The following is a 140,075-nucleotide window of genomic DNA, read 5'->3' as shown; positions in this document are numbered from 1 at the left end:
GACAGATGTTGAGTGTTTGACACTAGTCATTCACAGTTAAGACAGATGTTGAGTGTTTGACACTAGTCATTCACAGTTAAGACAGATGTTGAGTGTTTGACACTAGTCATTCACAGTTAAGACAGATGTTGAGTGTTTGACACTAGTCATTCACAGTTAAGACAGATGTTGAGTGTTTGACACTAGTCATTCACAGTTAGACAGATGTTGAGTGTTTGACACTAGTCATTCACAGTTAAGACAGATGTTGTGTTTGACACTAGTCATTCACAGTTAAGACAGATGTTGAATGTTTGACACTAGTCATTCACAGTTAAGACAGATGTTGAGTGTTTGACACTAGTCATTCACAGTTAAGACAGATGTTGAGTGTTTGACACTAGTCATTCACAGTTAAGACAGATGTTGAGTGTTTGACACTAGTCATTCACAGTTAAGACAGATGTTGAGTGTTTGACACTAGTCATTCACAGTTAAGACAGATGTTGAATGTTTGACACTAGTCATTCACAGTTAAGACAGATGTTGAGTGTTTGACACTAGTCATTCACAGTTAAGACAGATGTTGAGTGTTTGACACTAGTCATTCACAGTTAAGACAGATGTTGTGTTTGACACTGTTTTCACAGTTAAGACAGATGTTGAAGTGTTTGACACTAGTCATTCACAGTTAAGACAGATGTTGAGTGTTTGACACTAGTCATTCACAGTTAAGACAGATGTTGAGTGTTTGACACTAGTCATTCACAGTTAAGACAGATGTTGAGTGTTTGACACTAGTCATTCACAGTTAAGACAGATGTTGAGTGTTTGACACTAGTCATTCACAGTTAAGACAGATGTTGAGTGTTTGACACTAGTCATTCACAGTTAAGACAGATGTTGAGTGTTTGACACTAGTCATTCACAGTTAAGACAGATGTTGAGTGTTTGACACTAGTCATTCACAGTTAAGACAGATGTTGAGTGTTTGACACTAGTCATTCACAGTTAAGACAGATGTTGAGTGTTTGACACTAGTCATTCACAGTTAAGACAGATGTTGAGTGTTTGACACTAGTCATTCACAGTTAAGACAGATGTTGAGTGTTTGACACTAGTCATTCACAGTTAAGACAGATGTTGAGTGTTTGACACTAGTCATTCACAGTTAAGACAGATGTTGAGTGTTTGACACTAGTGTTCACAGTTAAGACAGATGTTGAGTGTTTGACACTAGTCATTCACAGTTAAGACAGATGTTGAGTGTTTGACACTAGACAGATGTTGATGTTTCAGTCAGTTAAGACAGATGTTGAGTGTTTGACACTAGTCATTCACAGTTAAGACAGATGTTGAGTGTTTGACACTAGTCATTCACAGTTAAGACAGATGTTGAGTGTTTGACACTAGTCATTCACAGTTAAGACAGATGTTGAGTGTTTGACACTAGTCATTCACAGTTAAGACAGATGTTGAGTGTTTGACACTAGTCATTCACAGTTAAGACAGATGTTGAGTGTTTGTCACAGTTAAGACAGATCAGTGTTTGACACAGTCATTCACAGTTAAGACAGATGTTGAGTGTTTGACACTAGTCATTCACAGTTAAGACAGATGTTGAGTGTTTGACACTAGTCATTCACAGTTAAGACAGATGTTGAGTGTTTGACACTAGTCATTCACAGTTAAGACAGATGTTGAGTGTTTGACACTAGTCATTCACAGTTAAGACAGATGTTGAGTGTTTGACACTAGTCATTGAGTGTTTGACAGTTAAGACAGATGTTGAGTGTTTGACACTAGTCATTCACAGTTAAGACAGATGTTGAGTGTTTGACACTAGTCATTCACAGTTAAGACAGATGTTGAGTGTTTGACACTAGTCATTCACAGTTAAGACAGATGTTGAGTGTTTGACACTAGTCATTCACAGTTAAGACAGATGTTGAGTGTTTGACACTAGTCATTCACAGTTAAGACAGATGTTGAGTGTTTGACACTAGTCATTCACAGTTAAGACAGATGTTGAGTGTTTGACACTAGTCATTCACAGTTAAGACAGATGTTGAGTGTTTGACACTAGTCATTCACAGTTAAGACAGATGTTGAGTGTTTGACACTAGTCATTCACAGTTGAGTGTTTGACACTAGTCATTCACAGTTAAGACATGTTGAGTGTCTGACACTAGTCATTCACAGTTAAGACAGATGTTGAGTGTTTGACACTAGTCATTCACAGTTAAGACAGATGTTGAGTGTTTGACACTAGTCATTCACAGTTAAGACAGATGTTGAGTGTTTGACACTAGTCATTCACAGTTAAGACAGATGTTGAGTGTTTGACACTAGTCATTCACAGTTAAGACAGATGTTGAGTGTTTGACACTAGTCATTCACAGTTAAGACAGATGTTGAGTGTTTGACACTAGTCATTCACAGTTAAGACAGATGTTGAGTGTTTGACACTAGTCATTCACAGTTAAGACAGATGTTGAATGTTTGACACTAGTCATTCACAGTTAAGACAGATGTTGAGTGTTTGACACTAGTCATTCACAGTTAAGACAGATGTTGAGTGTTTGACACTAGTCATTCACAGTTAAGACAGATGTTGAGTGTTTGACACTAGTCATTCACAGTTAAGACAGATGTTGAATGTTTGACACTAGTCATTCACAGTCATTAAGACAGATGTTGAGTGTTTGACACTAGTCATTCACAGTTAAGACAGATGTTGAGTGTTTGACACTAGTCATTCACAGTTAAGACAGATGTTGAGTGTTTGACACTAGTCATTCACAGTTAAGACAGATGTTGAGTGTTTGACACTAGTCATTCACAGTTAAGACAGACAGATGTTGAGTGTTTGACACTAGTCATTCACAGTTAAGACAGATGTTGAGTGTTTGACACTAGTCATTCACAGTTAAGACAGATGTTGAGTGTTTGACACTAGTCATTCACAGTTAAGACAGATGTTGAGTGTTTGACACTAGTCATTCACAGTTAAGACAGATGTTGAGTGTTTGACACTAGTCATTCACAGTTAAGACAGATGTTGAGTGTTTGACACTAGTCATTCACAGTTAAGACAGATGTTGAATGTTTGACACTAGTCATTCACAGTTAAGACAGATGTTGAGTGTTTGACACTAGTCATTCACAGTTAAGACAGATGTTGAGTGTTTGACACTAGTCATTCACAGTTAAGACAGATGTTGAGTGTTTGACACTAGTCATTCACAGTTAAGACAGATGTTGAGTGTTTGACACTAGTCATTCACAGTTAAGACAGATGTTGAGTGTTTGACACTAGTCATTCACAGTTAAGACAGATGTTGAGTGTTTAAGACATGTTGAGACAGATGTTGAGTGTTTGACACTAGTCATTCACAGTTAAGACAGATGTTGAGTGTTTGACACTAGTCATTCACAGTTAAGACAGATGTTGAGTGTTTGACACTAGTCATTCACAGTTAGACAGATGTTGAGTGTTTGACACTAGTCATTCACAGTTAAGACAGATGTTGAGTGTTTGACACTAGTCATTCACAGTTAAGACAGATGTTGAGTGTTTTAGTCATTCACAGTTAAGACAGATGTTGAGTGTTTGACACTAGTCATTCACAGTTAAGACATGTTGATGTTGATGTTGTTTGACACTAGTCATTCACAGTTAAGACAGATGTTGAGTGTTTGACACTAGTCATTCACAGTTAAGACAGATGTTGAGTGTTTGACACTAGTCATTCACAGTTAAGACAGATGTTGAGTGTTTGACACTAGTCATTCACAAGACAGATGTTGAGTGTTTGACACTAGTCATTCACAGTTAAGACAGATGTTGAGTGTTTGACACTAGTCATTCACAGTTAAGACAGATGTTGAGTGTTTGACACTAGTCATTCACAGTTAAGACAGATGTTGAGTGTTTGACACTAGTCATTCACAGTTAAGACAGATGTTGAGTGTTTGACACTAGTCATTCACAGTTAAGACAGATGTTGAGTGTTTGACACTAGTCATTCACAGTTAAGACAGATGTTGAGTGTTTGACACTAGTCATTCACAGTTAAGACAGATGTTGAGTGTTTGACACTAGTCATTCACAGTTAAGACAGATGTTGAGTGTTTGACACTAGTCATTCACAGTTAAGACAGATGTTGAGTGTTTGACACTAGTCATTCACAGTTAAGACAGATGTTGAATGTTTGACACTAGTCATTCACAGTTCACAGTTAAGACAGATGTTGAGTGTTTGACACTAGTCATTCACAGTTAAGACAGATGTTGAGTGTTTGACACTAGTCATTCACAGTTAAGACAGATGTTGAGTGTTTGACACTAGTCATTCACAGTTAAGACAGATGTTGAGTGTTTGACACTAGTCATTCACAGTTAAGACAGATGTTGAGTGTTTGACACTAGTCATTCACAGTTAAGACAGATGTTGAGTGTTTGACACTAGTCATTCACAGTTAAGACAGATGTTGAGTGTTTGACACTAGTCATTCACAGTTAAGACAGATGTTGAGTGTTTGACACTAGTCATTCACAGTTAAGACAGATGTTGAATGTTTGACACTAGTCATTCACAGTTAAGACAGATGTTGAGTGTTTGACACTAGTCATTCACAGTTAAGACAGATGTTGAGTGTTTGACACTAGTCATTCACAGTTAAGACAGATGTTGAGTGTTTGACACAGTCATTCACAGTTAAGACAGATGTTGAGTGTTTGACACTAGTCATTCACAGTTAAGACAGATGTTGAGTGTTTGACACTAGTCATTCACAGTTAAGACAGATGTTGAGTGTTTGACACTAGTCATTCACAGTTAAGACAGATGTTGAGTGTTTGACACTAGTCATTCACAGTTAAGACAGATGTTGAGTGTTTGACACTAGTCATTCACAGTTAAGACAGATGTTGAGTGTTTGACACTAGTCATTCACAGTTAAGACAGATGTTGAGTGTTTGACACTAGTCATTCACAGTTAAGACAGATGTTGAGTGTTTGACACTAGTCATTCACAGTTAAGACAGATGTTGAGTGTTTGACACTAGTCATTCACAGTTAAGACAGAGAGTGTTTGACACTAGTCATTCATTAAGACAGATGTTGAGTGTTTGACACTAGTCATTCACAGTTAAGACAGATGTTGAGTGTTTGACACTAGTCATTCACAGTTAAGACAGATGTTGAGTGTTTGACACTAGTCATTCACAGTTAAGACATTCACAGTTAAGACAGATGTTGAGTGTTTGACACTAGTCATTCACAGTTAAGACAGATGTTGAGTGTTTGACACTAGTCATTCACAGTTAAGACAGATGTTGAGTGTTTGACACTAGTCATTCACAGTTAAGACAGATGTTGAGTGTTTGACACTAGTCATTCACAGTTAAGACAGATGTTGAGTGTTTGACACTAGTCATTCACAGTTAAGACAGATGTTGAGTGTTTGACACTAGTCATTCACAGTTAAGACAGATGTTGAGTGTTTGACACTAGTCATTCACAGTTAAGACAGATGTTGAGTGTTTGACACTAGTCATTCACAGTTAAGACAGATGTTGAATGTTTGACACTAGTCATTCACAGTTAAGACAGATGTTGAGTGTTTGACACTAGTCATTCACAGTTAAGACAGATGTTGAGTGTTTGACACTCACAGTCATTGACACTAGTCATTCACAGTTAAGACAGATGTTGAGTGTTTGACACTAGTCATTCACAGTTAAGACAGATGTTGAGTGTTTGACACTAGTCATTCACAGTTAAGACAGATGTTGAGTGTTTGACACTAGTCATTCACAGTTAAGACAGATGTTGAGTGTTTGACACTCAGTCATTCACAGTTAAGACAGATGTTGAGTGTTTGACACTAGTCATTCACAGTTAAGACAGATGTTGAGTGTTTGACACTAGTCATTCACAGTTAAGACAGATGTTGAGTGTTTGACACTAGTCATTCACAGTTAAGACAGATGTTGAGTGTTTGACACTAGTTCATTCACAGTTAAGACAGATGTTGAGTGTTTGACACTAGTCATTCACAGTTAAGACAGATGTTGAGATGTTGAGATGTTGTTTGACACTAGTCATTCACAGTTAAGACAGATGTTGAGTGTTTGACACTAGTCATTCACAGTTAAGACAGATGTTGAGTGTTTGACACTAGTCATTCACAGTTAAGACAGATGTTGAGTGTTTGACACTAGTCATTCACAGTTAAGACAGATGTTGAGTGTTTGACACTAGTCATTCACAGTTAAGACAGATGTTGAGTGTTTGACACTAGTCATTCACAGTTAAGACAGATGTTGAGTGTTTGACACTAGTCATTCACAGTTAAGACAGATGTTGAGTGTTTGACACTAGTCATTCACAGTTAAGACAGATGTTGAGTGTTTGACACTAGTCATTCACAGTTAAGACAGATGTTGAGTGTTTGACACTAGTCACACAGTTAAGACAGATGTTGAGTGTTTGACACTAGTCATTCACAGTTAAGACAGATGTTGAGTGTTTGACACTAGTCATTCACAGTTAAGACAGATGTTGAGTGTTTGACACTAGTCATTCACAGTTAAGACAGATGTTGAGTGTTTGACACTAGTCATTCACAGTTAAGACAGATGTTGAGTGTTTGACACTAGTCATTCACAGTTAAGACAGATGTTGATGTTAGTCATTGACACTAGTCATTCACAGTTAAGACAGATGTTGAGTGTTTGACACTAGTCATTCACAGTTAAGACATGTTGAGTGTCTGACACTAGTCATTCACAGTTAAGACAGATGTTGAGTGTTTGACACTAGTCATTCACAGTTAAGACAGATGTTGAATGTTTGACACTAGTCATTCACAGTTAAGACAGATGTTGAGTGTTTGACACTAGTCATTCACAGTTAAGACAGATGTTGAGTGTTTGACACTAGTCATTCACAGTTAAGACAGATGTTGAGTGTTTGACACTAGTCATTCACAGTTAAGACAGATGTTGAGTGTTTGACACTAGTCATTCACAGTTAAGACAGATGTTGAGTGTTTGACACTAGTCATTCACAGTTAAGACAGATGTTGAGTGTTTGACACTAGTCATTCACAGTTAAGACAGATGTTGAGTGTTTGACACTAGTCATTCACAGTTAAGACAGATGTTGAGTGTTTGACACTAGTCATTCACAGTTAAGACAGATGTTGAATGTTTGACACTAGTCATTCACAGTTAAGACAGATGTTGAGTGTTTGACACTAGTCATTCACAGTTAAGACAGATGTTGAGTGTTTGACACTAGTCATTCACAGTTAAGACAGATGTTGATGTTGAGATGTGTTTGACACTAGTCATTCACAGTTAAGACAGATGTTGAGTGTTTGACACTAGTCATTCACAGTTAAGACAGATGTTGAGTGTTTGACACTAGTCAGTGTTTGACACTAGTTAAGACAGATGTTGAGTGTTTGACACTAGTCATTCACAGTTAAGACAGATGTTGAGTGTTTGACACTAGTCATTCACAGTTAAGACAGATGTTGAGTGTTTGACACTAGTCATTCACAGTTAAGACAGATGTTGAGTGTTTGACACTAGTCATTCACAGTTAAGACAGATGTTGAGTGTTTTTCATTCACAGTTAAGACAGATGTTGAGTGTTTGACACTAGTCATTCACAGTTAAGACAGATGTTGAGTGTTTGACACTAGTCATTCACAGTTAAGACATGATGTTGAGTGTTTTAGTCATTCACAGTTAAGACAGATGTTGAGTGTTTGACACTAGTCATTCACAGTTAAGACAGATGTTGAGTGTTTGACACTAGTCATTCACAGTTAAGACAGATGTTGAGTGTTTGACACTAGTCATTCACAGTTAAGACAGATGTTGAGTGTTTGACACTAGTCATTCACAGTTAAGACAGATGTTGAGTGTTTGACACTAGTCATTCACAGTTAAGACAGATGTTGAGTGTTTGACACTAGTCATTCACAGTTAAGACAGATGTTGAGTGTTTGACACTAGTCATTCACAGTTAAGACAGATGTTGAGTGTTTGACAGAGTCATTCACAGTTAAGACAGATGTTGAGTGTTTGACACTAGTCATTCACAGTTAAGACAGATGTTGAGTGTTTGACACTAGTCATTCACAGTTAAGACAGATGTTGAGTGTTTGACACTAGTCATTCACAGTTAAGACAGATGTTGAGTGTTTGACACTAGTCATTCACAGTTAAGACAGATGTTGAGTGTTTGACACTAGTCATTCACAGTTAAGACAGATGTTGAGTGTTTGACACTAGTCATTCACAGTTAAGACAGATGTTGAGTGTTTGACACTAGTCATTCACAGTTAAGACAGATGTTGAGTGTTTGACACTAGTCATTCACAGTTAAGACAGATGTTGAGTGTTTGACACTAGTCATTCACAGTTAAGACAGATGTTGAGTGTTTGACACTAGTCATTCACAGTTAAGACAGATGTTGAGTGTTTGACACTAGTCATTCACAGTTAAGACAGATGTTGAGTGTTTGACACTAGTCATTCACAGTTAAGACAGATGTTGAGTGTTTGACACTAGTCATTCACAGTTAAGACAGATGTTGAGTGTTTGACACTAGTCATTCACAGTTAAGACAGATGTTGAATGTTTGACACTAGTCATTCACAGTTAAGACAGATGTTGAGTGTTTGACACTAGTCATTCACAGTTAAGACAGATGTTGAGTGTTTGACACTAGTCATTCACAGTTAAGACAGATGTTGAGTGTTTGACACTAGTCATTCACAGTTAAGACAGATGTTGAGTGTTTGACACTAGTCATTCACAGTTAAGACAGATGTTGAGTGTTTGACACTAGTCATTCACAGTTAAGACAGATGTTGAGTGTTTGACACTAGTCATTCACAGTTAAGACAGATGTTGAGTGTTTGACACTAGTCATTCACAGTTAAGACAGATGTTGAGTGTTTGACACTAGTCATTCACAGTTAAGACAGATGTTGAATGTTTGACACTAGTCATTCACAGTTAAGACAGATGTTGAGTGTTTGACACTAGTCATTCACAGTTAAGACAGATGTTGAGTGTTTGACACTAGTCATTCACAGTTAAGACAGATGTTGAGTGTTTGACACTAGTCATTCACAGTTAAGACAGATGTTGAGTGTTTGACACTAGTCATTCACAGTTAAGACAGATGTTGAGTGTTTGACACTAGTCATTCACAGTTTGTTTGACACTAGTCATTCACAGTTAAGACAGATGTTGAGTGTTTGACACTAGTCATTCACAGTTAAGACAGATGTTGAGTGTTTGACACTAGTCATTCACAGTTAAGACAGATGTTGAGTGTTTGACACTAGTCATTCACAGTTAAGACAGATGTTGAGTGTTTGACACTAGTCATTCACAGTTAAGACAGATGTTGAGTGTTTGACACTAGTCATTCACAGTTAAGACAGATGTTGAGTGTTTGACACTAGTCATTCACAGTTAAGACAGATGTTGAGTGTTTGACACTAGTCATTCACAGTTAAGACAGATGTTGAGTGTTTGACACTAGTCATTCACAGTTAAGACAGATGTTGAGTGTTTGACACTAGTCATTCACAGTTAAGACAGATGTTGAGTGTTTGACACTAGTCATTCACAGTTAAGACAGATGTTGAGTGTTTGACACTAGTCATTCACAGTTAAGACAGATGTTGAGTGTTTGACACTAGTCATTCACAGTTAAGACAGATGTTGAATGTTTGACACTAGTCATTCACAGTTAAGACAGATGTTGAGTGTTTGACACTAGTCATTCACAGTTAAGACAGATGTTGAGTGTTTGACACTAGTCATTCACAGTTAAGACAGATGTTGAGTGTTTGACACTAGTCATTCACAGTTAAGACAGATGTTGAGTGTTTGACACTAGTCATTCACAGTTAAGACAGATGTTGAGTGTTTGACACTAGTCATTCACAGTTAAGACAGATGTTGAGTGTTTGACACTAGTCATTCACAGTTAAGACAGATGTTGAGTGTTTGACACTAGTCATTCACAGTTAAGACAGATGTTGAATGTTTGACACTAGTCATTCACAGTTAAGACAGATGTTGAGTGTTTGACACTAGTCATTCACAGTTAAGACAGATGTTGAGTGTTTGACACTAGTCATTCACAGTTAAGACAGATGTTGAGTGTTTGACACTAGTCATTCACAGTTAAGACAGATGTTGAGTGTTTGACACTAGTCATTCACAGTTAAGACAGATGTTGAGTGTTTGACACTAGTCATTCACAGTTAAGACAGATGTTGAGTGTTTGACACTAGTCATTCACAGTTAAGACAGATGTTGAGTGTTTGACACTAGTCATTCACAGTTAAGACAGATGTTGAGTGTTTGACACTAGTCATTCACAGTTAAGACAGATGTTGAGTGTTTGACACTAGTCATTCACAGTTAACAGTTTGACACTAGTCATTCACAGTTAAGACAGATGTTGAGTGTTTGACACTAGTCATTCACAGTTAAGACAGATGTTGAGTGTTTGACACTAGTCATTCACAGTTAAGACAGATGTTGAGTGTTTGACACTAGTCATTCACAGTTAAGACAGATGTTGAGTGTTTGACACTAGTCATTCACAGTTAAGACAGATGTTGAGTGTTTGACACTAGTCATTCACAGTTAAGACAGATGTTGAGTGTTTGACACTAGTCATTCACAGTTAAGACAGATGTTGAGTGTTTGACACTAGTCATTCACAGTTAAGACAGATGTTGAGTGTTTGACACTAGTCATTCACAGTTAAGACAGATGTTGAGTGTTTGACACTAGTCATTCACAGTTAAGACAGATGTTGAATGTTTGACACTAGTCATTCACAGTTAAGACAGATGTTGAGTGTTTGACACTAGTCATTCACAGTTAAGACAGATGTTGAGTGTTTGACACTAGTCATTCACAGTTAAGACAGATGTTGAGTGTTTGACACTAGTTCACAAGACAGATGTTGAGTGTTTGACACTAGTCATTCACAGTTAAGACAGATGTTGAGTGTTTGACACTAGTCATTCACAGTTAAGACAGATGTTGAGTGTTTGACACTAGTCATTCACAGTTAAGACAGATGTTGAGTGTTTGACACTAGTCATTCACAGTTAAGACAGATGTTGAGTGTTTGACACTAGTCATTCACAGTTAAGACAGATGTTGAGTGTTTGACACTAGTCATTCACAGATGTTGAAGACAGATGTTGAGTGTTTGACACTAGTCATTCACAGTTAAGACAGATGTTGAGTGTTTGACACTAGTCATTCACAGTTAAGACAGATGTTGAGTGTTTGACACTAGTCATTCACAGTTAAGACAGATGTTGAGTGTTTGACACTAGTCATTCACAGTTAAGACAGATGTTGAGTGTTTGACACTAGTCATTCACAGTTAAGACAGATGTTGAGTGTTTGACACTAGTCATTCACAGTTAAGACAGATGTTGAGTGTTTGACACTAGTCATTCACAGTTAAGACAGATGTTGAATGTTTGACACTAGTCATTCACAGTTAAGACAGATGTTGAGTGTTTGACACTAGTCATTCACAGTTAAGACAGATGTTGAGTGTTTGACACTAGTCATTCACAGTTAAGACAGATGTTGAGTGTTTGACACTAGTCATTCACAGTTAAGACAGATGTTGAGTGTTTGACACTAGTCATTCACAGTTAAGACAGATGTTGAGTGTTTGACACTAGTCATTCACAGTTAAGACAGATGTTGAGTGTTTGACACTAGTCATTCACAGTTAAGACAGATGTTGAGTGTTTGACACTAGTCATTCACAGTTAAGACAGATGTTGAGTGTTTGACACTAGTCATTCACAGTTAAGACAGATGTTGAGTGTTTGACACATTCACAGTCAGTGTTTGACACTAGTCATTCACAGTTAAGACAGATGTTGAGTGTTTGACACTAGTCATTCACAGTTAAGACAGATGTTGAGTGTTTGACACTAGTCATTCACAGTTAAGACAGATGTTGAGTGTTTGACACTAGTCATTCACAGTTAAGACAGATGTTGAGTGTTTGACACTAGTCATTCACAGTTAAGACAGATGTTGAGTGTTTGACACTAGTCATTCACAGTTAAGACAGATGTTGAGTGTTTGACACTAGTCATTCACAGTTAAGACAGATGTTGAGTGTTTGACACTAGTCATTCACAGTTAAGACAGATGTTGAGTGTTTGACACTAGTCATTCACAGTTAAGACAGATGTTGAGTGTTTGACACTAGTCATTCACAGTTAAGACAGATGTTGAATGTTTGACACTAGTCATTCACAGTTAAGACAGATGTTGAATGTTTGACACTAGTCATTCACAGTTAAGACAGATGTTGAGTGTTTGACACTAGTCATTCACAGTTAAGACAGATGTTGAGTGTTTGACACTAGTCATTCACAGTTAAGACAGATGTTGAGTGTTTGACACTAGTCATTCACAGTTAAGACAGATGTTGAGTGTTTGACACTAGTCATTCACAGTTAAGACAGATGTTGAGTGTTTGACACTAGTCATTCACAGTTAAGACAGATGTTGAGTGTTTGACACTAGTCATTCACAGTTAAGACAGATGTTGAGTGTTTGACACTAGTCATTCACAGTTAAGACAGATGTTGAGTGTTTGACACTAGTCATTCACAGTTAAGACAGATGTTGAGTGTTTGACACTAGTCATTCACAGTTAAGACAGATGTTGAGTGTTTGACACACATTCACAGTCATTGACACTAGTCATTCACAGTTAAGACAGATGTTGAGTGTTTGACACTAGTCATTCACAGTTAAGACAGATGTTGAGTGTTTGACACTAGTCATTCACAGTTAAGACAGATGTTGAGTGTTTGACACTAGTCATTCACAGTTAAGACAGATGTTGAGTGTTTGACACTAGTCATTCACAGTTAAGACAGATGTTGAGTGTTTGACACTAGTCATTCACAGTTAAGACAGATGTTGAGTGTTTGACACTAGTCATTCACAGTTAAGACAGATGTTGAGTGTTTGACACTAGTCATTCACAGTTAAGACAGATGTTGAGTGTTTGACACTAGTCATTCACAGTTAAGACAGATGTTGAGTGTTTGACACTAGTCATTCACAGTTAAGACAGATGTTGAGTGTTTGACACTAGTCATTCACAGTTAAGACAGATGTTGAGTGTTTGACACTAGTCATTCACAGTTAAGACAGATGTTGAGTGTTTGACACTAGTCATTCACAGTTAAGACAGATGTTGAATGTTTGACACTAGTCATTCACAGTTAAGACAGATGTTGAGTGTTTGACACTAGTCATTCACAGTTAAGACAGATGTTGAGTGTTTGACACTAGTCATTCACAGTTAAGACAGATGTTGAGTGTTTGACACTAGTCATTCACAGTTAAGACAGATGTTGAGTGTTTGACACTAGTCATTCACAGTTAAGACAGATGTTGAATGTTTGACACTAGTCATTCACAGTTAAGACAGATGTTGAGTGTTTGACACTAGTCATTCACAGTTAAGACAGATGTTGAGTGTTTGACACTAGTCATTCACAGTTAAGACTGATGTTGAGTGTTTGCACAGTTAAGACAGATGTTGAGTGTTTGACATTAGTCATTCACAGTTAAGACAGATGTTGAGTGTTTGACACTAGTCATTCACAGTTAAGACAGATGTTGAGTGTTTGACACTAGTCATTCACAGTTAAGACAGATGTTGAGTGTTTGACACTAGTCATTCACAGTTAAGACAGATGTTGAGTGTTTGACACTAGTCATTCTCAGTTAAGACTGATGTTGAGTGTTTGCACAGTTAAGACAGATGTTGAGTGTTTGACATTAGTCATTCACAGTTAAGACTGATGTTGAGTGTTTGACACTAGTCATTCACAGTTAAGACATGTTGAGTGTCTGACACTAGTCATTCACAGTTTAGACAGATGTTGAGTGTTTGACACTAGTCATTCACAGTTAAGACAGATGTTGAATGTTTGACACTAGTCATTCACAGTTAAGACAGATGTTGAATGTTTGACACTAGTCATTCACAGTTAAGACAGATGTTGAGTGTTTGACACTAGTCATTCACAGTTAAGACAGATGTTGAGTGTTTGACACTAGTCATTCACAGTTAAGACAGATGTTGAATGTTTGACACTAGTCATTCACAGTTAAGACAGATGTTGAGTGTTTGACACTAGTCATTCACAGTTAAGACAGATGTTGAGTGTTTGACACTAGTCATTCACAGACAGATGTTGAGTGTTTGACACTAGTCATTCACAGTTAAGACAGATGTTGAGTGTTTGACACTAGTCATTCACAGTTAAGACAGATGTTGAGTGTTTGACACTAGTCATTCACAGTTAAGACAGATGTTGAGTGTTTGACACTAGTCATTCACAGTTAAGACAGATGTTGAGTGTTTGACACTAGTCATTCACAGTTAAGACAGATGTTGAGTGTTTGACACTAGTCATTCACAGTTAAGACAGATGTTGAGTGTTTGACACTAGTCATTCACAGTTAAGACAGATGTTGAGTGTTTGACACTAGTAGTTCATGTTGAGTGTTTGACACTAGTTAAGACAGATGTTGAGTGTTTGACACTAGTCATTCACAGTTAAGACAGATGTTGAGTGTTTGACACTAGTCATTCACAGTTAAGACAGATGTTGAGTGTTTGACACTAGTCATTCACAGTTAAGACAGATGTTGAGTGTTTGACACTAGTCATTCACAGTTAAGACAGATGTTGAGTGTTTGACACTAGTCATTCACAGTTAAGACAGATGTTGAGTGTTTGACACTAGTCATTCACAGTTAAGACAGATGTTGAGTGTTTGACACTAGTCATTCACAGTTAAGACAGATGTTGAGTGTTTGACACTAGTCATTCACAATTAAGACAGATGTTGAGTGTTTGACATTAGTCATTCACTGTTAAGACTGATGTTGTTTGACACTAGTCATTCACAGTTAAGACAGATGTTGAGTGTTTGACACTAGTCATTCACAGTTAAGACAGATGTTGAGTGTTTGACACTAGTCATTCACAGTTAAGACAGATGTTGAGTGTTTGACACTAGTCATTCACAGTTAAGACAGATGTTGAGTGTTTGACACTAGTCATTCACAGTTAAGACAGATGTTGAGTGTTTGACACTAGTCATTCACAGTTAAGACAGATGTTGAGTGTTTGACACTAGTCATTCACAGTTAAGACAGATGTTGAGTGTTTGACACTAGTCATTCACAGTTAAGACAGATGTTGAGTGTTTGACACTAGTCATTCACAGTTAAGACAGATGTTGAGTGTTTGACACTAGTCATTCACAGTTAAGACAGATGTTGAGTGTTTGACACTAGTCATTCACAGTTAAGACAGATGTTGAGTGTTTGACACTAGTCATTCACAGTTAAGACAGATGTTGAGTGTTTGACACTAGTCATTCACAGTTAAGACAGATGTTGAGTGTTTGACACTAGTCATTCACAGTTAAGACAGATGTTGAGTGTTTGACACTAGTCATTCACAGTTAAGACAGATGTTGAGTGTTTGACACTAGTCATTCACAGTTAAGACAGATGTTAAGTGTTTGACACTAGTCATTCACAGTTAAGACAGATGTTGAGTGTTTGACACTAGTCATTCACAGTTAAGACAGATGTTGAGTGTTTGACACTAGTCATTCACAGTTAAGACAGATGTTGAGTGTTTGACACTAGTCATTCACAGTTAAGACAGATGTTGAGTGTTTGACACTAGTCATTCACAGTTAAGACAGATGTTGAGTGTTTGACACTAGTCATTCACAGTTAAGACAGATGTTGAGTGTTTGACACTAGTCATTCACAGTTAAGACAGATGTTGAGTGTTTGACACTAGTCATTCACAGTTAAGACAGATGTTGACAGATGTTGTTTGACACTAGTCATTCACAGTTAAGACAGATGTTGAGTGTTTGACACTAGTCATTCACAGTTAAGACAGATGTTGAGTGTTTGACACTAGTCATTCACAGTTAAGACAGATGTTGAATGTTTGACACTAGTCATTCACAGTTAAGACAGATGTTGAGTGTTTGACACTAGTCATTCACAGTTAAGACAGATGTTGAGTGTTTGACACTAGTCATTCATAATTAAGACTGATGTTGAGTGTTTGCACAGTTAAGACAGATGTTGAGTGTTTGACATTAGTCATTCACAGTTTGATGTTGAGTGTTTGACACTAGTCATTCACAGTTAAGACAGATGTTGAGTGTTTGACACTAGTCATTCACAGTTAAGACAGATGTTGAGTGTTTGACACTAGTCATTCACAGTTAAGACAGATGTTGAGTGTTTGACACTAGTCATTCACAGTTAAGACTGATGTTGAGTGTTTTAGTCACAGTTAAGACAGATGTTGAGTGTTTGACACTAGTCATTCACAGTTAAGACAGATGTTGAGTGTTTGACACTAGTCATTCACAGTTAAGACATGTTGAGTGTCTGACACTAGTCATTCACAGTTAAGACAGATGTTGAGTGTTTGACACTAGTCATTCACAGTTAAGACAGATGTTGAATGTTTGACACTAGTCATTCACAGTTAAGACAGATGTTGAATGTTTGTCATTCACACTAGTCATTCACAGTTAAGAGATGTTGAGTGTTTGACACTAGTCATTCACAGTTAAGACAGATGTTGAGTGTTTGACACTAGTCATTCACAGTTAAGACAGATGTTGAGTGTTTGACACTAGTCATTCACAGTTAAGACAGATGTTGAGTGTTTGACACTAGTCATTCACAGTTAAGACAGATGTTGAGTGTTTGACACTAGTCATTCACAGTTAAGACAGATGTTGAGTGTTTGACACTAGTCATTCACAGTTAAGACAGATGTTGAGTGTTTGACACTAGTCATTCACAGTTAAGACAGATGTTGAGTGTTTGACACTAGTCATTCACAGTTAAGACAGATGTTGAATGTTTGACACTAGTCATTCACAGTTAAGACAGATGTTGAGTGTTTGACACTAGTCATTCACAGTTAAGACAGATGTTGAGTGTTTGACACTAGTCATTCACAGTTAAGACAGATGTTGAGTGTTTGACACTAGTCATTCACAGTTAAGACAGATGTTGAGTGTTTGACACTAGTCATTCACAGTTAAGACAGATGTTGAGTGTTTGACACTAGTCATTCACAGTTAAGACAGATGTTGAGTGTTTGACACTAGTCATTCACAGTTAAGACAGATGTTGAGTGTTTGACACTAGTCATTCACAGTTAAGACAGATGTTGAGTGTTTGACACTAGTCATTCACAGTTAAGACAGATGTTGAGTGTTTGACACTAGTCATTCACAGTTAAGACAGATGTTGAGTGTTTGACACTAGTCATTCACAGTTAAGACAGATGTTGAGTGTTTGACACTAGTCATTCACAGTTAAGACAGATGTTGAGTGTTTGACACTAGTCATTCACAGTTAAGACAGATGTTGAGTGTTTGACACTAGTCATTCACAGTTAAGACAGATGTTTGACACTAGTCATTCACAGTTAAGACAGATGTTGAGTGTTTGACACAGTCATTCACAGTTAAGACAGATGTTGAGTGTTTGACACTAGTCATTCACAGTTAAGACAGATGTTGAGTGTTTGACACTAGTCATTCACAGTTAAGACAGATGTTGAGTGTTTGACACTAGTCATTCACAGTTAAGACAGATGTTGAGTGTTTGACACTAGTCATTCACAGTTAAGACAGATGTTGAGTGTTTGACACTAGTCATTCACAGTTAAGACAGATGTTGAGTGTTTGACACTAGTCATTCACAGTTAAGACAGATGTTGAGTGTTTGACACTAGTCATTCACAGTTAAGACAGATGTTGAGTGTTTGACACTAGTCATTCACAGTTAAGACAGATGTTGAGTGTTTGACACTAGTCATTCACAGTTAAGACAGATGTTGAGTGTTTGACACTAGTCATTCACAGTTAAGACAGATGTTGAGTGTTTGACACTAGTCATTCACAGTTAAGACAGATGTTGAGTGTTTGACACTAGTCATTCACAGTTAAGACAGATGTTGAGTGTTTGACACTAGTCATTCACAGTTAAGACAGATGTTGAGTGTTTGACACTAGTCATTCACAGTTAAGACAGATGTTGAGTGTTTGACACTAGTCATTCACAGTTAAGACAGATGTTGAGTGTTTGACACTAGTCATTCACAGTTAAGACAGATGTTGAGTGTTTGACACTAGTCATTCACAGTTAAGACAGATGTTGAGTGTTTGACACTAGTCATTCACAGTTAAGAAGACAGATGTTGAGTGTTTGACACTAGTCATTCACAGTTAAGACAGATGTTGAATGTTTGACACTAGTCATTCACAGTTAAGACAGATGTTGAGTGTTTGACACTAGTCATTCACAGTTAAGACAGATGTTGAGTGTTTGACACTAGTCATTCACAGTTAAGACAGATGTTGAGTGTTTGACACTAGTCATTCACAGTTAAGACAGATGTTGATGTTGACACTAGTCATTCACAGTTAAGACAGATGTTGAGTGTTTGACACTAGTCATTCACAGTTAAGACAGATGTTGAGTGTTTGACACTAGTCATTCACAGTTAAGACAGATGTTGAGTGTTTGACACTAGTCATTCACAGTTAAGACAGATGTTGAGTGTTTGACACTAGTCATTCACAGTTAAGACAGATGTTGAGTGTTTGACACTAGTCATTCACAGTTAAGACAGATGTTGAGTGTTTGACACTAGTCATTCACAGTTAAGACAGATGTTGAGTGTTTGACACTAGTCATTCACAGTTAAGACAGATGTTGAGTGTTTGACACTAGTCATTCACAGTTAAGACAGATGTTGAGTGTTTGACACTAGTCATTCACAGTTAAGACAGATGTTGAGTGTTTGACACTAGTCATTCACAGTTAAGACAGATGTTGAGTGTTTGACACTAGTCATTCACAGTTAAGACAGATGTTGAGTGTTTGACACTAGTCATTCACAGTTAAGACAGATGTTGAGTGTTTGACACTAGTCATTCACAGTTAAGACAGATGTTGAGTGTTTGACACTAGTCATTCACAGTTAAGACAGATGTTGAGTGTTTGACACTAGTCATTCACAGTTAAGACAGATGTTGAATGTTTGACACTAGTCATTCACAGTTAAGACAGATGTTGAATGTTTGACACTAGTCATTCACAGTTAAGACAGATGTTGAGTGTTTGACACTAGTCATTCACAGTTAAGACAGATGTTGAGTGTTTGACACTAGTCATTCACAGTTAAGACAGATGTTGAGTGTTTGACACTAGTCATTCACAGTTAAGACAGATGTTGAGTGTTTGACACTAGTCATTCACAGTTAAGACAGATGTTGAGTGTTTGACACTAGTCATTCACAGTTAAGACAGATGTTGAGTGTTTGACACTAGTCATTCACAGTTAAGACAGATGTTGAGTGTTTGACACTAGTCATTCACAGTTAAGACAGATGTTGAGTGTTTGACACTAGAGTTAAGACAGATGTTGAGTGTTTGACACTAGTCATTCACAGTTAAGACAGATGTTGAGTGTTTGACACTAGTCATTCACAGTTAAGACAGATGTTGAGTGTTTGACACTAGTCATTCACAGTTAAGACAGAAGACAGATGTTGAGTGTTTGACACTAGTCATTCAGTTAAGACAGATGTTGAGTGTTGACACTAGTCATTCACAGTTAAGACAGATGTTGAGTGTTTGACACTAGTCATTCACAGTTAAGACAGATGTTGAGTGTTTGACACTAGTCATTCACAGTTAAGACAGAAGTGTTTGACACTAGTCATTCACAGTTAAGACAGATGTTGAATGTTTGACACTAGTCATTCACAGTTAAGACATGTTGATGTTTGACACTAGTCATTCACAGTTAAGACAGATGTTGAGTGTTTGACACTAGTCATTCACAGTTAAGACAGATGTTGAGTGAGTGTTTGACACTAGTCATTCACAAGACAGATGTTGAGTGTTTGACACTAGTCATTCACAGTTAAGACAGATGTTGAGTGTTTGACACTAGTCATTCACAGTTAAGACAGATGTTGAGTGTTTGACACTAGTCATTCACAGTTAAGACAGATGTTGAGTGTTTGACACTAGTCATTCACAGTTAAGACAGATGTTGATGTTTGACACTAGTCATTCACAGTTAAGACAGATGTTGAGTGTTTGACACTAGTCATTCACAGTTAAGACAGATGTTGAGTGTTTGACACTAGTCATTCACAGTTAAGACAGATGTTGAGTGTTTGACACTAGTCATTCACAGTTAAGACAGATGTTGAGTGTTTGACACTAGTCATTCACAGTTAAGACAGATGTTGAGTGTTTGACACTAGTCATTCACAGTTAAGACAGATGTTGAGTGTTTGACACTAGTCATTCACAGTTAAGACAGATGTTGAGTGTTTGACACTAGTCATTCACAGTTAAGACAGATGTTGAGTGTTTGACACTAGTCATTCACAGTTAAGACAGATGTTGAGTGTTTGACACTAGTCATTCACAGTTAAGACAGATGTTGAGTGTTTGACACTAGTCATTCACAGTTAAGACAGATGTTGAGTGTTTGACACTAGTCATTCACAGTTAAGACAGATGTTGAGTGTTTGACACTAGTCATTCACAGTTAAGACAGATGTTGAATGTTTGACACTAGTCATTCACAGTTAAGACAGATGTTGAGTGTTTGACACTAGTCATTCACAGTTAAGACAGATGTTGAGTGTTTGACACTAGTCATTCACAGTTAAGACAGATGTTGAGTGTTTGACACTAGTCATTCACAGTTAAGACAGATGTTGAGTGTTTGACACTAGTCATTCACAGTTAAGACAGATGTTGAGTGTTTGACACTAGTCATTCACAGTTAAGACAGATGTTGAGTGTTTGACACTAGTCATTCACAGTTAAGACAGATGTTGAGTGTTTGACACTAGTCATTCACAGTTAAGACAGATGTTGAGTGTTTGACACTAGTCATTCACAGTTAAGACAGATGTTGAGTGTTTGACACTAGTCATTCACAGTTAAGACAGATGTTGAGTGTTTGACACTAGTCATTCACAGTTAAGACAGATGTTGAGTGTTTGACACTAGTCATTCACAGTTAAGACAGATGTTGAGTGTTTGACACTAGTCATTCACAGTTAAGACAGATGTTGAATGTTTGACACTAGTCATTCACAGTTAAGATGTTGAGTGTTTGATGTTGAGTGTTTGACAGTGTTTGACAGTAGTCATTCACAGTTAAGACAGATGTTGAGTGTTTGACACTAGTCATTCACAGTTAAGACAGATGTTGAGTGTTTGACACTAGTCATTCACAGTTAAGACAGATGTTGAGTGTTTGACACTAGTCATTCACAGTTAAGACAGATGTTGAGTGTTTGACACTAGTCATTCACAGTTAAGACAGATGTTGAGTGTTTGACACTAGTCATTCACAGTTAAGACAGATGTTGAGTGTTTGACACTAGTCATTCACAGTTAAGACAGATGTTGAGTGTTTGACACTAGTCATTCACAGTTAAGACAGATGTTGAGTGTTTGACACTAGTCATTCACAGTTAAGACAGATGTTGAGTGTTTGACACTAGTCATTCACAGTTAAGACAGATGTTGAATGTTTGACACTAGTCATTCACAGTTAAGACAGATGTTGAGTGTTTGACACTAGTCATTCACAGTTAAGACAGATGTTGAGTGTTTGACACTAGTCATTCACAGTTAAGACAGATGTTGAGTGTTTGACACTAGTCATTCACAGTTAAGACAGATGTTGAGTGTTTGACACTAGTCATTCACAGTTAAGACAGATGTTGAGTGTTTGACACTAGTCATTCACAGTTAAGACAGATGTTGAGTGTTTGACAGATGTTGAGTGTTTGACACTAGTCATTCACAGTTAAGACAGATGTTGAGTGTTTGACACTAGTCATTCACAGTTAAGACAGATGTTGAGTGTTTGACACTAGTCATTCACAGTTAAGACAGATGTTGAGTGTTTGACACTAGTCATTCACAGTTAAGACAGATGTTGAGTGTTTGACACTAGTCATTCACAGTTAAGACAGATGTTGAGTGTTTGACACTAGTCATTCACAGTTAAGACAGATGTTGAGTGTTTGACACTAGTCATTCACAGTTAAGACAGATGTTGAGTGTTTGACACTAGTCATTCACAGTTAAGACAGATGTTGAGTGTTTGACACTAGTCATTCACAGTTAAGACAGATGTTGAGTGTTTGACACTAGTCATTCACAGTTAAGACAGATGTTGAGTGTTTGACACTAGTCATTCACAGTTAAGACAGATGTTGAGTGTTTGACACTAGTCATTCACAGTTAAGACAGATGTTGAGTGTTTGACACTAGTCATTCACAGTTAAGACAGATGTTGAGTGTTTGACACTAGTCATTCACAGTTAAGACAGATGTTGAGTGTTTGACACTAGTCATTCACAGTTAAGACAGATGTTGAGTGTTTGACACTAGTCATTCACAGTTAAGACAGATGTTGAGTTTGACACTAGTCATTCACAGTTAAGACAGATGTTGAGTGTTTGACACTAGTCATTCACAGTTAAGACAGATGTTGAGTGTTTGACACTAGTCATTCACAGTTAAGACAGATGTTGAATGTTTGACACTAGTCATTCACAGTTAAGACAGATGTTGAGTGTTTGACACTAGTCATTCACAGTTAAGACAGATGTAAGACAGATGTTGAGTGTTTGACACTAGTCATTCACAGTTAAGACAGATGTTGAGTGTTTGACACTAGTCATTCACAGTTAAGACAGATGTTGAGTGTTTGACACTAGTCATTCACAGTTAAGACAGATGTTGAGTGTTTGACACTAGTCATTCACAGTTAAGACAGATGTTGAGTGTTTGACACTAGTCATTCACAGTTAAGACAGATGTTGAGTGTTTGACACTAGTCATTCACAGTTAAGACAGATGTTGAGTGTTTGACACTAGTCATTCACAGTTAAGACAGATGTTGAGTGTTTGACACTAGTCATTCACAGTTAAGACAGATGTTGAGTGTTTGACACTAGTCATTCACAGTTAAGACAGATGTTGAGTGTTTGACACTAGTCATTCACAGTTAAGACAGATGTTGAGTGTTTGACACTAGTCATTCACAGTTAAGACAGATGTTGAGTGTTTGACACTAGTCATTCACAGTTAAGACAGATGTTGAGTGTTTGACACTAGTCATTCACAGTTAAGACAGATGTTGAGTGTTTGACACTAGTCATTCACAGTTAAGACAGATGTTGAGTGTTTGACACTAGTCATTCACAGTTAAGACAGATGTTGAGTGTTTGACACTAGTCATTCACAGTTAAGACAGATGTTGAGTGTTTGACACTAGTCATTCACAGTTAAGACAGATGTTGAATGTTTGACACTAGTCATTCACAGTTAAGACAGATGTTGAGTGTTTGACACTAGTCATTCACAGTTAAGACAGATGTTGAGTGTTTGACACTAGTCATTCACAGTTAAGACAGATGTTGAGTGTTTGACACTAGTCATTCACAGTTAAGACAGATGTTGAGTGTTTGACACTAGTCATTCACAGTTAAGACAGATGTTGAGTGTTTGACACTAGTCATTCACAGTTAAGACAGATGTTGAGTGTTTGACACTAGTCATTCACAGTTAAGACAGATGTTGAGTGTTTGACACTAGTCATTCACAGTTAAGACAGATGTTGAGTGTTTGACACTAGTCATTCACAGTTAAGACAGATGTTGAGTGTTTGACACTAGTCATTCACAGTTAAGACAGATGTTGAGTGTTTGACACTAGTCATTCACAGTTAAGACAGATGTTGAGTGTTTGACACTAGTCATTCACAGTTAAGACAGATGTTGAGTGTTTGACACTAGTCATTCACAGTTAAGACAGATGTTGAGTGTTTGACACTAGTCATTCACAGTTAAGACAGATGTTGAGTGTTTGACACTAGTCATTCACAGTTAAGACAGATGTTGAGTGTTTGACACTAGTCATTCACAGTTAAGACAGATGTTGAGTGTTTGACACTAGTCATTCACAGTTAAGACAGATGTTGAGTGTTTGACACTAGTCATTCACAGTTAAGACAGATGTTGAGTGTTTGACACTAGTCATTCACAGTTAAGACAGATGTTGAGTGTTTGACACTAGTCATTCACAGTTAAGACAGATGTTGAGTGTTTGACACTAGTCATTCACAGTTAAGACAGATGTTGAGTGTTTGACACTAGTCATTCAGTTAAGACAGATGTTGAGTGTTTGACACTAGTCATTCACAGTTAAGACAGATGTTGAATGTTTGACACTAGTCATTCACAGTTAAGACAGATGTTGAGTGTTTGACACTAGTCATTCACAGTTAAGACAGATGTTGAGTGTTTGACACTAGTCATTCACAGTTAAGACAGATGTTGAGTGTTTGACACTAGTCATTCACAGTTAAGACAGATGTTGAGTGTTTGACACTAGTCATTCACAGTTAAGACAGATGTTGAGTGTTTGACACTAGTCATTCACAGTTAAGACAGATGTTGAGTGTTTGACACTAGTCATTCACAGTTAAGACAGATGTTGAGTGTTTGACACTAGTCATTCACAGTTAAGACAGATGTTGAGTGTTTGACACTAGTCATTCACAGTTAAGACAGATGTTGAGTGTTTGACACTAGTCATTCACAGTTAAGACAGATGTTGAGTGTTTGACAGAGCTATTCACAGTTAAGACAGATGTTGAGTGTTTGACACTAGTCATTCACAGTTAAGACAGATGTTGAGTGTTTGACACTAGTCATTCACAGTTAAGACAGATGTTGAGTGTTTGACACTAGTCATTCACAGTTAAGACAGATGTTGAGTGTTTGACACTAGTCATTCACAGTTAAGACAGATGTTGAGTGTTTGACACTAGTCATTCACAGTTAAGACAGATGTTGAGTGTTTGACACTAGTCATTCACAGTTAAGACAGATGTTGAGTGTTTGACACTAGTCATTCACAGTTAAGACAGATGTTGAGTGTTTGACACTAGTCATTCACAGTTAAGACAGATGTTGAGTGTTTGTCATTCACAGTTAAGACAGATGTTGAGTGTTTGACACTAGTCATTAAGTTAAGACAGATGTTGAGTGTTTGACACTAGTCATTCACAGTTAAGACAGATGTTGAGTGTTTGACACTAGTCATTCACAGTTAAGACAGATGTTGAGTGTTTGACACTAGTCATTCACAGTTAAGACAGATGTTGAGTGTTTGACACTAGTCATTCACAGTTAAGACAGATGTTGAGTGTTTGACACTAGTCATTCACAGTTAAGACAGATGTTGAGTGTTTGACACTAGTCATTCACAGTTAAGACAGATGTTGAGTGTTTGACACTAGTCATTCACAGTTAAGACAGATGTTGAGTGTTTGACACTAGTCATTCACAGTTAAGACAGATGTTGAGTGTTTGACACTAGTCATTCACAGTTAAGACAGATGTTGAGTGTTTGACACTAGTCATTCACAGTTAAGACAGATGTTGAGTGTTTGACACTAGTCATTCACAGTTAAGACAGATGTTGAGTGTTTGACACTAGTCATTCACAGTTAAGACAGATGTTGAGTGTTTGACACTAGTCATTCACAGTTAAGACAGATGTTGAATGTTTGACACTAGTCATTCACAGTTAAGACAGATGTTGAGTGTTTGACACTAGTCATTCACAGTTAAGACAGATGTTGAGTGTTTGACACTAGTCATTCACAGTTAAGACAGATGTTGAGTGTTTGACACTAGTCATTCACAGTTAAGACAGATGTTGAGTGTTTGACACTAGTCATTCACAGTTAAGACAGATGTTGAGTGTTTGACACTAGTCATTCACAGTTAAGACAGATGTTGAGTGTTTGACACTAGTCATTCACAGTTAAGACAGATGTTGAGTGTTTGACACTAGTCATTCACAGTTAAGACAGATGTTGAGTGTTTGACACTAGTCATTCACAGTTAAGACAGATGTTGAGTGTTTGACACTAGTCATTCACAGTTAAGACAGATGTTGAGTGTTTGACACTAGTCATTCACAGTTAAGACAGATGTTGAATGTTTGACACTAGTCATTCACAGTTAAGACAGATGTTGAGTGTTTGACACTAGTCATTCACAGTTAAGACAGATGTTGAGTGTTTGACACTAGTCATTCACAGTTAAGACAGATGTTGAGTGTTTGACACTAGTCATTCACAGTTAAGACAGATGTTGAGTGTTTGACACTAGTCATTCACAGTTAAGACAGATGTTGAGTGTTTGACACTAGTCATTCACAGTTAAGACAGATGTTGAGTGTTTGACACTAGTCATTCACAGTTAAGACAGATGTTGAGTGTTTGACACTAGTCATTCACAGTTAAGACAGATGTTGAGTGTTTGACACTAGTCATTCACAGTTAAGACAGATGTTGAGTGTTTGACACTAGTCATTCACAGTTAAGACAGATGTTGAGTGTTTGACACTAGTCATTCACAGTTAAGACAGATGTTGAGTGTTTGACACTAGTCATTCACAGTTAAGACAGATGTTGAGTGTTTGACACTAGTCATTCACAGTTAAGACAGATGTTGAGTGTTTGACACTAGTCATTCACAGTTAAGACAGATGTTGAGTGTTTGACACTAGTCATTCACAGTTAAGACAGATGTTGAGTGTTTGACACTAGTCATTCACAGTTAAGACAGATGTTGAGTGTTTGACACTAGTCATTCACAGTTAAGACAGATGTTGAGTGTTTGACACTAGTCATTCACAGTTAAGACAGATGTTGAGTGTTTGACACTAGTCATTCACAGTTAAGACAGATGTTGAGTGTTTGACACTAGTCATTCACAGTTAAGACAGATGTTGATGTTGTGTTTGACACTAGTCATTCACAGTTAAGACAGATGTTGAATGTTTGACACTAGTCATTCACAGTTAAGACAGATGTTGAGTGTTTGACACTAGTCATTCACAGTTAAGACAGATGTTGAGTGTTTGACACTAGTCATTCACAGTTAAGACAGATGTTGAGTGTTTGACACTAGTCATTCACAGTTAAGACAGATGTTGAATGTTTGACACTAGTCATTCACAGTTAAGACAGATGTTGAGTGTTTGACACTAGTCATTCACAGTTAAGACAGATGTTGAGTGTTTGACACTAGTCATTCACAGTTAAGACAGATGTTGAGTGTTTGACACTAGTCATTCACAGTTAAGACAGATGTTGAATGTTTGACACTAGTCATTCACAGTTAAGACAGATGTTGAGTGTTTGACACTAGTCATTCACAGTTAAGACAGATGTTGAGTGTTTGACACTAGTCATTCACAGTTAAGACAGATGTTGAGTGTTTGACACTAGTCATTCACAGTTAAGACAGATGTTGAGTGTTTGACACTAGTCATTCACAGTTAAGACAGATGTTGAGTGTTTGACACTAGTCATTCACAGTTAAGACAGATGTTGAGTGTTTGACACTAGTCATTCACAGTTAAGACAGATGTTGAGTGTTTGACACTAGTCATTCACAGTTAAGACAGATGTTGAGTGTTTGACACTAGTCATTCACAGTTAAGACAGATGTTGAGTGTTTGACACTAGTCATTCACAGTTAAGACAGATGTTGAGTGTTTGACACTAGTCATTCACAGTTAAGACAGATGTTGAGTGTTTGACACTAGTCATTCACAGTTAAGACAGATGTTGAGTGTTTGACACTAGTCATTCACAGTTAAGACAGATGTTGAGTGTTTGACACTAGTCATTCACAGTTAAGACAGATGTTGAGTGTTTGACACTAGTCATTCACAGTTAAGACAGATGTTGAGTGTTTGACACTAGTCATTCACAGTTAAGACAGATGTTGAGTGTTTGACACTAGTCATTCACAGTTAAGACAGATGTTGAGTGTTTGACACTAGTCATTCACAGTTAAGACAGATGTTGAATGTTTGACACTAGTCATTCACAGTTAAGACAGATGTTGAGTGTTTGACACTAGTCATTCACAGTTAAGACAGATGTTGAGTGTTTGACACTAGTCATTCACAGTTAAGACAGATGTTGAGTGTTTGACACTAGTCATTCACAGTTAAGACAGATGTTGAGTGTTTGACACTAGTCATTCACAGTTAAGACAGATGTTGAGTGTTTGACACTAGTCATTCACAGTTAAGACAGATGTTGAGTGTTTGACACTAGTCATTCACAGTTAAGACAGATGTTGAGTGTTTGACACTAGTCATTCACAGTTAAGACAGATGTTGAGTGTTTGACACTAGTCATTCACAGTTAAGACAGATGTTGAGTGTTTGACACTAGTCATTCACAGTTAAGACAGATGTTGAGTGTTTGACACTAGTCATTCACAGTTAAGACAGATGTTGAGTGTTTGACACTAGTCATTCACAGTTAAGACAGATGTTGAGTGTTTGACACTAGTCATTCACAGTTAAGACAGATGTTGAGTGTTTGACACTAGTCATTCACAGTTAAGACAGATGTTGAGTGTTTGACACTAGTCATTCACAGTTAAGACAGATGTTGAGTGTTTGACACTAGTCATTCACAGTTAAGACAGATGTTGAGTGTTTGACACTAGTCATTCACAGTTAAGACAGATGTTGAGTGTTTGACACTAGTCATTCACAGTTAAGACAGATGTTGAGTGTTTGACACTAGTCATTCACAGTTAAGACAGATGTTGAGTGTTTGACACTAGTCATTCACAGTTAAGACAGATGTTGAGTGTTTGACACTAGTCATTCACAGTTAAGACAGATGTTGAGTGTTTGACACTAGTCATTCACAGTTAAGACAGATGTTGAGTGTTTGACACTAGTCATTCACAGTTAAGACAGATGTTGAGTGTTTGACACTAGTCATTCACAGTTAAGACAGATGTTGAGTGTTTGACACTAGTCATTCACAGTTAAGACAGATGTTGAGTGTTTGACACTAGTCATTCACAGTTAAGACAGATGTTGAATGTTTGACACTAGTCATTCACAGTTAAGACAGATGTTGAGTGTTTGACACTAGTCATTCACAGTTAAGACAGATGTTGAGTGTTTGACACTAGTCATTCACAGTTAAGACAGATGTTGAGTGTTTGACACTAGTCATTCACAGTTAAGACAGATGTTGAGTGTTTGACACTAGTCATTCACAGTTAAGACAGATGTTGAGTGTTTGACACTAGTCATTCACAGTTAAGACAGATGTTGAGTGTTTGACACTAGTCATTCACAGTTAAGACAGATGTTGAGTGTTTGACACTAGTCATTCACAGTTAAGACAGATGTTGAGTGTTTGACACTAGATGTTGAGTTGTTTGACACTAGTCATTCACAGTTAAGACAGATGTTGAGTGTTTGACACTAGTCATTCACAGTTAAGACATGTTGATGTTAGAGTTGTGTTGAGTGTTTGACACTAGTCATTCACAGTTAAGACAGATGTTGAGTGTTTGACACTAGTCATTCACAGTTAAGACAGATGTTGAGTGTTTGACACTAGTCATTCACAGTTGAGACAGATGTTGAATGTTTGACACTAGTCATTCACAGTTAAGACAGATGTTGAGTGTTTGACACTAGTCATTCACAGTTAAGACAGATGTTGAGTGTTTGACACTAGTCATTCACAGTTAAGACAGATGTTGAGTGTTTGACACTAGTCATTCACAGTTAAGACAGATGTTGAGTGTTTGACACTAGTCATTCACAGTTAAGACAGATGTTGAGTGTTTGACACTAGTCATTCACAGTTAAGACAGATGTTGAGTGTTTGACACTAGTCATTCACAGTTAAGACAGATGTTGAGTGTTTGACACTAGTCATTCACAGTTAAGACAGATGTTGAGTGTTTGACACTAGTCATTCACAGTTAAGACAGATGTTGAGTGTTTGACACTAGTCATTCACAGTTAAGACAGATGTTGAGTGTTTGACACTAGTCATTCACAGTTAAGACAGATGTTGAGTGTTTGACACTAGTCATTCACAGTTAAGACAGATGTTGAATGTTTGACACTAGTCATTCACAGTTAAGACAGATGTTGAGTGTTTGACACTAGTCATTCACAGTTAAGACTGATGTTGAGTGTTTTCACAGTTAAGACAGATGTTGAGTGTTTGACACTAGTCATTCACAGTTAAGACAGATGTTGAGTGTTTGACACTAGTCATTCACAGTTAAGACAGATGTTGAGTGTTTGACACTAGTCATTCACAGTTAAGACAGATGTTGAGTGTTTGACACTAGTCATTCACAGTTAAGACAGATGTTGAATGTTTGACACTAGTCATTCACAGTTAAGACAGATGTTGAGTGTTTGACACTAGTCATTCACAGTTAAGACAGATGTTGAGTGTTTGACACTAGTCATTCACAGTTAAGACAGATGTTGAGTGTTTGACACTAGTCATTCACAGTTAAGACAGATGTTGAGTGTTTGACACTAGTCATTCACAGTTAAGACAGATGTTGAGTGTTTGACACTAGTCATTCACAGTTAAGACAGATGTTGAGTGTTTGACACTAGTCATTCACAGTTAAGACAGATGTTGAGTGTTTGACACTAGTCATTCACAGTTAAGACAGATGTTGAGTGTTTGACACTAGTCATTCACAGTTAAGACAGATGTTGAGTGTTTGACACTAGTCATTCACAGTTAAGACAGATGTTGAGTGTTTGACACTAGTCATTCACAGTTAAGACAGATGTTGAGTGTTTGACACTAGATGTTGATGTTGAGTGTTTGACACTAGTCATTCACAGTTAAGACAGATGTTGAGTGTTTGACACTAGTCATTCACAGTTAAGACAGATGTTGAGTGTTTGACACTAGTCATTCACAGTTAAGACAGATGTTGAGTGTTTGACACTAGTCATTCACAGTTAAGACAGATGTTGAGTGTTTGACACTAGTCATTCACAGTTAAGACAGATGTTGAATGTTTGACACTAGTCATTCACAGTTAAGACAGATGTTGAGTGTTTGACACTAGTCATTCACAGTTAAGACAGATGTTGAGTGTTTGACACTAGTCATTCACAGTTAAGACAGATGTTGAGTGTTTGACACTAGTCATTCACAGTTAAGACAGATGTTGAGTGTTTGTCACAGTTAAGACAGATGTTGAGTGTTTGACATTCACAGTTAAGACAGATGTTGAGTGTTTGACACTAGTCATTCACAGTTAAGACAGATGTTGAGTGTTTGACACTAGTCATTCACAGTTAAGACAGATGTTGAGTGTTTGACACTAGTCATTCACAGTTAAGACAGATGTTGAGTGTTTGACACTAGTCATTCACAGTTAAGACAGATGTTGAGTGTTTGACACTAGTCATTCACAGTTAAGACAGATGTTGAGTGTTTGACACTAGTCATTCACAGTTAAGACAGATTGAGTGTTTGACACTAGTCAGATGTTGACAGATGTTTGACACTAGTCATTCACAGTTAAGACAGATGTTGAGTGTTTGACACTAGTCATTCACAGTTAAGACAGATGTTGAGTGTTTGACACTAGTCATTCACAGTTAAGACAGATGTTGAGTGTTTGACACTAGTCATTCACAGTTAAGACAGATGTTGAGTGTTTGACACTAGTCATTCACAGTTAAGACAGATGTTGAGTGTTTGACACTACATTAGTTAAGACAGATGTTGAGTGTTTGACACAGTTCATTCACAGTTAAGACAGATGTTGAGTGTTTGACACTAGTCATTCACAGTTAAGACAGATGTTGAGTGTTTGACACTAGTCATTCACAGTTAAGACAGATGTTGAGTGTTTGACACTAGTCATTCACAGTTAAGACAGATGTTGAGATGTTGAGTGTTTGACACTAGTCATTCACAGTTAAGACAGATGTTGAGTGTTTGACACTAGTCATTCACAGTTAAGACAGATGTTGAGTGTTTGACACTAGTCATTCACAGTTAAGACAGATGTTGAATGTTTGACACTAGTCATTCACAGTTAAGACAGATGTTGAGTGTTTGACACTAGTCATTCACAGTTAAGACAGATGTTGAGTGTTTGACACTAGTCATTCACAGTTAAGACAGATGTTGAATGTTTGACACTAGTCATTCACAGTTAAGACAGATGTTGAATGTTTGACACTAGTCATTCACAGTTAAGACAGATGTTGAGTGTTTGACACTAGTCATTCACAGTTAAGACAGATGTTGAGTGTTTGACACTAGTCATTCACAGTTAAGACAGATGTTGAGTGTTTGACACTAGTCATTCACAGTTAAGACAGATGTTGAGTGTTTGACACTAGTCATTCACAGTTAAGACAGATGTTCAGTGTTTGACAGTAGCTATTCACAGTTAAGACAGATGTTGAATGTTTGACACTAGTCATTCACAGTTAAGACAGATGTTGAGTGTTTGACACTAGTCATTCACAGTTAAGACAGATGTTGAGTGTTTGACACTAGTCATTCACAGTTAAGACAGATGTTGAGTGTTTGACACTAGTCATTCACAGTTAAGACAGATGTTGAGTGTTTGACACTAGTCATTCACAGTTAAGACAGATGTTGAATGTTTGACACTAGTCATTCACAGTTAAGACAGATGTTGAGTGTTTGACACTAGTCATTCACAGTTAAGACAGATGTTGAGTGTTTGACACTAGTCATTCACAGTTAAGATGTTGAGTGTTTGAGTGTTTGCACAGTTAAGACAGATGTTGAGTGTTTGACACTAGTCATTCACAGTTAAGACAGATGTTGAGTGTTTGACACTAGTCATTCACAGTTAAGACAGATGTTGAGTGTTTGACACTAGTCATTCACAGTTAAGACAGATGTTGAGTGTTTGACACTAGTCATTCACAGTTAAGACAGATGTTGAGTGTTTGACACTAGTCATTCACAGTTAAGACAGATGTTGAGTGTTTGACACTAGTCATTCACAGTTAAGACAGATGTTGAGTGTTTGACACTAGTCATTCACAGTTAAGACAGATGTTGAATGTTTGACACTAGTCATTCACAGTTAAGACAGATGTTGAATGTTTGACACTAGTCATTCACAGTTAAGACAGATGTTGAGTGTTTGACACTAGTCATTCACAGTTAAGACAGATGTTGAGTGTTTGACACTAGTCATTCACAGTTAAGACAGATGTTGAATGTTTGACACTAGTCATTCACAGTTAAGACATGTTGAGTGTCTGACACTAGTCATTCACAGTTAAGACAGATGTTGAGTGTTTGACACTAGTCATTCACAGTTAAGACAGATGTTGAGTGTTTGACACTAGTCATTCACAGTCACAGTTAAGACAGATGTTGAGTGTTTGACAGTCATGTTGAGTGTTTGACACTAGTCATTCACAGTTAAGACAGATGTTGAGTGTTTGACACTAGTCATTCACAGTTAAGACAGATGTTGAGTGTTTGACACTAGTCATTCACAGTTAAGACAGATGTTGAGTGTTTGACACTAGTCATTCACAGTTAAGACAGATGTTGAGTGTTTGACACTAGTCATTCACAGTTAAGACAGAGATGTTTTAGAGTTAAGACAGATGTTGAGTGTTTGACACTAGTCATTCACAGTTAAGACAGATGTTGAGTGTTTGACACTAGTCATTCACAGTTAAGACAGATGTTGAATGTTTGACACTAGTCATTCACAGTTAAGACAGATGTTGAATGTTTGACACTAGTCATTCACAGTTAAGACAGATGTTGAGTGTTTGACACTAGTCATTCACAGTTAAGACTGATGTTGAATGTTTGCACAGTTAAGACAGATGTTGAGTGTTTGACACTAGTCATTCACAGTTAAGACAGATGTTGAGTGTTTGACACTAGTCATTCACAGTTTAGACAGATGTTGAGTGTTTGACACTAGTCATTCACAGTTAAGACAGATGTTGAGTGTTTGACACTAGTCATTCACAGTTAAGACAGATGTTGAATGTTTGACACTAGTCATTCACAGTTAAGACAGATGTTGAGTGTTTGACACTAGTCATTCACAGTTAAGACAGATGTTCAGTGTTTGACAGTAGCTATTCACAGTTAAGACAGATGTTGAGTGTTTGACACTAGTCATTCAAGACAGATGTTGAGTGTTTGACACTAGTCATTCACAGTTAAGACAGATGTTGAGTGTTTGACACTAGTCATTCACAGTTAAGACTGATGTTGAGTGTTTTGTTAAGACTGATGTTGAGTGTTTGCACAGTTAAGACAGATGTTGAGTGTTTGACATTAGTCATTCACAGTTAAGACTGATGTTGAGTGTTTGACACTAGTCATTCACAGTTAAGACATGTTGAGTGTCTGACACTAGTCATACACAATTAAGACAGATGTTGAGTGTCTGACACTAGTCATTCACAGTTAAGACAGATGTTGAGTGTTTGACACTAGTCATTCATAATTAAGACTGATGTTGAGTGTTTGCACAGTTAAGACAGATGTTGAGTGTTTGACATTAGTCATTCACAGTTAAGACTGATGTTGAGTGTTTGACACTAGTCATTCACAGTTAAGACATGTTGAGTGTCTGACACTAGTCATTCACAGTTTAGACAGATGTTGATTGTTTGACACTAGTGATTCACAGTTAAGACAGATGTTGAATGTTTGACACTAGTCATTCACAGTTAAGACAGATGTTGAATGTTTGACACTAGTCATTCACAGTTTAGACATGTTGAGTGTCTGACATTAGTCATTTACAGTTTAGACAGATGTTGAGTGTTTGACACTAGTGATTCACAGTTGAGACAGATGTTGAATGTTTGACACTAGTCATTCACAGTTAAGACATGTTGAGTGTCTGACACTAGTCATTCACAGTTAAGACAGATGTTGAGTGTTTGACACTAGTCATTCACAGTTAAGACAGATGTTGAGTGTTTGACACTAGTCATTCACAGTTAAGACAGATGTTGAGTGTTTGACACTAGTCATTCACAGTTAAGACAGATGTTGAGTGTTTGACACTAGTCATTCACAGTTAAGACAGATGTTGAATGTTGGACATTAGTCATTCACAGTTAAGACAGATGTTGAATGTTTGACACTAGTCATTCACAGTTAAGACAGATGTTGAGTGTTTGACACTAGTCATTCACAGTTAAGACAGATGTTGAGTGTTTGACACTAGTCATTCACAGTTAAGACAGATGTTGAGTGTTTGACACTAGTCATTCACAGTTAAGACAGATGTTGAATGTTTGACACTAGTCATTCACTAGTCATTCATAGTTCAGACAGATGTTGAGTGTTTGACACTAGTCATTCACAGTTAAGACAGATGTTGAGTGTTTGACACTAGTCATTCACAGTTAAGACAGATGTTGAATGTTTGACACTAGTCATTCACAGTTAAGACAGATGTTGAGTGTTTGACACTAGTCATTCACAGTTAAGACAGATGTTGAGTGTTTGACACTAGTCATTCACAGTTAAGACAGATGTTGAGTGTTTGACACTAGTCATTCACAGTTAAGACAGATGTTGAATGTTTGACACTAGTCATTCACAATTAAGACAGATGTTGAGTGTTTGACACTAGTCATTCACAGTTAAGACAGATGTTGAGTGTTTGACACTAGTCATTCACAGTTAAGACAGATGTTGAGTGTTTGACACTAGTCATTCACAGTTAAGACAGATGTTGAGTGTTTGACACTAGTCATTCACAGTTAAGACAGATGTTGAGTGTTTGACACTAGTCATTCACAGTTAAGACAGATGTTGAATGTTTGACACTAGTCATTCACAGTTAAGACAGATGTTGAATGTTTGACACTAGTCATTCACAGTTAAGACAGATGTTGAGTGTTTGACACTAGTCATTCACAGTTAAGACAGATGTTGAGTGTTTGACACTAGTCATTCACAGTTAAGACAGATGTTGAGTGTTTGACACTAGTCATTCACAGTTAAGACAGATGTTTCACAGTTAAGACAGAAGTGTTTGACACTAGTCATTCACAGTTAAGACAGATGTTGAGTGTTTGACACTAGTCATTCACAGTTGAGACAGATGTTGAGTGTTTGACACTAGTCATTCACAGTTAAGACAGATGTTGAGTGTTTGACACTAGTCATTCACAGTTAAGACAGATGTTGAGTGTTTGACATTAGTCATTCACTAGTTAAGACATTCACAGTTAAGACAGATGTTGAGTGTTTGACACTAGTCATTCACAGTTAAGACAGATGTTGAATGTTTGACACTAGTCATTCACAGTTAAGACAGATGTTGAATGTTTGACACTAGTCATTCACAGTTAAGACAGATGTTGAGTGTTTGACACTAGTCATTCACAGTTAAGACAGATGTTGAGTGTTTGACACTAGTCATTCACAGTTAAGACAGATGTTGAATGTTTGACACTAGTCATTCACAGTTAAGACAGATGTTGAGTGTTTGACACTAGTCATTCACAGTTAAGACAGATGTTGAATGTTTGACACTAGTCATTCACAGTTAAGACAGATGTTGAGTGTTTGACACTAGTCATTCACAGTTAAGACAGATGTTGAATGTTTGACACTAGCCATTCACAGTTGAGACAGATGTTGAGTGTTTGACACTAGTCATTCACAGTTAAGACAGATGTTGAATGTTTGACACTAGTCATTCACAGTTAAGACAGATGTTGAATGTTTGACACTAGTCATTCACAGTTAAGACAGATGTTGAGTGTTTGACACTAGTCATTCACAGTTAAGACAGATGTTGAGTGTTTGACACTAGTCATTCACAGTTAAGACAGATGTTGAATGTTTGACACTAGTCATTCACAGTTAAGACAGATGTTGAATGTTTGACACTAGTCATTCACAGTTAAGACAGATGTTGAGTGTTTGACACTAGTGACGTTCATATGCACCTTCATGATCCTCTCTCATTTTTTTCAAAGAAACGTTTTACTTTGTCTGTATTAATATTTTACTGTTTGAATATTTTTATTATTTCAAATATACTATCAAAATTGTTATAGAGATGTGCTTGACTCTACCATCAATGGGTTTTAAGTACCTTACCTTCTGTAAAGTAAGTTTTCAAAATAACAGAAAACAACAAAAGCTAGAAGCAGTGCCTTTGTTGATAGGTTTAACTAATTAGACACACGATCAGAGAGAACCAGTGCCTTTGTTGATAGGTTTAAATAATTAGACATACGATCAGATAGAATCAGTGCCTTTGTTGATAGGTTTAAATAATTAGACATACGATCAGATAGAATCAGTGCCTTTGTTGATAGGTTTAAATAATTAGACACACGATCAGATAGAACCAGTGCCTTTGTTGATAGGTTTAAATAATTAGACACACGATAAGATAGAACCAGTGCCTTTATTGATAGGTTTAAATAATTAGACACACAATCAGATAGAACCAGTACCTTTGTTGATAGGTTTAAATAATTAGACACACGATCAGATAGAATCAGTGCCTTTGTTGATAGGTTTAAATAATTAGACACACGATCAGATAGAACCAGTACCTTTGTTGATAGGTTTATATAATTAGACAAGTGATTAGATAGAACCAGTGCCTTTGTTGATAGGTTTAAATAATTAGACACACGATCAGATATAACCAGTGCCTTTGTTGATAGGTTTAAATAATTAGACACACGATCAGATAGAATCAGTGCCTTTGTTGATAGGTTTAAATAATCAGACACACGTTCAGATAGAACCAGTGCCTTTGTTGATAGGTTTAAATAATTAGACACACGATCAGATAGAACCAGTGCCTTTGTTGATAGGTTTAAATAATTAGACACACAATCAGGTAGAATCAGTGCCTTTGTTGATAGGTTTAAATAATTAGACATACAATCTGATAGAATCAGTGCCTTTGCTGATACGTTTAAATAATTAGTCAAATGATTAGATAGAACCAGTGCCTTTGTTGATAGGTTTAAATAATTAGACACACGATCAGATAAGCATTGTATCTGTACTAACCAAATAAGGTTAACCATAGCAGATACGATTAAGAATTATCTGTTTCTACAAGCATATTGGCTGATCATAGGGTAAAATAATATGTTCTTACTGGCATGATGGCTGATCATAGGGAAAAATATTTTGTTCTCACTGACATAATGGCTGATCATGGGATAAAGTATTCTATTTTACTAGCATGATGGTTGATCATTAGTTAAAAGTAATCTGTTCTCCTCACTAATATGATGACTCATCAAAGGTTAAAATAATCTGTTCTCCCCACTAACATAATGAGTGATCATAGGTTAAAAATAATCTGTGTGTTCACCTCACTAGCATGGTGACTGATCATAGGGTAAAGTCATCTGTTCTTCTCACTAACATGACTGATCATAGGGTAATGTCATCTGTTCTTCTCACTAACATGACTGATCATAGGGTAATGTCATCTATTCTTCTCACTAACATGGTAACTTATCATAGGGTAAAATAATCTGGACTGATCACAGGGTAAAATAATCTGTTCTCTTAACAAACATGATGATTGATCACAGGGTAAAATAGTCTGTTCCTCACCAGTGTGATGATTGATCATAGGTTAAAGTTATCTATTCTCCTCACTAACATGATGACTGATCATAGGTTACAATAATCTGTGTTCTCCTCACTAACATGATGAGTGGTCATAGGTGAAAATAATCTGTTTTCCTCACTAACATGATGACTGCTGATAGGGTAAAATAATCTGTTTTCCTCAATTATATGATAGATACCCATAGGGTAAAATAATCTTTTTCTTACCAATGTGATCATTGGTCATAGGTTAAAATAATTATTCTCATCACTAACATGATGACTGATCAGAGGATAAAGTCATCTGTTCTTCTCATTAACATGATGACTGATCAGAGGATAAAGTCATCTGTTCTTCTCATTAACATGATGACTGATCATAGGTTAAAATAATCTGTTCTCCTCACTAACACGATGACTGGTCATAGGTTAAAATAATCTGTGTTTTTCTCACTAACATGATGGCTAATCATAGGTTGAAATAATCTGTTCTCTTCACAAACATGATGACTGATCATAGAGTAAAATAATCTGTTCTCCTTACCAATATGATGATTGATCATAGAAAAAATAATATATATTATCCTAACCTAAAATAATCTGACTAGTCTCAATTCGTTTTGACAGATTACACAAATAGCTTGTTAGTTCTACCGTGATGGATTTACGGAAACAAAGGAATATCAAATGGATTGTATCGTTTGATATAAATATTTATTAAGAACTTTTGTTCAGAAGTAAGCTGATTATATAGATATACAGTAGAATTTCGTAATGATAGTATGTTTTTAGTTATTTGTAACTTGTAAAGGGTTACCTATCTGAATAGTAATAACATTCGTGTACTCCTGTCATATTCATTGAAAGGTTAACAAAATACAACTTGTTTGAGCGGATATGGTGTGTAGGTAGGTTAAACCTTGTAGCCACTCAAGCTGTTGTTCTACGTAATCTAATGAAGGTTATATATAAGCTAACCAATGGCATTGAAAGGGTGTATGTGCTTGGTTAGACTTATAGATGTTACACAGAGAAATTGAAAGCATATAGAACAGCTCAATATAGAGGGGTCTAGGGGCATGCCCCCTCAAAAATTATTATAGTAATACAATTTACAGTTGCTCTACAAGTCAAATATGTAGAAGTTGTACACCCCCTGTTTCAACGCCTCTGAGCTCAACTTTAAAGTAGAATGCTAAATCAGAAGTGTTGAACACCAGTTACCATGCCATTTACTACAGTTACTCCCAACTCGTATATCCTGAAATAATACCAGTGTTTGTATTTCTAACATTTGACATCTGTATTATGTTGTTAGATCTTCAATTATCTCGTGGCGTGTTTAATACATTTCTGTGACGTCATAGTTAATGGAAGTAGATGTTATCTCTACTGTTGAGGACTTGAACAAGCGTCAAAGAAATTCTTTGCTTACCTGACGTTTGCAGATGACTTATAACCACGAAGAATAGAATGAACCGGACGAATCTCGAACTGGTGATGTTCAATAACGGGCAGCTATCGAAGAACCACGGCCCCATCACCACCCATGAAGCGGAGATGCGGCAGCCTCGTGCTGCGTGCCGAAGAATGGTTTCCTCACGACTCTGTCTGCTACCGCTGTAGACATAAAGAAAACGACAGTATTTGAAATATAGTCCTTATGGGATGACATTCTGTACTCTGAATACCAACTGCCATGCACGTGTTTCTTTAGCACCAGCTGAACATCGTTGTTTTTACTTTATCACACTCGTAAACCTAAGTGTACTCGCTATTGGAAACTCCATTTCACTCTAGTTCCATAACTTGTCGTCACTACTCAGAACAACACAAACGCTTCGCGGCGTTCTAGTAGAATCATGCGCAGCTGCTGAAGGCTTCAGTTCTGCGCGTGCGCTGGAATTTTTATTCCACGCCTACAATGAACATGCAAGTATTTTGTGATTGGACTGGAAGACCGGTTTCCATAGGGAGGACGTGATTGTGACCTCTAGTGCTGGAAGGCGGAGGCTGTTCCGTAGTTCAGGGTTAGTAAAAGGGAGAACCCGAGAGAACTGTGTATTGTCAGCAAAAACATACCTACGGGCAAATTAGTTTACACCTTCCGTAAAAAATAAAGACGAGAGCTGTGAACGTAAGAGTTAATCTAAAACAAGAGATAAACACTTCCAACTTAAACCTCAACTGATTATCAGATATGACCAGCTTATCTTTTTGATTGAAGAGAACTTGATGGACACATGTGATTTCTCTTCCACAAACTGTTTTAGTATCACAACCAGAGTTGAAGCCAGAAAGTTTTCCAGAGGATTGTTTGTTTTCAAGTTCGTGCAAAGCTACACGAAGGCTATCTGCCCCCTAATTTGGCAGTGTAAAACTACAGGGAACGCAGCTAGTTATCACCCCCCCCCCCCACCGCCAACTCTTGGGCTACTCTTTTACCAACGAATAATGGGATTGACTGTAACATTATAACGCTCCCACTGCTTAAAGGGCGAGCATGTTTGGTGTGACGGGGATTCGAAACCCTCAGATTACGAGTCGAGTGCCTTAACCACCTGGCCATGCCAGGTCCCTTTTCCATAGAGGAGGGAAATTTGAAATTGTCCAAATAATAGGTTAATGAAATACACATAATTGAACAGTCATATTTTTACTAGCAATACGTTTCCAGCCAATAGAAGGTGTTTATCTTTCTCTTACCCCAGTTCCACTGCTCTCCTATTGATTATAAGTTAGGTAGTTAGCCTTTTAAGATCCGATATAAATACGTCATGCTACCACAGTATTTCTATTTTAAAAATACATTTATAAATAGTGGTGTTTAGCATGTCCGTGTAAAAGGACAAATATATATATTTTTAGAAACTGTGACTTCACAGCTCTGAAAACAAGTAAATCGCTCCGAGTAGGAGAAATTCTCTTTCTTCAACCCCAGTTTGCTGTTAGAAAACATATATCAACCTTCATCCGTAACAGTTATCTTTCTAGAGACGGTTCAACCACTACTAGAGAAGGGGAGAACATATGGATTTGGATGTAGCTTAGAGCTTTCTGAGCGACAAGCCCGACAAGCTAACTATTAGGTCACACCCAACCCAATGTCATTGTAAAATAGTGATAAGCTGACTTCTCAGTACTTCACTTTTAAACGTTTCTCGTGATCTATTTAATAACACACGATTATCCAAGGTTCACTTATCAAGGAACCAATTCGTAGATCATATCGGACAACAAGTCTTAGTAAACACGTCTTTCATAAAAACGTTAAAGAACGAAACAGTAAAAACCTGACATACGCAGGTACGCACGCGTGTATTGAACGTTTATGATAACGCACTCGCACGTCTGCAGTGGTGCATTCGATGGGCATGGTCATTTCCATGACAACAGTCATTCATTTCTATCGTTCTTACTAATGTTACTTAGTGAAAGTGTTGTAGATTGTACGCAATGCCTCTAGTTCATTCTTACTGGTTCACACTGCTACTTGCAAACTGTATAGCGATACACGCAACCGTTCCGACGATCAGTGCTTTTGGTGATATGCGTCATGACCTACGACAGTTAGCACGAGCTAGTTTGGTCCGTAATATTTTCACAGACCACTTACCTTTGGTTCAGCTGCTGTATGTATCCTTTATATAGAGAACCTTGGGTCACGGGTCATGACAGAGAACAATATCTTTTGTTGTAAATTTCCACTCATATACAACGTTATTAATATTCACACACAAAATAATCTGGTATTCGTGGTAAAGTACCAAGATTACCAGTTGTCGTCCTTGAATTACTCACCAGAGGGACGGCAGTCAGTTAACAATAACCTGTTAACCACTGACCACGCTTAGGGATTTGTTGCCACTCTTATAACGCATTCGCAGCATAAAGTACTTGGAATATTTTACAGTATCGCATGGCATAGAACCCGGCATGACAGTATCAAGACACAGGGCCAAACAACACCGTAAATAGAACCCAGCAAGACAGTTCCAAGACTCTACCACAGGACCAATCAACACCGTAAATAGAACTCAACATGAAAGTTTCAGGACACTACTACAGGACCAATCAACACCGTAAATAGAACTCAACATGAAAGTTTCAGGACTCTACCACAGGACCAATCAACACCGGAAATAGAACTCAACATGACAGTTTCAGGACTCTACCACAGGACCAATCAACACCGGAAATAGAACTCAACATGACAGTTTCAGGACTCTACCACAGGACCAATCAACACCGTATATAGAACTCAACATGAAAGTTTCAGGACTCTACTACAGGACTAATCAACACCGGAAATAGAACTCAACATGACAGTTTCAGGACTCTACCACAGGACTAATCAACACCGTATATAGAACACAGCAAGACAGTTCCAAGACTCTATCACAGGACCAATCAACACCGGAAATAGAACTCAACATGACAGTTTCAGGACTCTACCACAGGACCAATCAACACCGGAAATAGAACTCAACATGACAGTTTCAGGACTCTACCACAGGACCAATCAACACCGGAAATAGAACCCAGCAAGACAGTTCCAAGACTCTACCACAGGACCAATCAACACCGTATATAGAACTCAACATGAAAGTTTCAGGACTCTATCACAGGACCAATCAACACCGGAAATAGAACCCAGCAAGACAGTTTCAGGACTCTACTACAGGACCAATCAACACCGTAAATAGAACTCAACATGAAAGTTTCAGGACTCTACTACAGGACCAATCAACACCGTAAATATAACTCAACATGACAGTTTCAGGACTCTACCACAGGACCAATCAAATTACCGAAGCTTCTAATTCCAACATCATTGTGAAGAACGCACCACTGGTTATACAATTGTTTTCATTTCTCATGTGGAGAGAAACCAAGAAATGGTGAATGTTGGAGTCTTTGTTTTTATTTCGCACGAAATATTTAGCATGTTATTCCTTCTGTACGCGAAAGTCATTATAGAGAGATCCATCGACAAGAGTTATCAGGAACTTTGCTGAATTAAAGTCGGTGTTCTCCGAGATGACGTTCTTCTGGTCGTGATCTCCACTGGAGAGAATGACCACAACGAACGAAGCTTGTTGAAGAGAGTTGAAAACACGGTCAGCTGCTGTTATCGCTAAGTCGACGGGGGTTTACCAGGGTATGTGGGCGTAGGTTCATGCTATAGAAACGCACGAAGCTGTTGTAGTAAGCAGTATAAACTAATGAAAGATCGCACCTTGGCTCGCCCTTCTATTAACGTCGCAGCCTTGAACCGCACTAAGGGAGGGCGTCGTGTTTCGCGCCTCTGTAAGACGTCACGTGCGTACGTTCCAACGACAAGAGTTGAGACGGTTAGTGTTGGATTTGTAGTACAGTTAGACTGAGTTTCTGGTTGTTCGTTTTTGTACTTTTTTTTCTGAATGGAGTTTAATGTGCTTGACGTTCAGCTAAATTGAGAAGTGAACTCGACATACACTATTGGCATAATACAGAAACAGATCAGGGTTGGGAAGTAACAAGTATTATTTGTATAATAAAATCCAGAAGTAGGGGGTTATAGTGAATAGTCTAAAACAGAAATATCAACTGTACTTCAGTGTAAGTTGGACCACAGTCATCGATTTTTACCACAATGTAAAACTGTAGTTATATAACTCAGTCACGTGGGTTCGTTGTTTGAAACATACCTAGAAACTCTCGTCTTCTCTCCAAGAAGACAGAGGAACAGTGAAGTTGTGTAACGAAAGAGGTTTAGCACCATTTGTCTCAAATTGATAAACGGACAGACAGGCTTAAAAGTACTTGTTACTATCAATTACGTAGGAATTCGTTATATAAAAATGCACAGTCTGAATTAGAGTCACAGCTAGGTGGTACGGTGGCCTGCTAAGGAGGACGTAAGTATTGTCTGGATTGATTTATCACACACATAAAAAACAGGAGAAAAATATAGAAATGGATTACACCTCATAAACAACCATCTGGTATGGTGAGTGTCTGGTGAATTTTAAGTAGGTTATTGTATAGCTACACTCGTCATTCGAGGGAACCCTCAACTCACGGGGATAACAAACACACTCCCACAAAAAGGACACGTGAACTGCCAATGTATGGACACTAGTGCCGCTGCAGTAATGTCTCAGGTTTTAAGTCCATGTGTCCGAAGCAATCAAGCAGGCTATTCAAGATTCGCTCCCAGCGACCATTAATCTTCTACCGCCAGTCCTTCGGAGGTCGATACTGTGACGTACGGGGTGAGCTAACATCGGTACATTTACGACCGTTTTATTCAACTTTCCCTCACCACCGTGGTTAGAAAGATTAATACACTTTGTTTAGATAATAGACCTGCCCAAGTGGATGAGATAAAGTTCCTATAATATACACGTTTTTTTTAAAAAAACATAAGCCGTGTTTAAACGTGGATAAGAGTGTATGTGTCTGTTTTTTTTATAGCAAAACCATATCGGGCTATCTACTGAGCCCACCGAGGGGAATCGAACCACTGATTTTAGCGTTGTAAATCCGTAGACTTACCGCTGTACTAGCGGGAGGCGTTTAATTGGCTGTGTTTGTGTTTTTTCGTATAGCAAAGCCACATCGGGCTATCTGCTGAGCCCACCGAGGGGAATCGAACCACTGATTTTAGCGTTGTAAATCCGTAGACTTACCGCTGTACTAGCGGGAGGCGTTTAATTGGCTGTGTTTGTGTTTTTTTCGTATAGCAAAGCCACATCGGGCTATCTGCTGAGCCCACCGAGGGGAATCGAACCACTGATTTTAGCGTTGTAAATACTCTAAACATATCGCTGTACTAGCGGGGGGGGCACGTGGATAAGAACTGTATGAACATTCTTGTTGTTCTTCATACATTTTGTTTATTAATTGTTATTTACAGTGGTCTGGAGATGTATGATATAACACGGAGTATACACTAGTTATCAAATTTTATAATGACTATCCAGTTCTAAAACACACGCACGAGAAAGAGGGTTATTCAAATTACTGTTAGAATATTAAAATCATGTCATAGTAATATTAGAAATAACTTTCTCTTGAAAAGCTCCGAGGGAAATAAAAAACATGCAGTACTCGAGTGAAGTTCGTATCAAGACAAAAGAGTTCTCACCGACACTGTGTTCTCTGTGAGAAACAGAAATAGAAGAGGCGAATTCCGTAATGGTGTTTTTCATTGGCTGAGTGAGGCGTCTGGATAATACTATATAGAATAAAATATGGAACGTCTGAGAACTTGCTCCTTCTTGTAAGCATAGCTTTTTGTTGCGCCCTTTTTGACCTCAGCCACCCGCGTGAGGGGAGGAGAATTAGCCATCACCTCTTGTCAGGAGGGTGCCACCGCTCCCTCAAGCATTTCGAACAAATAAGCAACAATAGTTCAAAAAAAAGATATGACATTGAGCGACATCTAACGGCGTTCGTAGTAACTAATTATATAATTGAACTTTATCATCGTGATTTGTCTGAGACAGCGCCACAACTTCACGTTGATACTATCGAAATAAATAAAATATATAAATATATTTATATTAAAGTACCAGTGAAAAATTCAAATTTTTCAAGGTATATAACGAATTGTACTCATGGTTTTAAGGAACAAATATAGTATAAAACACAGAATTACCCCCAACGTTCTCGAAATAGAACACGAGAGTCCTGAATTAATCACACATGTAGAGCCTATCAGAAGTTACACATTAGCACGTGCCTCCAACTAAATGATAGATTATGCTTTGCGGCATCGGGGCCAGGAAATGGTGTGCTGTATACTTTTTCGAGTTGTGGGTGAGAGGGAAAAGAGGGAAGGGGGTAGTCGATAAGCACGTGCAGACTAATGTCTTAACAGGCTGATACAACGCAGCTGCGATAACTGAGTAATTCTCAGTCTCAGTTGAAATCTCAACCAATATCGTATATTTGATTAGAATAACAGGCACATTAATGCTTTGTTATGATTGGGTTACGCCTAATAAAGTCAACGAAAGAGAGAAGTCGTAGTCTATCAGAAACGGGGTATTCAAGATTTAGATATGTCTGAATAAACAAATAACCTTTTCAAAATTTAAGATGGATTTTATGCTTGCGTTATATATTAAAATCCACTTATAATTGGCTCAGTTATTACATTAAATCAACTCTGTGGTACGTGTGTTTGAATAACCAAAATAACACCTGTATTTCTAATCTGAGTATAACAAACGTTGTTAACACGGGCGGAAAGTAAGAGTTGAATGACCGAGCAATGTGAACTGCGTTTGTTTTTTGAATTTCGCGCAAAGCTACACGAGGACTATCTGTGATAGCCGTCCCTAATTTAGTAGTGTAAGACTAGAGGGAAGGCAGCTAGTCACCATCACCCACCGCCAACTCTTGGGATACTTTTTTGCTACTTTTTTTACCAACGAATAGTTGATTGACTATCACATTATAACACCCCCACGGCTGAAAGGGCGAGCATGTTTGGTGTGATATGGATTCGAACCCGCGACCCTCAGATGAAGAGTCGAGAGCCTTAACTACCTGGCCATGCCGGTCTACGAACTGCGTACAAAGCATTATGATATTTATTTATATTACCCAAATAATATCACAATTATTTTCCTACAAACGCCAAATCAGATTCAGTCTTACAGAGACATATAGAACTTGTTTAGTTAATATTGCTTTGTTCACTGTTGACTTTATAGAACTTGTTTAATTAATATTGCTTTGTTCACTGTTGACTTTATCGAACTTGTTTAGCTAATATTGCTTTGTTCACTGTTGACTTTATAGAACTTGTTTAGCTAATATTGCTTTGTTCACTGTTGACTTTATAGAACTTGTTTAGCTAATATTGCTTTGTTCACTGTTGACTAGAAGTTCTTTCAGATTAACAGCTTGCCAAAGTCAATACAATTGAGTTAACATACATCCTGTAAAAATATTATCGCCGGATACTGTTTGTCATCCATATGGTTTTACAGAGATTAGTTGAGTTTACATAAATCTAGTTAAAATATTATCACCGGAAACTGACAATTTTTACATATTTAATGAAGAGTAAAGTTACAGATCACTTCACTTTAATGAAGAGTAAAGCTACAGATCACTTCACTTTAATGAAGAGTAAATTACAGATCACTTCACTTTAATGAAGAGTAAAGTTACAGATCACTTCACTTTAATGAAGAGTAAAGTTACAGATCACTTCACTTTAATGAAGAGTAAAGTTACAGATCACTTCACTTTAATGAAGAGTAAAGTTACAGATCACTTCACTTTAATGAAGAGTAAAGTTACAGATCACTTCACTTTAATGAAGAGTAAAGCTACAGATCACTTCACTTTAATGAAGAGTAAAGCTACAGATCACTTCACTTTAATGAAGAGTAAAATTACAGATCACTTCACTTTAATGAAGAGTAAAGCTACGGATCACTTCACTTTAATGAAGAGTAAAGTTACAGATCACTTAACTTTAATGAAGAGTAAAGCTACAGATCACTTCACTTTAATGAAGAGTAAAGTTACAGATCACTTCACTTTAATGAAGAGTAAAGCTACAGATCACTTCACTTTAATGAAGAGTAAAGTTACAGATCACTTCACTTTAATGAAGAGTAAAGTTACAGATCACTTCACTTTAATGAAGAGTAAAGTTACAGATCACTTCACTTTAATGAAGAGTAAAGTTACAGATCACTTCACTTTAATGAAGAGTAAAGTTACAGATCACTTCACTTTAATGAAGAGTAAAGTTACAGATCACTTCACTTTAATGAAGAGTAAAGTTACAGATCACTTCACTTTAATGAAGAGTAAAGCTACAGATCACTTCACTTTAATGAAGAGTAAAGTTACAGATCACTTCACTTTAATGAAGAGTAAAGTAACAGATCACTTCACTTTAATGAAGAGTAAAGCTACAGATCACTTCACTTTAATGAAGAGTAAAGTTACAGATCACTTCACCTTAATGAAGAGTAAGGCTACAGATCACTTCACTTTAATGAAGAGTAAAGTAACAGATCACTTCACTTTAATGAAGAGTAAAGCTACAGATCACTTCACTTTAATGAAGAGTAAAGTTACAGATCACTCCACTTTAATGAAGAGTAAAGCTACAGATCACTTCACTTTAATGAAGAGTAAAGTTACAGATCACTTCACTTTAATGAAGAGTAAAGCTACAGATCACTTCACTTTAATGAAGAGTAAAGCTACTGTAACAGATTACTTCACAAATGTTTATGTTTTGTTTGCTATATTGACTACAGTAGTTTAAACAATTCAGAGTAGAATATCACATACCACTGACCTGTTTCTCGATAACGGACGTCAGTACTGATGTATTTGGTTGTGGTGGATGAATCTTCCCTCCTTGGAAGAAATCTATCGTCATGGCAACTGGAGTCTAATCTGATCAGAGGTGCGTTTGTTTAAAGAATTCGATTAGACGCCGATCAATAAGGGTATTGAGTACGTTATATATCTAACGTGTGTAGACGACAGAAACAGACAGAACCATTTCAACAAGACGATGATTTTCAAATATTAAGTAGACCGTTGACGGGATATTTCAATGTCCAATAAATTTCGAACAAGGGAAGTAGATAGGGTTGACTGAGGTCCATCTGTAATGATATATGATTGTAAATCAACAGTGACAGAAGATTCGGCGGGAAGTTAAAGTTATTCGTTCATCTCCACGTTCGACGCGAGAGCGAATGAGCAGGTGGTGAGCACAGTATGCTAAGTGTGGAATAGAGGGAAGCGGGAGAGAGAAAGGGGGAGGTATGGTAAGAAGTATCCCGCGATTAACACGCCCCCTACTCAGTGACAAGCATCTAGTTCGTAGTAATAGCACGTGGCCTCGGGTGTTTGTTCGTCGGTCGATGCAGTACTCCAAGTTTGAACGATGTAACACTGTGTGAGAGTTGGTATTGAAGTAATAAAAATAGCATGTTCTGGTCTGGTAATGAAGTTGGAGGTATAATGTTTACTCAACGACGCCTCAAATACAACATCCATAAAAGAGAAACTGTAGATCGTGATGAAAGAAAACCTGAATCAAATAAACAAATTGTTTATTGTTAGAAATATAAAACTTCTATATTACCTTGGCCAATCAGAACTTTCAGTTGCTATAGTGACAAAGCATTCACTACACGGATATGAGAAATAACAATAAGAGTCTAATTTAAAGTTTGTGGATCACTTGAACGGACAGTGAAATCAATTTTATGACAAACGTACAAAGCTTCGACGAGTTTTTCATCACCAGCATTCTGATTTTAGTGCGTACTTTTGCGTATTTCATTTTTATGGGTAGATTTGATTGGTAAAAGCTAAACCTAGTTTGTTCTTTATTACTGGTCCCACAGTAAATTGGTTTTCTATTAACTTGCATGTAATTTTATATTGCCCAACCTCATTATACTATCATTTGTTAGATTCAACCAGAGCGATACATGGGCTGAACAGCTAGGCTGGGGAGCCCCGAGTTTTCAGGCACAATATCTGCTCATTTAGAATTGTTGTCCAGGCAGTAGGACCTACCGCCTACACGACTGTCCTTTATTTAATAGTCGGGTTCACTCTTACGGTTAAAAATTATCACAGTTAAAAATACGAAGCGTATTAAGCAGTATATCGCATCATGGATCGAACCACGAATTTTTTGGTATGCAACCTCACATGCTAACCACTAGGTTATAATAATTCCTTTTTCACAGTGCAAAGCTAGCGTACACGATCCTGTAGCCACAGACAGACAAACGTTAATAATAACACAACAAAAATGTCCGTAATTATAAATGATGTTCTGCTTTTGCATTACAAGTTTTTATTGATCGGTTTGTAATGATAACTCATGAGTTTTTAAACTCTTTCTTATCTTTGATGCAGTACAAAAATGATTAGAAGCCATAACATATTCTTTTATTGACGTAGGTAATTCATCAAAAAATATATTATTTACATATATATATATATACATGTAGTCATCTATTACTAACTCTATTTTTTAGCACAAACTGTGTTTCTGGCAAAATTTATGCTGTGATGTATTAAGTTCAAAAGTGAGAGAGTATGTGTATGTCTACCGTGTTTACTCGGAGAGTCATTGTTTGAGATATATTGTTGTAAATTGGCAGTGTATCGTGTTCACGAAGAAAATCATTGTTTGAGATATATTGTCGTACAGTAGCAGCATAGGACTACCGTGTTTACTAAGAAAGCCATTGTTTGAGATATATTGTTGTAAAGTAGCAGTGTATGTCTACCGTGTTTACTAAGAAAGTCATTGTTTGAGATATATTGTTGTAAAGTAGCAGTGTATGGCTACCGTGTTTACTAAGAAAGTCATTGTTTGAGATATATTGTTGTAAAGTAGCAGTGTATGGCTACCGTGTTTACTAAGAAAGTCATTGTTTGAGATATATTGTTGTAAAGTAGCAGTGTATGACTACCGTGTTTACTAAGAAAGTCATTGTTTGAGATATATTGTAGTAAAGTAACAGTGTATGGCTACCGTATTTACTAAGAAAGTCATTGTTTGAGCTATATTGTCGTACAGTAACAGTGTATGAGTACCGTGTTTACTAAGAAAATCATTGTTTGAGCTATATTGTCGTACAGTAGCAGTGTATCACTACCGTGTTTACTAAGAAAGTCATTGTTTGAGCTATATTGTCGTAAAGTAGCAGTGTATGACTACCGTGTTTACTAAGAAAGTCATTGTTTGAGATATATTGTCGTACAGTAACAGTGTATGACTACAGTGTTTACTAAGAAAGTCATTGTTTGAGATATATTGTCGTACAGTAGCAGTGTATGACTACAGTGTTTACTAAGAAAGTCATTGTTTGAGCTATATTGTCGTAAAGTAGCAGTGTATGGCTAACGTGTTTACTAAGAAAGTCATTGTTTGAGCTATATTGTCGTACAGTAGCAGCATAGGACTACCGTGTTTACTAAGAAAGTCATTGTTTGAGCTATATTGTCGTACAGTAGCAGTGTATGGCTACCGTGTTTACTAAGAAAGTCATTGTTTGAGACATATTGTTGTAAAGTAGCAGTGTATGGCTACCGTGTTTACTAAGAAAGTCATTGTTTGAGATATATTGTTGTAAAGTAGCAGTGTATGTCTACCGTGTTTACTAAGAAAGTCATTGTTTGAGATATATTGTTGTAAAGTAGCAGTGTATGGCTACCGTGTTTACTAAGAAAGTCATTGTTTGAGATATATTGTTGTAAAGTAGCAGTGTATGGCTACCGTGTTTACTAAGAAAGTCATTGTTTGAGATATATTGTCGTAAAGTAGCAGTGTATGACTACCGTGTTTACTAAGAAAGTCATTGTTTGAGCTATATTGTTGTAAAGTAGCAGTGTATGACTGCTGTGTTTACCAAGAAAGTCATTGTTTGAGCTATATTGTCGTAAAGTAGCAGGGTATGGCTACTGTGTTTACTAAGAAAATCATTGTTTGAGCTATATTGTTGTAAAGTAGCAGTGTATGGCTACCGTGTTTACTAAGAAAGTCATTGTTTGAGCTATATTGTTGTAAAGTAGCAGTGCATGGCTACCGTGTTTACTAAGAAAGTCATTGTTTGAGCTATATTGTTGTAAAGTAGCAGTGTATGGCTACCGTGTTTACTAAGAAAGTCATTGTTTGAGCTATATTGTTGTAAAGTAGCAGCATATGACTAGGTATTTACAAAGAAAGTCATTGTTTGAGCTATATTGTTGTAAAGTAGCAGTGTATGGCTACCGTGTCTTTAAGAAAGTCATTGTTTGAGATATATTGTTGTAAAGTAGCAGTGTATGGCTACCGTGTTTACTAATAAAGTCATTGTTTGAGCTATATTGTCGTACAGTAGCAGTGTATGGCTACCGTGTTTACTAAGAAAGTCATTGTTTGAGACATATTGTTATAAAGTAGCAGTGTATGGCTACCGTGTTGACTAAGAAAGTCATTGTTTGAGCTATATTGTTGTAAAGTAGCAGTGTATGGCTACCGTGTTTACTATTAAAGTCATTGTTTGAGCTATATTGTCGTACAGTAGCAGTGTATGGCTACCGTGTTTACTAAGAAAGTCATTGTTTGAGACATATTGTTGTACAGTAGCAGTGTATGGCTACCGTGTTTACTAAGAAAGTCATTGTTTGAGATATATTGTTGTAAAGTAGCAGTGTATGGCTACCGTGTTTACTAAGAAAGTCATTGCTTGAGATATATTGTTGTAAAGTAGCAGTGTATGCCTACCGTGTTTACTTAGAAAGTCATTGTTTGTGATATATTGTTGTAAAGTAGCAGTGTATGGCTACCGTGTTTGCTATTAAAGTCATTGTTTGAGCTATATTGTCGTACAGTAGCAGTGTATGGCTACCGTGTTTACTAAGAAAGTCATTGTTTGAGACATATTGTTGTAAAGTAGCAGTGTATGGCTACCGTGTTTACTAAGAAATTCATTGTTTGAGATATATTGTTGTAAAGTAGCAGTGTATGGCTACCGTGTTTACTAAGAAAGTCATTGCTTGAGATATATTGTTGTAAAGTAGCAGTGTATGCCTACCGTGTTTACTTAGAAAGTCATTGTTTGTGATATATTGTTGTAAAGTAGCAGTGTATGGCTACCGTGTTTACTAAGAAAGCCATTGTTTGAGCTATATTGTTGTAAAGTAGCGGTGTATGGCTACCGTGTTTCCTAAGAAAGTCATTGTTTGAGCTATATTGTTGTAAAGTAGCAGTGTATGGCTACCGTGTTTACTAAGAAAGTCATTGTTTGAGCTATATTGTTGTAAAGTAGCAGTGTATGGCTACCGTGTTTACTAAGAAAGTCATTGTTTGAGCTATATTGTTGTAAAGTAGCAGTGTATGGCTACCGTGTTTACTAAGAAAGTCATTGTTTGAGATATATTGTTGTAAAGTAGCAGTGTATGTCTACCGTGTTTACTAAGAAAGTCATTGTTTGAGATATATTGTTGTAAAGTAGCAGTGTATGTCTACCGTGTTTACTAAGAAAGTCATTGTTTGAGATATATTGTTGTAAAGTAGCAGTGTATGTCTACCGTGTTTACTAAGAAAGTCATTGTTTGAGCTATATTATCGTAAAGTAGCAGTGTATGGCTACCGTGTTTACTAAGAAAATTGTTTGAGATCATTGTTTAGCAGTATGGCTATATTAAGAAAGTCATTGTTTAAAGTAGCAGTGTATGGCTACCGTGTTTACTAAGAAACTGATATCTTGTTGTAAAGTAGCAGTGTATGGCTACCGTATTTACTAAGAAAGCCATTGTTTGAGATATATTGTTGTAAAGTAGCAGTGTATGGCTACCGTGTTTACTAATATAGTCATTGTTTGAGCTATATTGTCGTACAGTAGCAGTGTATGGCTACCGTGTTTACTAAGAAAGTCATTGTTTGAGATATATTGTTGTAAAGTAGCAGTGTATAGCTACCGTGTTTACTAAGAAAGTCATTGTTTGAGCTATATTGTTGTAAAGTAGCAGTGTATGGCTACCGTGTTTACTAATAAAGTCATTGTTTGAGCTATATTGTCGTACAGTAGCAGTGTATGGCTACCGTGTTTACTAAGAAAGTCATTGTTTGAGATATATTGTTGTAAAGTAGCAGTGTATGGCTACCGTGTTTACTAAGAAAGTCATTGTTTGAGACATATATATATGGCTACCGTGTAAGAAAGTCATTGTTTGAGATATATTGTTGTGTATGTATGGCTATCGTGTTTACTAAGAAAGTCATTGTTTGAGCTATATTGTTGTAAAGTAGTAGTGTATGGCTACCGTGTTTACTAAGAAAGTCATTGTTTGAGATATATTGTTGTAAAGTAGCAGTGTATGGGTACCGTGTTTACTAAGAAAGTCATTGTTTGAGACATATTGTTGTAAAGTAGCAGTGTATGGCTACCGTGTTTACTAAGAAAGTCATTGTTTGAGATATATTGTCGTACAGTAGCAGTGTATGCCTACCGTTTTTACTTAGAAAGTCATTGTTTGAGACATATTGTTGTAAAGTAGCAGTGTATGGCTACCGTGTTTACTAATAAAGTCATTGTTTGAGCTATATTGTTGTAATGTAGCAGGGTATGGCTACCGTGTTTACTAAGAAAGTCACTGTTTGAGATATATTGTTGTAAAGTAGCACTGTATGGCTACCGTGTTTACTAAGAAAATCATTGTTTGAGCTATATTGTTGTAAAGTAGCAGTGTATGGGCTACCGTGTTTACTATGAAAATCATTGTTTGAGAGATATTGTTGTAAAGTAGCAGTGTATGGCTACCGTGTTTACTAAGAAAATCATTGTTTGAGCTATATTATCGTAAAGTAGCAGTGTATGACTACCGTGTTTACTAAGAAAGTCATTGTTTGAGATATATTGTTGTAATGTAGCAGTGTATGGCTACCGTGATTACTAAGAAAGTCATTGTTTGAGCTATATTGTTGTAAAGTAGCAGGGTATGGCTACTGTGTTTACTAAGAAAATCATTGTTTGAGCTATATAGTTGTAAAGTAGCAGTGTATGTCTACCGTGTTTACTAAGAAAATCATTGTTTGAGCTATATTGTTGTAAAGTAGCAGTGTATGGCTACCGTGTTTACTAAGAAAGTCATTGTTTCAGATATATTGTCGTACAGTAGCAGTGTATGCCAACCGTTTTTACTTAGAAAGTCATTGTTTGAGACATATTGTTGTAAAGTAGCAGTGTATGGCTACCGTGTTTACTAATAAAGTCATTGTTTGAGCTATATTGTTGTAATGTAGCAGGGTATGGCTACCGTGTTTACTAAGAAAGTCACTGTTTGAGATATATTGTTGTAAAGTAGCACTGTATGGCTACCGTGTTTACTAAGAAAATCATTGTTTGAGCTATATTGTTGTAAAGTAGCAGTGTATGGGCTACCGTGTTTACTATGAAAATCATTGTTTGAGCGATATTGTTGTAAAGTAGCAGTGTATGGCTACCGTGTTTACTAAGAAAATCATTGTTTGAGCTATATTATCGTAAAGTAGCAGTGTATGGCTACCGTGATTACTAAGAAAGTCATTGTTTGAGCTATATTGTTGTAAAGTAGCAGGGTATGGCTACTGTGTTTACTAAGAAAATCATTGTTTGAGCTATATTGTTGTAAAGTACCAGTGTATGTCTACCGTGTTTACTAAGAAAATCATTGTTTGAGCTATATTGTTGTAAAGTAGCAGTGTATGGCTACCGTGTTTACTAAGAAAGTCATTGTTTGAGATATATTGTTGTAAAGTAGCAGTGTATGGCTACCGTGTTTACTAAGAAAGTCATTGTTTGAGATATATTGTTGTAAAGTAGCAGTGTATGGCTACCGTGTTTACTAAGAAAATCATTGTTTGAGCTATATTGTTGTAAAGTAGCAGTGTATGGCTACCGTGTTTACTAAGAAAATCATTGTTTGATCTATATTGTTGTAAAGTAGCAGTGTATGGCTACCGTGTTTACTAAGAAAGTCATTGTTTGAGCTATATTGTTGTAAAGTAGTAGTGTATGGCTTTCGTGTTTACTAAGAAAATCATTGTTTGAGCTATATTGTTGTAAAGTAGCACTCTATGGGATATAAGAAGTGTTTGAGATATGCTCTCCCCAGATATGAAGTGAGACCTCAGTAAGAAGTGTTTGAGATATGCTCTCCCTAGATATGAAGTGAGACATCAGTAAGAAGTGTTTGAGATATGCTCTCTTTTGATATGAAGTGAGACATCAGAAAGAAGTGTTTGAGATATGCTCTCCCTAGATATGAAGTGAGACAACAGTAAGAAGTGTTTGAAATTTGCTCTCCCTAGATATGAAGTGAGACATCAGTAAGAAGAGTTTGAGATATGGTCTCCCTAAATATGAAGTGAGACATCAGTAAGAAGTGTTTGAGATATGCTCTCTTTTGATATGACATGAGACATCAGTAAAAAATGTTTGAGATATGCTCTCTCTATATATGAAGTGAGACATCAGAAAGAAATGTTTGAGATATGCTGTCCCTAGATATGAAGTGAGACATCAGTAAGAAGTGTTTGAGATATGCTCTCCCTAGATATGAAGTGAGACATCAGTAAGAAGTGTTTGAGATATGCTCTCCCTAGATATGAAGTGAGACATCAGTAAAATGTTTTTGAGATATGCTCTCCCTAGGTATGAAGTTAGACATCAGTAAGAAATGTTTGAAATATGCTCTCCCTAGATATGAAGTGAGACATCAGTAAGAAGTGTTTGAGATATGCTCTCCCTTGATATGAAGTGAGACATCAGTAAGGAGTGTTTGAGATATGCTGTCCCTAGATATGAAGTGAGACATCAGTAAGAAGTGTTTGAGATATGCTCTCCCTAGATATGAAGTGAGACATCAGTAAGAAGTGTTTGAGATATGCTCTCCCTAGATATGAAGTGAGACATCAGTAAGAAGTGTATGAGATATGCTCTCCCTAGATATGAAGTGAGACATCAGTAAGAAGTGTTTGAGATATGCTCTATCTAGATATGAAGTGACACATCAGTAAGAAGTGTTTGAGATATGCTCTCCCTAGATATGAAGTGAGACATCAGTAAGAAATGTTTGAGATATGCTCTCCATAGGTATGAAGTTAGACATCAGTAAGAAGTTTTTGAGATATGCTTTTTCTAGATATGAAGTGAGACATCAGTAAGAAGTGTTTGAGATATGCTCTCTCTAGATATGAAGTGAGACATCAGTAAGAAGTGTTTGAGATATGCTCTCCCTAGATATGAAGTGAGACATCAGTAAGAAGTGTTTGAGATATGCTCTCTCTAGATATGAAGTGAGACATCACTAAGAAGTGTTTGAAATTTGCTCTCCCTAGATATGAAGTGAGACATCACTAAGAAGTGTTTGAGATATGCTCTCCCTAGATATGAAGTGAGACATCAGTAAGACGTGTTTGAGATATGCTCTCTCTAGATATAAAGTGAGACATCAGTAAGAAGTGTTTGAGATATGCTCTCCCTAGATATAAAATGAGACATCAGTAAGACGTATTTCAGATATGCTCTCAGACATAAGAAGTGTTTGAGATATGCTCTCCCTAGATATGAAGTGAGACATCAGTAAGAAGTGTTTGAGATATGCTCTCCCTAGATATGAAGTGAGACATCAGTAAGAAGTGTTTGAGATATGCTCTCCCTAGATATGAAGTGAGACATCAGTAAGAAGTGTTTGAGATATGCTCTCCTAGATATGAAGTGAGACATCAGTAAGAAGAGTTTGAGATATGATATGAAGTGAGACATCAGTAAGAAGTGTTTGAGATATGCTCTCCTAGATATGAAGTGAGACATCAGTAAGAAGTGTTTGAGATATGCTCTCCCTAGATATGAAGTGAGACATCAGTAAGAAGTGTTTGAGATATGCTCTCCCTAGATATGAAGTGAGACATCAGTAAGAAGTGTTTGAGATATGCTCTCCTAGATATGAAGTGAGACATCAGTAAGAAGTGTTTGAGATATGCTCTCCTAGATATGAAGTGAGACATCAGTAAGAATGCTCTCCCTAGATATTTTGAGATATGCTCTCCCTAGATATGAAGTGAGACATCAGTAAGAAGTGTTTGAGATATGCTCTCCCTAGATATGAAGTGAGACATCAGTAAGAAGTGTTTGAGATATGCTCTCCCTAGATATGAAGTGAGACATCAGTAAGAAGTGTTTGAGATATGCTCTCCCTAGATATGAAGTGAGACATCAGTAAGAAGTGTTTGAGATATGCTCTCCTAGATATGAAGTGAGACATCAGTAAGAAGTGTTTGAGATATGCTCTCCCTAGATATGAAGTGAGACATCAGTAAGAAGTGTTTGAGATATGCTCTCCTAGATATGAAGTGAGACATCAGTAAGAAGTGTTTGAGATATGCTCTCCTAGATATGAAGTGAGACATCAGTAAGAAGTGTTTGAGATATGCTCTCTCCTAGATATGAAGTGAGACATCAGTAAGAAGTGTTTGAGATATGCTCTCTCTAGATATGAAGTGAGACATCAGTAAGAAGTGTTTGAGATATGCTCTCCCTAGATATGAAGTGAGACATCAGTAAGAAGTGTTTGAGATATGCTCTCCCTAGATATGAAGTGAGACATCAGTAAGAAGTGTTTGAGATATGCTCTCTCTAGATATGAAGTGAGACATCAGTAAGAAGTGTTTGAGATATGCTCTCCCTAGATATGAAGTGAGACATCAGTAAGAAGTGTTTGAGATATGCTCTTCCTAGATATGAAGTGAGACATCAGTAAGAAGTGTTTGAGATATGCTCTCCCTAGATATGAAGTGAGACATCAGTAAGAAGTTTTGAGATATGCTGTCCCTAGATATGAGTGAGACATCAGTAAGAAGTGTTTGAGATATGCTCTCCCTAGATATGAAGTGAGACATCAGTAAGAAGTGTTTGAGATATGCTCTCCCTAGATATGAAGTGAGACATCAGTAAGAAGTTTTTGAGATATGCTCTCCCTAGATATGAAGTGAGACATCAGTAAGAAGTGTTTGAGATATGCTCTCCCTAGATATGAAGTGAGACATCAGTAAGAAGTGTTTGAGATATGCTCTCCTAGATATGAAGTGAGACATCAGTAAGAAGTGTTTGAGATATGCTAGATTCCTAGATATGAAGTGAGACATCAGTAAGAAATGTTTGAGATATGCTCTCCTAGATATGAAGTGAGACATCAGTAAGAAGTTTTTGAGATATGCTGTCCCTAGATATGAAGTGAGACATCAGTAAGAAGTGTTTGAGACATGCTGTTTCTAGATATGAAGTGAGACATCAGTAAGAAGTGTTTGAGATATGCTCTCCCTAGATATGAAGTGAGACATCAGTAAGAAGTGTTTGAGATATGCTCTCCCTAGATATGAAGTGAGACATCAGTAAGAAGTGTTTGAGATATGCTCTCCCTAGATATGAAGTGAGACATCAGTAAGAAATGTTTGAGATATGCTTCTCCCTAGATATGAAGTGAGACATCAGTAAGAAGTGTTTGAGATATGCTGTTGCTCCTAGATATGAAGTGAGACATCAGTAAGAAGTGTTTGAGATATGCTGTTCCTAGATATGAAGTGAGACATCAGTAAGAAATGTTTGAGATATGCTCTCCCTAGATATGAAGTGAGACATCAGTAAGAAGTTTTTGAGATATGCTCTCCCTAGATATGAAGTGAGACATCAGTAAGAAGTGTTTGAGACATGCTCTTTCTAGATATGAAGTGAGACATCAGTAAGAAGTGTTTGAGATATGCTCTCTCTAGATATGAAGTGAGACATCAGTAAGAAGTGTTTGAGATATGCTGTTCCTAGATATGAAGTGAGACATCAGTAAGAAATGTTTGAGATATGCTCTCCCTAGATATGAAGTGAGACATCAGTAAGAAGTTTTTGAGATATGCTCTCCCTAGGTATGAAGTGAGACATCAGTAAGAAGTTTTTGAGATATGCTGTCCCTAGATATGAGTGAGACATCAGTAAGAAATGTTTGAGATATGTTCTCCCTAGATATGAAGTGAGACATCAGTAAGAAGTTTTTGAGATATGCTGTCCCTAGATATGAAGTGAGACATCAGTAAGAAGTTTTTGAGATATGCTGTCCCTAGATATGAAGTGAGACATCAGTAAGAAGTGTTTGAGACATGCTGTTCCTAGATATGAAGTGAGACATCAGTAAGAAGTGTTTGAGATATGCTCTCCCTAGATATGAAGTGAGACATCAGTAAGAAGTGTTTGAGATATGCTGTTCCTAGATATGAAGTGAGACATCAGTAAGAAATGTTTGAGATATGCTCTTCCTAGATATGAAGTGAGACATCAGTAAGAAGTGTTTGAGACATGCTGTTTCTAGATATGAAGTGAGACATCAGTAAGAAGTGTTTGAGATATGCTCTCCCTAGATATGAAGTGAGACATCAGTAAGAAATGTTTGAGATATGCTTTCCCTAGATATGAAGTGAGACATCAGTAAGAAGTTTTTGAGATATGCTCTCCCTAGATATGAAGTGAGACATCAGTAAGAAATGTTTGAGATATGCTTTCCCTAGATATGAAGTGAGACATCAGTAAGAAGTTTTTGAGATATGCTCTCCCTAGATATGAAGTGAGACATCAGTAAGAAGTGTTTGAGATATGCTCTCCCTAGATATGAAGTGAGACATCAGTAAGAAGTGTTTGAGATATGCTCTCCCTAGATATGAAGTGAGACATCAGTAAGAAGTGTTTGAGATATGCTCTCCCTAGATATGAAGTGAGACATCAGTAAGAAATGTTTGAGATATGCTCTCCCTAGATATGAAGTGAGACATCAGTAAGAAGTGTTTGAGATATGCTCTCCCTAGATATGAAGTGAGACATCAGTAAGAAGTGTTTGAGATATGCTCTCCCTAGATATGAAGTGAGACATCAGTAAGAAGTTTTTGAGATATGCTCTCCCTAGATATGAAGTGAGACATCAGTAAGAAATGTTTGAGATATGCTGTCCCTAGATATGAAGTGAGACATCAGTAAGAAGTGTTTGAGATATGCTGTTCCTAGATATGAAGTGAGACATCAGTAAGAAGTGTTTGAGATATGCTGTTCCTAGATATGAAGTGAGACATCAGTAAGAAATGTTTGAGATATGCTCTCCCTAGATATGAAGTGAGACATCAGTAAGAAGTTTTTGAGATATGCTGTCCCTAGATATGAAGTGAGACATCAGTAAGAAGTGTTTTGAGATATGCTCTCCCTAGATATGAAGTGAGACATCAGTAAGAAGTGTTTGAGATATGCTCTCTCTAGATATGAAGTGAGACATCAGTAAGAAGTGTTTGAGATATGCTGTTCCTAGATATGAAGTGAGACATCAGTAAGAAGTGTTTGAGATATGCTCTCCTAGATATGAAGTGAGACATCAGTAAGAAGTGTTTGAGATATGCTCTCCCTAGATATGAAGTGAGACATCAGTAAGAAGTGTTTGAGATATGCTCTCCCTAGATATGAAGTGAGACATCAGTAAGAAGTGTTTGAGATATGCTCTCCCTAGATATGAAGTGAGACATCAGTAAGAAGTTTTTGAGATATGCTCTCCCTAGATATGAAGTGAGACATCAGTAAGAAGTGTTTGAGATATGCTCTCCCTAGATATGAAGTGAGACATCAGTAAGAAGTGTTTGAGATATGCTCTCCCTAGATATGAAGTGAGACATCAGTAAGAAGTGTTTGAGATATGCTCTCCCTAGATATGAAGTGAGACATCAGTAAGAAGTGTTTGAGATATGCTCTCCCTAGATATGAAGTGAGACATCAGTAAGAAGTGTTTGAGATATGCTCTCCCTAGATATGAAGTGAGACATCAGTAAGAAGTGTTTGAGATATGCTCTCCCTAGATATGAAGTGAGACATCAGTAAGAAGTGTTTGAGATATGCTCTCCCTAGATATGAAGTGAGACATCAGTAAGAAGTGTTTGAGATATGCTCTCCCTAGATATGAAGTGAGACATCAGTAAGAAGTGTTTGAGATATGCTCTCCCTAGATATGAAGTGAGACATCAGTAAGAAGTGTTTGAGATATGCTCTCCCTAGATATGAAGTGAGACATCAGTAAGAAGTGTTTGAGATATGCTCTCCTAGATATGAAGTGAGACATCAGTAAGAAGTGTTTGAGATATGCTCTCCCTAGATATGAAGTGAGACATCAGTAAGAAGTGTTTGAGATATGCTCTCCCTAGATATGAAGTGAGACATCAGTAAGAAGTGTTTGAGATATGCTCTCCCTAGATATGAAGTGAGACATCAGTAAGAAGTGTTTGAGATATGCTCTCCCTAGATATGAAGTGAGACATCAGTAAGAAGTGTTTGAGATATGCTCTCCCTAGATATGAAGTGAGACATCAGTAAGAAGTGTTTGAGATATGCTCTCCCTAGATATGAAGTGAGACATCAGTAAGAAGTGTTTGAGATATGCTCTCCCTAGATATGAAGTGAGACATCAGTAAGAAGTGTTTTGAGATATGCCTAGATATGAAGTGAGACATCAGTAAGAAGTGTTTGAGATATGCTCTCCTAGATATGAAGTGAGACATCAGTAAGAAGTGTTTGAGATATGCTCTCCCTAGATATGAAGTGAGACATCAGTAAGAAGTGTTTGAGATATGCTCTCCCTAGATATGAAGTGAGACATCAGTAAGAAGTGTTTGAGATATGCTCTCCCTAGATATGAAGTGAGACATCAGTAAGAAGTGTTTGAGATATGCTCTCCTAGATATGAAGTGAGACATCAGTAAGAAGTGTTTGAGATATGCTCTCCTAGATATGAAGTGAGACATCAGTAAGAAGTGTTTGAGATATGCTCTCCTAGATATGAAGTGAGACATCAGTAAGAAGTGTTTGAGATATGCTCTCCTAGATATGAAGTGAGACATCAGTAAGAAGTGTTTGAGATATGCTCTCCCTAGATATGAAGTGAGACATCAGTAAGAAGTGTTTGAGATATGCTCTCCTAGATATGAAGTGAGACATCAGTAAGAAGTGTTTGAGATATGCTCTCCCTAGATATGAAGTGAGACATCAGTAAGAAGTGTTTGAGATATGCTCTCCCTAGATATGAAGTGAGACATCAGTAAGAAGTGTTTGAGATATGCTCTCCTAGATATGAAGTGAGACATCAGTAAGAAGTGTTTGAGATATGCTCTCCCTAGATATGAAGTGAGACATCAGTAAGAAGTGTTTGAGATATGCTCTCCTAGATATGAAGTGAGACATCAGTAAGAAGTGTTTGAGATATGCTCTCCCTAGATATGAAGTGAGACATCAGTAAGAAGTGTTTGAGATATGCTCTCCCTAGATATGAAGTGAGACATCAGTAAGAAGTGTTTGAGATATGCTCTCCTAGATATGAAGTGAGACATCAGTAAGAAGTGTTTGAGATATGCTCTCCCTAGATATGAAGTGAGACATCACTAAGAAGTGTTTGAGATATGCTCTCCCTAGATATGAAGTGAGACATCAGTAAGAAGTGTTTGAGATATGCTGTTCCTAGATATGAAGTGAGACATCAGTAAGAAGTGTTTGAGATATGCTCTCCCTAGATATGAAGTGAGACATCAGTAAGAAGTGTTTGAGATATGCTCTCCTAGATATGAAGTGAGACATCAGTAAGAAGTGTTTGAGATATGCTCTTCCTAGATATGAAGTGAGACATCAGTAAGAAGTGTTTGAGATATGCTCTCCCTAGATATGAAGTGAGACATCAGTAAGAAGTTTTTGAGATATGCTGTCCCTAGATATGAAGTGAGACATCAGTAAGAAGTGTTTGAGATTTGAGATATGCTCAGTCCTAGATATGAAGTGAGACATCAGTAAGAAGTGTTTGAGATATGCTCTCCCTAGATATGAAGTGAGACATCAGTAAGAAGTGTTTGAGATATGCTCTCCCTAGATATGAAGTGAGACATCAGTAAGAAGTGTTTGAGATATGCTCTCCCTAGATATGAAGTGAGACATCAGTAAGAAGTGTTTGAGATATGCTCTCCTAGATATGAAGTGAGACATCAGTAAGAAGTGTTTGAGATATGCTCTCCCTAGATATGAAGTGAGACATCAGTAAGAAGTGTTTGAGATATGCTCTCCTAGATATGAAGTGAGACATCAGTAAGAAGTGTTTGAGATATGCTCTCCCTAGATATGAAGTGAGACATCAGTAAGAAGTGTTTGAGATATGCTGTCCCTAGATATGAAGTGAGACATTAAGAAGTGTTTGAGATGAAGTGAGACATCAGTGTGTTTCTCCCTAGATATGAAGTGAGACATCAGTAAGAAGTGTTTGAGATATGCTCTCCTAGATATGAAGTGAGACATCAGTAAGAAGTGTTTGAGATATGCTCTCCCTAGATATGAAGTGAGACATCAGTAAGAAGTGTTTGAGATATGCTCTCCCTAGATATGAAGTGAGACATCAGTAAGAAGTGTTTGAGATATGCTCTCCCTAGATATGAAGTGAGACATCAGTAAGAAGTGTTTGAGATATGCTCCCTAGATATGAAGTGAGACATCAGTAAGAAGTGTTTGAGATATGCTCTCCTAGATATGAAGTGAGACATCAGTAAGAAGTGTTTGAGATATGCCTCCTAGATATGAAGTGAGACATCAGTAAGAAGTGTTTGAGATATGCTCTCCCTAGATATGAAGTGAGACATCAGTAAGAAGTGTTTGAGATATGCTCTCCCTAGATATGAAGTGAGACATCAGTAAGAAGTGTTTGAGATATGCTGTCCCTAGATATGAAGTGAGACATCAGTAAGAAGTTTGAGATATTCTCCTAGATATGAAGTGAGACATCAGTAAGAAGTGTTTTTCCTAGATATGAAGTGAGACATCAGTAAGAAGTGTTTGAGATATGCTCTTCCTAGATATGAAGTGAGACATCAGTAAGAAGTGTTTGAGATATGCTCTCCCTAGATATGAAGTGAGACATCAGTAAGAAGTGTTTGAGATATGCTCTCCTAGATATGAAGTGAGACATCAGTAAGAAGTGTTTGAGATATGCTCTCCTAGATATGAAGTGAGACATCAGTAAGAAGTGTTTGAGATATGCTCTCCCTAGATATGAAGTGAGACATCAGTAAGAAATGTTTGAGATATGCTCTCCCTAGATATGAAGTGAGACATCAGTAAGAAGTTTTTGAGATATGCTCTCCCTAGATATGAAGTGAGACATCAGTAAGAAGTGTTTGAGATATGCTCTCCCTAGATATGAAGTGAGACATCAGTAAGAAGTTTTTGAGATATGCTGTCCCTAGATATGAAGTGAGACATCAGTAAGAAGTGTTTGAGATATGCTCTCCCTAGATATGAAGTGAGACATCAGTAAGAAGTGTTTGAGATATGCTGTTCCTAGATATGAAGTGAGACATCAGTAAGAAGTGTTTGAGATATGCTCTCCCTAGATATGAAGTGAGACATCAGTAAGAAGTGTTTGAGATATGCTGTTCCTAGATATGAAGTGAGACATCAGTAAGAAGTGTTTGAGATATGCTGTCCCTAGATATGAAGTGAGACATCAGTAAGAAGTGTTTGAGATATGCTCTCCCTAGATATGAAGTGAGACATCAGTAAGAAGTGTTTGAGATATGCTCTCCCTAGATATGAAGTGAGACATCAGTAAGAAGTGTTTGAGATATGCTCTCCTAGATATGAAGTGAGACTAGATATGAAGTGAGATCAGTAAGAAATGTTTGAGATATGCTTTCCCTAGATATGAAGTGAGACATCAGTAAGAAGTTTTTGAGATATGCTCTCCCTAGATATGAAGTGAGACATCAGTAAGAAGTGTTTGAGATATGCTCTCCCTAGGTATGAAGTTAGACATCAGTAAGAAGTGTTTGAGATATGCTCTCCCTAGGTATGAAGTGAGACATCAGTAAGAAGTGTTTGAGATATGCTCTCCCTAGTTATGAAGTGAGACATCAGTAAGAAATGTTTGAGATATGCTCTCCTAGATATGAAGTTGAGACATCAGTAAGAAGTGTTTGAGATATGCTCTCCCTAGATATGAAGTGAGACATCAGTAAGAAGTGTTTGAGATATGCTCTCCCTAGATATGAAGTGAGACATCAGTAAGAAGTTTTTGAGATATGCTCTCCCTAGATATGAAGTGAGACATCAGTAACAAATGTTTGAGATATGCTGTCCCTAGATATGAAGTGAGACATCAGTAAGAAGTGTTTGAGACATGCTGTTCCTAGATATGAAGTGAGACATCAGTAAGAAGTGTTTGAGATATGCTGTTCCTAGATATGAAGTGAGACATCAGTAAGAAATGTTTGAGATATGCTCTCCCTAGATATGAAGTGAGACATCAGTAAGAAGTTTTTGAGATATGCTGTCCCTAGATATGAAGTGAGACATCAGTAAGAAGTGTTTTAGACATGCTCTTTCTAGATATGAAGTGAGACATCAGTAAGAAGTGTTTGAGATATGCTCTCTCTAGATATGAAGTGAGACATCAGTAAGAAGTGTTTGAGATATGCTGTTCCTAGATATGAAGTGAGACATCAGTAAGAAATGTTTGAGATATGCTCTCCCTAGATATGAAGTGAGACATCAGTAAGAAGTTTTGAGATATGCTCTCCCTAGGTATGAAGTGAGACATCAGTAAGAAGTGTTTGAGATATGCTCTCCCTAGATATGAAGTGAGACATCAGTAAGAAGTGTTTGAGATATGCTCTCCCTAGATATGAAGTGAGACATCAGTAAGAAGTGTTTGAGATATGCTCTCCCTAGATATGAAGTGAGACATCAGTAAGAAGTTTTTGAGATATGCTCTCCCTAGATATGAAGTGAGACATCAGTAAGAAGTGTTTGAGATATGCTCTCCCTAGATATGAAGTGAGACATCAGTAAGAAGTGTTTGAGATATGCTCTCCCTAGATATGAAGTGAGACATCAGTAAGAAGTGTTTGAGATATGCTCTCCCTAGATATGAAGTGAGACATCAGTAAGAAATTTTTGAGATATGCTCTCCCTAGATATGAAGTGAGACATCAGTAAGAAGTTTTTGAGATATGCTGTCCCTAGATATGAAGTGAGACATCAGTAAGAAATGTTTGAGATATGCTCTCCCTAGATATGAAGTGAGACATCAGTAAGAAGTTTTTGAGATATGCTGTCCCTAGATATGAAGTGAGACATCAGTAAGAAGTGTTTGAGACATGCTGTTTCTAGATATGAAGTGAGACATCAGTAAGAAGTGTTTGAGATATGCTCTCCCTAGATATGAAGTGAGACATCAGTAAGAAATGTTTGAGATATGCTTTCCCTAGATATGAAGTGAGACATCAGTAAGAAGTTTTTGAGATATGCTCTCCTAGATATGAAGTGAGACATCAGTAAGAAATGTTTGAGATATGCTTCCTAGATATGAAGTGAGACATCAGTAAGAAGTTTTGAGATATGCTCTCCTAGATATGAAGTGAGACATCAGTAAGAAGTGTTTGAGATATGCTCTCCTAGATATGAAGTGAGACATCAGTAAGAAGTGTTTGAGATATGCTCTCCTAGATATGAAGTGAGACATCAGTAAGAAGTGTTTGAGATATGCTCTCCCTAGATATGAAGTGAGACATCAGTAAGAAGTGTTTGAGATATGCTCTCCCTAGATATGAAGTGAGACATCAGTAAGAAGTGTTTGAGATATGCTCTCCTAGATATGAAGTGAGACATCAGTAAGAAGTGTTTGAGATATGCTCTCCCTAGATATGAAGTGAGACATCAGTAAGAAGTGTTTGAGATATGCTCTCCCTAGATATGAAGTGAGACATCAGTAAGAAGTGTTTGAGATATGCTCTCCCTAGATATGAAGTGAGACATCAGTAAGAAGTGTTTGAGATATGCTCTCCCTAGATATGAAGTGAGACATCAGTAAGAAGTGTTTGAGATATGCTCTCCTAGATATGAAGTGAGACATCAGTAAGAAGTGTTTGAGATATGCTCTTCCTAGATATGAAGTGAGACATCAGTAAGAAGTGTTTGAGATATGCTCTCCTAGATATGAAGTGAGACATCAGTAAGAAGTGTTTGAGATATGCTCTCCTAGATATGAAGTGAGACATCAGTAATTTGATATGCTCCTAGATATGAAGTGAGACATCAGTAAGAAGTGTTTGAGATATGCTCTCCCTAGATATGAAGTGAGACATCAGTAAGAAGTGTTTGAGATATGCTCTCCTAGATATGAAGTGAGACATCAGTAAGAAGTGTTTGAGATATGCCTCCTAGATATGAAGTGAGACATCAGTAAGAAGTGTTTGAGATATGCTCTCCCTAGATATGAAGTGAGACATCAGTAAGAAGTGTTTGAGATATGCTCTCCCTAGATATGAAGTGAGACATCAGTAAGAAGTGTTTGAGATATGCTCTCCTAGATATGAAGTGAGACATCAGTAAGAAGTGTTTGAGATATGCTCTCCTAGATATGAAGTGAGACATCAGTAAGAAGTGTTTGAGATATGCTCTCCTAGATATGAAGTGAGACATCAGTAAGAAGTGTTTGAGATATGCTCTCCTAGATATGAAGTGAGACATCAGTAAGAAGTGTTTGAGATATGCTCTCCCTAGATATGAAGTGAGACATCAGTAAGAAGTGTTTGAGATATGCTCTCCCTAGATATGAAGTGAGACATCAGTAAGAAGTGTTTGAGATATGCTCTCCCTAGATATGAAGTGAGACATCAGTAAGAAGTGTTTGAGATATGCTCTCCCTAGATATGAAGTGAGACATCAGTAAGAAGTGTTTGAGATATGCTCTCCCTAGATATGAAGTGAGACATCAGTAAGTTTGAGATATGCTTTGAGATATGAAGTGAGACATCCCTAGATATGAAGTGAGACATCAGTAAGAAGTGTTTGAGATATGCTCTTTCTAGATATGAAGTGAGACATCAGTAAGAAGTGTTTGAGATATGCTCTCCCTAGATATGAAGTGAGACATCAGTAAGAAGTGTTTGAGATATGCTCTCCCTAGATATGAAGTGAGACATCAGTAAGAAGTGTTTGAGATATGCTGTTCCTAGATATGAAGTGAGACATCAGTAAGAAGTGTTTGAGATATGCTCTCCCTAGATATGAAGTGAGACATCAGTAAGAAGTGTTTGAGATATGCTCTCCCTAGATATGAAGTGAGACATCAGTAAGAAGTGTTTGAGATATGCTCTCCCTAGATATGAAGTGAGACATCAGTAAGAAGTGTTTGAGATATGCTCTCCTAGATATGAAGTGAGACATCAGTAAGAAGTGTTTGAGATATGCTCTCCCTAGATTGAGACATCAGTAAGAAGTGTTTGAGATATGCTCTCCCTAGATATGAAGTGAGACATCAGTAAGAAGTGTTTGAGATATGCTCTCCCTAGATATGAAGTGAGACATCAGTAAGAAGTGTTTGAGATATGCTCTCCTAGATATGAAGTGAGACATCAGTAAGAAGTGTTTGAGATATGCTCTAGATATGAAGTGAGACATCCTAGATATGAAGTGAGACATCAGTAAGAAGTGTTTGAGATATGCTCTCCCTAGATATGAAGTGAGACATCAGTAAGAAGTGTTTGAGATATGCCTCCCTAGATATGAAGTGAGACATCAGTAAGAAGTGTTTGAGATATGCTCTCCTAGATATGAAGTGAGACATCAGTAAGAAGTGTTTGAGATATGCTCTCCTAGATATGAAGTGAGACATCAGTAAGAAGTGTTTGAGATATGCTCTCCCTAGATATGAAGTGAGACATCAGTAAGAAGTGTTTGAGATATGCTCTCCTAGATATGAAGTGAGACATCAGTAAGAAGTGTTTGAGATATGCTCTCCCTAGATATGAAGTGAGACATCAGTAAGAAGTGTTTGAGATATGCTCTCCTAGATATGAAGTGAGACATCAGTAAGAAGTGTTTGAGATATGCTCTCCTAGATATGAAGTGAGACATCAGTAAGAAGTGTTTGAGATATGCTCTCCCTAGATATGAAGTGAGACATCAGTAAGAAGTGTTTGAGATATGCTCTCCCTAGATATGAAGTGAGACATCAGTAAGAAGTGTTTGAGATATGCTCTCCCTAGATATGAAGTGAGACATCTAGATATGAAGTGAGACATCAGTAAGAAGTGTTTGAGATATGCTCTCCCTAGATATGAAGTGAGACATCAGTAAGAAGTGTTTGAGATATGCTCTCCTAGATATGAAGTGAGACATCAGTAAGAAGTGTTTGAGATATGCTCTCCCTAGATATGAAGTGAGACATCAGTAAGAAGTGTTTGAGATATGCTCTCCCTAGATATGAAGTGAGACATCAGTAAGAAGTGTTTGAGATATGCTCTCCCTAGATATGAAGTGAGACATCAGTAAGAAGTGTTTGAGATATGCTCTCCCTAGATATGAAGTGAGACATCAGTAAGAAGTGTTTGAGATATGCTCTCCTAGATATGAAGTGAGACATCAGTAAGAAGTGTTTGAGATATGCTCTCCTAGATATGAAGTGAGACATCAGTAAGAAGTGTTTGAGATATGCTCTCCTAGATATGAAGTGAGACATCAGTAAGAAGTGTTTGAGATATGCTCAGTAAGAAGTTTTTGAGATATGCTCTCCTAGATATGAAGTGAGACATCAGTAAGAAGTGTTTGAGATATGCTCTCCTAGATATGAAGTGAGACATCAGTAAGAAGTGTTTGAGATATGCTCTCCTAGATATGAAGTGAGACATCAGTAAGAAGTGTTTGAGATATGCTCTCCTAGATATGAAGTGAGACATCAGTAAGAAGTGTTTGAGATATGCTCTCCCTAGATATGAAGTGAGACATCAGTAAGAAGTGTTTGAGATATGCTCTCCCTAGATATGAAGTGAGACATCAGTAAGAAGTGTTTGAGATATGCTCTCCCTAGATATGAAGTGAGACATCAGTAAGAAGTGTTTGAGATATGCTCTCCTAGATATGAAGTGAGACATCAGTAAGAAGTGTTTGAGATATGCTCTCCTAGATATGAAGTGAGACATCAGTAAGAAGTGTTTGAGATATGCTCTCCCTAGATATGAAGTGAGACATCAGTAAGAAGTGTTTGAGATATGCTCTCCCTAGATATGAAGTGAGACATCAGTAAGAAGTGTTTGAGATATGCTCTCCTAGATATGAAGTGAGACATCAGTAAGAAGTGTTTGAGATATGCTCTCCCTAGATATGAAGTGAGACATCAGTAAGAAGTGTTTGAGATATGCTCTCCCTAGATATGAAGTGAGACATCAGTAAGAAGTGTTTGAGATATGCTCTCCTAGATATGAAGTGAGACATCAGTAAGAAGTGTTTGAGATATGCTCTCCTAGATATGAAGTGAGACATCAGTAAGAAGTGTTTGAGATATGCTCTCCTAGATATGAAGTGAGACATCAGTAAGAAGTGTTTGAGATATGCTCTCCCTAGATATGAAGTGAGACATCAGTAAGAAGTGTTTGAGATATGCTCCCTAGATATGAAGTGAGACATCAGTAAGAAGTGTTTGAGATATGCTCTCCCTAGATATGAAGTGAGACATCAGTAAGAAGTGTTTGAGATATGCTCTCCTAGATATGAAGTGAGACATCAGTAAGAAGTGTTTGAGATATGCTCCCTAGATATGAAGTGAGACATCAGTAAGAAGTGTTTGAGATATGCTCTCCTAGATATGAAGTGAGACATCAGTAAGAAGTGTTTGAGATATGCTCTCCCTAGATATGAAGTGAGACATCAGTAAGAAGTGTTTGAGATATGCTCTCCTAGATATGAAGTGAGACATCAGTAAGAAGTGTTTGAGATATGCTCTCCCTAGATATGAAGTGAGACATCAGTAAGAAGTTTTTGAGATATGCCTCCCTAGATATGAAGTGAGACATCAGTAAGAAGTGTTTGAGATATGCTCTCCCTAGATATGAAGTGAGACATCAGTAAGAAGTGTTTGAGATATGCTCTCCTAGATATGAAGTGAGACATCAGTAAGAAGTGTTTGAGATATGCTCTCCTAGATATGAAGTGAGACATCAGTAAGAAGTGTTTGAGATATGCCTCCCTAGATATGAAGTGAGACATCAGTAAGAAGTGTTTGAGATATGCTCTCCCTAGATATGAAGTGAGACATCAGTAAGAAGTGTTTGAGATATGCTCTCCCTAGATATGAAGTGAGACATCAGTAAGAAGTGTTTGAGATATGCTCTCCCTAGATATGAAGTGAGACATCAGTAAGAAGTGTTTGAGATATGCTCTCCTAGATATGAAGTGAGACATCAGTAAGAAGTGTTTGAGATATGCTCTCCCTAGATATGAAGTGAGACATCAGTAAGAAGTGTTTGAGATACAGAATTTGAGATAGCTCCCTAGACATCAGTAAGAAGTGTTTGAGATATGCTCTCCTAGATATGAAGTGAGACATCAGTAAGAAGTGTTTGAGATATGCTCTCCTAGATATGAAGTGAGACATCAGTAAGAAGTGTTTGAGATATGCTCTCCCTAGATATGAAGTGAGACATCAGTAAGAAGTGTTTGAGATATGCTCTCCTAGATATGAAGTGAGACATCAGTAAGAAGTGTTTGAGATATGCCTCCCTAGATATGAAGTGAGACATCAGTAAGAAGTGTTTGAGATATGCTCTCCTAGATATGAAGTGAGACATCAGTAAGAAGTGTTTGAGATATGCTCTCCTAGATATGAAGTGAGACATCAGTAAGAAGTGTTTGAGATATGCTCTCCCTAGATATGAAGTGAGACATCAGTAAGAAGTGTTTGAGATATGCTCTCCCTAGATATGAAGTGAGACATCAGTAAGAAGTGTTTGAGATATGCCTCCTAGATATGAAGTGAGACATCAGTAAGAAGTGTTTGAGATATGCTCTCCTAGATATGAAGTGAGACATCAGTAAGAAGTGTTTGAGATATGCTCTCCTAGATATGAAGTGAGACATCAGTAAGAAGTGTTTGAGATATGCTCTCCCTAGTGAGACATCAGTAAGAAGTGAGACATGCTCTCCAGTAAGAAGTGTTTGAGATATGCTCTCCCTAGATATGAAGTGAGACATCAGTAAGAAGTGTTTGAGATATGCTCCCTAGATATGAAGTGAGACATCAGTAAGAAGTGTTTGAGATATGCCTCCCTAGATATGAAGTGAGACATCAGTAAGAAGTGTTTGAGATATGCTCTCCCTAGATATGAAGTGAGACATCAGTAAGAAGTGTTTGAGATATGCTCCCTAGATATGAAGTGAGACATCAGTAAGAAGTGTTTGAGATATGCTCTCCTAGATATGAAGTGAGACATCAGTAAGAAGTGTTTGAGATATGCTCTCCTAGATATGAAGTGAGACATCAGTAAGAAGTGTTTGAGATATGCTCTCCTAGATATGAAGTGAGACATCAGTAAGAAGTGTTTGAGATATGCTCTCCCTAGATATGAAGTGAGACATCAGTAAGAAGTGTTTGAGATATGCTCTCCCTAGATATGAAGTGAGACATCAGTAAGAAGTGTTTGAGATATGCTCTCCTAGATATGAAGTGAGACATCAGTAAGAAGTGTTTGAGATATGCTCTCCTAGATATGAAGTGAGACATCAGTAAGAAGTGTTTGAGATATGCTCTCCCTAGATATGAAGTGAGACATCAGTAAGAAGTGTTTGAGATATGCTCTCCCTAGATATGAAGTGAGACATCAGTAAGAAGTGTTTGAGATATGCTCTCCCTAGATATGAAGTGAGACATCAGTAAGAAGTGTTTGAGATATGCTCTCCTAGATATGAAGTGAGACATCAGTAAGAAGTGTTTGAGATATGCTCCCTAGATATGAAGTGAGACATCAGTAAGAAGTGTTTGAGATATGCTCTCCCTAGATATGAAGTGAGACATCAGTAAGAAGTGTTTGAGATATGCTCTCCCTAGATATGAAGTGAGACATCAGTAAGAAGTGTTTGAGATATGCTCTCCCTAGATATGAAGTGAGACATCAGTAAGAAGTGTTTGAGATATGCTCTCCCTAGATATGAAGTGAGACATCAGTAAGAAGTGTTTGAGATATGCTTCCTAGATATGAAGTGAGACATCAGTAAGAAGTGTTTGAGATATGCTCCCTAGATATGAAGTGAGACATCAGTAAGAAGTGTTTGAGATATGCTCTCCTAGATATGAAGTGAGACATCAGTAAGAAGTGTTTGAGATATGCTCTCCCTAGATATGAAGTGAGACATCAGTAAGAAGTGTTTGAGATATGCTCTCCCTAGATATGAAGTGAGACATCAGTAAGAAGTGTTTGAGATATGATCTCCCTAGATATGAAGTGAGACATCAGTAAGAAGTGTTTGAGATATGCTCTCCTAGATATGAAGTGAGACATCAGTAAGAAGTGTTTGAGATATGCTCTCCTAGATATGAAGTGAGACATCAGTAAGAAGTGTTTGAGATATGCTCTCCTAGATATGAAGTGAGACATCAGTAAGAAGTGTTTGAGATATGCTCTCCTAGATATGAAGTGAGACATCAGTAAGAAGTGTTTGAGATATGCTCTCCCTAGATATGAAGTGAGACATCAGTAAGAAGTGTTTGAGATATGCTCTCCTAGATATGAAGTGAGACATCAGTAAGAAGTGTTTGAGATATGCTCTCCTAGATATGAAGTGAGACATCAGTAAGAAGTGTTTGAGATATGCTCTCCTAGATATGAAGTGAGACATCAGTAAGAAGTGTTTGAGATATGCTCTCCTAGATATGAAGTGAGACATCAGTAAGAAGTGTTTGAGATATGCTCTCCCTAGATATGAAGTGAGACATCAGTAAGAAGTGTTTGAGATATGCTCTCCCTAGATATGAAGTGAGACATCAGTAAGAAGTGTTTGAGATATGCTCTCCCTAGATATGAAGTGAGACATCAGTAAGAAGTGTTTGAGATATGCTCTCCCTAGATATGAAGTGAGACATCAGTAAGAAGTGTTTGAGATATGCTCTCCCTAGATATGAAGTGAGACATCAGTAAGAAGTGTTTGAGATATGCTCTCCTAGATATGAAGTGAGACATCAGTAAGAAGTGTTTGAGATATGCTGTTCCTAGATATGAAGTGAGACATCAGTAAGAAGTGTTTGAGATATGCTCTCCTAGATATGAAGTGAGACATCAGTAAGAAGTGTTTGAGATATGCTCTCCTAGATATGAAGTGAGACATCAGTAAGAAGTGTTTGAGATATGCTCTCCCTAGATATGAAGTGAGACATCAGTAAGAAGTGTTTGAGATATGCTCTCCCTAGATATGAAGTGAGACATCAGTAAGAAGTGTTTGAGATATGCTCTCCCTAGATATGAAGTGAGACATCAGTAAGAAGTGTTTGAGATATGCTCTCCCTAGATATGAAGTGAGACATCAGTAAGAAGTGTTTGAGATATGCTCTCCCTAGATATGAAGTGAGACATCAGTAAGAAGTGTTTGAGATATGCTCTCCCTAGATATGAAGTGAGACATCAGTAAGAAGTGTTTGAGATATGCTCTCCTAGATATGAAGTGAGACATCAGTAAGAAGTGTTTGAGATATGCTCTCCCTAGATATGAAGTGAGACATCAGTAAGAAGTGTTTGAGATATGCTCTCCTAGATATGAAGTGAGACATCAGTAAGAAGTGTTTGAGATATGCTCCCTAGATATGAAGTGAGACATCAGTAAGAAGTGTTTGAGATATGCTCTCCCTAGATATGAAGTGAGACATCAGTAAGAAGTGTTTGAGATATGCCTCCCTAGATATGAAGTGAGACATCAGTAAGAAGTGTTTGAGATATGCCTCCCTAGATATGAAGTGAGACATCAGTAAGAAGTGTTTGAGATATGCTCTCCCTAGATATGAAGTGAGACATCAGTAAGAAGTGTTTGAGATATGCTCTCCCTAGATATGAAGTGAGACATCAGTAAGAAGTGTTTGAGATATGCTCTCCCTAGATATGAAGTGAGACATCAGTAAGAAGTGTTTGAGATATGCTCTCCCTAGATATGAAGTGAGACATCAGTAAGAAGTGTTTGAGATATGCTCCTAGATATGAAGTGAGACATCAGTAAGAAGTGTTTGAGATATGCTCTCCCTAGATATGAAGTGAGACATCAGTAAGAAGTGTTTGAGATATGCTCTCCCTAGATATGAAGTGAGACATCAGTAAGAAGTGTTTGAGATATGCTCTCCTAGATATGAAGTGAGACATCAGTAAGAAGTGTTTGAGATATGCTCTCCTAGATATGAAGTGAGACATCAGTAAGAAGTGTTTGAGATATGCTCTCCTAGATATGAAGTGAGACATCAGTAAGAAGTGTTTGAGATATGCTCTCCCTAGATATGAAGTGAGACATCAGTAAGAAGTGTTTGAGATATGCTCTCCTAGATGATGAAGTGAGACATCAGTAAGAAGTGTTTGAGATATGCTCTCCCTAGATATGAAGTGAGACATCAGTAAGAAGTGTTTGAGATATGCTCTCCTAGATATGAAGTGAGACATCAGTAAGAAGTGTTTGAGATATGCTCTCCCTAGATATGAAGTGAGACATCAGTAAGAAGTGTTTGAGATATGCTCTCCCTAGATATGAAGTGAGACATCAGTAAGAAGTGTTTGAGATATGCTCTCCCTAGATATGAAGTGAGACATCAGTAAGAAGTGTTTGAGATATGCTCTCCTAGATATGAAGTGAGACATCAGTAAGAAGTGTTTGAGATATGCTCTCCTAGATATGAAGTGAGACATCAGTAAGAAGTGTTTGAGATATGAAGTCTCCCTAGATATGAAGTGAGACATCAGTAAGAAGTGTTTGAGATATGCTCTCCTAGATATGAAGTGAGACATCAGTAAGAAGTGTTTGAGATATGCTCTCCTAGATATGAAGTGAGACATCAGTAGTGTTTGAGATATGCTCTCCTAGATATGAGAGACATCAGTAAGAAGTGTTTGAGATATGCTCTCCCTAGATATGAAGAAGTGCTCTCCTAGATATGAAGTGAGACATCAGTAAGAAGTGTTTGAGATATGCTCTCCTAGATATGAAGTGAGACATCAGTAAGAAGTGTTTGAGATATGCTCTCCTAGATATGAAGTGAGACATCAGTAAGAAGTGTTTGAGATATGCTCTCCCTAGATATGAAGTGAGACATCAGTAAGAAGTGTTTGAGATATGCTCTCCTAGATATGAAGTGAGACATCAGTAAGAAGTGTTTGAGATATGCTCTCCTAGATATGAAGTGAGACATCAGTAAGAAGTGTTTGAGATATGCTCTCCTAGATATGAAGTGAGACATCAGTAAGAAGTGTTTGAGATATGCTCTCCTAGATATGAAGTGAGACATCAGTAAGAAGTGTTTGAGATATGCTCTCCTAGATATGAAGTGAGACATCAGTAAGAAGTGTTTGAGATATGCTCTCCCTAGATATGAAGTGAGACATCAGTAAGAAGTGTTTGAGATATGCTCTCCCTAGATATGAAGTGAGACATCAGTAAGAAGTGTTTGAGATATGCTGTCCCTAGATATGAAGTGAGACATCAGTAAGAAGTGTTTGAGATATGCTCTCCCTAGATATGAAGTGAGACATCAGTAAGAAGTGTTTGAGATATGCTCCTAGATATGAAGTGAGACATCAGTAAGAAGTGTTTGAGATATGCTCTCCCTAGATATGAAGTGAGACATCAGTAAGAAATGTTTGAGATATGCTCTCCCTAGATATGAAGTGAGACATCAGTAAGAAGTTTTTGAGATATGCTGTCCCTAGATATGAAGTGAGACATCAGTAAGAAGTGTTTGAGACATGCTGTTTCTAGATATGAAGTGAGACATCAGTAAGAAGTGTTTGAGATATGCTCTCCCTAGATATGAAGTGAGACATCAGTAAGAAATGTTTGAGATATGCTTTCCCTAGATATGAAGTGAGACATCAGTAAGAAGTTTTTGAGATATGCTCTCCCTAGATATGAAGTGAGACATCAGTAAGAAATGTTTGAGATATGCTTTCCCTAGATATGAAGTGAGACATCAGTAAGAAGTTTTGAGATATGCTCTCCTAGATATGAAGTGAGACATCAGTAAGAAGTTTTGAGATATGCTCTTTCTAGATATGAAGTTAGACATCAGTAAGAAGTGTTTGAGATATGCTCTCCCTAGATATGAAGTGAGACATCAGTAAGAAGTGTTTGAGATATGCTCTCCCTAGGTATGAAGTGAGACATCAGTAAGAAGTGTTTGAGATATGCCTCCTAGATATGAATTGAGACATCAGTAAGAAATGTTTGAGATATGCTCTCCCTAGATATGAAGTGAGACATCAGTAAGAAGTGTTTGAGATATGCTCTCCTAGATATGAAGTGAGACATCAGTAAGAAGTGTTTGAGATATGCTCTCCTAGATATGAAGTGAGACATCAGTAAGAAGTTTTTGAGATATGCTCTCCTAGATATGAAGTGAGACATCAGTAAGAAATGTTTGAGATATGCTGTCCCTAGATATGAAGTGAGACATCAGTAAGAAGTGTTTGAGATATGCTGTTCCTAGATATGAAGTGAGACATCAGTAAGAAGTGTTTGAGATATGCTGTTCCTAGATATGAAGTGAGACATCAGTAAGAAATGTTTGAGATATGCTCTCCTAGATATGAAGTGAGACATCAGTAAGAAGTTTTTGAGATATGCTGTCCCTAGATATGAAGTGAGACATCAGTAAGAAGTGTTTTAGACATGCTCTTTCTAGATATGAAGTGAGACATCAGTAAGAAGTGTTTGAGATATGCTCTCTAGATATGAAGTGAGACATCAGTAAGAAGTGTTTGAGATATGCTGTTCCTAGATATGAAGTGAGACATCAGTAAGAAATGTTTGAGATATGCTCTCCTAGATATGAAGTGAGACATCAGTAAGAAGTTTTGAGATATGCTCTCCCTAGGTATGAAGTTGAGACATCAGTAAGAAGTTTTTGAGATATGCTCTCCCTAGATATGAAGTGAGACATCAGTAAGAAATGTTTGAGATATGTTCTCCCTAGATATGAAGTGAGACATCAGTAAGAAGTTTTTGAGATATGCTCTCCCTAGATATGAAGTGAGACATCAGTAAGAAGTTTTTGAGATATGCTGTCCCTAGATATGAAGTGAGACATCAGTAAGAAGTGTTTGAGATATGCTGTTCCTAGATATGAAGTGAGACATCAGTAAGAAGTGTTTGAGATATGCTCTCCCTAGATATGAAGTGAGACATCAGTAAGAAGTGTTTGAGATATGCTGTTCCTAGATATGAAGTGAGACATCAGTAAGAAATGTTTGAGATATGCTCTTCCTAGATATGAAGTGAAACATCAGTAAGAAGTTTTTGAGATATGCTGTCCCTAGATATGAAGTGAGACATCAGTAAGAAGTGTTTGAGACATGCTGTTTCTAGATATGAAGTGAGACATCAGTAAGAAGTGTTTGAGATATGCTCTCCTAGATATGAAGTGAGACATCAGTAAGAAATGTTTGAGATATGCTTTCCCTAGATATGAAGTGAGACATCAGTAAGAAGTTTTGAGATATGCTCTCCTAGATATGAAGTGAGACATCAGTAAGAAATGTTTGAGATATGCTTTCCCTAGATATGAAGTGAGACATCAGTAAGAAGTTTTGAGATATGCTCTCCTAGATATGAAGTGAGACATCAGTAAGAAGTTTTTGAGATATGCTCTCCTAGGTATGAAGTTAGACATCAGTAAGAAGTGTTTGAGATATGCTCTCCTAGGTATGAAGTGAGACATCACTAAGAAGTGTTTGAGATATGCTCTCCTAGTTATGAATTGAGACATCAGTAAGAAATGTTTGAGATATGCTCTCCTAGATATGAAGTTAGACATCAGTAAGAAGTGTTTGAGATATGCTCTCCTAGATATGAAGTGAGATATCAGTAAGAAGTGTTTGAGATATGCCTCCCTAGATATGAAGTGAGACATCAGTAAGAAGTTTTTGAGATATGCTCTCCCTAGATATGAAGTGAGACATCAGTAACAAATGTTTGAGATATGCTGTCCCTAGATATGAAGTGAGACATCAGTAAGAAGTGTTTGAGACATGCTGTTCCTAGATATGAAGTGAGACATCAGTAAGAAGTGTTTGAGATATGCTGTTCCTAGATATGAAGTGAGACATCAGTAAGAAATGTTTGAGATATGCTCTCCTAGATATGAAGTGAGACATCAGTAAGAAGTTTTGAGATATGCTGTCCCTAGATATGAAGTGAGACATCAGTAAGAAGTGTTTTAGACATGCTCTTTCTAGATATGAAGTGAGACATCAGTAAGAAGTGTTTGAGATATGCTCTCTCTAGATATGAAGTGAGACATCAGTAAGAAGTGTTTGAGATATGCTGTTCCTAGATATGAAGTGAGACATCAGTAAGAAATGTTTGAGATATGCTCTCCCTAGATATGAAGTGAGACATCAGTAAGAAGTTTTTGAGATATGCTCTCCCTAGGTATGAAGTTAGACATCAGTAAGAAGTGTTTGAGATATGCTCTCCCTAGGTATGAAGTTAGACATCAGTAAGAAGTGCTTGAGATATGCTCTCCCTAGGTATGAAGTGAGACATCACTAAGAAGTGTTTGAGATATGCTCTCCCTAGTTATGAAGTGAGACATCAGTAAGAAGTTTTTGAGATATGCTCTCCGTAGATATGAAGTTAGACATCAGTAAGAAGTGTTTGAGATATGCTCTCCTAGATATGAAGTGAGACATCAGTAAGAAGTGTTTGAGATATGCTCTCCTAGATATGAAGTGAGACATCAGTAAGAAGTGTTTGAGATATGCTCTCCCTAGATATGAAGTGAGACATTAGTAAGAAATTTTAGAGATATGCTCTCCCTAGATATGAAGTTAGACATCAGTAAGAAGTTTTTGAGATATGCTGTCCCTAGATATGAAGTGAGACATCAGTAAGAAATGTTTGAGATATGCTCTCCTAGATATGAAGTGAGACATCAGTAAGAAGTTTTGAGATATGCTGTCCCTTGATATGAAGTGAGACATCAGTAAGAAGTGTTTGAGACATGCTGTTTCTAGATATGAAGTGAGACATCAGTAAGAAGTGTTTGAGATATGCTCTCCTAGATATGAAGTGAGACATCAGTAAGAAATGTTTGAGATATGCTTTCCCTAGATATGAAGTGAGACATCAGTAAGAAGTTTTGAGATATGCTCTCCTAGATATGAAGTGAGACATCAGTAAGAAATGTTTGAGATATGCTTTCCTAGATATGAAGTGAGACATCAGTAAGAAGTTTTGAGATATGCTCTCCTAGATATGAAGTGAGACATCAGTAAGAAGTTTTGAGATATGCTCTCCTAGGTATGAAGTTAGACATCAGTAAGAAGTGTTTGATATATGCTCTCCCTAGGTATGAAGTTAGACATCAGTAAGAAGTGTTTGAGATATGCTCTCCTAGGATATGAAGTGAGACATCACTAAGAAGTGTTTGAGATATGCTCTCCCTAGTTATGAATTGAGACATCAGTAAGAAATGTTTGAGATATGCTCTCCCTAGATATGAAGTTAGACATCAGTAAGAAGTGTTTGAGATATGCTCTCCTAGATATGAAGTGAGACATCAGTAAGAAGTGTTTGAGATATGCTCTCCCTAGATATGAAGTGAGACATCAGTAAGAAGTTTTGAGATATGCTCTCCTAGATATGAAGTGAGACATCAGTAACAAATGTTTGAGATATGCTGTCCCTAGATATGAAGTGAGACATCAGTAAGAAGTGTTTGAGACATGCTGTTCCTAGATATGAAGTGAGACATCAGTAAGAAGTGTTTGAGATATGCTGTTCCTAGATATGAAGTGAGACATCAGTAAGAAATGTTTGAGATATGCTCTCCTAGATATGAAGTGAGACATCAGTAAGAAGTTTTGAGATATGCTGTCCCTAGATATGAAGTTAGACATCAGTAAGAAGTGTTTGAGATATGCTCTCCCTAGATATGAAGTTAGACATCAGTAAGAAGTGTTTGAGATATGCTCTCCCTAGGTATGAAGTGAGACATCAGTAAGAAGTGTTTGAGATATGCTCTCCCTAGATATGAAGTGAGACATCAGTAAGAAGTTTTTGAGATATGTTCTCCCTAGATATGAAGTTAGACATCAGTAAGAAGTGTTTGAGATATGCTCTCCTAGATATGAAGTGAGACATCAGTAAGAAGTGTTTGAGATATGCTCTCCCTAGATATGAAGTGAGACATCAGTAAGAAGTGTTTGAGATATGCTCCTAGATATGAAGTGAGACATTAGTAAGAAATTTTAGAGATATGCTCTCCCTAGATATGAAGTGAGACATCAGTAAGAAATGTTTGAGATATGCTCTCCCTAGATATGAAGTGAGACATCAGTAAGAAGTTTTTGAGATATGCTGTCCCTAGATATGAAGTGAGACATCAGTAAGAAGTGTTTGAGATATGCTCTCCTAGATATGAAGTGAGACATCAGTAAGAAGTGTTTGAGATATGCTCTCCCTAGATATGAAGTGAGACATCAGTAAGAAGTGTTTGAGATATGCTCTCCCTAGGTATGAAGTGAGACATCAGTAAGAAGTGTTTGAGATATGCTCTCCCTAGGTATGAAGTGAGACATCAGTAAGAAGTGTTTGAGATATGCTCTCCCTAGGTATGAAGTGAGACATCACTAAGAAGTGTTTGAGATATGCTCTCCCTAGTTATGAAGTGAGACATCAGTAAGAAATGTTTGAGATATGCTCTCCCTAGATATGAAGTTAGACATCAGTAAGAAGTGTTTGAGATATGCTCTCCCTAGATATGAAGTGAGACATCAGTAAGAAGTGTTTGAGATATGCTCTCCCTAGATATGAAGTGAGACATCAGTAAGAAGTTTTTGAGATATGCTCTCCTAGATATGAAGTGAGACATCAGTAACAAATGTTTGAGATATGCTGTCCCTAGATATGAAGTGAGACATCAGTAAGAAGTGTTTGAGACATGCTGTTCCTAGATATGAAGTGAGACATCAGTAAGAAGTGTTTGAGATATGCTGTTCCTAGATATGAAGTGAGACATCAGTAAGAAATGTTTGAGATATGCTCTCCTAGATATGAAGTGAGACATCAGTAAGAAGTTTTGAGATATGCTGTCCCTAGATATGAAGTGAGACATCAGTAAGAAGTGTTTTAGACATGCTCTTTCTAGATATGAAGTGAGACATCAGTAAGAAGTGTTTGAGATATGCTCTCTCTAGATATGAAGTGAGACATCAGTAAGAAGTGTTTGAGATATGCTGTTCCTAGATATGAAGTGAGACATCAGTAAGAAATGTTTGAGATATGCTCTCCCTAGATATGAAGTGAGACATCAGTAAGAAGTTTTTGAGATATGCTCTCCCTAGGTATGAAGTTAGACATCAGTAAGAAGTGTTTGAGATATGCTCTCCCTAGATATGAAGTGAGACATCAGTAAGAAGTGTTTGAGATATGCTCTCCCTAGATATGAAGTGAGACATCAGTAAGAAGTGTTTGAGATATGCTCTCCCTAGATATGAAGTGAGACATTAGTAAGAAATTTTAGAGATATGCTCTCCCTAGATATGAAGTTAGACATCAGTAAGAAGTTTTTGAGATATGCTGTCCCTAGATATGAAGTGAGACATCAGTAAGAAATGTTTGAGATATGCTCTCCCTAGATATGAAGTGAGACATCAGTAAGAAGTTTTTGAGATATGCTGTCCCTAGATATGAAGTGAGACATCAGTAAGAAGTGTTTGAGACATGCTGTTTCTAGATATGAAGTGAGACATCAGTAAGAAGTGTTTGAGATATGCTCTCCCTAGATATGAAGTGAGACATCAGTAAGAAATGTTTGAGATATGCTTTCCCTAGATATGAAGTGAGACATCAGTAAGAAGTTTTTGAGATATGCTCTCCCTAGATATGAAGTGAGACATCAGTAAGAAGTTTTTGAGATATGCTCTCCCTAGGTATGAAGTTAGACATCAGTAAGAAGTGTTTGAGATATGCTCTCCCTAGGTATGAAGTTAGACATCAGTAAGAAGTGTTTGAGATATGCTCTCCCTAGGTATGAAGTGAGACATCACTAAGAAGTGTTTGAGATATGCTCTCCCTAGTTATGAATTGAGACATCAGTAAGAAATGTTTGAGATATGCTCTCCCTAGATATGAAGTTAGACATCAGTAAGAAGTGTTTGAGATATGCTCTCCCTAGATATGAAGTGAGATATCAGTAAGAAGTGTTGAGATATGCTCTCCTAGATATGAAGTGAGACATCAGTAAGAAGTTTTGAGATATGCTCTCCTAGATATGAAGTTAGACATCAGTAACAAATGTTTGAGATATGCTGTCCCTAGATATGAAGTGAGACATCAGTAAGAAGTGTTTGAGACATGCTGTTCCTAGATATGAAGTGAGACATCAGTAAGAAGTGTTTGAGATATGCTGTTCCTAGATATGAAGTGAGACATCAGTAAGAAATGTTTGAGATATGCTCTCCCTAGATATGAAGTGAGACATCAGTAAGAAGTTTTTGAGATATGCTGTCCCTAGATATGAAGTGAGACATCAGTAAGAAGTGTTTTAGACATGCTCTTTCTAGATATGAAGTGAGACATCAGTAAGAAGTGTTTGAGATATGCTCTCTCTAGATATGAAGTGAGACATCAGTAAGAAGTGTTTGAGATATGCTGTTCCTAGATATGAAGTGAGACATCAGTAAGAAATGTTTGAGATATGCTCTCCCTAGATATGAAGTGAGACATCAGTAAGAAGTTTTTGAGATATGCTCTCCCTAGGTATGAAGTTAGACATCAGTAAGAAGTGTTTGAGATATGCTCTCCCTAGGTATGAAGTTAGACATCAGTAAGAAGTGTTTGAGATATGCTCTCTCTAGATATGAAGTGAGACATCAGTAAGAAGTGTTTGAGATATGCTGTTCCTAGATATGAAGTGAGACATCAGTAAGAAATGTTTGAGATATGCTCTCCCTAGATATGAAGTGAGACATCAGTAAGAAGTTTTTGAGATATGCTCTCCCTAGGTATGAAGTTAGACATCAGTAAGAAGTGTTTGAGATATGCTCTCCCTAGATATGAAGTGAGACATCAGTAAGAAGTGTTTGAGATATGCTCTCCCTAGATATGAAGTGAGACATCAGTAAGAAGTGTTTGAGATATGCTCTCCCTAGATATGAAGTGAGACATTAGTAAGAAATTTTAGAGATATGCTCTCCTAGATATGAAGTTAGACATCAGTAAGAAGTTTTGAGATATGCTGTCCCTAGATATGAAGTGAGACATCAGTAAGAAATGTTTGAGATATGCTCTCCCTAGATATGAAGTGAGACATCAGTAAGAAGTTTTTGAGATATGCTGTCCCTTGATATGAAGTGAGACATCAGTAAGAAGTGTTTGAGACATGCTGTTTCTAGATATGAAGTGAGACATCAGTAAGAAGTGTTTGAGATATGCTCTCCCTAGATATGAAGTGAGACATCAGTAAGAAATGTTTGAGATATGCTTTCCCTAGATATGAAGTGAGACATCAGTAAGAAGTTTTTGAGATATGCTCTCCCTAGATATGAAGTGAGACATCAGTAAGAAGTTTTTGAGATATGCTCTCCCTAGGTATGAAGTTAGACATCAGTAAGAAGTGTTTGATATATGCTCTCCCTAGGTATGAAGTTAGACATCAGTAAGAAGTGTTTGAGATATGCTCTCCCTAGGTATGAAGTGAGACATCACTAAGAAGTGTTTGAGATATGCTCTCCCTAGTTATGAATTGAGACATCAGTAAGAAATGTTTGAGATATGCTCTCCCTAGATATGAAGTTAGACATCAGTAAGAAGTGTTTGAGATATGCTCTCCCTAGATATGAAGTGAGATATCAGTAAGAAGTGTTTGAGATATGCTCTCCCTAGATATGAAGTGAGACATCAGTAAGAAGTTTTTGAGATATGCTCTCCCTAGATATGAAGTTAGACATCAGTAACAAATGTTTGAGATATGCTGTCCCTAGATATGAAGTGAGACATCAGTAAGAAGTGTTTGAGACATGCTGTTCCTAGATATGAAGTGAGACATCAGTAAGAAGTGTTTGAGATATGCTGTTCCTAGATATGAAGTGAGACATCAGTAAGAAATGTTTGAGATATGCTCTCCCTAGATATGAAGTGAGACATCAGTAAGAAGTTTTTGAGATATGCTGTCCCTAGATATGAAGTGAGACATCAGTAAGAAGTGTTTTAGACATGCTCTTTCTAGATATGAAGTGAGACATCAGTAAGAAGTGTTTGAGATATGCTCTCTCTAGATATGAAGTGAGACATCAGTAAGAAGTGTTTGAGATATGCTGTTCCTAGATATGAAGTGAGACATCAGTAAGAAATGTTTGAGATATGCTCTCCCTAGATATGAAGTGAGACATCAGTAAGAAGTTTTTGAGATATGCTCTCCCTAGGTATGAAGTTAGACATCAGTAAGAAGTGTTTAAGATATGCTCTCCCTAGGTATGAAGTTAGACATCAGTAAGAAGTGTTTGAGATATGCTCTCCCTAGGTATGAAGTGAGACATCACTAAGAAGTGTTTGAGATATGCTCTCCCTAGTTATGAAGTGAGACATCAGTAAGAAGTTTTTGAGATATGCTCTCCTAGATATGAAGTTAGACATCAGTAAGAAGTGTTTGAGATATGCTCTCCCTAGATATGAAGTGAGACATCAGTAAGAAGTGTTTGAGATATGCTCTCCCTAGATATGAAGTGAGACATCAGTAAGAAGTGTTTGAGATATGCTCTCCCTAGATATGAAGTGAGACATTAGTAAGAAATTTTAGAGATATGCTCTCCCTTGATATGAAGTGAGACATCAGTAAGAAATGTTTGAGATATGCTCTCCCTAGATATGAAGTGAGACATCAGTAAGAAGTTTTTGAGATATGCTGTCCCTAGATATGAAGTGAGACATCAGTAAGAAGTGTTTGAGATATGCTCTCCCTAGATATGAAGTGAGACATCAGTAAGAAGTGTTTGAGATATGCTCTCCCTAGGTATGAAGTTAGACATCAGTAAGAAGTGTTTGAGATATGCTCTCCCTAGGTATGAAGTGAGACATCAGTAAGAAGTGTTTGAGATATGCTCTCCCTAGGTATGAAGTGAGACATCAGTAAGAAGTGTTTGAGATATGCTCTCCCTAGATATGAAGTGAGACATCAGTAAGAAGTGTTTGAGATATGCTCTCCCTAGATATGAAGTTAGACATCAGAATGCTCTCCCTAGATATGAAGTGAGACATCAGTAAGAAGTGTTTGAGATATGCTCTCCCTAGATATGAAGTGAGACATCAGTAAGAAGTGTTTGAGATATGCTCTCCCTAGATATGAAGTGAGACATTAGTAAGAAATTTTAGAGATATGCTCTCCCTAGATATGAAGTTAGACATCAGTAAGAAGTTTTTGAGATATGCTGTCCCTAGATATGAAGTGAGACATCAGTAAGAAATGTTTGAGATATGCTCTCCCTAGATATGAAGTGAGACATCAGTAAGAAGTTTTTGAGATATGCTGTCCCTTGATATGAAGTGAGACATCAGTAAGAAGTGTTTGAGACATGCTGTTTCTAGATATGAAGTGAGACATCAGTAAGAAGTGTTTGAGATATGCTCTCCCTAGATATGAAGTGAGACATCAGTAAGAAATGTTTGAGATATGCTTTCCCTAGATATGAAGTGAGACATCAGTAAGAAGTTTTTGAGATATGCTCTCCCTAGATATGAAGTGAGACATCAGTAAGAAATGTTTGAGATATGCTTTCCCTAGATATGAAGTGAGACATCAGTAAGAAGTTTTTGAGATATGCTCTCCCTAGATATGAAGTGAGACATCAGTAAGAAGTTTTTGAGATATGCTCTCCCTAGGTATGAAGTTAGACATCAGTAAGAAGTGTTTGATATATGCTCTCCCTAGGTATGAAGTTAGACATCAGTAAGAAGTGTTTGAGATATGCTCTCCCTAGGTATGAAGTGAGACATCACTAAGAAGTGTTTGAGATATGCTCTCCCTACTTGTGAATTGAGACATCAGTAAGAAATGTTTGAGATATGCTCTCCCTAGATATGAAGTTAGACATCAGTAAGAAGTGTTTGAGATATGCTCTCCCTAGATATGAAGTGAGATATCAGTAAGAAGTGTTTGAGATATGCTCTCCCTAGATATTAAGTGAGACATCAGTAAGAAGTTTTTGAGATATGCTCTCCCTAGATATGAAGTTAGACATCAGTAACAAATGTTTGAGATATGCTGTCCCTGGATATGAAGTGAGACATCAGTAAGAAGTGTTTGAGACATGCTGTTCCTAGATATGAAGTGAGACATCAGTAAGAAGTGTTTGAGATATGCTGTTCCTAGATATGAAGTGAGACATCAGTAAGAAATGTTTGAGATATGCTCTCCCTAGATATGAAGTGAGACATCAGTAAGAAGTTTTTGAGATATGCTGTCCCTAGATATGAAGTGAGACATCAGTAAGAAGTTTTTGAGATATGCTGTCCCTAGATATGAAGTGAGACATCAGTAAGAAGTTTTTGAGATATGCTGTCCCTAGATATGAAGTGAGACATCAGTAAGAAGTGTTTGAGACATGCTGTTCCTAGATATGAAGTGAGACATCAGTAAGAAGTGTTTGAGATATGCTCTCCCTAGATATGAAGTGAGACATCAGTAAGAAGTGTTTGAGATATGCTGTTCCTAGATATGAAGTGAGACATCAGTAAGAAATGTTTGAGATATGCTCTCCCTAGATATGAAGTGAGACATCAGTAAGAAGTTTTTGAGATATGCTGTCCCTTGATATGAAGTGAGACATCAGTAAGAAGTGTTTGAGACATGCTGTTCCTAGATATGAAGTGAGACATCAGTAAGAAGTGTTTGAGATATGCTCTCCCTAGATATGAAGTGAGACATCAGTAAGAAATGTTTGAGATATGCTTTTCCTAGATATGAAGTGAGACATCAGTAAGAAGTTTTTGAGATATGCTCTCCCTAGATATGAAGTGAGACATCAGTAAGAAGTGTTTGAGATATGCTCTCCTTAGATATGAAGTGAGACATCAGTAAGAAGTGTTTGAGATATGCTCTCCCTAGATATGAAGTGAGACATCAGTGCTTCCTCTTGACACCATTTCTAAATATACGGTTTTGTACTTACGGTTGCTAGGACTAGTGAGTGATCAATATACTATTGTACGTAATCCTTTTATTTTGTACATCTGTAACAAGGTTTTTTGTGTTGTTCAAAAGCATTAGAGTTTGTGATTATCTATTGAATCATAAACCTACTCACTGTTTTTAACCATTTGTCGTTTTGTTTCCGAAATACGTACCAATCATCGCCTGTGTCTGTATTTGTATCAAAACAGCAGGAAAACTTTCATGCACGTGCAAAAGTCATCACGAGACAAACACACAGTAACTAGGACGAAGGAAATGTGTACATTCAACGTGTCTCTCTTGTGTACGTGGTGACATGCTAACAAATGTGGTCTTTCCACGGAAACTTCGGTTTTAAACCTGTACAGATACACGTGGACTAAGGATCACTTCCGATCAATTAGATATTCTGGGAAAAAGAAACCTGCCATCAAATACGTGACACGCTGTCCTTTCTTTCTTTGGTATTTTTTTATTCTAAATAAACACGCTGTTTGGTTCAGGAGTTTTGACAGTTGAAGTACGCTATTTTCAGTTTGAAAATAATTAAAAATTGAATAGAGTAGTTCTGGACAAAGAGGATAGATTGCGCTGTTTACTTTGCAACTAATCACGCATCGTCTGGTGAAAAAGCTAAAAAATCAATGTATTTATAGAGGCGGATCCACGAACTGCGTAACGTAGGGGAGGCCGGTTTTACAACAACAGTAAAGTCTACATTAATAATTAATATCTTACTTTCCGGTGCTTATAAACAAACAAATATTGTGTAGCTTAGAATTTCAGAAAAATATGTTGCTTAGCAAGTTAATGAAACAGACTGAAAATATCCATGGTTTCTTACCTTTAATTTAGGCAAGCGTTCTAGGGCCGAAACTTATGTTTCTTTGGTACATATAATCTGGGTGATTTAAAAATCCAGATGTTATATGTATTGATCAAACCAGAAAACATTCTGAATCGAAGCACGTCTTACAGCGTATCTTGTAAGTTATCTTGAGTAATGCATTATAATATACTGTCAGATGATCATTGAAACAATTAAAAGGTAAATTTTCTTAAAATATTGAAGAATATATATAAAATATGCAGCCAATCTAATAATTTAGATGAGAGCGTATATATGTAATATATATTGTCTAGCAGGCTATTTACAAATACCTTTTGTGAGTCCATGTGTCAGTTAAATGAGGAACAATTACGTTTGTCTTTGAGCAAAAGAGATTGTCTATAATGCGTTGTTGGTAAAATTGTTTGTGTTTCTCCCTTTTTGGTACATCCCTCGCAATAGAGTGCTCACGTTCGCTAATTACACGTGGAATTTATTTTTTCCGCTGGATGACACCGTTCCTTGTCATATTACTGAGTGCAAGAAAAACTCAGTATCAAAGTGAGCGCTTTTAACAGTTGTCATGTCAATAAGGAAATTACAAAGAAGAAATATTCGATTCAAATTAGTTTGTTCGACACATCGCAATGAAACCCAGCTAGTATATAATACTATATGAATAATTTATATAAAATGAACAACACAAAACATAGACTCAAACACGTTCCTCCCTTTATGTGCCTTAAACTAACGGATCGATGCTAATATGAAAATGAAATTGTAGGAATTGAAAAAGATGAATGACATTCCGGCAATGTATGCTTCAGAAGGAACATTGTGATATTATGTATTTCTGCATTTAGGTGTTAAGGTAATACAAAATATGACAGGCACTTGACTGTTAGTTACACAAATCACCTAGCCTATTGTGTTTGTAAGTGATTACTATAAGTTACAGCGTGTTCCGTAGCTTATTGTGTAGCATTATGTTTGTTGTTTGTTTGTTATTTTAATTTCTCGCAAAGCTATACGAGGGCTATCTGCGTAGCCGTCCCTAATTTAGCAGTCTAAGGCTAGAGGGAAGGCAGCTAGTCATCACCACCCGCCTCCAACTCTTGGGCTACTCTTTTACTAACGAATAGTGAGATTGACGGTAACTTTATAACGCCCCCACAACTGAAAGGGCGAGCATTTTTGGTGCGACGGGGATTCAAACCCGCGACCCTCGGATTACGAGTCGAACGCCTTAACACAATTGGCCATGTCGGGCCACGACTAGAAGGAAGTCAGCTGTTCATCACCACCCACCGTCAACTCTTAGGCTACTCTTTTACTAACGGATAGTAGGATTGACCGTCAAGTTATAATGCTCCCACGGCTAAAAGGGCGAGCATGTTTGGGGTGACGAGGATGCGAGCCCGTGACCCTCAGATTGCGAGTCGAGTGCCTTAATTACCGGGCCTGTTATGTTTGTAACCGACTACTTTGTAATATCTCCTCACATCTTCGTTACAAATAACACCGTTATTCCTGTACCACGGCCTCAGCACCAAAACTTAACATAGTAAACCTCTGTTATCAAGTAGCTCCTTTTGGTAATCAGAGAAGTTTGCCTCAATATAATTTGTCACTAACTACTCCGCTGAGTGACACGTGAGTTCATGAAAAGCTATCAGTTAGCTTATCGTAGTCTGTTGTTACGGTTCTAGTTATCTTATTTTCACACTTGATATTTACCGTGTTAATCTGAAATGCTACAGAAACGGAGATCAGTCCATTTCACACCTATACTGATGATAAAATTCGGTAAACATGTCAGAAGACGACAAAATGTCGACGTGTCATGTAACATGTGATTTGTACAAAGTGAATTCCCATAGTTAACACACTGTGATACATAGTGAACGTTTCTATGGATATAAACAAATATGTAAAATGTAAGATGTAAAACACGCTAACTGGATCAGTTATCCGTCTTTCACCGATTTTAATCCTGTCACAAAATAAGAATACGGTAAAACTAATTTGTGTGTAAATCTTTCACGTTTACATCTGTTTGTTTGTTTTTGAATTTCGCGCAAAGTTACTCGAGGGCTGTCTGCGCTAGCCGTCCTTAATTTAGCAGTGTAAGACTAGAGAGAAGACAGCTAGTCATCACCACCCACCGCCAACTCTTGGACTACTCTTTAACCAACGAATAGTGGGATTGACCGCACATTATCACGCCCCACGGTTGAAAGGGCGAGCATGTTAAGGGGAATCGAACTTGCGACCCTCAGTTCGAGTCGAGCCCCTTAACCCCCTCTCCATGAACGTTTAAATAAGAATGGAAGACGACTTGGCAATTCATCTGGTTGACACAATAACCCTGAAACTCTGATTTCACGTCTGGTTTCTGATCTACTTCATGTACTGAACTCAAAACACACGTCTGTTTTATGGGATTCGTTTGTACTACGTTTGAGAGCAATGAATTAATACTAACTTTTGATAAAAACAAGTTAATTACTTTGAGCGTCACTAAAAATCAGTCTAGAACTTAGTACAGATAACTAATTATTATTATTCCAAGTTATTATTCTAAATAATAAAATGCAATTCTTCACCATTTAGGTATCCTCACAATATTTTTGGCTTATTAATACAGCGCCACCTATTGTGGAAACTTGACATTTTGTGAGAAGCAAGTTTATTGTTTAGGTTTTTATTACGAATAGAAATGGAAAGTTTAAACAAAATCAGTTGTAACATTAGAAAGAGGAACTGAGGTGGTTATAAAGATAAGTTCAGATTTCTTCTTTCAAGAAGCTTGGGATGATCTGAACATCTTTGTCCTTTCAACAGTGGGGCTTTAGATTGTCACGATTAGTGTTGGTGTGTTTTCTTATAGCAAAGGCACATCGGGCTATCTGCTGAGCCCACCGAGGGGAATCGAACCCCTGATTTTAGCGTTGTCATGATCAGTTTCATAATTTGGAAGTTATAGATTAGAGTAACCGCTTACCGCCGACCCATTAAGCTATTTTTATTAACGATTGTAGGATTGACTGCACATTCCAACATCCCCCACAGCTAAAAGGCCTAGCATGTTCAGAGATGTAGTTTGATCTCATGACCCCCAGATATTTATTACTATCGTCACCAACTTTAAAATATATTCTCTTTTAGTATTGTCGAGAGATGGCAAACATTCAGTAAGAGATAAGACATAAGACACACTCTATGAGATATAACACAAACAACACAAGAGATAAGTATGGAAATTAGCAGCAGCTATGAACCGAAACTTGTTCTTTACAAAGGCGTATGACACACGTCTTTAAAAATAGATGACACACACTTATGTATATATACAAATACAATTATGCAAAATAAAATATGAAGAAAAGTGATAGAAATACAAAGTTATAATAAGTGATGACGAGAAAACCCACTTGTAGAGAAAAACAAAAAGTATAAACGGCTGGTTTGGGTTGAACCTGACGATGACCGAAGATGGTCGAAACGTTGTTCGCTCCTTTACATAATAATTTTTTTTCAACCCAAACCAGCCGTTTTTACATATATATATATATTAGGATGTGAATAATTATATGAACTTATGACTGAAAACAATCAAGGAAAAACATCAACCACACTGTATTTGCCACGTTTACTTAACATTAGTGTCCATTGGGAGATCTGGAATAACCCATTTAACATTAGTGTCCATTGGGAGATCTGGAATAACCCATTTAACATCAGTGTCCATTGGGAGATCTGGAATAACCCATTTAACATTAGTGTCCATTGGGAGATCTGGAATAATCCATTTAACATTAGTTTCCATTGGGAGATATGGAATAACCCATTTAACATTAGTTTCCATTGGGATATCTGGAATAACCCATTTAACATTAGTTTCCATTGGGAGATCTGGAATAATCCATTTAACATTAGTTTCCATTGGGAGATCTGGAATAACTCATTTAACATCAGTGTCCATTGGGAGATCTGGAATAACCCATTTAACATTAGTTTCCATTGGGAGATCTGGAATAACCCATTTAACATCAGTGTCCATTGGGAGATCTGGAATAACCCATTTAACATCAGTGTCCATTGGGAGATCTGGAATAACCCATTTAACATCAGTGTCCATTGGGAGATCTGGAATAACCCATTTAACATCAGTGTCCATTGGGAGATCTGGAATAACCCATTTAACATCAGTGTCCATTGGGAGATCTGGAATAACCCATTTAACATTAGTTTCCATTTGGTCCAAGAAATAATTAACACTATTTATATAACCCCTAAGTGGCACGGCGGGTTGTCTGCGGACTCCCACCACTAAAAACCATGTTTCGCTACCTGTGGTAGGCAGAGCACAGACAGCTTATTTTGCTTAATTACAAACAAATACAACGCCAAAATCAAAGGTTTGATTCCTCTCGGTGGACTCAGCAGATAGCCAGATTTGGCTTTGCTATAACAAAACACACACACGTACTCCAAACAAAAAAATATTTATATCGTGAACACGAACTGGAGGTTAGGGCACGAACTACATCGAACAAATGAAGTGTAAGTATTGTGAAACTTTAATTCACTTACAAATCATTTAACTTCTTATCTAATTCTTCATTCTAACGGGTTGCATTAAACAATTATACATGCATTAAGTTAAGAGTTTTTGTAACTTCTGGACCATTTCTCTTCTAAAGGTAAGAGAGAGAGAGAGATTCGTGTCTCAAAAACACTTCAAATTTGAATATCAGTTACAACGTTTGTCCTTTGATTATATTTGTATCAACCTGTCGATGATAGATTAATTAACTCACATAAAACTGGTTTATTAACATCTGAACGTGAGGAACATAAATGAATAAAACGTGATGAAAGTTACATATTTTAACCGAGGTTGGATAACTTATTCAATACCAATAAAGGTTAAAACACAAAGACAGCCATTCGATTATAATTAGCGCCTCATACATTAGTAGATTAAAAGATCTTAACATTAAATAAATCATTCACGAGAGTCCCTGGTTACACGGACGGATAAATCCTTCATTGTTAAAGGAAGTAATTAATAATATTAGTTTGTTAATTATGGATAATTTCTCGTTGAACAGTGAGGTTACTAAGTCATCCGATCATAACGTCACCATCTTTGTCATCAGTGTTTCATTCATGATACTGTAGTAACCATAAGCTTAGATTTCAAATACTGGGTAAGAAAATTTGGGTTTGTTCGTCCTCATGAGTAAGAAATATTGGGAAGATGAACACGAGACTTATGTCGCTGTCGTTAACTGGATTACTAATGTTATTGTTTAATGTTTTTAAAGTAATTGTGGTACGGGTAATTAAATCTTTGTTTTTCTTCTTAAACTTTTGATCAGAAAGTTGTTTTTTTTTATGTTTGGTGTCGAAATATAACTTTAGGTCTATACCACAAAGGTCTGCTGATTAGGGCACTCGACTTGCAATCTGCGTATTGGGAGTTCAACCTCTCATCCAAGTGGGCTTTTTAATGTAATAGCCAATTCTACTATTCGTTGATGAAGAGTAGTGCAGTAGTGGATGGTAGGTGGTGTTGACATGCTGCGTTCCCTTTATTCTATCATTTTAAAATTAGAGAGCTCTTCAAACAAAAAGATACATCTAGCACTGTTAGCCCTTGAGTAGTAAGTAACTTTGTGCGAAATTCCACGCACAAACTACGTCAAGGTTTCAAGTGTTAGGGTTAGTGACGTTCAAAAATAGTCCCTCAAAGCTCGGCGGTACACCCAGAGACTTATTACATTAAAATACAGGGATGGTGGGCACAGCGTATTGTGCAGGTTTGCAGCGCTCGTAGGAGAGAAAGGTTAGAAAACTGCACATAAGAGTAAGCAAGTTATCAAGTCTGATTTAAAAGTTCAAATGTTGCCTATGGACAGTTGAAAAATATATCTCAATCAAAATCACTGTAGGTTTCTTAGAATAAGTGAAATACTACCGAAACGTGTGATTTCAGTTATTTGAGGCAGACAGTGGAAAATGAAAGGGTTTTTGTTCGTATTGTAAAGATACACAGTTTGGAATTTTTTCCATTATGGGGAATCGAATACCACATTTTAGCGCTGGTATAATTCCAAGAATAATAAACAAATGAGGCAGTGGCATAAATATTCAAATTAATTTGTTCAAACTATTTAATTTGTAAAAACTATAGCCTAAGTTTTATAGTTTTTCTTCACATAAAGACGTGAGTAATCTTGCTATGGTCAACCAGTCGTACTTGTGTGATGCTATATAGGTAAACAGACTAATTTATACAGGCTTTTGTAATAAGCAGTTTACACGGAAAAATATATGGTGAAAACGTGTTCATAGCAAACAAAATGTCCAAAACTCTAAGAGAAGACTGTTGGATATTAAATGGGTGATCTACGTTTCTTTGACTAAAAACAACATATTATAAGTTAAATAACCTGTACATACATCTATATACTGGGTAGTTAAATTACTCTCGGGTTTCTTTCTGAACCTAACTTCGTTTATACCCTGTCTTCTTAATAATCACGAAATGTAAAACGTATTTCAACATGATGTGGTAGTGCATTCTGCCATGATCGAACAAAGATTCGAATCGGACAGAATAAGGGACAAAAATGACCAAGAATCACGTGTTATTTCGTAGAGAGTTACACAAGGTAATAATTATTGACTTCTTACTCTATTGCTAAGTTTTTCCCTTACCTCACCGTGACACAGGGTTCACAGTCGCATTTATCAAATTAACCTCTTTTCTCGAGTCGCGGTAACTGAAAGAACATTAGGTTCACTGTACCTGTAATGACCACTGGTCAAGGTGTCCGATATCAGTAGGCAGGACCTAGCAGATGTCATGCCCGAGGTATAAGAAACTTTTCCGTTTGGGGTTGCTTGCTGCTGGTGTGAGTGTAGTGAACCGTCACGTGAGATGAAATGCCGAGAACCAGCAGGGTTACCTTCTTACAATAACTGAAGGTTATTGATAACTCTACAGCTTCTGAGACCCATTGTGCCTAAAAGATTGAAGAAAAGTGGCACGGTTGCACGTGCTGTACCAGCAGTGCAGTGTAGGGGCACAGCTCCTCTGTATTATATACGTAGAACCTTCAATAGCTGCCCAGCTAATTCTGACTAACTTGGGTTTAGCACATATCACACTTTATTGTGGAGCAGTGAAAAGGCAGCGAGATGACAGTGACAAGCGACTTTTGTACCTCTACACATATACAGGTGCATACCGAAATCTTTTTATACTCTGGTTGCCACCGTTTCTTTCACTTCAAACCTCGGAAAAGCTTATATTCGTACTCACGTGCACGGTGGAATCCGAACACATCCACGTCTATATGTCTATATACACAAGCCAGACCTCTTTTTACATTTTAAAGCTAAGCGCTTATGTAAACAGGGATGCAGCCCGGATAAGTCGTACTTGTGTATGCATACAATGCTGGATCGCTCTGCTCAAACTTCCAGAAACAAGAGAAAATGATCTCTATCACTCGTGTTAGAATTATCATGTGGAAATATAAAGTTCAGTTAATCACGACACATTAACAATGTATTATATCACTCGTGTTAGAATTATCATGTGGAAATATAAAGTTTAGTTAATCACAACACGTTAACAATGTATTATATCACTCGTGTTAGAACTATCATGTGGAAATATAAAGTTTAGTTAATCACGACACGTTAACAATGTATTATATCACTCGTATTAGAACTATCATGTGAAAATATAAAGTTTAGTTAATCACGACACGTTAACAATGTATTATATCACTCGTGTTAGAACTATCATGTGAAAATATAAAGTTTAGTTAATCACGACACGTTAACAATGTATTATATCACTCGTGTTAGAACTATCATGTGGAAATATAAAGTTTAGTTAATCACAACACGTTAACAATGTATTATATCGCTCGTGTTAGAACTATCATGTGGAAATATAAAGTTTAGTTAATCATGACACATTAACAATGTATTATATCACTCGTGTTAGAATTATCATGTGGAAATATAAAGTTTAGTTAATCACAACACGTTAACAATGTATTATATCACTCGTGTTAGAATTATCATGTGGAAATATAAAGTTTAGTTAATCACGACACATTAACAATGTATTATATCACTCGTGTTAGAACTATCATGTGGAAATATAAAGTTTAGTTAATCACGACACATTAACAATGTATTATATCACTCGTGTTAGAACTATCATGTGGAAATATAAAGTTTAGTTAATCACGACACATTAACAATGTATTATATCACTCGTGTTAGAACTATCGTGTGGAAATATAAAGTTTAGTTAATCACGACACATTAACAATGTATTATATCACTCGTGTTAGAACTATCATGTGGAAATATAAAGTTTAGTTAATCACGACACATTAACAATGTATTATATCACTCGTGTTAGAACTATCATGTGGAAATATAAAGTTTAGTTAATCACGACACATTAACAATGTATTATATCACTCGTGTTAGAACTATCATGTGGAAATATAAAGTTTAGTTAATCACAACACGTTAACAATGTATTATATCACTCGTGTTAGAACTATCATGTGAAAATATAAAGTTTAGTTAATCACGACACGTTAACAATGTATTATATCACTCGTGTTAGAATTATCATGTGGAAATATAAAGTTTAGTTAATCACGACACGTTAACAATGTATTATATCACTGGTGTTAGAACTATCATGTGGAAATATAAAGTTTAGTTAATCACGACACGTTAACAATGTATTATATCACTCGTGTTAGAACTATCATGTGGAAATATAAAGTTTAGTTAATCACGACACGTTAACAATGTATTATATCACTCCATCTAGAGTTCCTTTTTAACACCTGCTAGATTATCAGCTTATTTGACCTCAGTCATTTAAAAACATTTTATCATCGAGTGATTCAAGTTGTTTGTGTCGCACCTGCAAGTTTTCCGTTTAGATACTCATGCTCGAGCTATATTTGTAGTTTTCCTAATTGCATACATAGTTGATGGTGTTTGTGGTTTTTTGTAACGTTTTCTCTCTTTAGACGGATTATTTCTCGATGTACCCTACCTTATATGGACGGATATTAAATTAAATAAAATGACGGATAATGTTTGAGGAGCGTTCACGGAAATCTTGATGTGAAGTCACAGACACCGCCATTAACACCCGCTGCACGTGCTTTCGTGATGGCGGTAAACGCCTTGGAAACAAACAAAGACTGGTAGAGGGGTTGTCCAATGAGCTATTTATTGCAACTGGGGCTGGTTCCCGGGTGTTAGGATTAGCACTGAAAAGATTACACTCCCTTCCAAAAATTTGAGGTAATAGTTTATTGGACTTTGAAACACCGCCGTAAGGTTTGAGGCCACCTGGTGGTATATAACGTATTAAGTTTTAAATAAATGTGGTTTTAGCAGAACTCTTTTGTACATCAGTGATGTCGTGAAACCCCACTTGTAGAGAAAAATATATATGTAAAAACCGCTCGTTTGGGTTGAGAAAATATTTTGCGTAGAGGAGCGAACAACGTTTCGACCTTCTTCGGTCTTCGTCAGGTTCACGTTGTTCGCTTCTCTACGTAAAATATTTTCTCAACCCAAACGAGCCGTTTTTGCATATATATTTTTCTTTTGTACATGTTGCTATATGAACCTATTGCTTCAGTTTTTTTAAGATTCTCTGTAATGTCTTATAATCGGATCTAATTACCGACACATCTACACAGCTTCTTATTGTAATACATAATGCTCGTTGGTATCTTATACAGTAATAATGTTATTCTACTGAGAAGGTGTTACCACGTGTAATAATCAAATCATTCTATTACAGGTAGCTGTTATAGGTGTCAGATAATAGAGTTTTATCTGCCAATCAGTACTAGGAATAATCTGTGATGACGAGAAAACCCACTTATAGAGAAAATTATATATTTAAAAACGGATGGTATGGATAGAGAAAGCACTATCTAGAGGAGCGAACTCTATTAGTGCTTTCTCTACCCCATACCAGCCGCTTTTAAATATATAAAGTACTAGGAATATATTACCATACGTAAGAATTAAATGATACTATTATAAATAGGTGTTATAATAATTGCGTTTGTGAAACATTATTCGCCGAATAATGTTTTATCCAACGATAAGGGAACTGCACACCAAAATCTGTATGCATAAACATTTCACGTGCTCTATTCAATCCAACGTTCGTTAAATTATAGAGTGCCATATATTTACCTATTGTTACATAGCTTTCGACAAACATGTAGTGTCAGCATACGATATTGATGAGTGTGATGAAACGTCATATTTAGAGAAAAGAAATCGACTCAAGTCATGTTTATCTTTATCAACACAGCAGTTCTGCTTTGACGTAATATTTGTTGAAGGCCACATTATACACACGTGCCAGTAGTACATCCCCAAAGCGATAGTATGGGGAAGATAATTGTAACGGAAATACTAGCCAGGTGGGTTAAGGCGTTCGACTCGAAATCTGAGGGTCGCGGGTTCGAACCTCGGTCGCACCAAACATGTTCGCCCTTTCAGCTGTGGGGACGTTATAATGTTACGGTCAATCCCACTATTCGTTGGTAAAAAGAGTAGCCCAAGAGTTGGCGGTGGGTGGTGATGACTAGTTGCCTTCCCTCTAGTCTTACACTGCTAAATTAGGGACGGCTAGCGCAGATAGTCCTCGAGTAGCTTTGTGCGAAGTTCAAAAATAAACAAACGAAAATACTGGCACCAAGTTTGTTCGAAATGAACGTTTTCTTGTGGAAACCACTCTTACCAGCCAAATAATAATGCGTCAGTTTGAACAGAAACATTTAAAAATTGACGATTTATAGGGTTTTCATTTTGGAGATATAAGGGAGTTGGTTGTGAGAATTAGCACTTCGTGTCAGTAGGAGTGGTAATGAAGAGAATTTGAACATCTTTAAAGACAATATCTCAGACGTGACTTGTCTCTCACGCCCTATCTTATCATTGTTGTGCTTTTTTTACTGAACCTTGCGATAAAAAGAACAAAAAGCTGATTTGAAAATTATCTGAAGGTATTTGAACTATGAAGCAAAACGTTACTCTTATGATAACATATTTCCATGCCAAAAATAAGATAAAGAGAGACATTATAGTATTGCATACGTGGAAGTCACAAATCCAGTCTGCACGTGCATTTCCCTACCTGATCGTTGTCCGGTTCTGAAGAAGTAACCTGGTTGTTTGCGTGCTTGAACTCTGAATAGGAGAGTTAGTGTTTCGAAGCTAGCTTTTCCATAGGGTCGTAGGAGCGCTATAACATAGATGATCAAGTATCACTCTTCCATCAGGTACGAGCAGTCTTAGATTGGTGGTGGGTGCTTTTGACTAACCACCTTCCCTTCAGGATATTAGTCCATAATTAGGAATGGATATATGGAAAGACCTTTTGTGTAGCTTTGTGCGAAATTTCTCCAACAAAACGCTCTCCACTTGTAACATAATTTCGTTGGCTTGAAACTTGTTCAAGTCAAATGAAGAAAATAAAAGTAATAATAAACACATATTGTTAAAATGAATAAATAATGCCGATGAGTTATGATAAGTAAATGTTTTTTTGAAAACTTATGCTTTACTAGATCATTCAGTTGATATCAAACTAATGTAACTGACATCCTTTTGTTATATCCCAGCCGGCTTGAAGACCATCTGATAGTTCTCTATTACAACTCATCAACTGGAGGACTTTTCTATTTCTACGCTCATTAATGTACTTGTATTTATGTGGCTTTCAGCATCAGAGGAAACACTGCCCCTGGTCCAGATTATATGACCTCTCTACTTCTTCACCATATCCTAATCACCTAACTCTTCTAACTTTGTTCTACAAATAAATACTTCACACACGTTTTAGCATTTTCTTGGAAAATGTCAATTATCTTATATATCTTGGATTATGTTGTGCATATCAAATTACATATCAACCGTTGGATCATTCACTCCCACGAACTTTACGTTTTTTAACTTATCCATCTCAAACTTTCCGGTCCATAACTCTCTCTATGCTAATGACACAGCTCTGGTTGGCATTTTCAGCAAGCTCATATAAGCTGCAGTTAATACCTTCTTAGTTTGAAGTCATCACTGGTGCCTAACTATTAGTGATAGCAAAAAACTACAGCTACTTACTTATGTTCAACCCAACATGTTGTGACTCTTTATTATACGATATTCGGACTGACAAACATCCCACATGGTTCTTCAATGCAGACAAATATGTTGAAGCCATATTTGACAATCATCTTATCTGGAAGAGCCACATAGTAGACCCAGGAGCACCAGTTTCTTCTCCAGCTCCACATGCCAGCTCCTGAAGGAAACATTTCCTCCTGGTTCCACCTGACAGCTCTTGAAAATAAGGTCTCTTTCCTCCAATTCACGGCTCCATATGACAGTTACTGAAACAAACGTTTTCTCCCTAGCTCCTTCTGGTGGTTCTTGCAGAAAAGATAGCCTCACTGCAGTTGATGTTAACATCTTGGAGGTTAAACCTACCATCCTCTGTGTATTCCTATAATGTCTTTAGTAATGTATGACCATTCTGCATATATCTTTACTACTTCCCCTATTATACAGACTACATATTTTGTGGCCTCATGCTGTTTGGGTAGCTTTCACTTTCCAACCACCTAGTCCAATCTAGAAACGTTGTTACTGTATTTCTCTTTTCCATTGACAATGGTACGTAGGAATGGCATATACCAGGTATATTGACTGTTGTTTTTGGACCTAAATGTTATCATTCGATACTTTCTTTCTTTTCATGTTTTTCATCCAAATAAACTGTAACCAACTGCAAACAATCTTCTAACATTCATTTCGCGTCTATGTGAGAAGAAGATCCTGCACAAATCCTTGTGAGAAACTATACTGTTCATGTCCTTGTGAGAAACTATCCTGTTCATGTCCTTGTGAGAAACTATACTGTTCATGTCCTTGCACCATATGATACTGTTCATGTCCTTGTGAGAAAATATACTGTTCATGTCCTTGCAACAGAGGATACTGTTCGTGTCCTTGCACCAGGTAATACTGTTCATGTATTTGCACCAGATTATTCTACTCACGATGTTACTTCTACACATACCGTATCGAACCACGCCTGTGAATCAACTGTTTTTTGTTAAATATTTATTTTGTTGAAACAAAATCCTTTGTTCTCTTATAAAAACAATACATTGTCCACACTAATGACTTATCACTCACATCGCTTAAGAGAGGGCGTTACCGTCTGTTTGTCTCTTGGCTGTAACGAAATCGCACGTTAAGATAAACAACAACAAATATAAGTATAATATTATTGACGTACCATATGTTGTTCTTCCTTTCAGGCCATCGATCCCAGATATATTTTTATGTACTTATAAACCCAAAGTAGGTTTTGTTAATTCATTCTTCATAAGCTATGTTTACATTAACATGTAATTATACATTTCGAGCAAAACAACACTCCGTAACGTGATGTTTAACAGTAGACCTCGAAGTTCTAGTTGGAAGAATTGTCTAACGTGGCTCTACAAAAAATATGAACATGTTATTTGTTCTAGGACTAAAAAAAACAACAACCACTTAACACTATTATAGTCCAGAAAGAACAACCACAACTGTCTCTTCTTTATGCTATCATTTCTTCCTTATTACCTAAAGGCAGAGGTCGTCTTTGTTTTACCCCTCTCTCTGTCTTTCTTTTATAGCAGTAGCTGCAGAGCATTGTTTATCTGCTTTATCAGAACGATCTATTTACGCTCTGTTCGCCTCCGGGATGGAACCCCGAATATTAGCAGTAGAAGCCTTTAGGCTCACCGCTGAGTCATCGAGAGACATATAATAATGTGAAGAGAAGTCCCCCAGTGGCACAGCAGTATGTCTGCAGACTTAAAACGCTAAATTCCGGGTTTCGATACCTGTGGTGAGCAGAACACAGATAGTCCATTGTGTAGCTCTGTGCTTATTTTCAAATAAACACTTTAAAGAAAATGTACGTTTAACGCAAACGGGAATATATTCTCAACGTCTTGAAAATCAGCTATATTGAAAGTGAGTCCCCATAGTACGAGAACGGACAGTTTAACCTTCCATCAAGCACTCCGATTAGTGGGGTTCTAGTAGTCACAGCACCATTAAAGTTTAGTTAGTTCTCTGTATGTAACTGATGATAAAAGAACGTGTTAACAGAATTTCAGAGTCACGCGGTAAAGTGTATACTCTATTAGGCAAAATCTTTTTATGGAAAGTAGGCTCTAACACATCGTGAATCAATCTACAGGTAGGTTTTAATACATCATGAACTAAACAATACTTGGGAAGTACACTTAGTGGCCATTTTGTTAGGTTTGTTTGTTTTTAATTTCGCGCAAGGCTACTCGAGGGCTATCTGCGTTAGCCGTCCCTAATTTAGCAGTGTAACACGAGAGGGAAGTCAGCTAGTCATCACCACCCACCGCCAACTCTTGGACTACTCTTTTACCAACGAATATTGGGATTGATCGTAACATTATAACGCCTCCACGGCTGAAAGGGCAAGCATGTTTGGTGCGACCGGGATTCGAACTCGCAACCCTCGGATTACGAGTCGTACGCCTTAATACGCTTGGCCATGCCGGGCCTACTTTATTAGGTACACCTGCTCTTTAACGCAAACAGCGAATCATGTGGCTGAAACTCTGTATATAAAGCATGTAGATATGGTCAAGAAGTTCAGTTGTTGTTCGGCCAAACATTAGAATGGGGAAGATGCGTGATCTAAGCAATTTTGACCGTGGAATGACTGTTGGTGCCAGACGTGGTGGTTCCAGCATCTCAGAAACTGGTGACATCCTGGGATTTTCACACACTACAGTCTCTAGAGTTTACAGGGAATTGTGCTAGAAACACACACAAAATAAACAAAAAAGTGTGCGACAGTTCTGTGGGCGAAAACATTTTGCTAATGAGAAGGGTCAAAGGAGACTGGCCAGAGTCGTTCAAGCTGACAGGAAAGCCACTAAAACTCAAATAACCACTCTTTACAACAGTGGTGTGCAGAAGGACATCAATGAACATACAACGTGTCGAACCTTAAAACCGTTGAGCGACAGCAGCAGATTACCACGTCAGGTTCCATTCTCGTCAGCTAAGAACAAGCAGAAGACCACGTCAGGTTCCACTCTCGTCAGCTAAGAACAAGCAGAAGACCACGTCAGGTTCCACTCTCGTCAGCTAAGAACAAGCAGAAGACCACGCTAGGTTCCACTCTCGTCAGCTAAGAACAAGCAGAAGACCATGCCAGGTTCCACTCTCGTCAGCTAAGAACAAGCAGATGAGACTACAGTGGGCACGCGATCACCATACCTCGATGATTGAACATTTAAGAAACGTCGCCTGATCTGACGAATCTCTATTTCTGTTGCGACATGCAGATGGTAGGGTAAGACAGCATGAATCCATGGATCCATCCTACCTTGTGTCAACGATATAGGCTGGTAGTGATGGTGTAATGGTGTGGGAAATGTTTTCCTGTCACACATTAGGCCCTTTACCACCAACTGAGCATCATTTGAATACCTGAGCATAGTTGCTGACCATGTTCATCCCTTTGTGGCCACTTTCGACTCATTTTCCAATGGCTATTTCCAGCTGGATAATGCATCATGTCACAAAGCACGGGCCCGGCATGGCCAAGCGCGTAAGGCGCGCGACTCGTAATCCGAGGGTCGCGGGTTCGCGCCCGCGTCGCGCTAAACATGCTCGCCCTCCCAGCCGTGGGGGCGTTATAATGTGACGGTCAATCCCATTTTTCGTTGGTAAAAGAGTAGCCCAAGAGTTGGCGGTGGGTGGTGATGACTAGCTGCCTTCCCTCTAGTCTTACACTGCTAAATTAGGGACGGCTAGCACAGATAGCCCTCGAGTAGCTTTGTGCGAAATTCCAAAAAAAAAAAAAAAAAAAAACACAAAGCACGCATCATTTCAAGCTGGTTCCGCGAACATGACACTGACTTCAATGTATTCCAATGGTCTGCACAGTCTCCATATCTCAGCCCAATAGAACCTTTGGGATGAGGTGGAACGAGAAGTCCGAAGCAAGAATGTGTGGCCGACAAATATGCATTGGTCAAAATCTCTGAAGAACGTATGCATTGGTCAAAATCTCTAAAGAACGTATTCATTGGTCAAAATCTCTAAAGAACGTTTCCAGCAACTTGCTGAATAAATGCTGCGAAAAATAGAGGCTGTTCTGGAGGTAAGAGGGGACCCCACTCGTCACTAGATAGGTGTACCTAATAAAGTGGCTACTGAATGTAGGTTTTAACACAGTATCTACCAGCCAATATTTAGGATGTAGGTTTTAACACGTTACATATCAAACGATATTTAGGATATAGGTTTTAACACGTTAATAGGTTTGACATATAGTCAAACAATATATTGGAAGTAAGTTTTAACACATTATCTGTGAAACAATATTTAGAAAGCAGGTTTTAACACATTATATATGAAACAATATTTAGGAAGTAGGGTTAAGACATTGTATATGAAACAATATTTAGGAAGTACGGTTAAGACATTGTATATGAAACAATATTTAGGAAGTAGGGTTAAGACATTGTCTATGAAACAATATTTAGGAAGTAGGTTTTTACACTATCTATCAAACTAGTTTGAACGTAGGTTTAATACATTATCTGTGAAATAATATTTAGAAAGTAGGTTTTAATACGTTATTTATCAGTCAATATTTTAAAGGTAGGTTTTAATACTTTATCTATCAAACAATATTCAGGAAGTAGGGTTAATATATTAACTATGAAACAATATTTAGGAGGTAAGTTTTAACACATTAGCTATCAAACGATATTTTGAAGGTAGGTTTTTAATACATCAATAAACAGACACATGAAGACTAGGTTTCAGAAGCTGATATTACGGAGAGCATGTCTTACGGGTTGCTTCACACACGTTCCTATTGTGGCGATGACTCACTTCCTACTTTGTTATCAGCATAAGAGATTTATATGTACTCGTCAATTGACACAATATCTACTTCCTTAGTAACGATGTTAATTCAAGAGTGTAACGGAGGCGTACGTGGTTAAATCTCCTTTAGTCACGTTCTATTAATGTCCTTCTTAAACATGTGAACAATTGTCTCATATTCCGGTCAACTGACAATGATTTACGTATACGTTACAAAGTGAAACCCGTACTGTGCTACTTTTAGCACTTAACCCTCAGCTAAGATCTGTGTGATATGTATGTGAACACCATCGGCGTTATCTTAGTGATTGTTTTCCTTTCCACTGTAAAATTGCGTTTCTATAGCGAGTTGCTGTTCGGAAATTACACCAGGGCTCTCAAACGGGAAACTCTTAATTAACAGAGAAATCACTTGTCACACTAATATTAGTATAGTATTGTAATGTTCAAATATATTTAATTAACTCTTACACAAGTAGAGCAAGCAATTCCACTAAGCAATTATCAACTAAAATTTAATGAAAATATTTTAATTGTCAGTTTCAGTGAAATATTTTATTTAAACTTAATCCCCCTTACCGATGGGTCAGCGTTAATTAACTTTTAATCCCCCTTACCGATGGGTCAGCGTTAATTAACTTTTAGTACCCCTTACCGATGGGTCAGCGTTAATTAACTTTTAGTACCCCTTACCGATTGGTCAGCGTTAATTAACTTTTAATCCCCCTTACCGATGGGTCAGCGTTAATTAACTTTTATTACTCCTTAACGATGGGTCAGCGTTAATTAACTTTTAATCCCCCTTTGATGGGTCAGCGTTAATTAACTTTTAATCCCCCTTGCCGATGGGTCAGCGTTAATTAACTTCTAGTACCCCTTACCGATGGGTCAGCGTTAATTAACTTCTAATCCCCCTTACTGATGGGTCAGCGTTAATTAACTTTTAGTACCCCTTAACGATGGGTCAGTGTTAATTAACTTTTAATCCCCCTTACCGATGGGTCAGCGTTAATTAACTTTTAGTACCCCTTACCGATGGGTCAGCGCCAGATTTCCGAACTTGTTTTAAAATCCGGGGCACGGTTGCCGCGAACGACAGAGCGATGATAGTATCTTTGAACGAAAACAAACAATATTTATTTTTGTCTATAAATATTTATAAAAATCAATTTTACCAAATATGTCTCCACTAAGTTTAAATAAATGTATTATTCGTTTTTACCAATTTCGGTAGACACTTTTACACTGTAAAAACTTAAACGAACATGTTTAAATATGGTGGTCACCTCTACAGAGCATCTGTTACACCGCTAAAATGCGTGAATACGAAGCATTTGTTTGTTTTGTTTTTCGCGCAAAGCTACACGAGGGCTATCTGCGCTAGCCGTCCCTTATTTAGCAGTGTAAGACTAGAGGGAAGGCAGCTAGTCATCACCACCCACCGACAACTCTTGGGCTTCTCTTTTACTAACGAATAGTGGGATTGACCGTAACATTATAACGCCGCCACGACTGAAAGGACGCAATACGATGTAAGTGACGATATTGGTTTTTCAAGTCTATGTAATTAAGAAAATTGCAGGAGTTACATAAAAATCTAAGGAGGAGAGAAATTTATAAAACGGCTCGGCATGGCCAGGTGGGTTAAGGCATTTGACTCGTAATCTGAAGGTCGCGGGTTCGAATCCCCGTCGCTCCAAACATGTTCGCCCTTTCAGCTGTGGGGGAGCGTTTATAATGTGATAGTCAATTCCCCTACTCGTTAGTAAAAAGAGTAGCCCAAGAGTTGGCGGAGGGTGGTGATGACTAGCTGCTTTCCCTCTAGTCTTACACTGCTAAATTAGGGACGGCTAGCACAGATAGCCCTCGAGTAGCTTTGCGCAAAATTCAAAAACAAACACTTTATAAAATATGTTTTTGTATGGAATAGTAAATGTGAAGAAAAGCAAAGACACACATATATATATCGTAGAATGTGTGAAATAGACGGATTTAAGAAACATGCGTATAAAACTTTTTCTGTTAAAATGGAATCAGAAATTGCGCACGAACTAAATCAAAACGAAATCACAAGTTTTTGAAGAAGAGAGAGAAAAATACCGGGAAGTAACTGCTTAGCGAACGGTAATAGCTGACAACTGCTTTTTTGTATTTATTTCGGCCAGATTTTACGTAATTATGTATGGAATGTTCCAGAGCTTTTCACGCAATCTATTTCACCAAATGTCGAGTTCCCACGCCGAATAGAACATCAAGAACTGAAGAATATTTAAATATCCACGTGCCATCACGCAGGCAGCGTGAGTTAAGCACGTGACTAAGTAAAATGATGCATGATTTATGAGTACGAACGTAAAGCTCGCGCTTGGTAATGGAGTAGGTATATAGAAAGAGTACATACTCGTATAAAGAGAATTTATGGTTCATATATGAATACAAAAATCGTGCGGCCGCTTCGTGTATGTATTGTTTTCCAATGAAATATCGAACGTACATGTTCAACGTGTACATGCAAATACGAGCATTTAACTGAAAATTCAGGCCAGGCTAAAATTAATAAAAAATCAACAAGAGAATCGACTGGAGTTACGTATCACACTCACGCAAGATTACCTACTTATATGTAATATCTATAAATAAAGACTTAAAGTTTCAGTTTTAATAAGCTTCCTATTCGTGAAATCGCTGGTGTTTCACGCTCTGTTCACTGCCATGTAATATATTAATTGGAAGAGTTTTGGGTAGCTTGGTGTTCTAGCGGTCACTCTAACCCAGTGTGTCTTACGTGCAAACCAATCTATCACATCGCGCTTTTGAATTATTTGAAATTTATTTATTAGACCAAAATGAGTAGAAGTGAGGTAATACGTCTAACTGTATACACTGATTTCGCTGTAATTTGTATTCAGGGTTTTTACTTTATCCATATCTCAAATTATTAAACACATAAAATTACAAGATATGATGACATTGTTATATATTAACATCAAAATTTATAAATTTCGGGGTAAAACAAAGACAAGTCTGCACCCTGTCTATAACCACATATAATATACTGCTGTTCATACTAAACCTGCGCCCTGTTTATAACCACATATAATATACTGCTGTTCATAGTAAACCTGCACCCTGTTTATAACCAAATATAATATGCTGCTGTTCATAGTAAACCTGCACCCTGTTTATAACCACATATAATATACTGCTGTTCATAGTAAACCTGCACCCTGTTTATAACCACATATAATATACTGCTGTTCATAGTAAACCTGCACCCTGTTTATAACCACATATAATATACTGCTGTTCATAGTAAAGCTGCACCCTGTTTATAACCACATATACTATACTGCTGTTCATAGTAAACCTGCACCCTGTTTATAACCACATATAATATACTGCTGTTCATAGTAAACCTGCACCCTATTAAAGATGCCACACATATCCAGATTTTTATGCACATGTCCACATGAAAGATCTACATTAGGAACTGCCCCAAAGATACCACACGTATCCATATTTTTATCCACGCTAATGTTCTATGTTAGGTTTATGCTGTAGAAACTGTTATAAATATACCACACGTCTTCAGCTTCCTATCTACACGAATGTTCTATGTTAGGTTTACGTTGTAGGAACTGTTATAAAGATACCAAGCTATCAACTTCCTATCTACATGAATGTTCTATGTTAGGTTTATGCTGTAGGAACTGTTATAAAGATACCAAGCTATCAACTTCCTATCTACATGAATGTTCTATGTTAGGTATATGCTGTAGGAACTGTTATAAAGATACCACACGTCCTCAGCTTCCTATCCACACGAATGTTCTATGTTAGGTTTATGCTGTAGGAACTGTTATAAAGATACCACACGTCTTCAGCTTCCTATCCACACGAATGCTCTATGTTAGGTTTATGTTGTAGGTACTGTTATAAATATACCAGACGTCTTCAGCTTCCTATCTACACGAATGTTCTATGTTAGGTTTATGTTGTAGGTACTGTTATAAATATACCACACGTCTTCAGCTTCCTATCTACACGAATGTTCTATGTTAGGTTTACGTTCTAGGAACTGTTATAAAGATACCAAGCTATCAACTTCCTATCTACATGAATGTTCTATGTTAGGTTTATGTTGTAGGAACTGTTATGAAGATACCAAGTTATCAACTTCCTATCAACACGAATGTTCTATGTTAGGTTTATGCTGTAGGAACTGTTATAAAGATACCACACGTCCTCAGCTTCCTATCCACACGAATGTTCTATGTTAGGTTTATGCTGTAGGAACTGTTATAAAGATACCACACGTCTTCAGCTTCCTATCCACACGAATGCTCTATGTTAGGTTTATGTTGTAGGTACTGTTATAAATATACCAGACGTCTTCAGCTTCCTATCTACACGAATGTTCTATGTTAGGTTTATGTTGTAGGTACTGTTATAAATATACCACACGTCTTCAGCTTCCTATCTACACGAATGTTCTATGTTAGGTTTACGTTGTAGGAACTGTTATAAAGATACCAAGCTATCAACTTCCTATCTACATGAATGTTCTATGTTAGGTTTATGTTGTAGGAACTGTTATGAAGATACCAAGTTATCAACTTCCTATCAACACGAATGTTCTATGTTAGGTTTATGCTGTAGGAATTGTCATAAAGATACCACACGTCTTCAGCTTCCTATCCACACGAATGTTCTATGTTAGGTTTATGCTGTAGGAACTGTTATAAAGATACCACACGTCTTCAGCTTCCTATCCACACGAATGTTCTATGTTAGGTTTATGCTGTAGAAACTGTTATAAATATACCACACGTCTTCAGCTTCCTATCTACACGAATGTTCTATGTTAGGTTTACGTTGTAAGAACTGTTATAAAGATACCAAGCTATCAACTTCCTATCTACATGAATGTTCTATGTTAGGTATATGCTGTAGGAACTGTTATAAAGATACCACACGTCCTCAGCTTCCTATCCACACGAATGTTCTATGTTAGGTTTATGCTGTAGGAACTGTTATAAAGATACCACACGTCTTCAGCTTCCTATCCACACGAATGCTCTATGTTAGGTTTATGTTGTAGGTACTGTTATAAATATACCAGACGTCTTCAGCTTCCTATCTACACGAATGTTCTATGTTAGGTTTATGTTGTAGGTACTGTTATAAATATACCACACGTCTTCAGCTTCCTATCTACACGAATGTTCTATGTTAGGTTTACGTTCTAGGAACTGTTATAAAGATACCAAGCTATCAACTTCCTATCTACATGAATGTTCTATGTTAGGTTTATGTTGTAGGAACTGTTATGAAGATACCAAGTTATCAACTTCCTATCAACACGAATGTTCTATGTTAGGTTTATGCTGTAGGAATTGTCATAAAGATACCACACGTCTTCAGCTTCCTATCCACACGAATGTTCTATGTTAGGTTTATGCTGTAGGAACTGTTATAAAGATACCACACGTCTTCAGCTTCCTATCCACACGAATGTTCTATGTTAGGTTTATGCTGTAGAAACTGTTATAAATATACCACACGTCTTCAGCTTCCTATCTACACGAATGTTCTATGTTAGGTTTACGTTGTAAGAACTGTTATAAAGATACCAAGCTATCAACTTCCTATCTACATGAATGTTCTATGTTAGGTTTATGCTGTAGGAACTGTTATAAAGATACCAAGCTATCAACTTCCTATCTACACGAATGTTCTATGTTAGGTATATGCTGTAGAAACTGTTATAAATATATCACACGTCTTCAGCTTCCTATCTACACGAATGTTCTATGTTAGGTTTACGTTGTAGGAACTGTTATAAAGATACCAAGCTATCAACTTCCTATCTACATGAATGTTCTATGTTAGGTTTATGCTGTAGGAACTGTTATAAAGATACCAAGCTATCAACTTCCTATCTACACGAATGTTCTATGTTAGGTATATGCTGTAGGAACTGTTATAAAGGTACCACACGTCTTCAGCTTCCTATCCACACGAATGTTCTATGTTAGGTTTATGTTGTAGGTACTGTTATAAATATACCCGACGTCTTCAGCTTCCTATCTACACGAATGTTCTATGTTAGGTTTATGTTGTAGGAACTGTTATGAAGATACCAAGTTATCAACTTCCTATCAACACGAATGTTCTATGTTAAGTTTATGCTGTAGGAACTGTTATAAATATACCACACGTCTTCAGCTTCCTATCTACACGAATGTTCTATGTTAGGTTTATGTTGTAGGAACTGTTATGAAGATACCAAGTTATCAACTTCCTATCAACACGAATGTTCTATGTTAGGTTTATGTTGTAGGTACTGTTATAAATATACCACACGTCTTCAGCTTCCTATCTACACGAATGTTCTATGTTAGTTTTATGTTGTAGGTACTGTTATAAATATACCACACGTCTTCAGCTTCCTATCTACACGAATGTTCTATGTTAGGTTTATGTTGTAGGAACTGTTATAAAGATACCAAGCTATCAACTTCCTATCTACATGAATGTTCTATGTTAGGTTTATGTTGTAGGAACTGTTATGAAGATACCAAGTTATCAACTTCCTATCAACACGAATGTTCTATATTAGGTTTATGCTGTAGGAACTGTCATAAAGATACCACACGTCTTCAGCTTCCTATCCACACGAATGTTCTATGTTAGGTTTATGCTGTAGGAACTGTTATAAAGATACCACACGTCTTCAGCTTCCTATCCACACGAATGTTCTATGTTAGGTTTATGTTGTAGGTACTGTTATAAATATACCAGACGTCTTCAGCTTCCTATCTACACGAATGTTCTATGTTAGGTTTATGTTGTAGGTACTGTTATAAATATACCAGACGTCTTCAGCTTCCTATCTACACGAATGTTCTATGTCAGTTTTATGTTGTAGGTACTGTTATAAATATACCACACGTCTTCAGCTTCCTATCTACACGAATGTTCTATGTTAGGTTTATGTTGTAGTAACTGTGATAAATGTACCACACGTTTTCAGCTTCCTATCCACACGAATGTTCTATGTTAGGTTTATGCTGTAGGAACTGTTATAAATATACCACACGTCTTCAGCTTCCTATCTACACGAATGTTCTATGTTAGTTTTACGTTGTAGGTACTGTTATAAATATACCACACGTCTTCAGCTTCCTATCTACACGAATGTTCAATGTTAGGTTTATGTTGTAGTAACTGTCATAAATATACCACACGTCTTCAGCTTCCTATCCACACGAATGTTCTATGTTAGTTTTATGTTGTAGGTACTGTTATAAATATACCACACGACTTCAGCTTCCTATCTACACGAATGTTCTATGTTAGGTTTATGTTGTAGTAACTGTCATAAATATACCACACGTCTTCAGCTTCCTATCCACACGAATGTTCTATGTTAGTTTTATGTTGTAGGTACTGTTATAAATATATCACACGTCTTCAGCTTCCTATCTACACGAATGTTCTATGTTAGGTTTATGTTGTAGGAACTGTTATGAAGATACCAAGTTATCAACTTCCTATCAACACGAATGTTCTATGTTAGGTTTATGCTGTAGGAACTGTTATAAAGATACCAAGCTATCAACTTCCTATCTACATGAATGTTCTATGTTAGGTTTATGTTGTAGGAACTGTTATGAAGATTCCAAGTTATCAACTTCCTATCAACACGAATGTTCTATGTTAGGTTTATGCTGTAGGAACTGTCATAAAGATACCACACGTCTTCAGCTTCCTATCCACACGAATGTTCTATGTTAGGTTTATGCTGTAGGAACTGTTATAAAGATACCACACGTCTTCAGCTTCCTATCCACACGAATGTTCTATGTTAGGTTTATGCTGTAGAAACTGTTATAAATATACCACACGTCTTCAGCTTCCTATCTACACGAATGTTCTATGTTAGGTTTACGTTGTAGGAACTGTTATAAAGATACCAAGCTATCAACTTCCTAACTACATGAATGTTCTATGTTAGGTTTATGCTGTAGGAACTGTTATAAAGATACCAAGCTATCAAATTCCTATCTACACGAATGTTCTATGTTAGGTATATGCTGTAGAAACTGTTATAAATATACCACACGTCTTCAGCTTCCTATCTACACGAATGTTCTATGTTAGGTTTACGTTGTAGGAACTGTTATAAAGATACCAGGCGTCTTCAGCTTCCTATCTACAGGAATGTTCTATGTTAGGTTTACGTTGTAGGAACTGTCATAAAGATACCAAGCTATCAACTTCCTATCTACATGAATGTTCTATGTTAGGTTTATGTTGTAGGAACTGTTATAAAGATACCAAGTTATCAACTTCCTATCAACACGAATGTTCTATGTTAGGTTTATGCTGTAGGAACTGTCATAAAGATACCACACGTCTTCAGCTTCCTATCCACACGAATGTTCTATGTTAGGTTTATGCTGTAGGAACTGTTATAAAGATACCAAGCTATCAACTTCCTATCTACATGAATGTTCTATGTTAGGTTTATGTTGTAGGAACTGTTATAAAGATACCAAGTTATCAACTTCCTATCAACACGAATGTTCTATGTTAGGTTTATGCTGTAGGAACTGTTATAAAGATACCAAGCTATCAACTTCCTATCTACACGAATGTTCTATGTTAGGTATATGCTGTAGGAACTGTTATAAAGATACCACACGTCCTCAGCTTCCTATCCACACGAATGTTCTATGTTAGGTTTATGCTGTAGGAACTGTTATAAAGATACCACACGTCTTCAGCTTCCTATCCACACGAATGTTCTATGTTAGGTTTATGTTGTAGGTACTGTTATAAATATACCAGACGTCTTCAGCTTCCTATCTACACGAATGTTCTATGTTAGGTTTATGTTGTAGGTACTGTTATAAATATACCACACGTTTTCAGCTTCCTATCTACACGAATGTTCTATGTTAGGTTTACGTTGTAGGAACTGTTATAAAAATACCAAGCTATCAACTTCCTATCTACATGAATGTTCTATGTTAGGTTTATGTTGTAGGAACTGTTATGAAGATTCCAAGTTATCAACTTCCTATCAACACGAATGTTCTATGTTAGGTTTATGCTGTAGGAACTGTCATAAAGATACCACACGTCTTCAGCTTCCTATCCACACGAATGTTCTATGTTAGGTTTATGCTGTAGGAACTGTTATAAAGATACCACACGTCTTCAGCTTCCTATCCACACGAATGTTCTATGTTAGGTTTATGCTGTAGAAACTGTTATAAATATACCACACGTCTTCAGCTTCCTATCTACACGAATGTTCTATGTTAGGTTTATGTTGTAGGAACTGTTATAAAGATACCAAGCTATCAACTTCCTATCTACATGAATGTTCTATGTTAGGTTTATGCTGTAGGAACTGTTATAAAGATACCAAGCTATCAACTTCCTATCTACACGAATGTTCTATGTTAGGTATATGCTGTAGAAACTGTTATAAATATACCACACGTCTTCAGCTTCCTATCTACACGAATGTTCTATGTTAGGTTTACGTTGTAGGAACTGTTATAAAGATACCAAGCTATCAACTTCCTATCTACATGAATGTTCTATGTTAGGTTTATGCTGTAGGAACTGTTATAAAGATACCAAGCTATCAACTTCCTATCTACACGAATGTTCTATGTTAGGTATATGCTGTAGGAACTGTTATAAAGATACCACACGTCTTCAGCTTCCTATCCACACGAATGTTCTATGTTAGGTTTATGTTGTAGGTACTGTTATAAATATACCAGACGTCTTCAGCTTCCTATCTACACGAATGTTCTATGTTAGGTTTATGTTGTAGGAACTGTTATGAAGATACCAAGTTATCAACTTCCTATCAACACGAATGTTCTATGTTAGGTTTATGCTGTAGGAACTGTTATAAATATACCACACGTCTTCAGCTTCCTATCTACACGAATGTTCTATGTTAGGTTTATGTTGTAGGAACTGTTATGAAGATACCAAGTTATCAACTTCCTATCAACACGAATGTTCTATGTTAGGTTTATGTTGTAGGTACTGTTATAAATATACCACACGTCTTCAGCTTCCTATCTACACGAATGTTCTATGTTAGTTTTATGTTGTAGGTACTGTTATAAATATACCACACGTCTTCAGCTTCCTATCTACACGAATGTTCTATGTTAGGTTTATGTTGTAGGAACTGTTATAAAGATACCAAGCTATCAACTTCCTATCTACATGAATGTTCTATGTTAGGTTTATGTTGTAGGAACTGTTATGAAAATACCAAGTTATCAACTTCCTATCAACACGAATGTTCTATGTTAGGTTTATGCTGTAGGAACTGTCATAAAGATACCACACGTCTTCAGCTTCCTATCCACACGAATGTTCTATGTTAGGTTTATGCTGTAGGAACTGTTATAAAGATACCACACGTCTTCAGCTTCCTATCCACACGAATGTTCTATGTTAGGTTTATGTTGTAGGTACTGTTATAAATATACCAGACGTCTTCAGCTTCCTATCTACACGAATGTTCTATGTTAGGTTTATGTTGTAGGTACTGTTATAAATATACCAGACGTCTTCAGCTTCCTATCTACACGAATGTTCTATGTCAGTTTTATGTTGTAGGTACTGTTATAAATATACCACACGTCTTCAGCTTCCTATCTACACGAATGTTCTATGTTAGGTTTATGTTGTAGTAACTGTCATAAATGTGCCACACGTTTTCAGCTTCCTATCCACACGAATGTTCTATGTTAGGTTTATGTTGTAGGTAGTGTTATAAATATACCAGGCGTCTTCAGCTTCCTATCTACACGAATGTTCTATGTTAGGTTTATGTTGTAGGTACTGTTATAAATATACCACACGTCTTCAGCTTCCTATCTACACGAATGTTCTATGTTAGGTTTATGTTGTAGGAACTGTTATGAAGATACCAAGTTATCAACTTCCTATCAACACGAATGTTCTATGTTAGGTTTATGTTGTAGGTACTGTTATAAAGATACCAAGCTATCAACTTCCTATCTACATGAATGTTCTATGTTAGGTTTATACTGTAGGAACTGTTATAAAGATACCAAGCTATCAACTTCCTATCTATACGAATGTTCTATGTTAGGTATATGCTGTAGGAACTGTTATAAAGATACCACACGTCCTCAGCTTCCTATCCACACGAATGTTCTATGTTAGGTTTATGCTGTAGGAACTGTTATAAAGATACCACACGTCTTCAGCTTCCTATCCACACGAATGTTCTATGTTAGGTTTATGTTGTAGGTACTGTTATAAATATACCAGACGTCTTCAGCTTCCTATCTACACGAATGTTCTATGTTAGGTTTATGCTGTAGAAACTGTTATAAATATACCACACGTCTTCAGCTTCCTATCTACACGAATGTTCTATGTTAGGTTTATGTTGTAGGAACTGTTATAAAGATACCAAGCTATCAACTTCCTATCTACATGAATGTTCTATGTTAGGTTTATGCTGTAGGAACTGTTATAAAGATACCAAGCTATCAACTTCCTATCTACATGAATATTCTATGTTAGGTTTATGTTGTAGGAACTGTTATGAAGATACCAAGTTATCAACTTCCTATCTACACGAATGTTCTATGTTAGGTTTATGCTGTAGGAACTGTTATAAAGATACCACACGTCTTCAGCTTCCTATCCACACGAATGTTCTATGTTAGGTTTATCTTCAGCTTGTATCCTACACGAACTGTTATAGGTTTATACTGTTATAAAGATACCACACGTCTTCAGCTTCCTATCCACACGAATGTTCTATGTTAGGTTTATGCTGTAGGAACTGTTATAAATATACCACACGTCTTCAGCTTCCTATCTACACGAATGTTCTATGTTAGGTTTATGTTGTAGGAACTGTTATAAAGATACCAAGCTATCAACTTCCTATCTACACGAATGTTCTATGTTAGGTTTATGTTGTAGGAACTGTTATAAAGATACCAAGCTATCAACTTCCTATCTACACGAATGTTCTATGTTAGGTTTATGCTGTAGGAACTGTTATAAATATACCACACGTCTTCAGCTTCCTATCTACACGAATGTTCTATGTTAGGTTTATGTTGTAGGAACTGTTATAAAGATACCAAGCTATCAACTTCCTATCTACACGAATGTTCTATGTTAGGTTTATGCTGTAGGAACTGTTATAAAGATACCAAGCTATCAACTTCCTATCTACACGAATGTTCTATGTTAGGTTTATGTTGTAGGAACTGTTATAAAGATACCACACGTCTTCAGCTTCCTATCTACACGAATGTTCTATGTTAGGTTTATGCTGTAGGAACTGTTATAAAGATACCACACGTCTTCAGCTTCCTATCTACACGAATGTTCTATGTTAGGTTTATGTTGTAGGAACTGTTATAAATATACCACACGTCTTCAGCTTCCTATCTACACGAATGTTCTATGTTAGGTTTATGTTGTAGGAACTGTTATAAAGATACCACACGTCTTCAGCTTCCTATCTACACGAATGTTCTATGTTAGGTTTATGTTGTAGGAACTGTTATAAATATACCACACGTCTTCAGCTTCCTATCTACACGAATGTTCTATGTTAGGTTTATGTTGTAGGAACTGTTATAAAGATACCAAGTTATCAACTTCCTATCTACACGAATGTTCTATGTTAGGTTTATGTTGTAGGAACTGTTATAAAGATACCACACGTCTTCAGCTTCCTATCTACACGAATGTTCTATGTTAGGTTTATGTTGTAGGAACTGTTATAAATATACCACACGTCTTCAGCTTCCTATCTACACGAATGTTCTATGTTAGGTTTATGTTGTAGGAACTGTTATAAAGATACCACACGTCTTCAGCTTCCTATCTACACGAATGTTCTATGTTAGGTTTATGTTGTAGGTACTGTTATAAATATACCACACGTCTTCAGCTTCCTATCTACACGAATGTTCTATGTTAGTTTTATGTTCTAGGTACTGTTATAAATATACCACACGTCTTCAGCTTCCTATCTATACGAATGTTCTATGTTAGGTTTACGTTGTAGGAACTGTTATAAAGATACCAAGCTATCAACTTCCTATCTACACGAATGTTCTATGTTAGGTTTATGTTGTAGGAACTGTTATAAAGATACCAAGTTATCAACTTCCTATCTACACGAATGTTCTATGTTAGGTTTATGCTGTAGGAACTGTTATAAAGATACCACACGTCTTCAGCTTCCTATCCACACGAATGTTCTATGTTAGGTTTATGCTGTAGGAACTGTTATAAAGATACCACACGTCTTCAGCTTCCTATCCACACGAATGTTCTATGTTAGGTTTATGTTGTAGGTACTGTTATAAAGATACCAAGCTATCAACTTCCTATCTACACGAATGTTCTATGTTAGGTTTATGTTGTAGGAACTGTTATAAAGATACCAAGCTATCAACTTCCTATCTACACGAATGTTCTATGTTAGGTTTATGCTGTAGGAACTGTTATAAAGATACCACACGTCTTCAGCTTCCTATCCACACGAATGTTCTATGTTAGGTTTATGCTGTAGGAACTGTTATAAAGATACCACACGTCTTCAGCTTCCTATCCACACGAATGTTCTATGTTAGGTTTATGTTGTAGGTACTGTTATAAATATACCACACGTCTTCAGCTTCCTATCTACATGAATGTTCTATGTTAGGTTTATGTTGTAGGAACTGTTATAAATATACCACACGTCTTCAGCTTCCTATCTACACGAATGTTCTATGTTAGGTTTATGTTGTAGGAACTGTTATAAAGATACCACACGTCTATCAGCTTCCTATCTACACGAATGTTCTATGTTAGGTTTATGTTGTAGGAACTGTTATAAAGATACCAAGTCTATCAACTTCCTATCTACACGAATGTTCTATGTTAGGTTTATGTTGTAGGAACTGTTATAAAGATACCAAGTCTATCAAGCTTCCTATCTACACGAATGTTCTATGTTAGGTTTATGTTGTAGGAACTGTTATAAAGATACCACACGTCTTCAGCTTCCTATCTACACGAATGTTCTATGTTAGGTTTATGTTGTAGGAACTGTTATAAATATACCACACGTCTTCAGCTTCCTATCACACGAATGTTCTATGTTAGGTTTATGCTGTAGGAACTGTTATAAATATACCACACGTCTTCAGCTTCCTATCTACACGAATGTTCTATGTTAGGTTTATGTTGTAGGAACTGTTATAAAGATACCACAGTCTATCAACTTCCTATCTACACGAATGTTCTATGTTAGGTTTATGTTGTAGGAACTGTTATAAATATACCAACGTCTTCAGCTTCCTATCTACACGAATGTTCTATGTTAGGTTTATGTTGTAGGAACTGTTATAAATATACCACACGTCTTCAGCTTCCTATCTACACGAATGTTCTATGTTAGGTTTATGTTGTAGGAACTGTTATAAAGATACCAAGCTATCAGCTTCCTATCTACACGAATGTTCTATGTTAGGTTTATGTTGTAGGAACTGTTATAAAGATACCAAGCTATCAACTTCCTATCTACACGAATGTTCTATGTTAGGTTTATGCTGTAGGAACTGTTATAAAGATACCACACGTCTTCAGCTTCCTATCCACACGAATGTTCTATGTTAGGTTTATGTTGTAGGTACTGTTATAAATATACCACACGTCTTCAGCTTCCTATCTACACGAATGTTCTATGTTAGGTTTATGTTGTAGGAACTGTTATAAAGATACCAAGTTATCAACTTCCTATCTACACGAATGTTCTATGTTAGGTTTATGTTGTAGGAACTGTTATAAATATACCACACGTCTTCAGCTTCCTATCTACACGAATGTTCTATGTTAGGTTTATGTTGTAGGAACTGTTATAAAGATACCACACGTCTTCAGCTTCCTATCTACACGAATGTTCTATGTTAGGTTTATGTTGTAGGTACTGTTATAAATATACCACACGTCTTCAGCTTCCTATCTACACGAATGTTCTATGTTAGGTTTATGTTGTAGGTACTGTTATAAATATACCACACGTCTTCAGCTTCCTATCTACACGAATGTTCTATGTTAGGTTTATGTTGTAGGAACTGTTATAAAGATACCAAGCTATCAACTTCCTATCTACATGAATGTTCTATGTTAGGTTTATGTTGTAGGAACTGTTATAAAGATACCAAGTTATCAACTTCCTATCTACACGAATGTTCTATGTTAGGTTTATGCTGTAGGAACTGTTATAAAGATACCACACGTCTTCAGCTTCCTATCACACGAATGTTCTATGTTAGGTTTATGTTGTAGGAACTGTTATAAAGATACCACACGTCTTCAGCTTCCTATCTACACGAATGTTCTATGTTAGGTTTATGTTGTAGGAACTGTTATAAATATACCACACGTCTTCAGCTTCCTATCTACACGAATGTTCTATGTTAGGTTTATGTTGTAGGAACTGTTATAAATATACCACACGTCTTCAGCTTCCTATCTACACGAATGTTCTATGTTAGGTTTATGTTGTAGGTACTGTTATAAATATACCACACGTCTTCAGCTTCCTATCTACACGAATGTTCTATGTTAGGTTTATGTTGTAGTAACTGTTATAAATATACCACACGTCTTCAGCTTCCTATCTACACGAATGTTCTATGTTAGGTTTATGTTGTAGGAACTGTTATAAATATACCACACGTCTTCAGCTTCCTATCTACACGAATGTTCTATGTTAGGTTTATGTTGTAGGAACTGTTATAAATATACCACACGTCTTCAGCTTCCTATCTACACGAATGTTCTATGTTAGGTTTATGTTGTAGGAACTGTTATAAATATACCACACGTCTTCAGCTTCCTATCCACACGAATGTTCTATGTTAGGTTTATGTTGTAGGAACTGTTATAAAGATACCAAGCTATCAGCTTCCTATCTACACGAATGTTCTATGTTAGGTTTATGTTGTAGGAACTGTTATAAAGATACCAAGTCTATCAACTTCCTATCTACACGAATGTTCTATGTTAGGTTTATGTTGTAGGAACTGTTATAAAGATACCACACGTCTTCAGCTTCCTATCCACACGAATGTTCTATGTTAGGTTTATGTTGTAGGTTTAACTGTTATAAATATACCACACGTCTTCAGCTTCCTATCTACACGAATGTTCTATGTTAGGTTTATGTTGTAGGAACTGTTATAAAGATACCAAGTCTATCAACTTCCTATCTACACGAATGTTCTATGTTAGGTTTATGTTGTAGGTACTGTTATAAATATACCACACGTCTTCAGCTTCCTATCTACACGAATGTTCTATGTTAGGTTTATGTTGTAGGTACTGTTATAAATATACCACACGTCTTCAGCTTCCTATCTACACGAATGTTCTATGTTAGGTTTATGTTGTAGGAACTGTTATAAAGATACCACGTCTCTTCAGCTTCCTATCTACACGAATGTTCTATGTTAGGTTTATGTTGTAGGAACTGTTATAAAGATACCACACGTCTTCAGCTTCCTATCTACACGAATGTTCTATGTTAGGTTTATGTTGTAGGAACTGTATATAAATATATCCACGAATGTTCTATGTTAGGTTTATGTTGTAGGAACTGTTATAAATATCAGTCTTCAGCTTCCTATCTACACGAATGTTCTATGTTAGGTTTATGTTGTAGGAACTGTTATAAATATACCACACGTCTTCAGCTTCCTATCTACACGAATGTTCTATGTTAGGTTTATGTTGTAGGAACTGTTATAAATATACCACACGTCTTCAGCTTCCTATCTACACGAATGTTCTATGTTAGGTTTATGTTGTAGGAACTGTTATAAATATACCACACGTCTTCAGCTTCCTATCTACACGAATGTTCTATGTTAGGTTTATGTTGTAGGAACTGTTATAAATATACCACACGTCTTCAGCTTCCTATCTACACGAATGTTCTATGTTAGGTTTATGTTGTAGGAACTGTTATAAAGATACCAACTGTTATAAATATACCTATCAGCTTCCTATCTACACGAATGTTCTATGTTAGGTTTATGTTGTAGGAACTGTTATAAAGATACCATCACGTCTTCAGCTTCCTATCCACACGAATGTTCTATGTTAGGTTTATGTTGTAGGAACTGTTATAAAGATACCACACGTCTTCAGCTTCCTATCTACACGAATGTTCTATGTTAGGTTTATGTTGTAGGAACTGTTATAAAGATACCAGTCTTCAACTTCCTATCTACACGAATGTTCTATGTTAGGTTTATGTTGTAGGAACTGTTATAAAGATACCACACGTCTTCAGCTTCCTATCTACACGAATGTTCTATGTTAGGTTTATGTTGTAGGAACTGTTATAAAGATACCACACGTCTATCAGCTTCCTATCTACACGAATGTTCTATGTTAGGTTTATGTTGTAGGAACTGTTATAAATATACCACACGTCTTCAGCTTCCTATCTACACGAATGTTCTATGTTAGGTTTATGTTGTAGGAACTGTTATAAATATACCACACGTCTTCAGCTTCCTATCTACACGAATGTTCTATGTTAGGTTTATGTTGTAGGAACTGTTATAAATATACCACACGTCTTCAGCTTCCTATCTACACGAATGTTCTATGTTAGGTTTATGTTGTAGGAACTGTTATAAATATACCACACGTCTTCAGCTTCCTATCTACACGAATGTTCTATGTTAGGTTTATGTTGTAGGAACTGTTATAAATATACCACACGTCTTCAGCTTCCTATCTACACGAATGTTCTATGTTAGGTTTATGTTGTAGGAACTGTTATAAAGATAGCTTCCCACATGTTCTATGTTAGGTTTATGTTGTAGGAACTGTTATTCAGCTTCAGCTTCCTATCTACACGAATGTTCTATGTTAGGTTTATGTTGTAGGAACTGTTATAAATATACCACACGTCTTCAGCTTCCTATCTACACGAATGTTCTATGTTAGGTTTATGTTGTAGGAACTGTTATAAAGATACCACACGTCTTCAGCTTCCTATCTACACGAATGTTCTATGTTAGGTTTATGTTGTAGGAACTGTTATAAAGATACCACACGTCTTCAGCTTCCTATCTACACGAATGTTCTATGTTAGGTTTATGTTGTAGGAACTGTTATAAAGATACCACACGTCTTCAGCTTCCTATCTACACGAATGTTCTATGTTAGGTTTATGTTGTAGGAACTGTTATAAATATACCACACGTCTTCAGCTTCCTATCTACACGAATGTTCTATGTTAGGTTTATGTTGTAGGAACTGTTATAAAGATACCACACGTCTTCAGCTTCCTATCTACACGAATGTTCTATGTTAGGTTTATGTTGTAGGAACTGTTATAAATATACCACACGTCTTCAGCTTCCTATCTACACGAATGTTCTATGTTAGGTTTATGTTGTAGGAACTGTTATAAATATACCACACGTCTTCAGCTTCCTATCTACACGAATGTTCTATGTTAGGTTTATGTTGTAGGAACTGTTATAAAGATACTACACAAGCTATCAACTTCCTATCTACACGAATGTTCTATGTTAGGTTTATGTTGTAGGAACTGTTATAAATATACCACACGTCTTCAGCTTCCTATCTACACGAATGTTCTATGTTAGGTTTACGTTGTAGGTACTGTTATAAATATACCACACGTCTTCAGCTTCCTATCTACACGAATGTTCTATGTTAGGTTTATGTTGTAGTAACTGTTATAAATATACCGTCTTCACGTCTTCAGCTTCCTATCCACACGAATGTTCTATGTTAGGTTTATGTTGTAGGAACTGTTATAAATATACCACACGTCTTCAGCTTCCTATCTACACGAATGTTCTATGTTAGGTTTATGTTGTAGGAACTGTTATAAATATACCACACGTCTTCAGCTTCCTATCTACACGAATGTTCTATGTTAGGTTTATGTTGTAGTAACTGTTATAAATATACCACACGTCTTCAGCTTCCTATCTACACGAATGTTCTATGTTAGTTTTATGTTGTAGGTACTGTTATAAATATACCACACGTCTTCAGCTTCCTATCTACACGAATGTTCTATGTTAGGTTTATGTTGTAGGAACTGTTATAAAGATACCAAGCTATCAACTTCCTATCTACATGAATGTTCTATGTTAGGTTTATGTTGTAGGAACTGTTATGAAGATACCAAGTTATCAACTTCCTATCAACACGAATGTTCTATGTTAGGTTTATGCTGTAGGAACTGTCATAAAGATACCACACGTCTTCAGCTTCCTATCCACACGAATGTTCTATGTTAGGTTTATGCTGTAGGAACTGTTATAAAGATACCACACGTCTTCAGCTTCCTATCCACACGAATGTTCTATGTTAGGTTTATGTTGTAGGTACTGTTATAAATATACCAGACGTCTTCAGCTTCCTATCTACACGAATGTTCTATGTTAGGTTTATGTTGTAGGTACTGTTATAAATATACCAGACGTCTTCAGCTTCCTATCTACACGAATGTTCTATGTTAGTTTTATGTTGTAGGTACTGTTATAAATATACCACACGTCTTCAGCTTCCTATCTACACGAATGTTCTATGTTAGGTTTATGTTGTAGTAACTGTTATAAATATACCACACGTTTTCAGCTTCCTATCCACACGAATGTTCTATGTTAGGTTTATGCTGTAGGAACTGTTATAAATATACCACACGTCTTCAGCTTCCTATCTACACGAATGTTCTATGTTAGTTTTATGTTGTAGGTACTGTTATAAATATACCACACGTCTTCAGCTTCCTATCTACACGAATGTTCTATGTTAGGTTTATGTTGTAGTAACTGTCATAAATATACCACACGTCTTCAGCTTCCTATCCACACGAATGTTCTATGTTAGGTTTTATGTTGTAGGTACTGTTATAAATATACCACACGTCTTCAGCTTCCTATCTACACGAATGTTCTATGTTAGGTTTATGTTGTAGTAACTGTCATAAATATACCACACGTCTTCAGCTTCCTATCCACACGAATGTTCTATGTTAGGTTTATGTTGTAGGTACTGTTATAAATATACCACACGTCTTCAGCTTCCTATCTACACGAATGTTCTATGTTAGGTTTATGTTGTAGGTACTGTTATAAATATACCACACGTCTTCAGCTTCCTATCTACACGAATGTTCTATGTTAGGTTTATGTTGTAGGAACTGTTATAAAGATACCAAGCTATCAACTTCCTATCTACATGAATGTTCTATGTTAGGTTTATGTTGTAGGAACTGTTATGAAGATACCAAGTTATCAACTTCCTATCAACACGAATGTTCTATGTTAGGTTTATGCTGTAGGAACTGTTATAAAGATACCACACGTCTTCAGCTTCCTATCCACACGAATGTTCTATGTTAGGTTTATGCTGTAGGAACTGTTATAAAGATACCAAGCTATCAACTTCCTATCTACATGAATGTTCTATGTTAGGTTTATGCTGTAGGAACTGTTATAAAGATACCAAGCTATCAACTTCCTATCTACACGAATGTTCTGTGTTAGGTATATGCTGTAGGAACTGTTATAAAGATACCACACGTCTTCAGCTTCCTATCCACACGAATGTTCTATGTTAGGTTTATGTTGTAGGTACTGTTATAAATATACCACACGTCTTCAGCTTCCTATCTACACGAATGTTCTATGTTAGGTTTATGTTGTAGGTACTGTTATAAATATACCACACGTCTTCAGCTTCCTATCTACACGAATGTTCTATGTTAGGTTTATGTTGTAGTAACTGTCATAAATATACCACACGTCTTCAGCTTCCTATCCACACGAATGTTCTATGTTAGGTTTATGTTGTAGGTACTGTTATAAATATACCAGGCGTCTTCAGCTTCCTATCTACACGAATGTTCTATGTTAGGTTTATGTTGTAGGTACTGTTATAAATATACCACACGTCTTCAGCTTCCTATCTACACGAATGTTCTATGTTAGGTTTACGTTGTAGGAACTGTTATAAAGATACCAAGCTATCAACTTCCTATCTACATGAATGTTCTATGTTAGGTTTATGTTGTAGGAACTGTTATGAAGATACCAAGTTATCAACTTCCTATCAACACGAATGTTCTATGTTAGGTTTATGCTGTAGGAACTGTCATAAAGATACCACACGTCTTCAGCTTCCTATCCACACGAATGTTCTATGTTAGGTTTTTGCTGTAGGAACTGTTATAAAGATACCAAGCTATCAACTTCCTATCTACATGAATGTTCTATGTTAGGTTTATGCTGTAGGAACTGTTATAAAGATACCAAGCTATCAACTTCCTATCTACACGAATGTTCTGTGTTAGGTATATGCTGTAGGAACTGTTATAAAGATACCACACGTCTTCAGCTTCCTATCCACACGAATGTTCTATGTTAGGTTTATGTTGTAGGTACTGTTATAAATATACCACACGTCTTCAGCTTCCTATCTACACGAATGTTCTATGTTAGGTTTATGTTGTAGGAACTGTTATAAAGATACCAAGTTATCAACTTCCTATCTACACGAATGTTCTATGTTAGGTTTATGTTGTAGGTACTGTTATAAATATACCACACGTCTTCAGCTTCCTATCTACACGAATGTTCTATGTTAGGTTTATGTTGTAGGTACTGTTATAAATATACCACACGTCTTCAGCTTCCTATCTACACGAATGTTCTATGTTAGGTTTATGTTGTAGGTACTGTTATAAATATACCACACGTCTTCAGCTTCCTATCTACACGAATGTTCTATGTTAGGTTTACGTTGTAGGAACTGTTATAAAGATACCAAGCTATCAACTTCCTATCTACACGAATGTTCTATGTTAGGTTTATGTTGTAGGTACTGTTATAAATATACCACACGTCTTCAGCTTCCTATCTACACGAATGTTCTATGTTAGGTTTATGTTGTAGTAACTGTCATAAATATACCACACGTCTTCAGCTTCCTATCCACACGAATGTTCTATGTTAGGTTTATGCTGTAGGAACTGTTATAAATATACCACACGTCTTCAGCTTCCTATCTACACGAATGTTCTATGTTAGGTTTATGTTGTAGGTACTGTTATAAATATACCACACGTCTTCAGCTTCCTATCTACACGAATGTTCTATGTTAGGTTTATGTTGTAGGTAACTGTTATAAATATACCACACGTCTTCAGCTTCCTATCCACACGAATGTTCTATGTTAGTTTTATGTTGTAGGTACTGTTATAAATATACCACACGTCTTCAGCTTCCTATCTACACGAATGTTCTATGTTAGGTTTATGTTGTAGGAACTGTTATAAAGATACCAAGCTATCAACTTCCTATCTACATGAATGTTCTATGTTAGGTTTATGTTGTAGGAACTGTTATGAAGATACCAAGTTATCAACTTCCTATCAACACGAATGTTCTATGTTAGGTTTATGCTGTAGGAACTGTTATAAAGATACCACACGTCTTCAGCTTCCTATCCACACGAATGTTCTATGTTAGGTTTATGCTGTAGGAACTGTTATAAAGATACCACACGTCTTCAGCTTCCTATCCACACGAATGTTCTATGTTAGGTTTATGTTGTAGGTACTGTTATAAATATACCACACGTCTTCAGCTTCCTATCTACACGAATGTTCTATGTTAGGTTTATGTTGTAGGTACTGTTATAAATATACCAGACGTCTTCAGCTTCCTATCTACACGAATGTTCTATGTTAGTTTTATGTTGTAGGTACTGTTATAAATATACCACACGTCTTCAGCTTCCTATCTACACGAATGTTCTATGTTAGGTTTATGTTGTAGTAACTGTCATAAATATACCACACGTTTTCAGCTTCCTATCCACACGAATGTTCTATGTTAGGTTTATGCTGTAGGAACTGTTATAAATATACCACACGTCTTCAGCTTCCTATCTACACGAATGTTCTATGTTAGTTTTATGTTGTAGGTACTGTTATAAATATACCACACGTCTTCAGCTTCCTATCTACACGAATGTTCTATGTTAGGTTTATGTTGTAGTAACTGTCATAAATATACCACACGTCTTCAGCTTCCTATCCACACGAATGTTCTATGTTAGTTTTATGTTGTAGGTACTGTTATAAATATACCACACGTCTTCAGCTTCCTATCTACACGAATGTTCTATGTTAGGTTTATGTTGTAGTAACTGTCATAAATATACCACACGTCTTCAGCTTCCTATCCACACGAATGTTCTATGTTAGGTTTATGTTGTAGGTACTGTTATAAATATACCAGGCGTCTTCAGCTTCCTATCTACACGAATGTTCTATGTTAGGTTTATGTTGTAGGTACTGTTATAAATATACCACACGTCTTCAGCTTCCTATCTACACGAATGTTCTATGTTAGGTTTACGTTGTAGGAACTGTTATAAAGATACCAAGCTATCAACTTCCTATCTACATGAATGTTCTATGTTAGGTTTATGTTGTAGGAACTGTTATGAAGATACCAAGTTATCAACTTCCTATCTACACGAATGTTCTGTGTTAGGTATATGCTGTAGGTACTGTTATAAATATACCACACGTCTTCAGCTTCCTATCTACACGAATGTTCTATGTTAGGTTTACGTTGTAGGTACTGTTATAAATATACCACACGTCTTCAGCTTCCTATCTACACGAATGTTCTATGTTAGGTTTATGTTGTAGTAACTGTCATAAATATACCACACGTCTTCAGCTTCCTATCCACACGAATGTTCTATGTTAGGTTTATGTTGTAGGTACTGTTATAAATATACCAGGCGTCTTCAGCTTCCTATCTACACGAATGTTCTATGTTAGGTTTATGTTGTAGGTACTGTTATAAATATACCACACGTCTTCAGCTTCCTATCTACACGAATGTTCTATGTTAGGTTTATGTTGTAGGAACTGTTATAAAGATACCAAGCTATCAACTTCCTATCTACATGAATGTTCTATGTTAGGTTTATGTTGTAGGAACTGTTATGAAGATACCAAGTTATCAACTTCCTATCAACACGAATGTTCTATGTTAGGTTTATGCTGTAGGAACTGTCATAAAGATACCACACGTCTTCAGCTTCCTATCCACACGAATGTTCTATGTTAGGTTTTTGCTGTAGGAACTGTTATAAAGATACCAAGCTATCAACTTCCTATCTACATGAATGTTCTATGTTAGGTTTATGCTGTAGGAACTGTTATAAAGATACCAAGCTATCAACTTCCTATCTACACGAATGTTCTATGTTAGGTTTATGCTGTAGGAACTGTTATAAAGATACCACACGTCTTCAGCTTCCTATCCACACGAATGTTCTATGTTAGGTTTATGTTGTAGGTACTGTTATAAATATACCACACGTCTTCAGCTTCCTATCTACACGAATGTTCTATGTTAGGTATATGTTGTAGGAACTTTTATGAAGATACCAAGTTATCAACTTCCTATCAACACGAATGTTCTATGTTAGGTTTATGTTGTAGGTACTGTTATAAATATACCACACGTCTTCAGCTTCCTATCTACACGAATGTTCTATGTTAGTTTTATGTTGTAGGTACTGTTTTAAATATACCACACGTCTTCAGCTTCCTATCTACACGAATGTTCTATGTTAGTTTTATGTTGTAGGTACTGTTTTAAATATACCACACGTCTTCAGCTTCCTATCTACACGAATGTTCTATGTTAGGTTTACGTTGTAGGAACTGTTATAAAGATACCAAGCTATCAACTTCCTATCTACACGAATGTTCTATGTTAGGTTTATGTTGTAGGTACTGTTATAAATATACCACACGTCTTCAGCTTCCTATCTACACGAATGTTCTATGTTAGGTTTATGTTGTAGGTACTGTTATAAATATACCACACGTCTTCAGCTTCCTATCTACACGAATGTTCTATGTTAGGTTTATGTTGTAGTAACTGTCATAAATATACCACACGTTTTCAGCTTCCTATCCACACGAATGTTCTATGTTAGGTTTATGCTGTAGGAACTGTTATAAATATACCACACGTCTTCAGCTTCCTATCTACACGAATGTTCTATGTTAGTTTTATGTTGTAGGTACTGTTATAAATATACCACACGTCTTCAGCTTCCTATCTACACGAATGTTCAATGTTAGGTTTATGTTGTAGTAACTGTCATAAATATACCACACGTCTTCAGCTTCCTATCCACACGAATGTTCTATGTTAGTTTTATGTTGTAGGTACTGTTATAAATATACCACACGTCTTCAGCTTCCTATCTACACGAATGTTCTATGTTAGGTTTATGTTGTAGGAACTGTTATAAAGATACCAAGCTATCAACTTCCTATCTACATGAATGTTCTATGTTAGGTTTATGTTGTAGGAACTGTTATGAAGATACCAAGTTATCAACTTCCTATCAACACGTATGTTCTATGTTAGGTTTATGCTGTAGGAACTGTCATAAAGATACCACACGTCTTCAGCTTCCTATCTACACGAATGTTCTATGTTAGGTATATGTTGTAGGAACTTTTATGAAGATACCACACGTCTATCAACTTCCTATCCACACGAATGTTCTATGTTAGGTTTATGTTGTAGGTACTGTTATAAATATACCAGACGTCTTCAGCTTCCTATCTACACGAATGTTCTATGTTAGGTTTATGTTGTAGGTACTGTTATAAATATACCAGACGTCTTCAGCTTCCTATCTACACGAATGTTCTATGTCAGTTTTATGTTGTAGGTACTGTTATAAATATACCACACGTCTTCAGCTTCCTATCTACACGAATGTTCTATGTTAGGTTTATGTTGTAGTAACTGTCATAAATATACCACACGTTTTCAGCTTCCTATCCACACGAATGTTCTATGTTAGGTTTATGCTGTAGGAACTGTTATAAATATACCACACGTCTTCAGCTTCCTATCTACACGAATGTTCTATGTTAGTTTTATGTTGTAGGTACTGTTATAAATATACCACACGTCTTCAGCTTCCTATCTACACGAATGTTCTATGTTAGGTTTATGTTGTAGTAACTGTCATAAATATACCACACGTCTTCAGCTTCCTATCCACACGAATGTTCTATGTTAGTTTTATGTTGTAGGTACTGTTATAAATATACCACACGTCTTCAGCTTCCTATCTACACGAATGTTCTATGTTAGGTTTATGTTGTAGTAACTGTCATAAATATACCACACGTCTTCAGCTTCCTATCCACACGAATGTTCTATGTTAGGTTTATGTTGTAGGTACTGTTATAAATATACCAGGCGTCTTCAGCTTCCTATCTACACGAATGTTCTATGTTAGGTTTATGTTGTAGGTACTGTTATAAATATACCACACGTCTTCAGCTTCCTATCTACACGAATGTTCTATGTTAGGTTTACGTTGTAGGAACTGTTATAAAGATACCAAGCTATCAACTTCCTATCTACATGAATGTTCTATGTTAGGTTTATGTTGTAGGAACTGTTATAAAGATACCAAGTTATCAGCTTCCTATCTACACGAATGTTCTATGTTAGGTTTATGCTGTAGGAACTGTTATAAAGATACCACACGTCTTCAGCTTCCTATCTACACGAATGTTCTATGTTAGGTTTATGCTGTAGGAACTGTTATAAAGATACCAAGCTATCAACTTCCTATCTACATGAATGTTCTATGTTAGGTTTATGCTGTAGGAACTGTTATAAAGATACCAACGTCTTCAACTTCCTATCTACACGAATGTTCTATGTTAGGTTTATGTTGTAGGAACTGTTATAAAGATACCACACGTCTTCAGCTTCCTATCCACACGAATGTTCTATGTTAGGTTTATGTTGTAGGTACTGTTATAAATATACCACACGTCTTCAGCTTCCTATCTACACGAATGTTCTATGTTAGGTTTATGTTGTAGTAACTGTTATAAATATACCACACGTCTTCAGCTTCCTATCTACACGAATGTTCTATGTTAGGTTTATGTTGTAGTAACTGTTATAAATATACCACACGTCTTCAGCTTCCTATCTACACGAATGTTCTATGTTAGGTTTATGTTGTAGGTACTGTTATAAATATACCACACGTCTTCAGCTTCCTATCTACACGAATGTTCTATGTTAGGTTTATGTTGTAGGTACTGTTATAAATATACCACACGTCTTCAGCTTCCTATCTACACGAATGTTCTATGTTAGGTTTATGTTGTAGGAACTGTTATAAATATACCAAGCTATCAGCTTCCTATCTACACGAATGTTCTATGTTAGGTTTATGTTGTAGGAACTGTTATAAAGATACCAAGTTATCAACTTCCTATCAACACGAATGTTCTATGTTAGGTTTATGCTGTAGGAACTGTTATAAAGATACCACACGTCTTCAGCTTCCTATCCACACGAATGTTCTATGTTAGGTTTATGTTGTAGGAACTGTTATAAAGATACCAAGCTATCAACTTCCTATCTACATGAATGTTCTATGTTAGGTTTATGCTGTAGGAACTGTTATAAAGATACCAAGCTATCAACTTCCTATCTACACGAATGTTCTATGTTAGGTTTATGCTGTAGGAACTGTTATAAAGATACCACACGTCTTCAGCTTCCTATCCACACGAATGTTCTATGTTAGGTTTATGTTGTAGGTACTGTTATAAATATACCACACGTCTTCAGCTTCCTATCTACACGAATGTTCTATGTTAGGTTTATGTTGTAGGAACTGTTATAAAGATACCAAGTTATCAACTTCCTATCTACACGAATGTTCTATGTTAGGTTTATGTTGTAGGTACTGTTATAAATATACCACACGTCTTCAGCTTCCTATCTACACGAATGTTCTATGTTAGTTTTATGTTGTAGGTACTGTTTTAAATATACCACACGTCTTCAGCTTCCTATCTACACGAATGTTCTATGTTAGGTTTATGTTGTAGGTACTGTTATAAATATACCACACGTCTTCAGCTTCCTATCTACACGAATGTTCTATGTTAGGTTTATGTTGTAGGAACTGTTATAAAGATACCAAGCTATCAACTTCCTATCTACACGAATGTTCTATGTTAGGTTTATGTTGTAGGTACTGTTATAAATATACCACACGTCTTCAGCTTCCTATCTACACGAATGTTCTATGTTAGGTTTATGTTGTAGGTACTGTTATAAATATACCACACGTCTTCAGCTTCCTATCTACACGAATGTTCTATGTTAGGTTTATGTTGTAGTAACTGTCATAAATATACCACACGTTTTCAGCTTCCTATCCACACGAATGTTCTATGTTAGGTTTATGCTGTAGGAACTGTTATAAATATACCACACGTCTTCAGCTTCCTATCTACACGAATGTTCTATGTTAGGTTTATGTTGTAGGTACTGTTATAAATATACCACACGTCTTCAGCTTCCTATCTACACGAATGTTCTATGTTAGGTTTATGTTGTAGTAACTGTTATAAATATACCACACGTCTTCAGCTTCCTATCCACACGAATGTTCTATGTTAGTTTTATGTTGTAGGTACTGTTATAAATATACCACACGTCTTCAGCTTCCTATCTACACGAATGTTCTATGTTAGGTTTATGTTGTAGGAACTGTTATAAAGATACCAAGCTATCAACTTCCTATCTACATGAATGTTCTATGTTAGGTTTATGTTGTAGGAACTGTTATAAAGATACCAAGTTATCAACTTCCTATCAACACGAATGTTCTATGTTAGGTTTATGCTGTAGGAACTGTCATAAAGATACCACACGTCTTCAGCTTCCTATCCACACGAATGTTCTATGTTAGGTTTATGCTGTAGGAACTGTTATAAAGATACCACACGTCTTCAGCTTCCTATCCACACGAATGTTCTATGTTAGGTTTATGTTGTAGGTACTGTTATAAATATACCAGACGTCTTCAGCTTCCTATCTACACGAATGTTCTATGTTAGGTTTATGTTGTAGGTACTGTTATAAATATACCAGACGTCTTCAGCTTCCTATCTACACGAATGTTCTATGTTAGTTTTATGTTGTAGGTACTGTTATAAATATACCACACGTCTTCAGCTTCCTATCTACACGAATGTTCTATGTTAGGTTTATGTTGTAGTAACTGTCATAAATATACCACACGTTTTCAGCTTCCTATCCACACGAATGTTCTATGTTAGGTTTATGCTGTAGGAACTGTTATAAATATACCACACGTCTTCAGCTTCCTATCTACACGAATGTTCTATGTTAGGTTTATGTTGTAGGTACTGTTATAAATATACCACACGTCTTCAGCTTCCTATCTACACGAATGTTCAATGTTAGGTTTATGTTGTAGTAACTGTCATAAATATACCACACGTCTTCAGCTTCCTATCCACACGAATGTTCTATGTTAGGTTTATGTTGTAGGTACTGTTATAAATATACCACACGTCTTCAGCTTCCTATCTACACGAATGTTCTATGTTAGGTTTATGTTGTAGTAACTGTCATAAATATACCACACGTCTTCAGCTTCCTATCCACACGAATGTTCTATGTTAGGTTTATGTTGTAGGTACTGTTATAAATATACCAGGCGTCTTCAGCTTCCTATCTACACGAATGTTCTATGTTAGGTTTATGTTGTAGGTACTGTTATAAATATACCACACGTCTTCAGCTTCCTATCTACACGAATGTTCTATGTTAGGTTTATGTTGTAGGAACTGTTATAAAGATACCAAGCTATCAACTTCCTATCTACATGAATGTTCTATGTTAGGTTTATGTTGTAGGAACTGTTATAAAGATACCAAGTTATCAACTTCCTATCTACACGAATGTTCTATGTTAGGTTTATGCTGTAGGAACTGTTATAAATATACCACACGTCTTCAGCTTCCTATCTACACGAATGTTCTATGTTAGGTTTATGTTGTAGGAACTGTTATAAATATACCACACGTCTTCAGCTTCCTATCTACACGAATGTTCTATGTTAGAATGTTTATGTTAGGTATGCTGTAACTGTTATAAATATACCACACGTCTTCAGCTTCCTATCCACACGAATGTTCTATGTTAGGTTTATGTTGTAGGTACTGTTATAAATATACCACACGTCTTCAGCTTCCTATCTACACGAATGTTCTATGTTAGGTTTATGTTGTAGGTACTGTTATAAATATACCACACGTCTTCAGCTTCCTATCTACACGAATGTTCTATGTTAGGTTTATGTTGTAGGAACTGTTATAAATATACCACACGTCTTCAGCTTCCTATCACACGAACGAATGTTCTATGTTAGCTTCCTATTTATGTTGTAGGTTTACTGTTATAAATATACCACACGTCTTCAGCTTCCTATCTACACGAATGTTCTATGTTAGGTTTATGTTGTAGGAACTGTTATAAAGATACCACACGTCTTCAGCTTCCTATCTACACGAATGTTCTATGTTAGGTTTATGTTGTAGGAACTGTTATAAAGATACCAAGCTATCAACTTCCTATCTACACGAATGTTCTATGTTAGGTTTATGCTGTAGGAACTGTTATAAAGATACCAAGCTATCAACTTCCTATCTACACGAATGTTCTGTGTTAGGTATATGCTGTAGGAACTGTTATAAAGATACCACACGTCTTCAGCTTCCTATCCACACGAATGTTCTATGTTAGGTTTATGTTGTAGGTACTGTTATAAATATACCACACGTCTTCAGCTTCCTATCTACACGAATGTTCTATGTTAGGTATATGTTGTAGGAACTTTTATGAAGATACCAAGTTATCAACTTCCTATCAACACGAATGTTCTATGTTAGGTTTATGTTGTAGGTACTGTTATAAATATACCACACGTCTTCAGCTTCCTATCTACACGAATGTTCTATGTTAGTTTTATGTTGTAGGTACTGTTTTAAATATACCACACGTCTTCAGCTTCCTATCTACACGAATGTTCTATGTTAGTTTTATGTTGTAGGTACTGTTTTAAATATACCACACGTCTTCAGCTTCCTATCTACACGAATGTTCTATGTTAGGTTTACGTTGTAGGAACTGTTATAAAGATACCAAGCTATCAACTTCCTATCTACACGAATGTTCTATGTTAGGTTTATGTTGTAGGTACTGTTATAAATATACCACACGTCTTCAGCTTCCTATCTACACGAATGTTCTATGTTAGGTTTATGTTGTAGGTACTGTTATAAATATACCACACGTCTTCAGCTTCCTATCTACACGAATGTTCTATGTTAGGTTTATGTTGTAGTAACTGTCATAAATATACCACACGTTTTCAGCTTCCTATCCACACGAATGTTCTATGTTAGGTTTATGCTGTAGGAACTGTTATAAATATACCACACGTCTTCAGCTTCCTATCTACACGAATGTTCTATGTTAGGTTTATGTTGTAGGTACTGTTATAAATATACCACACGTCTTCAGCTTCCTATCTACACGAATGTTCTATGTTAGGTTTATGTTGTAGTAACTGTCATAAATATACCACACGTCTTCAGCTTCCTATCCACACGAATGTTCTATGTTAGGTTTATGTTGTAGGTACTGTTATAAATATACCACACGTCTTCAGCTTCCTATCTACACGAATGTTCTATGTTAGGTTTATGTTGTAGGAACTGTTATAAATATACCACACGTCTATCAGCTTCCTATCTACACGAATGTTCTATGTTAGGTTTATGTTGTAGGAACTGTTATAAAGATACCAAGTTATCAACTTCCTATCAACACGAATGTTCTATGTTAGGTTTATGCTGTAGGAACTGTTATAAAGATACCACACGCTATCAGCTTCCTATCTACACGAATGTTCTATGTTAGGTTTATGTTGTAGGAACTGTTATAAAGATACCAACACGTCTTCAGCTTCCTATCTACACGAATGTTCTATGTTAGGTTTATGTTGTAGGTACTGTTATAAATATACCACACGTCTTCAGCTTCCTATCTACACGAATGTTCTATGTTAGTTTTATGTTGTAGGTACTGTTATAAATATACCACACGTCTTCAGCTTCCTATCTACACGAATGTTCTATGTTAGGTTTATGTTGTAGGTACTGTTATAAATATACCACACGTCTTCAGCTTCCTATCCACACGAATGTTCTATGTTAGGTTTATGTTGTAGGAACTGTTATAAATATACCAAGTCTTCAGCTTCCTATCTACACGAATGTTCTATGTTAGGTTTATGTTGTAGGTACTGTTATAAATATACCACACGTCTTCAGCTTCCTATCTACACGAATGTTCTATGTTAGGTTTATGTTGTAGGTACTGTTATAAATATACCACACGTCTTCAGCTTCCTATCTACACGAATGTTCTATGTTAGGTTTATGTTGTAGGAACTGTTATAAATATACCACACGTTTTCAGCTTCCTATCCACACGAATGTTCTATGTTAGGTTTATGCTGTAGGAACTGTTATAAATATACCACACTGTTATAAATATCTTCAGCTTCCTATCTACACGAATGTTCTATGTTAGGTTTATGTTGTAGGTACTGTTATAAATATACCACACGTCTTCAGCTTCCTATCTACACGAATGTTCTATGTTAGGTTTATGTTGTA

The 140,075-nt window shown here is 36.8% G+C and overlaps 1 protein-coding gene across 3 annotated transcripts; it reads right to left on the bottom strand.

Moving 5' to 3' along the window:
- Nucleotides 1-39,408: 39,408 nt before the first annotated feature.
- Nucleotides 39,409-97,431, bottom strand: LOC143246905 (uncharacterized). 3 transcript variants are annotated; one of them, XR_013026229.1, is made up of 2 exons: nt 49,025-49,745; nt 39,409-40,323 (listed from the first exon to the last, which is right to left on the bottom strand). XR_013026229.1 is itself a non-coding variant. In XM_076494163.1 (2 exons), exons 1-2 carry the CDS (start codon nt 97,160-97,162, stop codon nt 40,071-40,073), a joined length of 312 nt encoding a protein of 103 aa, XP_076350278.1. In that variant the 5' UTR covers nt 97,163-97,431; the 3' UTR covers nt 39,409-40,070. The 3 variants fall into 3 exon arrangements, 2 of the variants coding, with proteins under 2 accessions (XP_076350278.1, XP_076350279.1); XM_076494163.1 differs by lacking the exon at nt 49,025-49,745 and adding an exon at nt 97,104-97,431; XM_076494164.1 differs by having other exon boundaries at nt 49,018-49,685.
- Nucleotides 97,432-140,075: the final 42,644 nt, after the last annotated feature.

Source organism: Tachypleus tridentatus, chromosome 3, assembly GCF_004210375.1.
Source record: "Tachypleus tridentatus isolate NWPU-2018 chromosome 3, ASM421037v1, whole genome shotgun sequence".
Classification (NCBI taxonomy): domain Eukaryota; kingdom Metazoa; phylum Arthropoda; class Merostomata; order Xiphosura; family Limulidae; genus Tachypleus; species Tachypleus tridentatus.
Note: the sequence above shows the minus strand (reverse complement) of the source record. Positions and strands in the feature narration are given on the sequence as shown.

What these genes read in the sequence shown, in the direction of transcription:
- LOC143246905 (XM_076494163.1), bottom strand. Translation starts at nt 97,162, where the DNA reads ATGACATCTGCTAGGTCCTGCCTACTGATATCGGACACCTTGACCAGT. An exon ending in TTGACCAGTGGTCATTACAG is followed by an intron (nt 40,324 to 97,103) that starts GTACAGTGAACC and finishes TTATGTCTACAG; the next exon opens with CGGTAGCAGACAGAGTCGTG.